Source organism: Nesoenas mayeri (genome assembly GCF_963082525.1).
Source record: "Nesoenas mayeri genome assembly, chromosome: 7".
NCBI classification, from domain to species: Eukaryota; Metazoa; Chordata; class Aves; order Columbiformes; family Columbidae; genus Nesoenas; species Nesoenas mayeri.
Window position 1 is genome coordinate 27,326,950 of NC_137551.1, and position 135,380 is coordinate 27,462,329.

General features: G+C 40.6%; 4 protein-coding genes across 4 annotated transcripts in view; 2 read left to right on the forward strand and 2 right to left on the reverse strand.

Annotated features, from left to right (window-relative positions):
- The first annotated feature begins 308 nt into the window (after window positions 1-308).
- Window positions 309-46,518, forward strand: SLK (STE20 like kinase). The gene is made up of 19 exons (XM_080347431.1): window positions 309-1,035; window positions 21,411-21,575; window positions 23,913-23,961; window positions 24,670-24,819; window positions 27,130-27,202; window positions 27,416-27,610; window positions 28,298-28,379; window positions 29,316-29,444; window positions 31,382-32,803; window positions 33,946-34,076; window positions 34,353-34,476; window positions 34,754-34,933; window positions 36,957-37,049; window positions 40,326-40,455; window positions 40,698-40,822; window positions 41,787-41,975; window positions 43,120-43,245; window positions 44,774-44,887; window positions 45,492-46,518. Exons 1-19 carry the CDS (start codon window positions 886-888, stop codon window positions 45,636-45,638), a joined length of 3,774 nt encoding a protein of 1,257 aa, XP_080203557.1. The 5' UTR covers window positions 309-885; the 3' UTR covers window positions 45,639-46,518.
- Window positions 46,519-51,877: 5,359 nt separating this feature from the next.
- Window positions 51,878-89,005, reverse strand: COL17A1 (collagen type XVII alpha 1 chain; the record flags this gene model as incomplete). Its single annotated transcript, XM_080348165.1, has 56 exons — window positions 51,878-51,924; window positions 52,108-52,179; window positions 52,385-52,447; window positions 53,023-53,163; window positions 53,357-53,764; window positions 54,559-54,711; window positions 54,963-55,076; window positions 55,624-55,713; window positions 56,831-56,959; window positions 57,979-58,062; window positions 58,609-58,746; window positions 59,021-59,134; window positions 60,350-60,397; window positions 60,769-60,834; window positions 60,996-61,037; window positions 61,125-61,151; window positions 61,679-61,738; window positions 61,898-61,954; window positions 62,784-62,825; window positions 62,909-62,962; window positions 64,173-64,253; window positions 64,944-64,979; window positions 66,047-66,127; window positions 66,354-66,389; window positions 66,923-66,958; window positions 67,657-67,683; window positions 68,038-68,109; window positions 68,490-68,525; window positions 68,875-68,937; window positions 69,333-69,368; window positions 69,568-69,603; window positions 69,973-70,026; window positions 70,162-70,197; window positions 70,839-70,901; window positions 71,402-71,506; window positions 71,670-71,732; window positions 72,213-72,239; window positions 72,738-72,764; window positions 73,463-73,501; window positions 74,088-74,303; window positions 74,993-75,142; window positions 75,754-75,798; window positions 75,938-76,027; window positions 76,392-76,556; window positions 77,900-77,965; window positions 78,328-78,399; window positions 79,377-79,448; window positions 80,177-80,320; window positions 81,297-81,440; window positions 81,814-81,861; window positions 83,436-83,471; window positions 84,390-84,437; window positions 84,793-84,930; window positions 87,308-87,406; window positions 88,172-88,216; window positions 88,951-89,005. The coding sequence occupies 56 exons, from the start codon at window positions 89,003-89,005 to the stop codon at window positions 51,878-51,880; spliced, it is 4,536 nt and encodes a 1,511-aa protein (XP_080204291.1).
- A 27,897-nt stretch (window positions 89,006-116,902) lies between these two features.
- On the forward strand, window positions 116,903-118,993 carry SFR1 (SWI5 dependent homologous recombination repair protein 1; the record flags this gene model as incomplete). Its single annotated transcript, XM_080348247.1, has 3 exons — window positions 116,903-116,998; window positions 118,138-118,524; window positions 118,754-118,993. The coding sequence occupies 3 exons, from the start codon at window positions 116,903-116,905 to the stop codon at window positions 118,991-118,993; spliced, it is 723 nt and encodes a 240-aa protein (XP_080204373.1).
- Window positions 118,994-121,236: 2,243 nt separating this feature from the next.
- CFAP43 (cilia and flagella associated protein 43) overlaps window positions 121,237-135,380 on the reverse strand; it is a gene marked incomplete at both ends in the record, with an annotated part of 44,074 nt that continues 29,930 nt past the window's right edge. The window contains 19 exon segments of the mRNA XM_080348248.1: window positions 121,237-121,394; window positions 122,033-122,186; window positions 123,253-123,333; window positions 125,307-125,471; window positions 126,314-126,470; window positions 127,274-127,386; window positions 128,181-128,388; window positions 128,783-128,871; window positions 129,915-130,001; window positions 130,697-130,804; window positions 130,884-131,003; window positions 131,519-131,644; window positions 132,289-132,366; window positions 133,179-133,268; window positions 134,059-134,073; window positions 134,075-134,119; window positions 134,121-134,267; window positions 134,410-134,565; window positions 135,004-135,141. Coding sequence (XP_080204374.1) covers window positions 121,237-121,394; window positions 122,033-122,186; window positions 123,253-123,333; window positions 125,307-125,471; window positions 126,314-126,470; window positions 127,274-127,386; window positions 128,181-128,388; window positions 128,783-128,871; window positions 129,915-130,001; window positions 130,697-130,804; window positions 130,884-131,003; window positions 131,519-131,644; window positions 132,289-132,366; window positions 133,179-133,268; window positions 134,059-134,073; window positions 134,075-134,119; window positions 134,121-134,267; window positions 134,410-134,565; window positions 135,004-135,141 — 2,235 coding nt within the window.

Below are 135,380 nucleotides of genomic sequence, written 5' to 3' on the forward strand. Positions count from 1 at the left end.
CCCCCACGTTTGCCGGCGGCCAACCGTTGGGTCGGGTGAAGCGGTCGGTGTGGCGCTCGCGCGCATGCGCCGAGGCCAGCGGTGGCGCGCGTGCGCCAGTGGCTGCCGGGGCGCGAGGCGGTTCCGGGAGCGCGGGAAGAGGGGCGGAGGCACGGGGCGCGCGCACGCGCCGGCGGCGGGCGGTGGTGGAGGAGGGGGAGGAGGTGCCGCCCCGCCCCGCAGGAAACGGTGCCGCCCGGGCCCCGCTCTGCGAGAGGGTGGGGAAGCGAGACCGGGAGGGAAACGTCGTCTTCCTCCGCTGTAGCGCCCCGGGACGCCGCGGGGTCCCGCTCCGTGAGGGCATCGGCCAGGAGTCAGGAGCAGGGCAGCCTCCTCCCCTCCCTACATCCGACCCCGTTCTCCGAGGCGGGAGCGCCCTCGGCGGGCAGCGGGTGACCGCTCCCTCCGCTGCCTCCTTCCATCGGGAGGGGTCCCTTCGCACCCCGCTTCTCCTCAGGCTCCGTCCGCCGCCCCGCCCGCCGCCGCCGAGCCGCCCGTCCCGAGGAGGGAGTCCGGCACTTGTTGCTGACGCGATGGTCACCGGCCCGGCCGAGTAGGCAGGGACCGCCGAGCCCGTCGCGGGAGAGGACCGCTGCGGCTGGCGGCGAGGCCCCGGCCCCTTTCGGGGGCTGCGGGGGCATCTCGGGCCGTTGTTTTCTCTCAGCGTCCGGCGGTTACGGCTTCGCAGGCGGCGTGAGGACTTTCCTCGGACCTCGTGGGGATCGCACCCGGCAGGACCGCCCGCCCCGGATGGTCACGGCGCGCTGAGGGGGCACCGCCGGAGCCCGCCCGCCACCTCCCTCCGCCTGGCCGCCCGGAGGCTGGCCTCCCTCCGCAGGAGGAAAAATGTCCTTCTTCAACTTTCGTAAGATCTTCAAGCTGGGCGGTGAGAAGAAGAAGAAACAGTACGAACACGTCAAGAGGGATTTGAACCCTGAGGAGTTCTGGGAAATTATAGGAGAGCTGGGAGATGGTGCTTTCGGTAAAGTGTTTAAGGTAAGGGCGAGCGGGCAACTCCGATCACTGTTAGCATCGCTCGTAGCTAAAAAAACGACAGGTCGCGTTGCTTCCAAGTTCAACGCCCTGCAGAGCTGGTCTGTCTGTGAGCTCTGTCACCTTGGGGTGCCAGATGCGAGCACCAGGTTTCCGGAGAGCTCGGGTCGGTGCGGCAGGTGAGCGCTGCCCCGCCAGCGGGGCCGAGTCCCGCCGGTGTCGGCACAGCCCGGGAGCCGCCGCCTCCTGTCCATGGAGTCCCATTAAACTAAAATAGAAAAGACCTATTAGGTCATTGTCCCGCCCTCTGCGCCACCCTGCCGGTTGCCGAGTTGCTCACTTCTCCCATATTCTGTGTGGGGTTTGTTTGTGGGGTTTGTTGGTTTAATTTGGTTTTGTGGTTGGTTGGTTTGATTTTTTTTGACTTACGTTCACTATGGCTTCTAACGTTACAAAGACTGTATTTTCTTACGTGTAAAGTTCATACTATTTTTTTTTTTTCCCCTATGGAGGGAAGCCCACGAACAGTAAAACTGACTTGTGTGCATAGTTCATAGGGCCAAGCTCCCTTGGCTTTTAATGGTTATTTTCCTATCCTGTTCCAGGTTGAATAGTTATATTATCTTGGCTTTCTTCACGTGGCAGAATTCCTGTGTTGGATCTCCTAACTTCTCTCATTCGTTTGATCTTTAAATCTTTAAGTATACTGGTACAAGTAATGTTTTTAAGGATGCTTCTCTTGAATTTATCAAGCAGAGTACAATGATATAGATATAAGGCTGCTAGTTTCTGATAAGACTGTAGCTTTCAGGCAAATCTTTAGCTACTTTTCTGATTTCTCAAAGTGCACTTATGCCCCACCGTTGGTTTAGGGATACTGTGGAAAAACATTCATGGAGGATAAGCATGAGAGAATTAGGGAGCTGACATGCTTTGAGACTCTGGAGCAGGTTCTCAAAACTAGAAAAAAAATAGTGAGAATAGCATTTACAATGTTTCTGAAAGCTACTTCACTCAAGAAACATTGATAGAGTACTGCATTTAAGAGTTTATTAAATCTGGGTACTCGTGAAACTTTGCTATTTTTGGTAGAAATTATTTCAGATTTTATTGTACTGTGATGTAACCTGTTTGCAAATTTCACCAAAACTGCCACAGTTAGTTTCAAATGCTCTGTGGGTTTTTTCACCATAGGGTTTTGTGCCAATGTTGTATTTTAAGAGCATCTAGTTTATGTTGATGTTGGTGTAATATGTAGTCTAGATGGTGGTTCTGATGTCAGTGTGGAAGATGAGATATTGTTTTGATTAAAATGACTGAGAAATATATCTCAAGTTTCTGTATCATGAAGTTTGGTGACTATAAAAACATAATGGTGTTTCTAACGACATTTGCAGAGCATTAAAGTTTTTCTTTAAACTTCATAGTGGAGTTTTGTTTCCCTTTTCATGGATGTAATGCAGTGTCCCATAGAAATGGCTGGAGAAGCCTCAAAGGCATAATGCTAAATGTGTTCTCCTCCACATGCATTTCCTTTCCTATCCTAAAACTTCTTCTCACTTCATATTTATTTGTAGGCATGTCTGCATTAGCAATAGTCTGTAGAGGAAGGTGTCTGAGCAAGACAACTGGTAAATTTTACATTTCAGGGTACTTTGTGTACAACAAAAGAGTTTTTCCAGTTGGGTGTGCTTTTTTTCACTTTGAGATTTATTCTGAATGTGAAATAACAAAGTGTAAACTGTCAAAACGGGATTTTTCAAAATTAAACCCTATTTCTAAAATTGTAGTAGTCAGAATTACACATGCAGCTGCCCTGGTAAACTGGGTCAATGTGGCACATGTGAAGATTAATAGGTACTAGTATTCCTGGAAAAAATAATCCTATTTGAAAAACCCTCTCCTAGTGCATGTATTGAGCAGCATTCATTTTGTTTTCTTCTAGTTTGAGAACAAGGATTACACACAGACTGCAACTGTGCGTGTGTTCCTGCAGCTGAGCATGCTTGGCAAGAAACTGTTTTGAAAGCAAGAGTGTGTGGGGTTGTTTTTTCTTGGATATACACCTCAAATAAGAAACTGCAAAAATAGCCAATCAATACTTTCTCAAATTTTTGAATCGGAACTAAAGTAGAACCAAACTGTCAATGTTTGAAGACTTTGTCTTTGAATAATGTAAGTGTGGGAGGTTTTGCAGTTTTTATTTTATGTGATGTTGTTGTTTGGTTTTACAAAAAACCCCAACACTCTAGTGTCAGTTACATTTGCCAAAAACACATTTGCCTTTGTTTAAGATCTTAGGAATCTGTGTGTGACAGGGTTTTGGCAGATATATGATAAAATGGAATTGCCAGGTAAATAAGACTTTGTACATTTTGGACTTCTAATTAAAAATAGGTTAGTTTGCTTACATGCTATGACTTCTCATAGAGAAGTATTTTGTTTAGTTGTATAACAGTCTTCTGGACAAAGTATCAAATATTTAAATACAAACTCAAACGCAACTCTGAAATTATTCTGATAGTATTATGAAGCCTGGCTGATTAAATTATTTACATTAAAAATGCTATATCTAGTGATAACTAGTTTTGTATACGGAAGTCTTGAGAGTATTGAAAACTTGTGATTGATTCTCCTTCTTTCCAATCAAATGTAAGAGTCTTGCTTATTGTTTTAACGACTTAGCTGAATTACTAGAAGAGTTTATTTCCTTTGAAACTATTTGTTCTAGTTTTCTGAAGCTTTTTTAGCTCTGACAAGTCATACATTTGTATTCACTGACTTCTAAGTAACGTTTAGAAATATTCTAAGTGTTTCCCTTGCTGTTGCAAGTCTCTCTTGTGATCAGAGGCGTAATGTAACTGCAGACTACTGATGGCAAAGGTTTCTGGTTGTATAGAACTTTCATTACAGCCCTTTTCAGCCTCTTCAAAGAGGCCACTTTTAGGCTGTTTTCTTTTCTTTTTGCTCTTGGCTAATGAATAAAGGTGTCGTTTTCCATCCTTTTTCAGTTTATAGGCCCTTGCGGTACTTCAGTATCAGGTGATGGCCCTTGAAAAGAGAATTTTGAGGTTGCTGGTGATAGATGTTTTTCCAATTTTTTTTTAGTTGCCTTTCATGGATTATTTAGAACTAGTGAATGGACTGCCAGGGTTCTGACAGCCACTGGAGAAACATAATATTAGCACTGGAGGCTGATCTAAACTTTGAAATTTGGCAATTAGGTTGCAAACTACTCTTTAAAAACAAAAACCACCACCATGAAAGAGAGACAGTTTGAAACTGCTCTTGATTTGATCTGCTTAAGTCCCCTGAAAAATCTTAGGCTCTTAGTGTTAATTGTAATCAGTTTGCTTTAGAACTTAGCTACATTATATCATGTTACTTTATTATGTGTTACTTTGCCTTATTGTATCAAATATCAGTTCAGTGCACACATTGCTTTAAGGTAAATCAGTATAAGGAAGTGTTAAAGATTTTCATCAACTTTAAGCTGCTTTCTAAATTCCCAGAAGTTAATGTTCAGATGGTGTGAAAACAGACCTTTAAAATGTCTAATGTGTTCTGTGGTTCTTACTTGCTAAAGTTCCTGACTGAGAATCTTCATCATACAGATGCACATAACTAATTAAAATGCCGACATCTTCATAAGTTAACCTTTTGAATGAAGTGCTGAGCCTGTATTTCAGTAAAATTTGCCAGCCTTTTTTGGTAATAAGGACATTGTACACTAATATAAGAGCACTTACATTGGAGAAGGGCATTTTCCTGGTGTTTACTTGGTGTCATCTCTGAGCCCTTCACTTAAAGGATACTCCTCCAAGAAATTAATGGCCTTTTGGCCATCATTATGATAATGATAGGTATCATCTGTACAATTATACTAATTCTAAGTTTTCTGTGGGAACACATTCTATAGTGGTAGAATATATGTTGCAGTATACTATGTAAGATATAGGGTATCTATATATGGTATGTGTATATAGAGATAATCTATAGTGTATATATATTTTAATAGAAATTGAAAAATTAGAGAATCCTTTATACTTGTGTAGTTTTGAATTGCATTCATGCTTCTCAGTTTGAATTGCAATATTCTGCCCATTTATAGTATTCCATTTATTACCCTGAATTATAAGATGTTGGAAGCATTGTGTATACAAGATTCTCAAAGGAATTCGGAAAATCAAATATTTGTATTTAATCGACGGTTACGAAGACAAGTTTTCCAACTCTGGGCAATTAACTGGTGCTTGGTTAAAAATCCTATTCTGCTTTCTGTTCAGATTCAGAGAAGAAATGTCGTGCAAGCTGATAACCGTAATCATGGTGAACAGGACTACTAAAATGCATTATCTCCTAAAAACTACAACTACTTTAAGTATTCGTATATACTTATACTTGCAATAGGGGCCAATACAAACTCATCTCTAGATAATGATAGTGGATTTTTGATACTAGTTTTTCTTCAAGTCCAATAAATTAATGATGTTGCTTCATTTAAGTTTGTGTTTCTATATTTAAAATAATCTTGCCTGTAATGTACCTGTATGACTTACAAGAGAGCTTGGTTTTGCCTTATTATCTTCTACAGCAGGTAGAAATAAATACAGTTTTAAAACAGTCATTTAGTAAGACTGGGCCAATTATATCATTTAATGATCGTGCAGCCTTAACTCCTTTTAATACTAAAAAATAAAGTGACAATTGGTGGCTTTTAACAAGTACTTTTTATGTACCACTAACTTGGTAATTTCTTTTCTGATCCTAGAAAATACTTTAATTAGTCCAACCTGAAAACAAAATCAAGGAGAATTTCTATTTCCTGGTTTCTATGGCATTACAGCACATTGTTCTAAATAATTCCTGGTTTTGGATATTGCAACTTGAAGTTATCTGGATACTAATGTATCATGCTGCTTGCTAGGGTGGATATCTTTTGCATCTTAACAGCACTCATAGGAACGGATTTTGGCCACTTAATATCTAAGCTGAAGCACTGAATTTTGTCTGCTCTTTATCTTGTGACTTACCTGGAGTCTTTAGCTCTGCTAATTCTTTAGAGGATGTTGTTAGAGCTGTTGGAACTTGCAGATGTTCCTATATAAAACATACAGTTCCCTGTGAAAGGATATTGCTTGAGTTCTTCTGAAGTCCTGTATGTTTGGTACTATTTGGAAGACAAATTCACATTTGAAAATTTCCAGTCAAATACTGTGTTTTGTGAACTTGACGTCTCATGTGTGATTCTGCCATAAGCCTAGACCTGGAAAGAAAAAGCAGGTGAAAATGTCCTAAATTGAATTTTAATATCTAAGAATGAATCAGTGCAGAACTTTTGGCAATTTTGATTAAAATTGTTTGCTATACTTAATATATTTTGTTCCAATCTATTTTCATTCATAATTGACTATATAAGTTGACCTCTGATTAAACTGGAACAGTAAAATAGTACAGTTGTCCTCAGGAGATATGAATTAATAATATTCATTTAAATGCCATGTTGCTTTGTTTAGCCATAGAGACATTAGTAGATAGAGGACAGAAGAGAGTTGATTGACTCTCAAGAGGCTAATGTATAAGATAGCAATGTTCAATTTTAAATGTTTAGTCTAATTAAAATAAAACTAAAACTTTACCTAATGCTTGCTAAGAACAGTCATTTCTGTAAAAGTAGCCTGAGTATTTTAGGGCTGCTGTGTATGCTCTAGCTGAAAACGAGATGAGTGACAGTTCGTAGAAGACAAACGATTTTAGTCTTGCTGATCAGCTTGGTGAGTTGCTCTGTAATGTTATCTTTATTTTCACACTATTGCAGTTTTAGTGTGTTGAAGATACCGGATAAGGAAAGGGCAGTATCACTGTGTCAAACCCTGGGAAAGCTTTACAGAGGTCTTTACACCTCATGTCACTCTTAAATTTTCTAAGAAACTGGTAGTTCAGGAAAGTCATCTTTAGATTGTAAACTCAGATAATTTTCTTGTTTTAAATGGCTATTTGCAGAAAGTAACATCTCTTTTCCATGTTGTTTGTAGCAAGGAAATATTCTAAAGAAGAAGGAATAGCACACATTTTGTGTCTCACTTTTTGGACACCTTTAAGTCACTTGGCTTAAAATCAGTATCACAATACTTAACTTATGAGTCATATATTGTCTGTTGCATTCAGGATTAAAACTGCAGACAAGTTTGTGGAGGATAAATATAGAAGACTCATGATCACCTCTTGGTAAGGCAGTCATCTTTTCCAAGGTGTGAGCACAGTTATATAAACCATTTAAAACTCTAAGTAAATAGGAAATAATTATTTAATTTTATTTATCTGTGTTTATGTAACTTCATTTTTTTCATATCATCTGATATTTCATATTTCTTAGCTATCTATTATATTTGTTTAAGAGCTTGGACTGATGGTTTCTTGTTTGGAGTTAAATGTTGTCTAATAGAATACAGAACGAAGCTTATTTAAGCTATTCTAACTTAATGAAATAATTCTTCGTATCTAAGTCAGATGCAGTCTATTTAATTAAATAATTCTGATGAAGGAGCTAAAAAAATTTTTGTGGTACTGTCTTGGTGTTTTTTTTAACAGGTTTTTTAGACAAATTGGTTAAACCTTTTGAGCTTTATCTTTGACAGGGAAATGGTCCTCCAGTAAGACAATCCTCCAAGCACTAATACATGCCATAGTTGCAGAGCAGTAGTTCACATGTTTTGAGAATCTTTTCAGATCATAAATATCATTCTCCTTCAATGACAGTTGTGTCTGTAAAAGAGGCAAGATGTAATTAAACTCTGTTTTGAGATATTAAATGCATTCCTTGAGATCCTGCTGCCTGAAGTGTCATTTATGAATACTTTTTTTGGTTTTTGTTTCTTTGTGCTTCCCCAATAACATTTAATTATAATCAGATTACACACAGAATTGACAAATTCGTATTGTCTTGCCTCTTTTGCCTATTGTCTTACTTCACAGTAGCTGCCAAATTACTCAAATACAACGCCTATACGATCTTTTCATTTGATACTGTTTGGATTGTTCCAGTTTTCAATGTTTAGTGGTGGAAAAGCCATGAAATATTCAGTTAGAAAACAAAGCAGGCTGAATTAATAACACAGAGTAAAAAATTAATGATGTTTTATATTTTTTCTCCAAACCCAGGTAAAATACATATTTTAACTCCCTCTGTGTCATTTTTAATGGCTTTATAACATGATTACCGTATGGAATGCTTGAAAGAAATTTTAACTGTCAAATATGTCTCTCATGTGTCATGTGGAAACACATTTTTTTTCCACTCAGAAATAGAAAAGAATCTTTTTAGAGAGAAGGAAGACCTTGTACTTGCAGAATATGTTTGAAGGATGTCAGGCAATAAAAATTGCCTAAGTAATATTCTATAAAAGCTAGTAGGCTACCTCAAACCCCTCTGCAATGATATTCATACTTCAACAAGAAATTAAAAATTTACTTTAAATGTTAGGTTTCGATTTACATTTCAAATTCTCTGTTGAATATGTTCTACATTCATGATACAAACCAACTAAAGTACATGCAGCAGCAGATTTATCTAAAGCAAAAAATTAACGATAAAATAGTAATAGAAGATTCTTCATGTATGTAATGCACCCGCTGAAGCTATCATATTTGATTTTAGGAGGGCATAAAAGCAGTTCTAAATGTATGTAAAAGCAAGTTACGATATTAAGTTTATAGATTTTTCTTCTTTATTTCTGGTCTCCTGGATTGACTGCCTTGCATTATTCTGTGGAATTGCATGTGTTTATATAGGGAGTAACATAAACCAGCTAAGCATGAACGGTGATTTGGAAGCTAAGACAAAGACACAAACTTTTCCCCCTTTACATAGCCATGTTTATATTTTTGAGCCATTTTCTATTTATTAATTACATATAACCCAGAGTAAGAAATTGCTGAAGCATAGATTCATGCTTGAATCAAGTTCCACCCAAAATCTGGCTTTAAGAAGGTTCTGATTACCTGAAGCATGCTATTCTATGATAAGATTTTTTAAATTTTTACTGACTTTCCTATGGAAAAGAATATGAAGAACTGAAAAAGTAGGATTGTACTACAACAGCCAAATCAATTTCTTGATTAGCATTTAGAATTTGCTAAGTCTCTTCTTACTGGAGAGGACTGACTGTTACCGTAAAGTGTCATTCCTAAAAATCGATCTCTGTTGTTTCAGAAAATCTGAAACTGCAGGAGGCCATGACAAATGAGGGGACTTCATTAGTCTCAGAAATAATTTTTCTAAAGTTGTATTACTGCAGCTGTTCAAAATCAGTGGGTAAGCAGAGAGTAGAATGACAACTGTACAATCTGCTGAAGTTTTGTGGGGAACCATTACCCTAGAACTTGAATTGTGCCTACATCAAACTGTTGTACTCAGTATGAAAGCAATGGTGAATCACCGTGCGAAGGCAGAATCGTTTTTGAATCCATCTAGCTTGTTCTTGAATTGGAGAAGACTGTCCCTTTACTTTCTTCGTATCTCATTGGACAGCATTTCAGATCTGTCTGAGATTTCTTGTTTAAGGAGGACTTTAAGGAACTGGGTTTTTTGTCTAGAAATGTTTAGTCATAACCATGATTCAGAAAACAGTGTTCAAGGGAAGTTACTGTAACTTTCTTAATGATACAGTAATAACTTGGCAAGACTTTTTGTATTGGAATTTATTTTCTTTATCTTGTAGGCAATGGTTCTCCTGATACAGATTAATGCTGTAAAACCAAAGCTTTTCTCTAGCACATGTCTAGATTTCACATTATAGAGGATGACTTATCACTTGTATTTCTAAGCAGTACTTTACTAGGAAAAGAGTTAAAACTTTGTAATCAGAAGGCAGGAAAACCATAATGGAGAAATGTCAGTTGAGTGCTTCAGGAAGAATTCACATGTTGCAGTAAACCCTCATCTCCTTCACAGCCTTTGTCTCAATCAAGCTTTATTCAATTCATATACTGCCTTTTAATTTTGTAAAGTTCAGTCATGTTCCTGCCGCACCTTCAGCTTTTCCTGTTTGAATTGAAGAGGCCCAACCTTTTTAGTCTGTTTTTAAGACAACGGCTTGACCCTTTAATAATGGTGATTGTCCTTCTCTCATCCTCTTACTGAACTTCTGCAGATACAACAAATATTTCAGCTCACTATTCAGACAAACCGTTCTGTTTTTCAGTGCTGAATAGTCATGGGTCAGAACCAGCTGTGCAACTACATTACACCATGAAAACTGTGAACTGTGGTCATCACTGGGAAATATAGTCAGAAGAATCTGAACAGGAATGCACTCAAATCACTCCAGTGATGCAGAGAAATGGGTACTTGTAGGGTTAAGCCAGGCTTGTTTTCACTCTTTCACCCTTTCCAACTAGTTTTTGCTACTCTTGAAGACACACTAACTGAGTTTATAAGTAACTTGAAAGAAAGAAGCACTGTTTGCTATTTTTCATCTCTCTAGGGTGGTAAGTCTGAAAGCTTAAGGATCACCATATAGACAAGAATACTGTTAAGGGTTTCCTGTTGATTTACAGGGATAGCTGGGGTGCCTGAAAATGCCTCCTTTGATTTTGACTGTAGCAAGAACTTTAAACTGTCGCTTAGCAGCAAACCTATATGTTCTGGTCAGCATATTACCCTAGCGTGTAAAAGTGAAATACAAAAGAGCTAGTGTACAGACTTGTTAACTCTCATATTTGTGAGGTCCATTTCAATGTTTATTGATACTGTTGTAACTTCTTAGTCTTTAGTGACCCATTATGGAAACTCACCTTTGAGCCAGTGCAATACAAAGAAGATACTTTTGAATCTCTGAAAAGTGCTAAAATAGTATGGAACTGTGATGCTAAGTGAAACAGTCAATAACGTGTCACAAGTGGTTCATTTCAATAGCTTTAGTAAGTACAGAAGCAACATCTGAATGATGAGTGGCTGGGTCTTTACCTTCATTGTTTTCTGCAGCAGTTTCTGACAATGCCAGTCAATGAAGCCAGAACTCTGGCAGTATGTTCCTTTTCCCACCTCTTTCCTGGTGACAGCTCTGGTGCTTGCCAACCCGATGATGATGTGGTTCAAGAAACTAAACCCCCCAAAAGCTGATTGTACATGTAATCTTCTTGGCTTCCCAGACCAGCTCACGGGAGGGCCAGACAAGTGACGGTGCTGATATACAGGAAAAATTACAGGACAGTGTCAGCACTGGCTTGAACGACTATAAAAGGGAAGCATCAAGGTGGCATATTGATATTCTGAAGTTCTTAAGGTATGTCAGATGAATGCATTTTGTCAGGACAAAAGAAAAAATAGGCATACTTCTGTTGTATAAATAATCTTCTGTTAGCAACAGTACAAATAAAAAGGCAGTTTTGCTAAATGATATTGTTGGCGTTATCAGCCTGTATTTCTGTCCTTTTGCATCACTGACATCCACACTAGAATAATTTTGTTAGGTAGACATATCTTTAATTGGAAATTTACTAAAAGCTTGTGTTTGAAGTTTTTTCAGGTGGTGATTCTTTACTTTAGGTATGCTACATAACTGCTAGAAAAGAATGAAAATTTTGTAAGACTTCTTATTTGGCACTAAATTTATCCATATGAAGAAAGTACAGAAACGGAATTGAATTTCAGAGGAAGCAGACTGTTTTGATGCAAGAAATGGCTTAGATAATTTTCCAAAAGGAATGGGATTCAGCATTCCAACTCCCTGTACAAATACACAACAAAAAAGTCTTCAAAAACCCTTCAGACCATTAAAAGAATAAAAAAATAAACATGAGAGAAAATGAGGAGTAGGAGAAAGGGGGAAGTCTTGTCAAAGAGAAAACTACTTCATCTCTAACAGCTATGCTGGTGCATTCTCATTGCTGTTAGTTCTTGGAGATATGGGCAGAATTAAGCTTTCATAATTCCATTAAAAGTAACATTGCCACACTTTTAAGAGACAAGATCAGTACTTCCTCTTGAACATCTTGTGTGTTTAAGTCTTTGCAGTGTTTAACTTTGTCATGATATTAGTCAGTTCTGTTAGAGGAAGAACGTTGTTCCTGCATTGCATGAAAATCTTTTACTGATAGAAGCTTATGAGTTAATTAGTTGCAAAAGTCTGAGCAAAGCAACTGTTTTCCCTTAGCTTATTTTGTGCAATAAGCTCTGCAAAGAGAGTTAGTGTTTTATCTTGATTTGTTTATCTAGATTTGGTTTTAATAATTTTATCAAGTAATGCAATTACTCCTACAGCCATTTGTATTTATCACTAGCATATTAGGTAAATTCTGAATGAATTACACTAATCAGTAAAATGGGAAATGGCAAGTGCAAAAACATATCAGAATTTTTAAAATACTGTCATCAGCAACATACTTCTAAACTAAAATTTTGCTTGGAATTGGCTGGTGGATAATAAGGTTGGCATTCATATAGCTTCTCAAAGTAGTCAGCTTTCTGAATTGTTTAGTTGTTTAAATTCATCAATTAAAAAAACCCAAAAAACACAAAAAAACCAAAAACCAACCAACCAAAACCAACAAACCAAACAGCTAATCTGAACGGCAACACAGGAAGCAACGTGTTCCACCACTCTGCTGAGTATTAATACTCACAGAACCCAAGAGGCTATTTTTGTGGCACTTGAATAGCCAGTTTTCTTGAGATGTCACACTTGCAGCACGAAGATAGCAAGGTCAGTTATAACCTGTATGTGAGGCAACCCTTCTAACGCTTGTCGGAAGATTCCACTTGGCTTTCCATGAGATGATATGTAGCTTTAGGGTCATTACTTAGGACTCCCAAGAAATCTACTGGCAAGTCACAGACTGTAACAGCATTAAATAACATAAATTATCATAGTGAATTTTGTAATTAATAAAGTGCATTGTAGAACAGACTTGTAAGTAACTTTACAGAGAATTTAAAGACACTGGCTTAATTATACTGATTTACTGTTGTTGCTGTCTTTGCAGTTGGTTTCTGTTAGATTGTCTTAAAGAAATGTACATGAGGAAGCAGTAACTTCCCTCTAGAATTCTAAATTGCCCATTCTTTTACAAATATAATATACTAATACTATAAAGAGAGTATTAATTGGTTTCTATAACAATTTTACTTAAAAAACAGATGATGTTGTACAGCTTTTTTATGAAAGCTGTTAAAAGTGAGTCTACTTCCTTTTTTGTGACTTCAAGACCAGAGGAAGTTTCATCTTGGATTAGGGTATGTGTGGAGCAACAGAATATATGGTTTGATAGTTTTGCAAGAGCTGTTGCCAGTTTTAATGTGGTATTGATGTAGTCAGCGTTTACGGTTACACCTGCGTCTTTTTCTAAAATACTGAATCTTAAGTGGCTTATATAGTTTCCCTTAAAATATGTGAAGTATACTTTATTTTCCATTTTTAGCAAGACAAAGAATTAAATGTGGTGATAATGCTTCATCTTGTTTCATTTAATCTTTCCTCTCTGGCTGTTTAGTTGTGCTCATTGCTAGTCTTGAATATGGTTCACATTGCAGTATCAAATAATACCTTTTTCCAAACTGCCCATATTTTTGAGCTAGTAACATGTATACACTTTAAATGACAGTTGAGTTACATCTCTTACATCCTATAATCTACAGTAAATACATAGTATAAATTGTCTTAGTACAGGTCCTTAAATGCCTTCCTTCTGCTCTATGAAATGTAGAGCTTTTAATGATATTCTTTACTTTTTAGACACCAAGTTTTTTTTAAACTTAATGACTGTGGAACATTTCATTTCTATGACTATGTAGTTTCCCTAGTAACATGTCAGAAGGCCTTTGTTGAAGGGTTCTTGAAGTCCAAAGAAATTGTAATTTTTCTTTATTTTTGTTGACTTGTTCATTTACAATTTGGAAAGACAGAATTTTCTACGCCTAAGTCAGATGGCACTTTTTTTGTTTTTGTTTTGTTATACATGAATAGCTGTGCTGGGTCAGCAAACAGCTGTAGCCATCAGCTGTAGCCATCTTACATCTGATCTGGCCAAAGGCTCTGGGCACAGGAAATCCCAGTTTTGTTCTGTAACCTAGCTCCAAGGAACAGAATAAGGAAGAACACTTTATTTAAAAAATAATAAAAAAATCTACATGGATATGTGCACATCTGTGAATGTGCGCTATGTAGTCTCTAAAGTGCTAGTAAACAAAATTACTTAATGCTACATGAAGCCAAAGTGCTCTGTGACACATCTGTTTGCAAAAATCGACGGAGTTCGGTTTTACAACTCCCGATGTCTCCCTGGGAAAAGATGTTCGCAGGAGGAACACTGGCTCTCTGAGTGAGCTTCAGTGTTACTGAAAGAAATCTCATCTCAAGTGAACTGAAGCACTGTTACAGATGTTAAATGACTAGAAGCAAGATATAATATTGAATCTTCCCAGGTAGAGGAATCAAAGGTTTCTTAAGTCTTGTATTCGAACAATTAATAAAATTATCAAGAGCAAATAATGAAATTCTCAACTCTCAACCCGGCAGCACATTCCCTTTCTGAAAAGACAAGAGTCTGGAGACAGCTTCAGCTCTGGCTTGTTAGTTGTCTTAAAAGTAATTCTAATGAGCAGCTAGAATTCAAAATTGTTTAATTAAAAAAAATGTTTCTTGATATCATTGTTTCTTGGAAGCATTATTAATTTTTGTCATCTGGAATAAATGTATGTTTATTTCTGGAATAAAGACTTAATTTTAAGCTGTAGTCACTAAAAAACTTGTAAATGAATAAGCAGTAAACATTTTTTTTTTTTTTTTTTCTAATGGCAAAAGAGTCAACCTATAACTGTAGGGTATCTGTAATTCAGGAAGAAGATACACCGGGCTGTCTTTCCTGGGAACTCATAGGTCAGTTTGGGGCTGACATTGTCTGATGCTGGATAAAATGGAGCAAATCTCTGCTGGCAACTTTTGTGTCCTCTGCAGATGAAAGATACTGGCAAAGCAGCTTAGCACTGCAGGGATAAATCTTAATTTGTCACACCTCCTCCTTCTCAATTATAGGAGTTGATTGTAATGCAGAATTGTGTATTTTAATGCTGCTTTTGCAAGTAGTATGTACAGTTGTTGTAACTGAATTTGAGGAAAAAAAATACCAGTCCTTTGCATTTACATCTCCAATGCCACCTAATGCTTTATTTGCATGTTTTCCCTATATTGTCACCTGGTTTTCCATGTTGCTTTTGTGTCAGCTATCATATAACAATAGAGGGGAAAATAAAAATGTGTTGTTATAAATCTGGTAGAATCTCCTCTGTTAAGTTCCTTCTCAAGGACTGTTTCAGTTATTTTGCACATATTTGCCAGTTCAGCCCTGGTACTCTTCAAATATGTGTATAAATATTCCTTTGGATTTCAGTGACACAGTGTGTGACTCGGGATGGGAACTCTGCCTAGCTAGTATGCAAAACACCACAGAATTAATGAAAATACATAAAGGGAATAATGAAGTTAAACATGGCAATTATATTCCATACCAGTCCCCAAAATAACTTGTGGAATCCTCAGAAACCAACTGTGGAGGCAGTGGAAGAACCACAATAAGTACGAAGTATAAGGATAATGTTAAAAGGGTGAAGTTGTCATGGAAACTGCTCCAAAACTGGTAGAGCCACAAAGGCGGCCCCGACCACAGAACCATAAAGATGTGCTTCTGTAGTCCAAGTTGAACTCTGCACTTCACTTTCTTAGTATTTGCTCATAGGAAATAGAGGCACTGTTATCTGCATTTTTATTTCAGTATTTTTTCCTCTGGCATTAAACATTTATTATGTACAAGAAACTGTATTGTAGGTTGTTATGATATGTTGTGCATGCACGGAAAAATTTTGGCTGATCAGCTGTAGTTTAAGGGTGTATCAACCTCTATGGTAGATACTATCTTTTCCTTATCTTCTGCATAGTTCTTTTGTAACCATCATTTCAACAAGTTTTAGCAGGTTAACTGAAGTTAGCTGGCTTCTAGTTCCTTGGACCAACCATGTGTGTAATTTAAAAAAATTGAAATTCTATATAGTGGTTTTTTTATTACTAATAAATTTTCAAACATTGTACAGTGAAGACTGGTACAGAGTAACATAACTTATTGGAAATGTTTGGTTCATCTTAAAGTCCAGAAACACGTGGAGGTTACAATCTCCTTCATTGGCCCAACTTGTGATTTATTGTAAAAATTGTGGTTTAATATTGCAGAGGTAGTTATTTGTTCTTGAATTCAAACTGGTACTTTTAATTACATTTCTCAGCATTTGAGGTTAGAATTAATGCTTCATTTTAGCAGATTAAAATAGTTTTGTTTTGTTTTGGTTTTTTTCTCTGATATTTGTTAATAAAGAACAGTTTTCCATGTTTTGCAAAGAAGTTTGAACAGTTGATACTGGTCAGTCATGTAGGTTTTTTTGAGTTTCAAAATGCACAGTACAGTGTTAAATATGGCATAGTAAATTTATACAAAAAGGAAGTCCAGTCGGCCACACCACTTCTTACAGATTTATTTGACCAGGCTGTTAAAATCTGAAATTACAGCGTCTTTTTTTCCTTGATTCATATGTTTAAGAAAACCTGAGATCTGATGCTTTCAGATAGCTCTGAGAAACAGCTCTTGCCTTTGTGTTGTACAAGGACAGTTTTTCTGTACGGATTACTCAGACACTATCAGAAGGCATATATGGAGCTAGATTTGACAGTTCCAGGTTTACACAAATGTGTCGCTTTTTACATGCAAAAACATCTCTTGCTGAATAGGGACACACATATTTTTCACTTTCTGGCAAGCTTGATGATCCATCATAATGGCTATAGTTTTGTTGAGAAGAATGAGTCAGAAAGGAAAAGCTGCTTAATTGATTTGTTTTGCTGCCTGCAAAGCACACAGGGGGGTTATATAACATCTCAGAAGAGATCAGGCATCAGGAAGAAAGGTGATGAACCATTTTCTGTCTTGTAGATCAGCTTTGTTTCCGGTTGGCTGAACAAGAGATGAAGGACATACTTAACTTTGGTCAGTGGTAAAACAGAGTTTAGTTTTCAGATGTCTCCATGCTGCATTGCAGGAGGAGAGCTGCATGGCTAGGAATGAAACATTTGTTGGTGATGGGAAAAAGTTCCTCACAACCAAGGCTGAAACTTCATATTGGTCATCTAAAGATGAAAGGCTATGAGTTATCTCTGAGCTGTAATCCTGTTACGCTGGAACAGAGGCTCAGCTCTCCCTGCTGTCCATGGCTGGGAATATGCAGCTTCTTGGCTGAGTGCCCAGACAGTAAACCTGCCTTTTAATATTCTGCTATCAGGCTCTTCGCAAAGCTTCTGGCTCTGGAACTTATATTTGAATATATGATACTGTATAAAACTCTAGGACTGATAGGGAGGAGTCACTAATTTCACATAGTCTAGTTCTTAGTTTTGTGTAGAATGGGTTATTCTTCTTTCTCATACGGATATGTTTTCAAATGTTTACAATATTTTTGTGCATTAGATGTCATTGCCATTTTAGTGTGAGGGATTTGGGTTCAGAGAGAAAGCAATTTGCAAGTTCTAATTTACAAGATCATATTTATTCTATGTAAACCTGCAATCCATCTTTCTAAAAGTACTTTATCTTAGAATTCGAAGAATAAGAGTATTTTTCTGTGCATTTTCTGCTAATGAGATTGTGCTATCCATTGCAAGAACCATGCTGTAACATATAGTTTGGCATCCCCTTGTGCATATTATCTCTCTGTAAGTTAATGTTTGCTGCAGTAACCTTAATTTTATAATCCAAACAGAAGTGTTGGTGGAAGGATTGCAATATTTATGTATTGTTGCATGTAATAGTTAATAATGTCATATTGCATTAGTCAGATCTTGGGGGAATTAGTTATTCAAATTCAGTTTTCACTGATTGTGTAAGAATCTTTTGAGAAGATCCAATTTTGTTAATGCAAAGAAAGAAAATCTTTCTCCCCTGTTCCTCGTCTCTGCATGAGGTAGGATTGAACCATAACCACTGAAGATGCCAGTTTGGATTTCTTAGCATAGGACTGAAGCATAAATCATCTGGTAGAAGGAGATCAAATGTATTTAAGCAGAGTGTTTGGAATAACTTGAACTGGTGGTTGGGAGGTAAAATAGAGGAATAAATGGCTGGGCTACTGATACAGGACATATTTGGAAAGGGCAGAACCTTTGAGTAACATGGATGGTTATTTGACTTTAAATGTTCATGTACCCGATTGCAGAATGAGTATATGCAAATCAAGACTGCATCCACACTAACATTTTGGTCCTTTGGAGACTGTTATGTGGCAGAAGAAACACTTCAGTCAAAGTCTAGAAAAAACAAACATGCCCACACAAAGCTATAAATGTTTTTTGTTCCTCTTCATCCAGAGGTTGTGTTGGTTTTGTTTTTTCTGCATACAATACAGCGCTATGTAAATCTTAGGCACAAACAGTAAAATCCTTTCCTACGCAGTTCAAAAGAGCGTACTTCTTTCATACTTCTTAAAGTAAGTCTCACAGATGGGTATTTATTATGGAGTGCATTGTAGGGTGGAGATGAATAATGTCTTATTCAAAAAGATCTTTTAAAATCATGTTTAAAAAAAAATATATATATATATTTTATTTTTTTAAATTTTCTGGTGTAACTTCATATATACCGAAAATGTTTTATCAGTCCTCAGAAATACCCAGAGGAAACATGCTTATTCTACAGCTTTATTCTTTTAAGATCTGGAAGAAAAGTCTGGATCTAGACCTACAAAATTTTACTATCTCAAGTCAGAACAAAGGCTAACATTTGCTTTGTTTATAATTATTAAGATGCTCATAAAGATAATCATACTGTCTCTGTAATGACTTTTGAGTTTTAATGAGGTGTTTTAATAGAGCTACCACAAGGAAGAAATAAAGTAAACTTATTCAAAGCAGATTTCTAGTTACTTCAAGAAAAGGATCTGGGAAAAATCAAAATACAAAATAGTCTGTCAATAGAAAAAAAAGCAATATATGCTGTAAATGCAGCAAACTCCTTAGCATGTAATGATGCATGCTGATTCACCAATGCCTCTCTCTCTCAAAGGTGAAACTGAATCTGAAAACAGTAACATTTGTTACTCTTACCTTATGAAGAAGATTTTTAAAGTTTTATTTAAACAAAAGATTATTACCATTATATGATTTACATGCAAATTTGTGTAAAGATGAATTTCAGATTTTGTTTTAAGTATTCATCTTGTAAGGTACAGTGGTGAGTGTGTGGCCGTGCATGTTTCAAAAAAGTAAATTTACAGATCATATTTGAATTCTTTAGAATGGTGCTTTAATAACCAGCACATATAAAACTACCAAGTCTGGTTCGGTTGTGGAGTCAGACATCTGTTTCACCTTTCGTGTTTAATTTACAGTGCAGCTCTACAATAGGAAGTTTGGTCTTTCATTCCTGCTATAAAACATGAAACCAAAACAAATATGTTTGTGTTATTAAACAGACCTTTTTCTTATTGTTATTACAATGTGTATTGGAAAACTACCTAGTAGTTTGTTTTCAAATAATGTTATACAGATCCCTTATCTTTGTTGTTGGAAATGGGAGGGCAAATATTACAGTTGGGAAGGTTGGTTGTTTCTTTGTTTAGCAAAAAATATTGAGATTAAAATAAATGTTACATGTGTATCACAAAATTTATGCCCTCGGCATAAGTATAGTCCTGGCTGATTGAGCTTTTTAAGTGTGTTTTGCTATTACTGCTTGGTCTCTTCTCCCAAGTAGCAAGTGACAGGATGAGAGGAAATGGCTGCAGGTTGTGCCAGGGCAGGTTCAGATTGGATATTACGAAAAATATTCTTCAAACAAAGGGTTGTGAAGCAATGGAACAGGCTGCCCAGGGAAGTGGTGGAGTCACCTGGAGGTGTTTAAGAGACATGTAGGTAAGGTTCTCAGGGACATGGTTTAGTGCTAGAGTTAGGTTATGGTTGGACTTGATCATCCTGAGGGTCTTTTCCAACCAAAATGATTCTATGAACATCTGTCTCAAATCATTCATTCTCTTTTGCCACATTGAGAGAATTATTTATGGCTGTGAAAGTAATAATATTTAGACCTTGGAAATAATTCTTCAGAATTCTTACTTGCTGTTTTTACAGCTTTTGTCTGATAATAGTATAACAAGAGTAGATGACCAAAGTCAGGTTTTGGGATTCTTGCTGTGTCCTGTCCTGGGTTCATCTCAACTGGGTTTGGGGCCAAGATGCCCCTGCAACAGCTGCACCAGCAGAGACAGGACCCAGTGAGCTTGTGATGCTTCACCTCAGGAGTCAGAATTGCCCCTACAGGTTCTTTTCTGTTGCTGCTTTGGAGAGAGCCTGTGTGTCCCTGCTTCTCATTTAACTTCATTTGAATGTCTAAAGCTAGGTGGAGGAAATCTAGGCTTTTTCTTCATTATCTTCATTTGTAATTGGTGAAGTAGACTTCAGTCCTCAGCTTCATTTATTCAGAGGCAAAAGGTAACCAGTGGAAATGCCTTGACAAACTCGAGTTTTTATGATGGCTTGAGAAAATATACCTTCTTGTTTAGAGCTTACTGAATTCCAAGTCATGGTATTCCTTCAAACGTAACCTTCTTGGTGACAACCAATGATAGGACAAGGGGTAATGGGTTCAAACTGGAACATAGGAAGTAATAAAGTACAGGCTGTGGCAGCATTTTCAGCATGGGCAACTTCAATGAGTAGCCGTCTCTAGAGGTGCTCCTAGACTTCTGAAGCAAGGAGAGTAAAATGCCCAGACAAGTTAATGATGGCTTGGCAGCTTTTTAACGTTGGACTTAGAATACAGACCCTGGCTGAAGAACCATGTAACCTCCTGATTACTGGTAGGGGATCTGGTTTTCTGCGTGGCTTTGTGAACAGCTGCGCTGCCACAACGTGGGGAGCATCAGAAGGGCAAGAATGGGCAGTGAGAAATGAGAGGGTGGAAGCTGCTTAATACTCCTTGCCAAGTGTTAATAGATTGTTTATAGAGGAGCAACACAGAAGTTCATCTTAGGAGTACAAAATAGTAGTGACACTAAGCCATTGACTGCATGATGGTTTAAAGAATGTGACCAGAATTACCTACTTTTATATTCCTGTCTTCTATTGTTTTGTGACCTTGAGAAAAGTTATTCAATCCCTTTTCTGCTATAATTTATCTAGTCTTTAATATGCAGGTATCTTCATTTTCTAGAGAAGCAAACTAGAAGCAGGAAAATAGTACAGAAATGTCGAGAGGGTGTTTTGGTGGTTTTTTTTGTTTTTTTTTTTTCTGGTGACAATTATCTGGTGAAATTCACATACATCTTTGCTTTGACTTTTCTTTTGTAGGCTCAGAACAAAGAAACAAAAGTACTGGCTGCTGCAAAGGTGATTGATACTAAATCAGAAGAAGAACTTGAAGATTACATGGTTGAGATTGATATTTTAGCATCCTGTGACCATCCTAATATTGTTAAGCTACTAGACGCTTTCTACTATGAAAACAATCTGTGGGTAGGTATTTTTTCTTGTCTAAATGCTTTTACTTACTTCAAAAGGTTATTAAAATGACTTTTTTTTTCCTTGGCTTTATTAAAAGATCATTTATGGATCACCTTTCTTCTTGGCCATCACTATTGTGATAACTATTCAGTTTCAAAATTAATTTGTAAATTGTGAGTATGACTTTTAGGAAATTTTCACTGTAAAATTGAGCTACACTGAGTCGTTTGGTCAGGAGATTGAATCTATAATTTGGAAATTAGTAGTTCATTTTTGTGAGTAGAGAGAGGTCTTAGTGCTTATTTGTAACAGCACGACTCTGAATTTAATTTTATCAGCACAATTTAGAGTGAAACTCAGTATCCATAGCTGAAAAGGTCAGCCTGTGAAGTGTGCATTTTAGATACAAGTGAACTCATTGGTACTTTCAGGAAGGACAGTTTACCAGGACTTGAACCATAAATAAGTTACTTAAAATCTACATGTTTGGACATAGAAGTGTAGTGGACATACATGCTATATGTCACTCTTCTGCTATATTCTGTGCACAGAATAGCTTTAGCTATGACAATACATTTCATTCTTTGAGATGATACAATGCAATATTTATATGTAATTTTGGAATTTTAAAAAGAATACTTTCTTTTTAAAAAAGAACATAATTAAGAGATATCAAAACCAAGTAAAATAAAATTTCCTTGGAGTCCTGTAAATATGTTTTATTCTTTAAGCATGAAAAGAATGGAAATGTAATTACATGTTTCCTGATATAAATTTATTTTTATAAGCTTTGTGAAAACTTGGTGTGATCTGAATGCAGAGTAAAATGATATTGTATAAAACAGTGGAATAGTGCAAAAATTTCCATGCATAAAGGTCAGCAGGGAAGCAAGTATGCACAAAGGCAGAATGTGAAACTGAGGGGATAGGCTTCACTGGCAGAATAAAGATAGGAGTAAGTAGTTTTAAAATAAAATAGTAGATATATAGTTACAGTGAAATGCAGAGGCATGAAAGCAGCAAAGGGAAGGCTATAATGATGTGGTAAGTAAACAAATTTAGTGGAGGAAAAAAGAAAAGAATGATGTTTGCACTTAAAATATGGTTTTACTTTCCAGTTTTAGAAACAGTTTCTCTACCTAAGAGACCTTTGTCAGATTATCAGATCAAACACCAAATTTTAGAGAAAGAAATTCTTTATTTACGATTTCCCACACTTAACTGACTTGGCATTAGATATGCAGAAGCATGTAAATGGAATAATGGTTTAAAGGATTTACAAAGAGTTGCATTATATAATACGTTTGTTAGTACCATTGTTGTGAGGAGTACTTATAATAGTAATTTGAAGTAATATGTAACATAAGTGGTGTATATATGTTACGCTATAAGGTATAATTTGAGGTTTCCTCTTTTATGGGTAGTTAGGCCCTGATTTTAAAAGTACTCTAAAGGAAAAAATTAATATATTATTTTCCAGAATAGTGACTGTTAGGATTCTGACAGGAAAAACCTATTAGCTGTCAGACTGAATATTATGATTTAATGTTTAAAGTTCAAATTAAAGAAGAAAAACACAGAAGAAGAGTGAGGTGTCAGTCTTGGATGGCCTTTCTTCATTCTTGCTCTCTGCCTTTCCTTTGTTTACTCTCTTTCTCCTTTGTGTATGTTCTTTCTGTCCTACATGCCAGCATAGTTTGTGTCTCCAAATAGTTGCAGTTTATTTTTGTTTCAAATGGAAACTGAGAACTGGAGATGGAATTGTTCTGTTATTATTAGATTCTGGGATAAAGGTCTTAATGTTTTGTAAGTTTCAATGAAAATGGAGGAAAATGAATGTAAACATCAGAATTTACTTGTTTTCTGTAACTTTCAAGGGTATTTTTCCATATTTTCATATATTTCCATCCAATCTGAAACAATAGAGGAGATAACGTTTGCTACTGGGAAATCACGTAGCTCTTACCTTGGACTTTTCAGTCAGAGATAATACTATAGAAGTAGAGTTTAATAATTGAGAAATGAGTTTGCAGGGATTATGTAAATCACATTACAATGAGCCAGATTCAAGATGCTTTATCATGTTTTATAAGTTTTATTATGCAATTTTCTCTTTGGATTAAGACTTTTGTGTGAGGATCTCCAAGCATTTTTCAAATAATTTGCTTGAGCAGCACAGACCTACTTTTAGTGGGTAACAGTACCAATATTTTGCGGAGGCTAGTGAAATAATTGGTCAAGGCTAAATAGTCTGAAACTCAAGTCTCCCAATAAAGCTTCCTTCATAAATGCTTCAGTTCAGCAGAACTATTTAATTTGTAATTTGTGTATTCTTTTGTTTATATACAGATCCTGATCGAATTTTGTGCAGGTGGAGCAGTAGATGCAGTAATGTTGGGTAAATAAGTTGTTTCAAATAATAATAATATCTTAAAACTATAATTTATATTTTAAGACTTGTTTCACATGTATACTGTTTTGAAATGCAAATATGTGAATGTGCCATGTGTGTTGAATGTTGGCATTTTTTAATTAACTTCTTAAATTAGATTATCTCATTTTTCAAGGGCTTATTTACTTTTCAAAACACATTTTTGTCTTGATCCTTTAAGTGAATGTGATGAGTTGGTTTTATATGCTTATGGAGCTCTCTGTTGTTATACCATAATCTATATGAGCCCCTTTCAGGATCTCATTCTTCCTCTTCCCCTGCCATTTTCCCAGTTATGTTGTGATAATTTTTTTATATTGCATCAAGCTTAAAGTTAGTTTTTTTCTGTGTTTATTCCACAAATTAGGTGAAAGCTAGTACTAGTATGTAAAGGATCTAGTCTTTACCATCTTGGTCTACTGTACAAAAGAACCAGTCTCCTAACTGTATAGTTTATTTGCAGTTCAGATATACATAGTTTGTGACGAGGAGGGTTTTGGGTACAAGGCATGAAATTTTTACTGAAAGGAACGAATGTTTTAAGATAGAAGTTTTTCTGACATATGATTTTCAGAATCTGTCAGATTATTTTTCACATATACTTCTATACTGATTACCGTGAACATATAACATCATAAAATGGAAAAAAGTTTTCTTTATTTCTGTCTCTTGTAGAGCTTGAAAGGCCACTAACGGAGCCACAGATCAAAGTGGTGTGCAGACAGACACTAGAAGCATTGAACTACTTGCATGAAAATAAGATCATCCACAGAGATCTAAAAGCTGGCAATATTCTTTTCACATTAGATGGAGACATTAAACTAGGTAAGCGGGTTGCATGTAAACGTCCTTCTCTGAACCTTGCGAGGTCTTGTAATTGTGTTTTCCTTGGGCTGTAGTTTGGCAGAGTTCAGTGTTTATCTACTTATATATCAGTACTGTTGTCTCTTCCATTATTGAAAGGAAGAGAAGTAATAATCTTTACTACTCTACTTAGTTTTTTCATGCCTTTTTAAATTGTTCGTTGCACTGAAATTAAGATAGAACAGTCTGGAAGAAAGTTAATACAAGCTTCCTATTGATTCCTGTTATTTTACCTGAATTTAAGTAGTCATCCACATTTTCCCCTGATGTGGCATGGAATCCATGAGGATTCCTCCATGAAGAACTGACAAAAGGACAGCTGGTGGTGAACAGCATCCCTTCATTCAGCTAGGAAAAGACAGAAATTGGATCTACTTTGTTCACAGCTTCATCAGGGGCAAATGTGTACAGGCTGTCAGCTTTTACAATGGCTCTACTAATGTCGTAGTTCTATGACATATCAGCTTCAGTTCAGGTTTCAAACACTTCTCTCTGCAGGACAGACGTGATTAGTTGTAATTCTTCAGATGTAAAGTGCGCAGAGGGTAAAGGTGAGGAGAATCAAAAGATCACCACAGTGAACTGGGACTATAAAATCCCAGCCTTGCTACAGATAGATGTTCCTTTTAAATGCAAGCAAGACTTGTCCAAATTCAATACTATATCTGCTATCTAGCTTGTATCGATCGTGGTGTCTCTACAAGGTATAGTACATTGTGTCTGTTAAGAAGTTGAGAATATTTATGAACCTGCTTTTGTAGATTGGTCAGTTAAGCTTATCTGTGCTTTTTGCGTGGATTCCCTTGCACAGATTTATTACTTGTAGATATACTTGCATGTGTCTTTCTCTTCATCCACAAAGTATGGGTAACTTTACTATTTTGGCTTTTCTTGAAAGCCTGAAGATTTAGTGATGAACTGAGTCTTAGAGGCCTTATTTATGAATGTAATAGAATCACTATCTTAGTTTTTTGATACTACTGTAAAACAAATCACAGATCATAGCAAGAGTCTCACGGTCAGTGAGAAATCATATGTTTCTGTTCTTTTTATTTACCTCACATGACCTGGGTCCTCATCATGTGGACTGGGACTATTTTAAGCTTTTATCAAGCTTAACTGATGCACAGCACTGTGCAGGCGCTCAAGATACTACTTTACAGTTCACACTACAGAGAGATTTCTTCCACACATACATTTAGTGTTGTATTCAGGTTTGCTAATTAAGATTTCTAAAAAAAAATTTCCTTTAGTTTTGAAAAGTGTACAGCATCCCTCAAAAGATCATTTTGCTCCTTTTAAACAATTTGTATTTTGCTTCTGGTACACAAAGAAATGGGTAATTCCTTGTGTTACAAATATGTGAATGGCAAATAAATTTCCTTAATTGCATTTTATTTTTAGAACAATTTGAATTTTATTATTTCAGTTTCTGTAGCCCCTCAAGATTTCAGATTTTGCATTTGAACCAATGGCTCTTTTTTTTTCCCCACAGAGTGAAATCAGTCTTCTCAAGTGTTGAGCCCATCAAGTAATTTTGTACAGATTAGAGATGGCAACATATGGCTATTTTGTCCTTTTGCTCTAATCTCTAGATCTTCGTTAAGAAAGTCATATCTATAATAAGGATAAAACACTTATTTAATTATCGTCTTTTTTTTTTTCCTAAGTGAGAATTGTAGTGCTATAGAGCTCAAGCAGTATTAATTGCAAAGATAAAGTTCATTTTTGGTTGGATGTTATATTAAAGGTGCATATATGAGCTTTCAGATATTTAATATAAAGTGAAAAGTCATGTGGAAAGAAACACGTAAGATAAAGGGAAAACCTAGGCTTATTAGAATTTGAATCCTGAAATTAAAAATTGGATGAGCTGTTGAATTAATGAGAGCTAATATGGCATGTCTGATGAAGACAGCTTTCATAGGTAAAAGAAATCATTTTTCTAATTAAAATAATTTAACACACTTAGTCCTACAGTAAACAGGTGTATCAGCGTTGCCCCACACAACTCAACAGTAGCATTATTTTTTTTACCAGTGTTTGAATGTTGTTTATTGAATAATGTTTATTCAATATCTGTTCTTCAAAATGCTATAGGACCTTGGCATTCAGTTATCAAAACACAAATATTTTAATCTCACCTTAAAGTTTTAATACGTCAGAATGTTTTATCTGGAACATACAACATTTTAAAAGACAATTGTAAATTATAAAAATGTAATATGTTTTCTACCACCCAGTTAATAGCATTTTACTGTTTACTTTAAGCGGATTTTGGAGTATCAGCTAAAAACACAAGAACAATACAAAGAAGAGATTCTTTTATTGGTACACCATATTGGTAAGTTCTCTATTCTGGTAACATTTTAGTATGAACTAGTATCTTAATATTACCATTGTTGTTAATATTACAAGCTTGACATAATGTAGTGTAAATATATTGAAAGTAGAATGTGCTTCCTAAAGTGCTTCAGTGAATTCATCTATTTAGAACCTTTTTCAGAACAGATAAGAATGCATTTTATAATCAGGTACTTCATTATTTTCTTTGCAGGATGGCTCCAGAAGTAGTAATGTGCGAGACCTCTAAAGACAGACCTTATGATTACAAGGCTGATATTTGGTCTCTGGGCATTACTTTAATAGAAATGGCTCAAATAGAGCCACCTCATCACGAATTAAATCCAATGCGAGTGCTTCTGAAGATAGCGAAATCTGATCCACCTACATTAGCACAGCCTTCAAAATGGTTAGTATTTTATTTATGACTTTCATACCCCAGTTTGTAGATTTGGAGTATGAGGGATGCCAAGTCATATATTTGCTAAACTTATGTTCACGGGCATAGACCTATTGAACTTTATAGGACTAGCTTTATTCATAAAATCAGGTACATATGCTATATATATGTGCTTGTACATGCATGCATACATATATATCTCCCTATATAATTGGGACAATGGTCTTTTTGTCATAGTTTTATATAGAAGCTTTTATACTGAAATATTGTGTAGATTGCAAAATAGATTTTTGCACATATAGTAAAATATCTAAAGATCATCTGAAAAAGAAAAAGAAAATTGGGAGAAGGAGACAGGTATTTTTATACTAAGAAAACATTTTTAAAAGCCATTATCTATTTGGTCATTTTAATGTCTTAACGTGATTCAGTAAGTGAATGTGTATTCAGTTAGTGTGGTGTATTATAAATCCAGAGCCAAAAGTAAACCCTTCTGTAAATAGACAAACATTTTAAAGATGGTATTTGTGCCACGTTAGTCTTTGCATTCCTGTACTATCTTTGTGTGTTTTGTAAATCAATAAAAGGACCTGAAGCTGCAAGGTACATGCATGTAGAAGCAAAAGAATATTTCACTATGTGCTAGTTTGATGTCAAGACAAAAGAAAAATCCCTCCCTGTTCTCTTTTTGTGTAGGTCAGCAGATTTTAAAGATTTTCTGAAGAAATGTTTGGAAAAGAATGTAGATGCAAGGTGGAGCGCAACTCAACTTCTGCAGGTAGGAAGAGTTAATTGTTCAGAACTATTGTTTAAAGGCAAACGTATTTTGTATTTTTTAAAAGCAGATAAGTGTTATAGTAACTATTTAAATAATTTCAAATTAAGTGTTCATACACGTGTTTTAGCATTCTAGTATTGATCCTTATTTGGTAAAAGCTGATTAAATGATACCAAGTGCAAATCAAAATTTATTGTTTACGTATTGTAATGTAATATAATTACTTTGCGTGAGTATTTAAATTATACTGTGATACTCATAATGGGTGAAGTTGATATTTACATAAGTAGTCAATTGCTGACAGGTGTTTTAAAAGCTTTAGGGCTCAGCCTTCCTCTATAATGCTGTCACTGCAGAATAGCTAAACAGGAGGAGATGTGACTGGGTACATTTGATTCTGTTTAACGTCAGCACGCATTTACTTTATCCAGAATACATCCGGCATATGTTGAATAGACTTAAGCAGCAGGGCCAAGCAGAGAAAGAAGATTGAGACAGTAGGAGAACAACAGGTAGCTGCTTCCTGTTACAGAAAAATGTAGAATTCTATGTTCTTGTTGGGCAAAGTTGTTCTAAAGACAAAGCAGACTTTTTCTAGAAAGAATATTTCTACATAAAGTTTATCAGAAAATAAGTTAACTGTGGAACAGAAAAGAAATGAAACCCGATTCCAGGAAAAATAACCGTTTAAAAAATCTGTCTACTTTTATTCTTTGGATTGTGAAACAGGTCAGTATAAATTAATTATTTGTATTTTAGCAGGTTCATATTCAAATATACTGTGTAAGTAGTCTAACAAATATTTTGATGTTAAAACTTCTGTAGAAAATATACATTAAGACAGTTATGATTAATATTATCTGTGAATCTTTGATTTTGAGAGAATAAAAGTAACGTTCCACTTAATACAGTGATTTTTTGTTTAATTTTTGCAAGCATCCATTTGTTACTGTAACGTCCAACAAACCAATAAGAGAACTGATTGCAGAAGCTAAGGCTGAAGTTACAGAAGAAGTGGAAGATGGTAAAGATGAGGATGAAGAAGAAGAAACAGAAAATTCTCTGGTCAGTTTAATATTTACTTTTTTTAATATGCAGTTAGTTTCAATCATCAGTTTCCTATGGAGAACTCAGTGTCTGATGTACTACCCAACTTTTGCATCAAGTCTTCTAAGAATAACAACATAAACAAACTGTAACCCTATTACAGAATAAGTAGTCAGCAATTTCAAAATTAACACGTTCTTAAACTCCTTAAGAACCAATAATAAATAATATTACGTGATAACTAATATTATCTTTGTTTATTTTTACATGTATATGTAATGTAGAATTTTAAAAATTGGGTACTGTTTTTTTATATAAATGTTTAAGTCAGGATGACTAGATGAATCAGTAAATGTGTATTTGTATTCCCTAAGATGTTTAAAACATTAAAGAAGGTATGTGATGATTCTGCTATAAATGAAGTTTGTGATTTTAAAGAAACACAAAAGCAAAATATTTTACTAAGTCAAGATTGCATTTTTGAGTGTATTTGTGAATTTGCTTAAGAATCTTGCAACGCAAATTCAGTTCCTCAAAGGGCAAAGCCATGAATTCAATGACATGGTCGTAGGTTGCAGAGTATGTGGGTACTGTGCTTTCCGACTTAACGGGCTCAAGCGCTGTGAACATGGACAGTGACCACCAGTAGCTGCCATTACCAGCACTGTACTGAAGCCACACGCCCAAGCAGCACATCTCCATTCCCCTCTTGCCCTTCACCAAGCTGGTTACACCCCCTGGTCTTCATGCCACTGTGCCGTCCACCCCAGCAGATCTCCAACCGTGCATTCCCACCAAGTTCCTCCAGGACGTACTGTCCATCTCCCAAGGCATCAGCCACCACCTCCTTCTGCTGATCAGCCACTGAGCCATTGGTTCCCAGGAGGGCTGGAGTGAAGCCCACCCTGTGACTCAGTTCAGTGTCTCGACACAAGCAGCAGGTTAGAAAACTGTGAGGTAGATGCGTTTGCATTATTGTGGTAGTTTTTAAAACTGCTTGGAGATCTACACTAAGCTGTGAGGAAATACTTTAAATGCACTTTTGACTTAAAAGGAATTGTTTTCTGCATGCTTACAAAAACATCAATGTAGGAAATGTGTGACCAAACCCTCATGTGTTCCCAATGGCAAATCAGAGGCCTGATCTGCAAATTACAGTGTTCTAGCAGTAAATATAGACACAGAAATATCGCAGTCACTTTGAAGAGTGGAAGGGCAATTATGGTTAAAATGATACTTTATTGGTGTATTCTTTTTGTCTGTATGTAATCCAATAGCCTTCATTCATATTCCAGCAGAAGCAATTGCTACAGTTAAGTAACTGTTTCTATTCTAAATCTGTATTTGCTGCTCATTCAGATCTGCTGAATGTTTTCATCCTTTTAATGGAGTTTCACTGTGATTAAAAAACAGACCAATTTTTTTTCAGGTGTTTTTAACAAAGAACACAAGGAAAGATATTATTTTTTATGAAACAGCAGAAGGTCTTAATACTGCATTTTTATCAATGCTGCACTAATTAAAGCTTCACAGCTTCTTCCTGGCCAGACTGGCACAAAGATGTGTGTCTTTCAAATCCAGCTGTAGATGGGACTATTGGAGAACTGAACTAAGGGTGGGGGAAAAAAGGCAACGTAGTTGGAAAAATACTTGAAGATTCTGTTAAGCATGAGGCAAAGGGCTGACCATGATACTTTTCTCTCAGTCACAGTATATTTTATTCAATTATCAGAAATGGAAGAAGGTTCTTGTGAAACTGTTCTGTTCACAGCTTGTCTGCAGTTTGTGCATTGTTTCTGTGGTAATACCAAGTGAAATACTCTGAGATTATCAAATTTATGTAACTCTGCCTGTAAATACAGTATTCCTTTCTATTCAGGTATTCTTCAGTAGAACCGTGCTTTAATTGAGTTAGAAAATGATTAACTAGTTTTCTTTCTTCAATTTTTTAGCAGTTACCTTCAGACAAGCGTGCATCCTCTGACCTTAGTATTGCCAGCTCTGAAGAGGATAAACTTTCACAAAATGCCTCTTTTCTGGAATCTCTTTCTGAGAAAACAGAAAGTAATGCAATTGAGGACAAAGCCAGCACTGTATTTCTTGATGACAAAACAACGGGAGATGAATCTGAGGACATTAAATTTAGGAAAACAGCTGATAACATATGTGATACCACTGTTGGTGATATGAAAGTGCAGAATGGTTCTGTGCCAAGTGGTGAAGATAAGCAAGGCAAAATATTGCCAGCTGAAAAGAACATGGAAAGCCTGGAAAAACCACATGAAGATATGGAACCCCAGAAAGGAGGGAAAGAAATTGACTTGGTAACAAAATCAGAAATAAAGGATGAACCTGACCTAAAAACAGAGAAAGAAAATGACATAGGAAATGAACAGACAGAAGTTAATAAACTGAAAATAGTACCTACAACTGAAAATAGTGTTGAAACTGAAGAATGCATTTCTAAGGAAACTGGTGAAAAAGAGGAGAAGGAGAACAGAACAGATCTCTTGGAAAGTAAGGAAGAAAAGGTCCCTGCAGAAGATACTGCAGAGCAAAAGGAAGAGAAGGATGAAGCTCAGAAAGAGGCGATAACAGACGCCACTACAGAAACTCTACCTAATGCTGTGGATAAAGTGGCTGATGAAGAAAAGGAACTAATAAAGCATGGAATTGACAACATTAAGGAGATAGGTGGGATTGCTGAAACACAGATCAGTGTTGCGGATAAAACACCTGAGGCGGAGGATAAGCCAGTGGAAAGTCAGGCTAAGCAGGTCCACGAGATAATCAGCTCTGCAGAAACTCCATCGGAAAGCCAAGATACAGTGATCAAAGCAGACAAGAAAGCGGCAGAAAGTGAAAATGAAGATATTTGTAGTAGAAATAACATGGAGGAAACAGAGATGAAAGACTCTGGAAAAGACAGCGTAGATCACAAGTCAATACAGAGCAAGCCTGAGGATATTTCTAATAAAGTGGTGGATAAACTGACTGATATGGACCAAAATTCAGAAGAGCACAAACCTGACAAGATCCAGGAAAACACCGTTCAGGTAGACAAAGAACGTTTGGAAGTTACTTCTGATGAAATAATGAAGAATAAGCATCAAGATATTGCTAGTGAGCAAGCTGATGACTCTGAAGTCACTCCAGTTCCCAGTATTAGTATTAGCACTGAAGAAAATGAGGAGAAAGTCAAAAGAGATAATCAAGACAATACTGAAGCTTTACAGCAGCTAGAATCTGAGAATTTGAAGGAAAATGACGCAGATTCGGGCACAGGTTCTACAGCTGATAACAGCAGCATTGATTTGAACTTGTCGATTTCTAGTTTCCTTAGTAAAAACAAAGAGACCGGATCAATATCTTTACAAGTAAGTATAAGCAATCATATATTTTTATATGAAATCCTATGTGAGTGTTGCCCTAAAAATTATCTCCAAGTTTGAATTCTGCAACAAAGAAAATTGAGAAACTAGTATGACAGTGTGGACTGTAATACTTTGTAGAAACCGAAGTATTCTAAATTGCATGCTCTAACAATGTCTGGATTTTGTGCAGTTACGCAGAAAAACTAGAAGCTAAAGAAGTGCTAATTATTTTCTTATTTTATTGCATAATTGTATTTTAAAGGTGTAGACAAGCATATAAGGGGAAGTCTGCCAATAAAGGTGAATGTTTGAATGGTGTAGTTCAAGAGCTGATATTCAAGAAGTCTAGTTCAGTACCTTACACTGCACAGACAAATCTCTTACAACATCTAATGTTCTGCTGTATTTCTGTCACTTCCATCCTTCTGTCTCTCTGTTTAGATTTAAAAGATTTCAGGCAGACAGCCTCTCAGGTTTGTTTATGCCAAACACTGTACTCCTGTGGTTGTTCTATATCAATGCAGTCATGCAGTATGAGTGAGCTTATTCCGAGGAAGCACATTTCAGATTATGAACTTCATATCTTTATACTAATATGATTATAGCCAAACCAGGATAGTAACTGTGTAACCATGGGTTCAAGGGAAACAAAATAAACCCTCCTGTTCTATTTTTGTCTTGTGACAAATATATAAGAATAAAAAAATATGTACTTGCTCATTTAATTTATTTCTAAAGCAGAAATAGATAGGTGAGTAAGTTGCTATTCTGTTTCAGAACTGTTTTTCAGAATAAAATATTTTTTTTGGTGACTGGGAAAATGATGGTCAAAAGCAAACAGTTAATTGCAACTGTCTTCAGCTCTTTAAAATGAAAATGCATCAGTTCTGTTTAGGGGTTACCTAGATCTTTTTCTTCTTCCAGCAATTACAGTTTTCCTTTGCTGATTCAAGAAAGTTTCAGTACGTTAGAATTTTTCAAGTTCTCACTTCTGATTAGTGAGGTACCTGAAAAACAAGAAGAACACCTGATTACTATATGGCAGGGCTCCACAGAAATATTTGAAGTAATTTAATATTAAGAAAAAGAAGAAAAAAAGATGTAACTTGACTAAAAACAGAATAACTTACCAATGTTTTATTCAGGAAACTAGAAGACAGAAGAAGACATTAAAGAAAACTCGGAAGTTTGTTGTTGATGGAGTAGAAGTGAGTGTAACAACATCAAAAATAGTTACCGAAAATGACTCAAAAAGCGAAGAAATGCGATTCCTACGGTAAGTGTGTTTAAAAGTAAAATTTACAAGAGGTTAGCAGCTAATTTTTTTTTCTCCTTGAATAAAAGAAAGGGGCTAATTATCTTATTCCTGTAATATTTGGGGATTAATTTCCTTTATTTTGTTAGTAGAAAAGACTGCAAAGTGTTTCTTAATAAGAGAGTCAGTTGAAAATGAGTTTTACTGGATGTGAGGTGTAGATGCTTTTTTCATGTTCTGTAATTTTCCACTTCTTTTGTTTTCCCATCAACATTAAGTGTTCTTTTTCCTTATTAGCCGTCAAGAGCTAAGAGAGCTGCGACTTCTTCAGAAGGAGGAGCAGAGGGCCCAGCAGCAACTCAGTAATAAGCTTCTGCAGCAGCGAGAACAGATGTACAGACGTTGCGAGCAGGAAATGACAGTGAGTTTCTGGGTTTTGCTGCTCTTAATATATGACATCTTGATGGAGTAGGCAGAATGCTACCAGCAGCAATCAAGTGTTTCCTTTTGTGATGGCTATAGCTGAGTTTTCATTCTTGTTAATAAACGGCAGTGTTTTCCATTCTGGGGTGCCCAGCATCTGTGCTAGAACTCTCCTGCCAGAACAGTTCATTATGGCCATCACTGCTGTGGGACAGCGCTCCATTGTACAGAATTTAGTTTTCTGAAAAAAACAAAATGCCAAATTATTTTTACAGAGTAAAAAGCGACAATATGATCAAGAAATAGAGAATCTAGAAAAGCAGCAGAAACAGACAATAGAGCGCTTGGAGCAGGAACACACGAATCGTTTGCGAGACGAAGCAAAACGCATCAAAGCAGAACAGGAGAAGGAATTGTCTAAATTCCAGAACATACTGAAGAACAAAAAAAAGGAGGTAAGAAACAATGATGATAACATAGGAAGTAAGGAGTACGGACATAGCAAACAGTTGAGACTAGGTCTTCCAGAAGCCTCGTCAACCTCATGTGCTGTACCCAGTTGTGGAATGGTTACTAGTAGTCAGTGTTATTTCTTTTGTTTTACTGCCTAAAGTGAAATACAAACAGCTAACAGGAAGACTTAGCTGTTGTCTTAATCTAGAAAACATCACCAAAGTAGAAGACTTAATTTTTCACAGAATCTCTTCTAATTTTTTTTTCTTAAATATTAAATTGTGAAAAAGTATTTTCTTAAACATTGTGAAAAATATTAGAGATATCTACTTTAAAGAAACCCAGCTATAGCTACTTAATAAATACTTCTCACATTTCAAAGAAAATATGGTCTTGATGACTACTGAGAACCACTTAAACTCCAGAGATGTGGGAGTTTTCTTTGTTAGAATAATTTGTTAGATTTTTTGTTGAATGTGTGCTGCTGTTTAGAATTTCTTTATAAGAAGCGACAGTAGTTATAGGGATTTAGTTTTTTATCTCAAAAAGGAAAGCCAGGAGAGAAAAGTCTGGATAACCTACAATCTTTTACAGTTAATTTTGTATGTGTCATACAGTTAAGGCAAAGTGAATGACATTTTACACTGACATCTTACGCTATTAATTTGCTTGATTAGAGTAAGAAACGGTGGTGTGTTTCCATATGGACTTTGCATCCTAAAAGCTGTTTTATTTAGCTTTCAGATCAATTGTGTAGTGCTCATTTGTACATAAATGGCTCTAGCGTTTGCTCTGATAGTTATTATACTAGACTCACAGAGGTTTCTGTGAAATCTGTACTGTCCATGCTTTTGCGTAGTATGATCCTGTAGAACAAAACTGCATTTATAAAAAAGTTGTATTCAGTTTGAACCATATGCTCGTATGTAAATAACGTTTTTTCTTCTTTTGCGGTACTTCTTGCATTTTTGAGTCTCTCGCTATTTACTGGTGATTGGGTCCTACATGGGAAAGCGGGAAGAAATTAATTTATTGCTCTGAGCCTAAAGCAGTTCTATCATGGAAACAGGAATAGCATGTGGTGATTTGGACTCTGTTTTCTGATGATTCTTCCACTATTAAACAGACATTTGGTTTTAGATGCATGGTTTTGTATTTAAAGCTTAAGAAGATGATTTACAGTTTGAAGGAAAATGCAGCTGGTACTCTAAAAGTACCCATCCTATACTGGATTGTGCAATGCTACATTTTAAAAATTCTTAAAAAGAAAGAAAAACACATCAGCAAATTAACAGATGAATACTCAGTTGAATCAGCCAGGTTATATTTAGAATCTTTCTACTAATCTAGTCTAATTCACCTTGGACTGAAACACGTTCCATTCCACACGTGTCATGAAAAGTTTCTTGAAAACATACTTAGTTATTGGTGGATTTTGCCTTTAAATTATTCAGAACCAACCACTTAATATTTTATCTGCTTGCCTGATTATTCTAAAGACACATCCCGTGTAGATGTCATTTGTGGTTGGAGGCACTAATAATGGCATCTTACAAACTAATGTTTGAGACAGCGTTAGAAATAGCTGGTTTTCGGTGGAAGTTATTTTAAACTTCCGACTATTTTTCACAGCTTTACCATGAGGTAAAGGTGCTCTGCAGCCCTGTTGCCATAGTGCTTCAAGAAAGCACCGCTTGGGCAGGTGGTGGTTTCCTCACTCTTGACTGTTGTAGCTGCCGCATGGAAACGCAAGCAAGGGGCCGGCATTCCTGGGAGCATGGGGCAGCATTTGCATGCAAACAGAGGCTGGCACGCACCTCCTGCGCTGCGCTGGCCGACACGAAGCACGTGTTGTTCCTTCTCTCTTCGTTAAGCTCTTTTCACTAAACTAACATCCCTGCCACTGAAGTAATGCACGCTTCCCGTACCTCTAGTGCTTGACCTGCATGTCCTATGTTCACGATAATGCTTGCTGTGGAGAAAGTGTTCTTTTCGCCACCTTCTGCATGCTTATATACACTGTAGGTTTTATGTGAAGTGGACAAAGCACCAAAAGAGCTGAGAAAAGAGCTCATGAAACGCAAGAAAGAGGAGCTTGCACAAAGCCAGCATGCTCAGGTAACAATGGCAGCTTCAAGCTACTAAAATACAAAAGGCAGCAGTATTCACACAGCTTGATGATTTCACTTCTTGTTGTTGTTGAGTGAATATGGAACTTAACTCAAACTAACCCCCTACACACTGCTCTGTGTCTTCAAGTACTTCTGTATCACATCCCATAGAGTGTTCTCTCTAGAAATGTAGGAACCACCATTTCCAGGTTTGTGCTCTTAAGTGTAATATTTTGTATTCTGTACCAAAAAGAAATCACAGTGTTTTTCTACAGCAAGTTGCATTACAGTGCTTTTATAAGGGGTAAGTATCCCATAGGTCCATCAAATTATAAAGGTTACAGTCAGTTTTGAGCAATATAAGTGCAGGGCAGGAAAATGTATATCATATTCAAGCATGAGGCGTCTTGTTAATAGAACAGATAAGGTAAAATGAAGTTCTTCAGATGTCAAAGTGTAGGTGTATGGAAACATTACAAGACGTCATCTGTGATTTCATGCCTTCAGACTTGCTACTTTGATACGACCCAGCTAGAAAGGGGGTGAGTATTTTAGAAAAATATTGGCTTTGTGATGGCCACAAAGTACAGAGCTTGTACAGAGTGAGCTTGCACCACGACAGAGCAGGTTTGGATTGAGTAACTTAAAGATTAAATGCTTATGTGAATGACCTAGTAGAAAATAATAGCAACTTTATTTGATTATGTGTTTAATTCAAGAGGGGATTTCCCAGGATAGAATGTGGTTGAGTTGGATATGTGAAGAGGATGTGTGTCTCAACTTTTAAAGGAAACAATTAAAACCCTACAGTTTCATAGTGTTCGTACTGACTTAGTTTCTTTCCTTTGCTGATTCCAATTTGTTTAAGAGAGGTGAAAGAGGCAGTTTTAAAGGCAAAATGTCCTTACCTGGAGTGATAAAGCAACACTAGACAAGTTGCAGGTGTTTAGTTTTAGAATATCTAGAACTTCTGTCAGTGACTAGTTTTGTGTGATTAGCCTTGACGTTTTAAATGTATATTACTAACAAAGTAGATCTAATTTCTTCTTTTTTTAAGAACAGAGCTATATTTCATTATATTGTGACATAGGAAGTACATTGTGTCCCACAGGGCGTTGCTCAGGTTATGATTCAGTCTTTTCAGTTGTCTTCATGTACGCTTTTCAACGCACAAATGCAGGATGTAAGTCTTAAAATGTGAAACAAGAGAAGTTTTATTTCCCTAATCTTCCAGTTGTGTGTGTTCTCTTCTTCTGCTCATATGTGCTGATCAATGTCACTGCTGTCTCCAAACTAGTTAGCACTAATGTATGTAATTATGCCCTATTTGTAGTCAAAATATCAAAATTACAGTAGTTATTAACTCTGAGCAAGACACTGAAGTTTCACACAAATGCAACATGACGCTGTTCTCTGGTGTTCCTTATTTGTTCAGCACATGTGAGAAATGTGTGACTTCTATGCTGTGTGTGCAGTGAAACCATGTGTTTTAAAGATATCTGAGTTTATTTTAAGATCGTTATTGGACAAAACCAAGTGGTAGTTTTAAAAAGATGGACTGTATTGCACTATCTGCCTTTTTCACCATCCAGCATGTTCGTTAGTACCAAAGTCCACAATCTTTATTATATGTGATACTTGAGTAGATGTGGGAAGTGGAAAGGCCAGAGGGTTTTTTGAGGTTGCCTGATTTATCTTATAGTGCCAGCAATTACAAAACTTCTTAAGATTTACTATGTAGAGAGAGCAACAATGATATTTAAATGACTGAGTAAAGCTCAAGCATAATTGCTTTTTGATCATGACTACTCTAGAAGAGATTTCCCCCCGCTCCCTCCAAATCAAAAAATTCCTGGCAAATGAAACACAATGTTAATGATGTGTCTGCACCCCCAGAATAAAAAACTTGTAGTTTTCTTATCCTTTTCATCTAGAAAGGGAAACAACAGTATTTTTCATCAGTCCATATATTTGATTAGGTATATCTGACTTAATTTTTGTGCCCTCAGGTGTGTCACTGACTTTACACCAACTTACTCCACCTCTGGTTTATTGTTACTTGTTTAAGTGTAACTCTGCTGTCCATTGGGAGAGATTAAAGCCTCATCTATTAATTAACTTCCTGTGAAAAATGAAAACCAGGATTTTCCTGGTCATAATAAAGAGTGCTTTTAATGAACATTTAATTCCATCTGTTGCTGACAAATATTTTAGCAAGTAGCATAGGTTCAGTAATAAGATAAAAATACATAGCTCAGAAGACCCTTCCACTGATCATCTGTAGCCTGGTGCTGTTTTCCTGCCTCATCCCATCTTCCTTCCAACAGACCATCTTTAACACTGCTCATTATGTATAACAGCAAATGCTTCAGCTGCCACCTTGGCTCGGATAGGACGTTGCTGTTATCCTTTCTTTTGGTCTTTATGTCATGGTAGAAACATCTGCTTTAATTTCTTGTTCTTAAAGAGTGTGTGTATGCACGCTTGCATGCTTGCAGGTGCGTTTGTTGTGGTTTGCTTGGGGTTTTTTGGATAGTTGCAAAGAAGAACGGCAAGGCTGTGGTCTTGGGGCATGGGAGGGGGATTCTTACTATTGCCTGCTCTCCATGCTCTGATCCCACGCAGTGATAACACCCCGGGTAACGGGGAGATGCAGGTGGTACGGGACTGCATCAGGCAGATAGCAAATTGCTTTGTGAGGAGCCAGCTCAGCTCTGGGGTGACAAGCCTGAAGTCCTGCAGGATGTACTCCCTGCAAAAGCCATCAGGTGTCTTTGTAGCAGTCTTGCAGAACTCCCAACCTAAATATCTTTGCATTCATGACAGAATAAACCACTTAAGATTGAAACACGAATGTGAAATCCAACTGTGTAAATAAACAGGCTTGAACTAGTCATCCAAAGCAAAATAACTATAAATACTTTTATTTTCTTACATCCATGCATAATTAACTTTATATTGGGTGCTTGTCTCTTGCTAGCTTTGAACCTGCAGCTTGTATTGAGAAGAGGCAAGAGGTCAAACGAATTGCAGATTGCTGGCTAGTTTGTTGCCTCTGGTCTTATTGCTGAAGGTGTTATTTGAGCATCAAATATATTTGTATGTACTCTCTACATAGAAAATACAAGAGACGCCTAATTATATAGCAGTGACACGTTAGCTCAAGTTTTCATAGGTGTATTTGTTTTTGTATATAGCTAATGCTGAGAGAACTGGGAGTTTCATTAAAATGTAATGTGGTTAGAAGAACATAATTTAATTTACTTTTATTGGTCTTTACCAGGAGCAGGAATTCGTGCAGAAGCAGCAACAAGAACTGGATGCATCTCTGAAGAAAATTATTCAGCAGCAGAAGACAGAACTGGCCACTATTGAACGAGATTGTCTCAACAACAAACAGCAGCTCATGAGAGGTATCCAGCCTCAGGCTCCCTCTTTAAAAGCTGATATATGTGTTGTATTTTAATAAAGCAATAGTCTGTGTTAAATTTCTGAAAGATCTTCATGACTAATCTAGAACTGTAGAAAACCCACTTGCTATGGAATAGCATTTTTCTCAAAATGTGTTTGTAGGCCACTTCTACACATACACTAGCAGGTCCATTAGAAAGTATTGCATTGTACTTTCTGAACCAGCCTTCCTCTTTTTTTCCAGCTCGCGAAGCTGCAATCTGGGAGCTGGAAGAGCGACATCTGCAAGAGAAACACCAGCTCCTCAAACAGCAACTCAAAGACCAGTACTTCATGCAGAGACACCAGCTGCTTAAGAGGCATGAGAAAGTTAGTGTTGACTTTGACACTTTCTTTTGTGTATTATAATATCTGGGGTTGTTGTCAGGTAGTCCCATGATCTCTACTGGAGCTGTTTGCTTGCACAAGAAAGATGACGCAGGTATTTTGAACCTGTGTATGTTCTGTTGAAATTTAAAAACTCTTAATTGTTTTGCTTTAATAACTTCGTAGTATGTTGAAGTAAAAGCGGTCAAGTTTTTTCCCTTTTGATCTTAAAAAAACCCCGCCAACTACAACATCAACCTTTTTCTATTAAAAATACCAAATTATGCTTATAACTAGATTTGGCTTGTGTTTAAGTAGATCTGCTCATTAGTAAATCATCCTGGAATTAAATGATCAGAATGAACTGGATTAGCTTTTGGACAAGTAGCTGACAACTGTCTCTTTATAGCTAAATCCTATAAAATCCTGGAAGACAACACTTGTTTTCCACAAGGCATTTTGGTTTTTATAGAGTATGGTAAACAGAGTAGTTCAGTTTTTGAAAATGTAAACCCAATAGAGGGATATTAGAGGATCTCCTTGGTGGCTGGAGCATGAGCAGCTTCCACCAAGGCTTGTTCCTGTAGGTTTGGTTTATCCCCGTAATGGCAGGTGCTTTCTCCAGCTTTTGCAACAAAGCAGCGTTTCACAGCTGCGGTAGTGGAAGTTCAGTTCCACGAAAGTTTCTCCCTTTAAATAACATAGACTTTTTAACATGCAATTCAGGAGTCGAACAACCACTGGTAAAATATATGTGTATTCATAGTTATTAGACAATTTCATCTGGTCGTGCATGATCCAGAGTGCTCTGGAATAAGTGGAGAAGCCCCCACTTCCCATTGATATCACCAGGACTGGTTTCTGTTGGAAGAAGCTGAGTCAAACAGCTTGCTTACTGGTGAAATGAGATGCTAATATTCTAACGTAACAGTTGCTCTATAACATTTCCGTATGGTTAACATTTTAGGAAACAGAACAAATGCAGAGATATAATCAGCGCCTTATCGAAGAGCTGAAGAACAAGCAAACTCAGGAAAGAGCGAGACTGCCTAAAATCCAGCGAAGTGAAGCAAAGACTCGAATGGCGATGTTTAAGAAAAGTTTAAGAATCAATTCATTAGCCTCTCCAGACCAAGACCGTGAAAAAATTAAGCAGGTATTGAATAAGAACAGTTTCATTAGTGGAAATGCTTAAAGTAATGTGAGAGTGAGGATGGGATAGAGTGAGGATGGGATAGAGTGCGCTCTCAGCAAGGTCATGGATGGTACAGACCTGGGTTGGTGCCCTGGGTCAGGGGAACGCATCCTTCCCCTCTGCGCTGGTGGGACTCATCTTCAGCGCTGGGTCCAGTCCTGGGCTTCCCCGTACAAGACAGACAGGGATTTACTGGAGTGAATCTCGCAAAGGGCCTTGAAGATGACTCAAGGGACTGGTGGGTCTTGTGTAGGAGGGAATGCCTGGAATTCCTGGGATGCTTCCGCCAGGAGGAGAGGAGGCTCAGGAGGATCTTATCGTTGACTACCCAACAGGAGGGAGTAAAGAAGGTGGAGCCAGACTCTTCTCAGTGGTGCCCAGTGACAGGATGAGAGGCAGTAGTTGCAACTGAAATACAAAAAATCCAACTTAAGCATAAGAAAACACTTTTTTTTAGTGTTAGGTTGGTCAGACGCAGGACGAGGTTGCCCAGAGGAGCTGTAGAGATACTCAGAACCCAACTGGACACAGTCCTGCACAACCTCCTTTGAGCAGGGGGGTCCATCTTCACTGGTCCCTTCCAGCCTCAGCCATTCAGTGATTCTGTGAAATATTTTAAAGAATACTTGATTTTTGTGAGCCTTTGAACTAAAACTGTAGGTGTTCACTCGTTCTTTAAAAGGGAACGTTGTGAAGATGTTCAGAGGTTTGCTTTCTACTGCTGCACGAAAGTCCCAAATCATGGTTTCATATGATGAGCAGTGGAAGGATGAGAGATCTAGAAAATAGAGTCTCCTGTAGGTGTAAAATACCAACGTCGACTGACACTTGTGGCAACACTGCTGTGTCACTTTGTGTCGGGGAAAGGTAACTTCGGGAATCTGGAAGTGAAATGTGCTGCATTTTAAGGAAACAGTGCAGGCAGAGAAATGGAATAATAGACAAAAAGAAAGAACAAAGAAAATACAGTTTTTGTTTAAATATTTAAAACCATTCTTTTCAGCTATGCTGTGTACATACATTCTGTTACATACAGTTTTTTGACTCATGTAAACTGTTGTATCTAGAGGCACAATATAAACCATCTTCTTATTTTTAATTTTAGTTTGCTATTCAAGAGGAAAAGAGACAGAAGAATGAGAGACTGGCTCAGCATCAGAAACATGAAAACCAAATGCGAGACCTTCAGTTGCAGTGTGAAGCGAACATCAGAGAACTGCATCAGTTACAGGTTAAAAATAGATTATATTAAGTGAACACTCAGTGGGCAGACTCAGGGTAATAAGTGGTGCAGGCAAAACAGAAACATCTTTTGCTTCCTTTTTACTGGCTGGTGTAGGGTTTTTTTCAGCTTTGCTTTCAAAGGCCTGCGGCATAACTGCTTAACCAGATTCATATACTTACATCAGTTAATGACAGATCATTTTAAATGCAAGAAGAGCATGAACCACTTCTAGAACACCTATCAAGTTCCCAGTGCTTTTTTCTGTAGGAAACGTTTCCTTTTAACCTGATTTTGCTGAAAGGTCATTAATCAGAGTAGAGGTGGGCAGCACCAGGTGGTACCTGCAAGGCGTTTGTAGCAGTACATGGGGTGAGGTGGTTTTTACAAAGTGCAGGCTGCCCTTTGTACTTGAGCTTCTGGAAGGTACTTGGAAGGAATTCTCTTCTTGCGATAAGGAACTCTATTCTGTCTCTCTTGCTATGCAGTTTGTACCAGAGGCCAGATCTCCTTTTCTGTTAAATCAGCTTTTCCCTGTTTTGGGACACAAAGCAGTTTTAAAGCATTAAATGATCACCTGCTGATGACCTTTGCGTTGAGAGATCGTCCAATGACCGGTGAAGCCAATTCTACTCTAGTCACTTCCTTACGTCCTGCGAAAACAGTCCCCAACTATGCCACTAATGCGCCTCAGTAATCCCCAAGTACCGTGGGAGTCTTGTGAGAGTTTCAGCTCAAGCAAAATTGAGCAGATTAGGGCTACTCTGAGCTTCACTGAGGAAAACTGGCCCCTGGCCGCACTCAGGTCCAGCCAAATGCTTGTCATTTTTGTACTCTGCGTCAGACCCGGTCGGGACTGGAGCCCTAGAAACAAGAACGTGGGGTTTAGAGGCTGCCATTGCCAACTGCTCTTAAAAATCAAAGATTTGATGTAGCCAAATACTTTTTTTGTTCGTTTTTGCAGTGCTGCAGAGGTCCTCTGAAAGGCAGTAGTACCTTACTGAGAGGAATGAGAAGCCGATGAGTAGTTGGATTATGCTTTTCCTTTCTATAGAGTGATTCTGAGCCTGCTTCTGCAAGGCCATTTCTCTCCTCTCTAAGCCCCATTTGTTAGTCTCAGCTCCTTGGCACCACGAGTTGAAATATTTCCAAAAAACTACCTCCTCTTTAATGCAATTGATTTTAATAAATTACACAAACGGTCTTTAGAAAGCAAAACAGAAATGCTGTGTGACCTTGGAAAGCGTTATTAGGCAGTGAAACTCAATTTGGAGTCATGCTGGCAGCTGCTGCCTTAACGATACTCAACTGTATATTTGGATTTACAAATATTTCTTATCTCAATTAGTTCTGATGGTAAGATCAGCTTTTGGTAATGCAGCCTCGTAGCATACTTTTATCTTGTAACTATTCACGTCACTATTTACACGGAATAAGCTAATTAAAAAGAATTAGGACAACATATGTCACTGTACAAATGTTGAGTTGCCTAATCTGAATTAGTTTTACATAAGGATTATCTTCATCTTGTTTTAAGAATGAAAAATGCCATCTACTGGTTGAGCATGAGACTCAGAAGCTAAAAGAGCTGGATGAAGAGCACAGTCAAGAATTGAAGGAATGGAGGGAGAAATTGAGACCAAGAAAAAAGGTAAATTGGAGCCATTTCTGAATCAGCAAATAATTGAGTTGGATCTACCAAATACAGACAATGCAAGAAGTATCGCGGAGGCGAAGAAACAAACTGTACGAAGCTACTACAGTTCATTGAATAATAAAAGATGTTAAATGTGCAAAAGCTGAGCAAAGGGCATGTGCAACAAAAAAGGCTTGTGTGTTACCAGCCTCTTGCTGCACTCCCTTTGCAGGGCACGTCTGTGTGTTTGCATACACAACTGCTTAGCTGGAGCTAAGTCTGGTTTTAGGAATGTATTTCACAAGCCACTACATTACTACAAAAATCGAGTGGTAAATAGCAGATAAAGGAAGGTGGAGGTTGGTTTAGGTTTTTATATTTTGTTTTAAAATGGAAAGTACTAGATGTTCACACAGTTCCGAGAGTGTCCTGCGGGCAGATTATATTCTTGGCTTTCTGCATCTCGGTTGTCTTGCAGTTTAATAATTGGTAGGTGATTTTGTTTTTCTGTGATGGCATGTGGTGTTATGATGTTACATCAGACAACATGTCACCAGCGTACAATAGGTTTCTTGTACTTTGCCTTGCTAATCCTATGACAATCTGATTTGGGTTTTAGACGCTGGAAGAAGAATTTGCCAGAAAACTGCAGGAACAGGAAGTTTTCTTTAAAATGACTGGAGAATCTGAATGCCTTAACCCTTCAACACAAAGCCGGATTTCCAAATTCTATCCAATCCCCAGCCTTCACTCCACTGGGTCGTAACTCTGGGAACTGCTGTAGGTTTTTTTTTCCTATTGGGAATTCTCCATCCTCACTGTCTAACCGGACTCCATCTGCGGTGCACGCCGAAGGGCCTCGCGCCTTTGGTCAGTGGAGACAATCAGTGTCACGATCAGTTTCTTCTCCGAATGGAAGAAAAAGGTGTCAGTGTCTAATGGTAATGTTACGTCCTTCAGATGTTTCAAGAATAAGTGGGGTTTTTATCTTGGCCTCACGAAGTTATGTTATCTATGGTTTTGACTTTAAGCCTAAAATATTAATTATATTCTTTCTGATCACAACAAAACGGTTTCTCATGCGAACATTTAAACGGTGTAATATTAATTCTGCTACTGTGTTCTGAAGTGTCTGATTTCTCCACGAGAGAATTCCACAACTGAAACTGCTGTGAGAGGCTTCAAATATTATAATGTTGAGCAGGGTCTTCATAGCCAGGACTGAAACTAATTACTCAGAACATGCCAATAATCAGGAAAATAAACCCTTGTGTTTAAACACCATTGGTAAGAGCAAAAGCCTTTGCAACTTATTTAAAAAGAAACCTCTGGCATAAATTAAACTGAGCTGATCTCCATTACATATTTTGTCCATTAGTTCCATAATTTAATGGGGTGCTAGTTTAATTAATACAGTGCCTGAAACACTTAGATATGCTAATCCTGGCGACAGGGTAGTGTTTTGTCATTTAAAGAAACAAAACTCCTTAGCATTGTCGTTACTGTACAGACCAGAAGATTTCTTGCTGCTACTGCCATTTTTGTTGTAAATCCTCACCCTAAAATATTTTGCACTAAAATATGTAAAGGTGAAAGAAATGCTAACTTTAAAATGCACAGTTTATTCTTTTCCTTAGCTATTACAGGTGGTGAGTTCTACGAATGAAGAGCTGTAGAATGTATTTCTTAGGAAGCGGTGTGCAAAGTGCACGTGGTTTCTCCAGCTGTACGTGGGGTGGGTAGAGCCGTTGTTCTGTTCCTACCAAAGCCGGTTCAGTTAAACTCCCTCAGAAAAGTGGAGGTGGGCGGTTGTATTTATAACTAACCATGGCTAAAGTCTCGTTTGATTAGAAGTGTTAGATGTGGTTTTTCTTTTTTTTTTAGTCATTTTATTTTATAGAAAGATTTAAGTTAAATATATAGACAAACTACTTTATGAAGCTGTTGTTTTGCTTTTGTGTTGCCATGTACTAACATAGGCAGTTTTTATTTTTCAAGTTCATAGATGTACAATAAGTTATTTACCTGACTGATCTGCAGTGGAAAAAATCTGCAATGTTTCTCATACAGCTGGTAGGGAAATACAACTGTATTGGGTCCCTTTTACTGCACTCTTGGTGGTGGGTAGAGTTTGAGTCGTACAGAGATGGGATTATCAGCTGTACTTTGGTTTGCTGGAGTTCCATTTGTAGGACAGGATTTGCTGTTGTCAGTTGAAGCCTGACTTTCTGGTCTCTCTATCAGCTGTACATGTTTTGTTTTGCTGACTGGTGACCCTCCCGTGATGTTCGCTTCATGGGAACAGTATTGATGCACGTGAGTCAACTCAAAAATTAACACAGGACTTTAATCGGATGTGGTTTAAATCTTGGATGCAGAAACCCTTGGACGTTGAACTGATACCTTCTCAAGGAAGACACTTAAAATTTACAGCACAGTAAAAACCAGTTGGAACATGCATGTTTTAATTTAAATTTTGTAACTTTTTGATAGCATAATTACTTTAATAGCTAGCCTTAATTTCTGGCATTTTATTATATAAATGTGTATTGTGTACTGTTGTAAATTCACATACCATATCTCTAGCATGTTACCTGTTGCTAAATGCAAAGTTCTTTAAATGGTTTATTTAGTAGAGTAAAAAATGCCTTTGAAGGCCTTTTGCTTTTTAAGCTTCACCATCATAAATTGACTGTTACTAAAATAAGATGAAATAATCTTCATCTCTGTATTTATTGGAATTTGTTTGCCGTTCTGTATGAAGTAGGCTCAGGGCTTTACTCGGGGAGCAGCCAGGGCAGGCGGATTTCCCTTCTGGATTATCGCTCCCTTCATCCACAGTAAATCCTCAGTGGGAAATGTTAATGTCGCATTTTTGGCAGTTTCAGTGATAAATTGCTAATATATCCAGGCCTACTGTTTACCTCTGTCTAAATCTTTGCAATCTTTTCTTTGAAGATCCTTTTCTCACAAACCTCCTCAGTCTGATCTCATTGTGTTCCGTGATGCAGGGAGGGATCGAAGCTTCAGCAGGTGCCTGGTCAGGTCTCTGGTAAGCGCTGGTAAGCAGCTGCAGCTTTGTGAACTGTGCTGAGAATTGGTATCAAGCGTGAAAATATGTTTTTCTGGGGGATAACAGGATCTAGCATGGGTACTTAGACATTTAGGCTAATAAAATTGGTTGTAAGTATTGGAGAACGTGAAAGAAGTATACAACATTATATCAATGTCAGAAAATGCAGTTCAAATTAACTTAGTCTCACACAGGTCTGCAGGAGACCTCCTGAGATACTAAATCCAATCTCTCTACTGTCACATCCTTTAATAAACGTTAGGAGCTCCCTCTCCAAGGCAGTTAGGTATATTTTCCTTGGCCAAAACAATGTACTTTGTACTGAGAGTTTGGCAGATCTCATTTTTCCCCACAAGACGACCACAAATCAGTATTTGCTCACCTTTGTGTTCTACTACACCATAAATACTGTCCATGGGAAAATGAGCAAAGGCAATGAAATGCATGAGTCACAGTGTAATATATCGGTTGTTCGACTGTATTTACAACTGATTCTCGCAAAAGCCCAGCCTGCAGGCCCACGGCCTCTGACAGGTTCAGTCCTCACAGCCTGGTATTGCTGAGCCCTGAGAGCAGATTTCAGCACATGCCGAGTCACCTTTCTTGGGACGGGGCCTTGTTCGGTGCAGGAGCCGGGGGCTCTACCCACATCCTCACAGGGCCTGGCTGTTTGCAGGACCTTGTACCCTCTGCCTGCGCCAGGCTGCCAGCAGCCCAGGGACATCTTTGGCCGATTGACCTCGGATGGTCCTGCTGCCCCTGTTTTCTAAAGAGAGTCTATAGGATTCTACAGGAGGGGGCAAAGGGGCTGTTTCGCCTCCTGAAGTCCCAGGGGAACTTTGCTGTTTTCTTTGGTCAAGGGGAAATGCTCCTGCATTTGTTCCACTCTGATTCCCATAGAACAAATTTCTTTTCCCAAGCACTCCGCTCTCTCTGCTGAATACATGAGAAGCATGTACAGCATGAAAAGATACAATATGGAGGTTGTTATTCTTATGATTGATTAGATAGGTCCTGATTTATTAACGCTTTCTAAAGGAAAACCTTCAATTAAATTGACATCCGAATTCAAGCTCAGAGGCGGCAGCACCGCGCTGTCCTGACCAGTGCTGTTCACTCAATGTCATTTTTCCCATCACTTTCAAAATACTGATATTCATTCCAAGCTGCATCCTTTTTTTTTCCAGATGTTTCAAGCTAATATCCTTTTAAAATTACATTCATGGGTATTCAATATGTAATCAATCATATAGTTTAAAAAAACTATTGTTGTGTCTCAGAGGACTTTATTTTTAATTCCATGCTACTGATTTTTTTTCTTAATAAATAGGAAACTTAGCATCTTAACTAAGACAGAGCCAAGCAAAGCAGTAAGGTGATTACTTTCATCAACATACCACAATGTCTCTTACGATGGTAATATCACATAGGAAGTTTAAGTTGATTCTCTACCTGAAACAGTTTCTGTCTTGCAAGTATTTCAAGGATACTTTAGTATATGAAGGATTTGAAAAAGGCTTTTTTGAATTCAGGTACTTGAATCCACTTCTAGGTAGCCTGATTTTCACACCTGGGAAACAGCCATCTTTGCAGAAAGCCGGGGAACAGCTCAGTGCTAGTTGCTTCTGCTGAAATGCTGCTTTTTGGTTAATCTCTGTGGGGAAGTGAGGTGAGTTTTTGAGGACAGTGACTATATGGTCACTGGAGCAAAGGGCAGGGAGGAGTATTGAGGATGGTTACTGTGTAGATAACTTTCTGCTGCTTTGTTAGCATTTACAATCCGGTTGCTTTACTCCAAAATCTGTACTTAGAAGCTTCCTTGCGTTGATGTGTCCACGCACATCTCCCACTCCCTGACTTCTGCCATCTTCACAGCAGGTACGAAACCAGATCAGAGAGAATGAACCAAGGCCAGGGTGCCCCATCATTTCTCAGTCTTACAAAAAGATGAGGACAGATAAAGGGAAGGAGAAGACAAAAGACTTTATGGTGTTTCTCTGCATTGCTTGCAGAGCTTTTAGTTCTCCGTCCCCTTTCTCTTGCCCCAATCCTCATTCTTTGTTTCTGTAGCTACTTCTGTGCTTCTGGCATGGAAGCAGTCATTGGTGCCAGAGAAGACATCTCTTAAGAACATGCTCAAAACCAGCTCATGAATTAGGAAGGACTCATGTGCTTCCACTGTATTAAAAGCAGAAGGGAGTCACTGAGCCCAAAGATGCTCTAATCTTCCCAAATCTCTTCCACGCTTACCATTTCTTACTGATTATCAATCCTAAAGTGGTGGAGAGAACAGAAAGTAGAAAGGGACACCGAATGAAATGTGTAATGTTGAACTGTCATACCCCTGTTTTCTGTAGGAAAGCCAAGCAGGGAGGTGTGTGGTGAGCACACTCCTCTGAGGCACCTCCAACCTTGCGTTGTCCCAGCAGTTTGCTGAATGTTTTGTGTTAACTGCAAACCAAGTCATTTTTGCCTTACAGAATGCAACCAAAATCATGAGATGGATGAATAATTGGCTAAGGGTCTCTGTATGTACAGCTCATGGAAGTGAACTTGCAGTAGCAGCCATACAACAGGGTTTGGGTGTTTTTTTGTCTTGTTTTTAAAAGTAATATGATTTCATGGCTTTCTGTAGAATATTGTAATAATTCTGCTGTAAATAAAATAAAATCACAGTTTGCTGAGATGGCCTCTGCTTGCTTCATCAAAAAGTCTCATGAAATATAAGTGATCCATGAGTGAATGTGACAATTTAGAACTGTTAAAATAATTGAGTGTAAAAAGTATTTTAACATTGTGCAATGTGGGGTACCCTGATGGGAACAGCCTGGGGTGGGAGCGTGGATCTAGCACAAAACAACTGGCTACCTTGTCAGTGGGAATTCAACTTGAGGGTGTAGGAGCTTGTTTCTGCCCCCCCCCGCCCAGTCTGTGGTCCCTCGTGGTGCCACCCTTCCCTATCTGGTAGAGGTGAAGGAGTGAGGCGCTGCTGTTTGGCTGATGGTGACTGTGGCGCCCCGGGACAATGTGACTGGAAGGCAGGGACGCCTGAGGAGCAGCTCGGTGTCTGCTTGGGTCACATACCAGTGATGCAAAACACACCAACCACCAAAACCACCAGCTGTGTCTGCCCATGGTCACAGTGAAGCTGGTGCTGACAGCCTGATGTAACACTGAGCAGCCACCTTGGGGTGAAAAACACACTTTAATGGGGCTGTTTACATTAAACATTTTTTTTCCCAAAAGTTTAAAAATCAGAAAAAAATACAAAAATATTTTTAAAAGATCAACAAACTACACTTAAAAGTGCTTCAGTTCAGTCCCTGCGCAGGACGTGTCTCACTGTGCTGCTATCAACAGGCGACCCAGGTTTCCTGCGAAGCACCTGCGTGTGCTGCACTTGCACAGGGGAACCCCCCCAAGCCACAGCCCCACTCAGAAGCACCAGCACGTGCTTCAGTGGGGCCGCCTGCTTGCAGCCGGCACAGCGAGTGCACAGAAAGGGAATCCCAGCGCAGTGAGCGAGCGCAGTCCCAGGGCTGCTGACAAGGCCATTTGTCTTTTGGGTGGGAAAGGACTGGTCTCCTTTTTTTCCTTTTCTGGCTAGTTGGCCAGTTGTTAAATGTTTTTTACAGAGCTGGGAGTAATACAAACCTGGACTGGGTGAGACAGGAAGCCCTTGTCAATCCAAAGACATATGAACCTGGGAATTCAGGGGAGCTAAGCCAAATATCAGCAATAGGAGCAAATACCCATGCAAGGGCCACATCGGACACAGAGCCATTCCAATCTCAGCAGTGACAATGCACTATTAAGTCTAAGTGGTAGCTGATGGGCAGGGACACTTCAGCACTAAGGCAGTGAAGATTTCAGCTAATTCTCCATGGGCTGCTGGCAATGCTGCCCAGTACAGAACCGAGCTGGCTCTTTCCTTAAACCCCAGCACTTCTTTTTCTTCTGCCAACATACACTTTTTCACCTGGGGACAAAAAAGTTAAAAGGAGGATTATTTGAAAAGCTCATGTGAGGAAACAAACAAACAAATAAACAAAAATGGGATCGTATGGATTTTCCAGCAGTTCCCAGAGATGGGCTGGTGCCTGGGGAATCCTTCACTCCCCAACAGGCAAACGCTGCTCCTGGGGTCAGCCAGTGTTCTCACCTTTCTCTCCTTTCTCTCCTTGTGGTCCCCTGTGGCCCTGGCGTCCTGGAGGGCCCATTGGTCCAGGGTCACCTGAAGGAATGAGAACACCAAGTTTGCCCTTGAGAATGACTGGCCCACAACCACTGACAGGCCAGGTTAAGACCAAGTTCGTGCTTGGGCCAAGATCCTGAAGGTGCCACCTTCCGTGCAAGCAGCCCTGTGCCAGCTATCTGTGAACACAGTGCTGCATCCTGGGCGTTACAGGGCTGGAGAGGGAAAAGATGACAAGCCTTACCTTTGGGTCCAGGATAACCCCTCTCCCCCTTTTCACCAGGTGGCCCCTGGATGGTACCATATTCTGGAGAGAGACATGAAGGAGATGATGAATGAGTGGAACAAACAACTTGCAAAAGCCTCTGTGCTCACTGAGAGCAGCAGCGCATCACACTGGAAGGACATTACGTTAGATGGGATTAGACTGACTGAGGGCCGGTTTTTAAAAAAAAATAGGTTTGGTCTCAACAAAGTGCCGGGGAGGCTGTGATCCCATTTCACCAGCACTGCTCTGTCACCCTCTCTGGGTGTCCTGCCTGTCACCAGGCCTGAAGCCTTCCATGCTCAGGGAGGGGAATTTGAGAACAGCTGTGTCATGTGCAAGCCCTGCCACATTAAAATGGGCCACAAGGGTTGCAAGCACAGTGGCCTTCGGGGTTTGGGATGAGTTTCCTATAAGTAGTGGGAAAACCTGATGTCCTTCCTAATGGTGAGACTCCCCAGCAAGGGACGAAGGGGATGGAAAGACTCTCTGCCTCCAGTTTTGTGTCTTGACTGTAGTTTTGCAGCATGCAAAGGTGCAAAGACTACCAGGTGTACGTGAGGTTGGAGAAGTCTCATATGCATGAGCCACAAACACTAAGTCAATATGTCACTTACTTCTGAAGAAGTCCATGAGGTCCTCGGTGACATTGCCGTAGGCTGCAAAAACCCTGCTGATGCCGGGGGGACCAGGAGGGCCTGGGGGACCCACGGGTCCCTGTGCAGTGTAAGACATCAGGTCCTGGAGAATACCTTGGCCTGGGAAATTAAAGACATCATTTGAAAGGAGCTCTGGGAAAACTGGCTGGCTGCAGAGGCAGGAAGGTGCACGGCAGAGCCGCAGGCACCAGGAAGGGTGAGGGAAGTGAACAGTGTGACACCAGGCACCCTGGGGGGTTAGGAGCTGTGGGCTGGGACAAAGAGGATCAGGACAAGCAGGTGTCCCACTCACTCTGCAGGCTCTCTGACACCCGGAGTGCCAGCTCAGTGTAATCCAGGGATCCATGGAAGGAGTCACTGTAGGATCTGCTTGAACCTGCTGATCTCCTGTGTGATTCCTCCTCTGTCAACAACCCATCACCACCCATGGAGGCATCATAAGAGCCACCGCTGCTTCGTGAGGCACTGTAAGATGACATGCTGCTCATGGAGCTGCCGTATGAGCTGCCAGTGCCCAGTGATCCCTCATGGGATCCCTCAGCACCAAGGGATCCTCCATGCAACCGCTCGGAAGTCCGTAACCCATGGTATGATGAAGACATAGACCCAGCCACTAAGCCACTGTCTCCTTTGGGTCCTGGTGGTCCCCGTGGCCCAGGGGGCCCAGGTGGCCCTGAGATGTAACTTCGAACTTCATCACCTGCAAAATACAAGAGGGGGGACTTCAGGGACACTGGGGTACCTGGACCCCCCTGGCTTGGCAGAGGTCCTGCGCTACCAGCCGCATGAAGACTGGAGTGTGATATTCTGTCCTGCTCATCATTGCAGCCACCCTCATTCAGTGCCATTTCTAAGGCATCCTGCACCTACATTAGGCTTGATCTCTACAGAGGGTACAACACCCTTCGCCTTCCCATCCCTCCTACAGTTTTGGGTGCCTGATCTTGGAAACATGCCCAACGATTTTACAGAGGGGTGCACTCCCACCAGGCCTATTTCAGCACAGCTGCTCCAATGGCTGTTCAGTGACCAGTTTTCCGCAAGTGAGGGCATCTCCATTTTTTGTACAGGGTGTCGTGTACAACTTGCCAGCATGAGAATTCAGACTAATGTTGCTTCATAGCTGGCTCAATGCTGCCCTCAACCCCTACGTCATCCATTGCTCTGTAGGGAAAGAAAATGCTTTTCTCACAGCAAAATTCTGCAGGTGACCTTACTAAGGCCTCGCTATTCAGCACAGGCCAACTGTCACTGCCCAGCACCTGTCCCTTTGGCTCACAACACGGACTTCAGCCTCGCGGTCAGACTGAGAGGGGCCCAGCCTGTGGGCGCAGTGCAGTCCTGCACAGCCCTGGCTGCAGAGCCAAGGTGCTGCTGCGCCCCAGTTCAGGGAGGGTTCCCACAGGACTGGCCCAGCTGGGGCAGAGCCGGCAGCCTGCGCACGGCAGAGCACAGCGCGGGGTGTGTGCAGGGAGGACGGGGGGCACCCCTTACTTTTCAGGTACTGGATCAGCTCGCTCCTGAACTCGTCGCTGTGGGTGATGTCAGCATAGGACAGGAGGCCGGTTCCAGAGAAGCCTGGTGGTCCTGGAGGGCCAGGAGGGCCAGGTGGACCCTGGACTCCAGAGAGGGATGAGTATCCCACACCTTGAGAGAGAAGAAGAATTATTTTCTGACAGTGAGAGAACAAGGAAATCACACATGTCTGGAGATAAGTTTAAAGGCTCCAACCCCAGCTTCCTTCCCTTTCCAGCTGATGTTGATGTGATTTTTTTATTTAAGTGACCTTGTTCTCAGCAGGCAGTCACAGCCTCTAGCAAGCTAAACCTCAGTCTCAGTCCCCCCAGCATCTACAAACAGAATCTCCCCCCAAGCTGTGAGAAACATAAGCGCTTTACTTTGTAGGTAAGCAGAGATGTCCTCCAGAGAGGTGCCAGGTGATCCGGGGATCCCTGGAGGTCCTGGGGGCCCTGCAGGTCCAGGGGGCCCGACAAGACCACCGAATTCAGAGTCTGTAAGACAAAAGTGAAGAAAACAAGTCACCCAAACCATCACAGCCTTGATGAACCTTCCCTGATGATAGAGCTAATGCTAGCTACAGGCAAGTATAAAGTGCTTTTTTCTCCCCAGCACATTCTGGTGCAGCCTTCCTGGTTCACCTCCCTTCCCTGAGTGTAGACATCACATGGGGAAGTCAGGAGATCCCAAAGAGGGTGGAAGTCCCTATTTTTTTAAAATATACCTTTAAAAAGAGACATAAGAAATTCCTTTATTGTGCAGAATTTGGAGAAGACAAAGGGCTCTTCCATCCCCAACCCCAAGACAGCACCTGGCTGCTGCTGCTCTGCACAGGGGCACGGTGACCTGTCTGCAGCCCCTCACAGTCTGTGCAGGTGCTGGCAGAGCCCAGGAGGCCTGCAGCACCACTCACTAAGGCAGAGGGACCATCAGCATCTCATGGGGTGATGGGCAAAAGGGGATATTCTGTGCACAGGCCTGTAAAAAGGACCCTGGGGGTGTGTAAGGACCTATGGCAGGGGAGTAAAAAAGTCGGCTTACTTCGCAGGTATGCTGTCAGGTCAGTGTAAGACAGACCAGGTGTCCCTGGAGGCCCAGGTGGTCCAGGGAGCCCAATGCTCATCCCAGAACCTGCGAAATCAAACAGATTCAAGAGCAGCAGATGATCAAAACAGGCTCTTACATTGGGAGCAGACAGGCTGCAGAGCTTGTTCAAAGGCAATGCAGGATGAACTCCTGCAGGGTGGAATGATCCCTTCAGCAGACTGTGCTGGGAACCAGGACTCAGGCTTTGTTCTGGACTTGGAGTTAAAGCTTGCTTTGTTAATCCCAAAACAAGGGCACCTGCAGACAGACATCAGGCCCCTACTCTTGGCAAAAGCCCTGCACATGTCAGGAACCTCTGACACAGTGTGGGGCAGCCCAGGATATTCAGCTCAGCTGTGACCCACTGATGCATGTGCTGCTCTCCCTGTGTTCACTTATCTGCAAGCAGCTCTGGTGCAAAACTTAGCATCTTTGTGATTTGCTCTAATGAAATGTCCTTGCTAATAAAATGCAGCTGTCCTGCTTGAAGTGTTGGGGTGCTGCTGTTAAACAGCAGTTTCCTGCTTTCAGAACCAAAGAGGAAATTCCCACCAACTTTGGAGAAGCCCTTTAGTGAGCTATAGTCTCTAAGGACAGTTTAGTGAGAGTGAGCATGTACTAGGCTGTGCTTTTAAGCAAATAGTTGCAGCTACCAGGATTAGGCACTATAGCAGTGCTGTTGGGGACGCTCCAGAGTTGCCTCTGTCCGACGGTTCTTACATGCCATATCACCCCTTTACAGATGGGAAAATGAAACAGAGAGGTGGAATTTGTTTCAAATAACTTTAAACTTCAAAGAGTTCCTTGCCTGGGCTGCCCTGACATGAAGATCAACTCTTTCACAGATAGATCCTGGCCACACAGCCAGTATGAAAAGGGTTATAAAGGCACTTGAAGGTGTTGCTGGGACTTTAAAGATGGCTAAGATGAAATGATGTTCCTAAGCTCAGTCATTAGCAAAGCAGGAACTCCTTACTAGAGTCTGTGCACAGTATCTTAGCTGCAGGGTATTCTCTTCTGAGTCTCTCACAATCCCTGTGAAGAGGTCTCTGTACATAGGGATTCACACAGTTGACACTGATAGAGTTTTCACCGACAGCATGAGCTTTCTGCTCAGCTCCCAAAGGAACAGAGGGAAATGCACACTAAAAAAGACCATTACTTGTCAAATAGCTGATAAACCGTCTGGTCAGCTCATCATAATCCAGTGACAGAGACATGCCATCTCCCCCCGGTCCAGGAGGTCCTGGTGGGCCCCGAGGTCCAATTAGATACTGACGAATTTCTTCTCCTGGAAATGAAAAATAGATCTTTTTACGACTGTTCAGCTGCTGCAAAGATACCAGGTGTGAGGAATTCCCAGCCTGTGAGCTGAGGCCCCACCACTAGGAGACCATTACAACCTATGGATACAAAGCTCCTTTTCCCCCCCACTGTTTTTCTGAGTGTGAGCTGAGTGTGTGTGGTGTCAGAAACATTTGTGACAGGGCTGGGAACCTCCTACAACCTCAGGCATGAGGAGGATGATAATTTGAATTGCTAAAGGCACCTACTTATACTCTGTTTCTTGAGGACACCCAGGACAACAGGATGGGCAAAGGGAATAAAAAGTGTCTCAGTAGGGAAAGACCATGCTGAGCTCTGTGGCATTTCAACAGCCATTTCCCTGTTTGGGACATGGAATCTGATTGACTCCCCACTGGACCACACAAGATGAAGACAATGTTGGCCAGTATCATCCATACCTTCAGGTGCAGCAAAATGACATCCTGGTGACTTACATATCAGCCCACAGTAACAGTGTGTAGAAAAGAACAAAGAGCTGGGTATCCTCCTCACCTTAATAACAAAGACACAGCAAGGCTTTGGGGTGGGCAAGAAGGAATGGGGAGGACCCTAAAAGAGTGGGGGAGCTGGAAAGCAGAAAGCCAAGGTTTAGTGGGAGATTGAGGGAAATTGTGGGGAACTCCTGAAAAGGAGGGACATAGGCAGATGCCACTTAGAGAGCCAGGAGGGAAAGGGAGGGGAAGGGCAGGAAACTGCAAAGTTACAACAGTGGGTATGAAAAGCGAAAGGTAAAAAAGTACAGCTCCTGGAGAGCATGCAGAATGTCCAGAACAAGACACACAAATCTGTCTCCAGAGGATTTGGATGAAACATTGCAGGTCATTCAGCAGCAACTATGGCAGGCCTTTGCCCTCCAAAGCAGCTGATGGTCACCCCAGTTGGAGACTGGAAGGGAAGGGCAGTTCTCCAGGCTGCTGGGATGCTTTATCCCCAGCCCTCATGTTTCCCTTGGGGGTCACTTACTCTGCAGCATGTCCAGAAGTTCTTGGTACAAAACAGATGTAGTTGATACCGAACTGGCAAATGACTGATAGCGATCTGAAGAGCCTGTGGGAATGAAGGCAGGATGAGACAGAAGGTGAAGAGGGGTCAGGCAGGGACAAAGGAAAGCTAAATTAATCCAGTTTAACTAGTGGAATGGGCTTCTCACACCCCCAAACACGTCTCACACAGTCTGGTCATCTCCACAGTTGTATGGTCTGTGCTCTTCTGACTGGGATTCCAGGCTGCTTCCAAAAAGCACTGGGAATTTCATTTACTTTAGGAGGGCCTCAAGCATACAAGGCAGCCTCAGAATACGTGAGACAACATATACCAAACTGATCCACCTCTGTTTGAGTCTTCAAGGTGTCACAGGGTCTAACAGCTAATTAGACTTTTTTAAATAGCAGCAATTGTTAATGAATTTAACCATTCAAACAAAGCTCAGAGGCCACCTCAGCTGTGTGGAGTCCTGAGCCAAGACTGCAGAAAAAGAGTTGGGGCGCTGCTATTTCAAAACCGGTGTTTCTCCTCTAGTTCTTACCTCCTAGGTGTCACACAAGCTCAGCCAAGAGTGTGGCTCAGTACCGAGCTTACCAACATGGTGCTTACTTGTCATATAGCTCATGACACGGGTAGCCAGCTCCGCATAATCCAAGCTTGTCCCATCTGCAGTGGTGATGACTCCAGGTAGGCCTGGAGGGCCTGGTGGGCCTTGGGGACCAGTCAAATAATGCCTTACACTGTCACCTACGTAGGAAGCCAAAGATATACATGCATCACTAGAAGGAAGACAATGGCCATATGCACAACTACTGGACCCTCTTCGCCTGGCAAAAGCAGACCAACAGAAGGACAGTTCTGCAGAGGCCACAGCAGGCAACAGCATTTCACAGGGTTCAGCAAAAATAAGGCCAGAGCAGTAGGGGTGCTGCTTCTAAAAGGAGAGTGACAAGGGGCTCAGGGAGCAAAAGAGAGATAGGCATGCATCTGCTGACCCATAGCAAACTCTCATTATACTCACTCTTCAGGTAGTCAGCAACATACTGCTGAATCTCTTGAGATGAACTTCCACCTGGGCCAGGAGGACCGGGAGGCCCAGGAGGTCCTGGTGGTCCCTGAATTTGTCTGGATCCACCTATATAAAACATTGTAAGGAGAAGGAATGTTTTTGGCATAATTGCATTAGACCAAGTGGTCACAGAATCACAGAATGGTCGGGGTTGGAAGGGACCTCTGGAGATCATCTAGTCCAACCCACCTGCTTAAGCAGGTTCACCTAGAGCAGATCGCACAGGAATGCATCCAGGCACGTTTTGAATGTCTCCAGTGAAGGAGACTCCACAACCTCTCTGGGCAGCCTGTTCCATGATACTAAAGTGTGTTTGCATTGAATCCTTCCCACAGGTCTAGAAAAAGCTTTAGAAATGGATTATGGAGGAGGTCCCCACCTCCATCTATAAACATGGTCTGAGCATGGGCTATTAGGCAGTATAATGTCTTCAATTAATTTGACATCTTATAATTCAGCCTATGCAGCTCTGCAGGGCTGAGTCCAGAAACCTTCCTGGCTTCATACAGACAGATGTGGTCAGTTTGTGTACCAGAGTGCAACACTGTGCAGAAGTACAGCTGGCGCTCCATAAAGCACTCAGGCTCATGGGGCTCACCTCACTGCCCTGCCGCTCCCAGTCCCAGCCAGCCGGGGCAGAGCCAGCTCAGGAACCTCCTCACTGACCTCCACTGCAAGACAGAGGTGGGCCCTGTGTGATTCCTGTCACCAAGGTGTCAACTGACAAGGTGTCTGTCTTTCCAGCACCCTGAGGTCGTATTGCTAGAACACAGTGTGGAGCAGCAGAGGCCTTGTTCATATGGAGGGACACTGAATTTAATCCATACGCACTTTTCATGAAACTGCGTTAATATCCTGCACACAGAGATGCTCTTACTCAGAATAAAAGCAGCTTAATTGACAAGAATCCACCTGAGTGTAAGTAAAACTGAACAAAGGGCGCTTTTGTTCTGATCAGAAGAGTTTCCACTAGAGGGTTCAATGCAGCTTCCTTAATCCCTTGTGGAACACTGTTAGCCAGCCTGGAATTCTTTTCTTTCATGTCCCATAAGGACAAACTCTGGCTCAAAGGATTCACAGTAAACTGGAAACAAAAACCTTGCCATTATTAAATTGTCTGATCTAAGGCAGGCCGTGGAAAAGAAAAAGTTTTGAACACAAATCTCATCAGCATTAGGTTGGCACCCATACTTGTAAAACCCAAAGGAGATTTTTCAAAGTCTCCACCAGGATGTCAGCATTTCTTGATAATATCACAGCAATGATGGTGTGGCCTCTTACCTCGAGATGCCCCGGGGATACCAGGAGCGCCTGGGACACCTGCATCACCTGGAAAACAGAGCGAGGGAGACAGACAATTGTAATGGCTGCCATTGCATGTTCCATAATTGGTCGTATAAAACAGTTGAGCTACAGGTTGTCAGAGAAGCAACTACCCAGCCCTTGTAATGACTATCTTGAGTAGCAGCTTGTTGGGCAAAAGCAGAAAGCAGAGGCCACAGCAGCTTTCCTGAGCCCTCTGTGACCTGTCCAGGTGCCTTGTGCTCAGAGCAGTTTTATTGCCATGGTCCTGCTCTGCCTGAAAAGGTAGGGGTGGGCACAGCCACAGTTCCCAAAGGACCACATCACTCCATCCTTTAGTCTCAACCACTCCTGGCTGTGTGAGGCCACCAGCAAAGAAAGAAGATTTTTAACTTCACCTTTGGGTCCAGGTGGGCCTGGCGGGCCTGGAACTCCTGGTGGTCCCTGAATAGTGACTCTGTCACCTGTAAATTGCAGAAGGAGAGTCAGAGATTCACAGGAACAAAGGGTGTGGACAAAATCCTGGCTCCACTAAAACTAAGCTAGAACCAATAGAGCAGGATTTTGCCCCCTTGTTTCAGCATAAGGACAATGAATTAAAAGGGGAAAGGGGGCACAGACTGACCCTGGGATGAGAACGCTGGAAGGCCAGGTTCACCCGGTTCTCCTGCAAGGGACACAGAAATGGAGGAGCAGTCATATAAATGGGCAAGGTACATTGTGCCCCACTGCTCTCTCCTGGAAGCCTCCTTACCTGTGAATCCTCGTGGACCTCGTTCACCTGTGAACAGGGGAGCAGAGGAACAGCGTGAGCATTTGCTTTGTTCTGATTAACAACATCCCAACCCACACTGCAGAATATCATCATGGCCTTCATTTTGCAGGGCAGAAATGAGTAAAGGGAGTAGGTCTCATCTTTTCCTGTGAGCTGAGAGCTGAGCTACACTTCACAGGGCCACCTCCTTGCACTGACTTAACGAAGTCCACATTGCATTTTGCAAAAAGATTGTTCCCCTGACCATGGCAAATCTGAAGCTCTGAATGTTTCTGAATCCAATGGGCTTGCAAAGTCAGGGCCCGAATACAGCAACTGGCACAATACCAGTAATGGAGTCTAACACATTCCTCCAACAGACTGACTTGTTCTATGGCAGCAGACAGGAATCCTATTTAGTGACCACTGTGGTAGCTTTCTTACAGCCGCAGAAAGGCAGGACACTGTCTGCTTCCAAGTCCTTCCTTCTTTCTTTTCAGTCTGAGCTGCTGAGATCCAACTAGTATCTTTGTGAGGCAGCAGGATATACCCACCTTGGTCTCCCTTCGGGCCTGGTGGGCCTGGTGGACCTGGTGGGCCTGTGAAGAATGCTTCTGTAATTAAAACAAAAAGGTTTCTTATTGACATCCAACAGAACACGTCACAATTTTCCTATGGCTACACCTGGTCCTAGCCAAGGATGTGCTCTCTGGAATCCCAACAGTCAGGACATTCCCAGAGCACAGGCGATGGAATGAGTGGGAAGAACCTACCTGAGCTGGACATGGCAGATCCTGGTCTCCCTGGTGGGCCTGGAGGTCCTGGCAATCCTTCTCCTAGACAAAAGGGAAACAAACAGCCTTCAGGAGGATGAGCCTCAGCAATGTAAGTAAATGCATGTCAGAGATGATACATCTCCAGCCATGGTCATAGCTCAAATATTTCCAAGTGTAGGCTAGTATAATTTTTTTCTCCACACACATCTATCCCCGTTAGTTATTTTTCATTATCATTTGCCACCACAGCAGACGTAGGACAGAGAAACTCCTTGCTTTGTGGTACAGAGTGCCTACCCCAGCTGACCTTCACTGCATTGAGAGGGAAGCTTCACTTCATCACACACCTGATCTGCTCCTCTTTGCTACAGAGCAGAGAGCAAGGAATGGGGTCATGCTCCTGTCTCATGTCCTCCTGTACCTCCCCTTTTCTGTCTGTGAAAGGAAAATCTGTGCTACAGGAAGTGAAGTGGAGATATGTTCCTCATTATAAGAACTACTGTTCCTCATGATAAGAACCACTCCCTCTGTCCCCAGCTGGAAATTAAGGCTGGGTAAGTAAGAAGTTAAGATGGAATTGATTGCAGTTACTTCCTCTGGGACTTGAGAATATTGAGTGTCTTCCCAAAAGGTATGGCTTTTATGAATTGCTACTCTGGCTAGCAAACCTCTGCCAAAGCAAATCTCTCTTGGACAGTATCTTGCTGCTGTGAAACTACATTGCAGTGAAATTGTGTTAGAAGGAACCCACTGTGTGAAATTCTGCTTCCAGTACAGTCAGCCCTACCAGCTTCCACCAGGTCCAAGATTGCACCTGAGATACTGCAAGGCACTGGAAAAAATGCCTACTTTCCAGGTTTGTTTCAGAGAAACAAGCTCTTACCTGGGGGGCCAGGAGGTCCAGGGGGTCCCTGCACAGATTCACCTGATGAAGAAAGAATATGTGGTATTAAAGAGTATTTACTCAGCAAACTGCACAGCCCAGAAATGATCTGCTATGCTACTTACCTGGTGGTCCAGGGGGACCTGGTGGTCCTGCTCGCCCTGGTAGATCTGCCAGCACTGTGCAAATGAAACACACACAAAAAGGGGAAAATTGTTGCCGTCAAGTTACTGCTGCTATGGAAACACTGTTGTTATGTTGCTGTTAAAAGCTCTTACAGTTAAAGGTGGAATAAGGCAGGACCTGGGTGACCTAAGACAAAGCTGAAGCGGAGTGGGGAGAAGACAGATGTGCTTGTTTGCCAGTACACACGTTTGGGCATGAAGCAAAATACAGTACTGAGCAGGCTGGCAGCAGATTGGAAACAGGGAGGAGAGATCTCTGGAGAGTAATGGTTGCTGACGGAAAGAGCAAAGGATTTAAAGGCTGAAGAATGGGGGAAATAACTTTCAAGGAGAAGAAATATTCTTTCAACACGGGGCAAGTTTCGAGGGGAGAACATTACTCAGCCATTATTTAACAAGTAGCTGCTCTGTGTTATCTAGATTGAAGATGGATCCTCACCTCCAAGCTGAGGCAAAAACTCAAAAGTTCAGTGATGGTGAGATCCAAGACACCTGAATGGGTGATGGGACAGTACTACAGCATGGTCTGACCCCATTCAGATGGGGATCAGGCAAGGACCATTTATAATTTTATGCCCTCCTCTGCCTTGGCTCTCTCACATACTTGCACAGGTCCCAGATTCTAGGGGACCTGAATACTACCTGTGCACCACACAGCTAGTATCGCACGGAGCAAGCAGACACTCTTCTTGGGATGTTGCTGAACCACTCTGATCTGCTTCACTTATTTTTGTCTAAAATAGCATTTTCTCCCCTGTGAATTTGTCCTCTAATTTAGAGAGATTTTCATTTCTGTTGCTTAGATTAACATGCCTTTTCAAACTGGTTGTCCTCTGTGTTCACACTACAAAGGGAAATGCCCTGTGCAAACACAGTGGCTAAAAGGCCACGCTGACACCTCACAGCCCTGTGACCATCTCTGCTGTTAAACACTGTTCACTAACCACAACTCCTTAGCTTTCCTCTCTGTGACATGGGCCAGGTGCAACCTACCTCCTTTTGAAAGGACTTTGGGATGCACAGATGAAAAGGAGGGCAGAAGAAGCAGCTGATATTGCTGTCCCACCACCAGAAAGGCACACACACACTTGCCCTATATCGCGTTGAGTGGAAAGACGTAGAGGCAACTCCTGCTAGCTGTGAGCTGGCCTTGAAGCCTCTGGCACCTCTCCAAGCAAAGGAGTGAGAAAGCAGGCCCACTTACTTTGAGATGCTAATGATGAGACTTCTGTTTTGATAGTTTCTATCACGGCTTCACCTGGAGATCCCTTCTCACCCCGTGGACCTTTTTCAGGGAAAAAGAAAAAAAAGCGAATTAATTAACTGAGAGAAGGTGACATTTTGTACCCACTCTTCACCTCCCTGACAACAGGTTCAGCCTTTGTTTATGTGAACTGGGAGCATGAACTCAGTCCCTGGCTCTGAGGGACACTGTATTCAAACGTGGTAGTTACTGTACAATTTGCTCTAACAGGATCATAGAAAACAGTCTAAGGAAGGTTCTTAGGAGTCAGCTCTGTTCAGGCCCTTCCAAACGGATGTCTGTCCAACTGGCAGTGGTTTCACAGTGAAATTATTCCCAATTTGGCTGTAGTTTGTTCTCCCACCTTTTAAAATGGCAGACGGTATCTAGCTGGGCTATATCCCCTACCAGAGAAAGGCAACTGCACTGGTGAAGTGCCTTAGAAATATCACCCTTCAGAAAAAATAATATACGAATAAAAGACATTTGCAGCATCCACATCACACTGGTTCTTACCACCCCCTTTCTTCTCCTGAGGAAGGAAAAAAGAATAGAAATTCTTTACAAGATTAATTAAGCCAAATAATGCAGCAAAATGAACTGAAAGGCAGAAATCTGCAAACAAAAGGGAGAGAGATTGTGCCAAAGGCTGAGAGAATTAGAAACAAAGAAAACTAATTAATTCAGTTCTCTTAAGAAGCAGAATCAAAGCTGATGGAGAATGAATGGTACCTTGCTGTCCAGGGAGACCAGTTGGTCCAACAGGACCTAGTTTAAAAGGAAAAAAACACAGTTTTCATTATACAGGGTGTTTCAAAAAGATTGACCTGATTTGAAATCAGGTTACTAAATAATTTGGTCCACCTTTCTGAAACAACCTGTATTTTCCTGGTTGTATTTTACAGTAGCAGGAAAGAATCAATAGGTCTTTTATAAGAACTGAGACTATCAAATAATGCATTGGTTTGCACAAGTAAATCAAATTGCTGTGGGATATGAATTCATCAATGTCCCACGTATTACTTGAAGCTGTGGAGAAGAGACTTATTTTCCATCATGTGGCAATTAAAGCCCTTGGTGCCACTTAGACTGGGGAAATAACCAGAACGTCACTGACCACAACAGAAATGCAATAGGCCTAATCCTCCTTCTGCATTCCCTGCTGCAAATTGAGCCTGGCTCTACCAAACCAGTTTCAGGATTAGCTCCAGCTGTAAGGCTGGAAGAGGCACAGAAGCATAATGAGAACCAGGGCTCAGGAGCTCTGCTGCCTGACAATAGCATGCTGGAGGGCAGAGTCTGACCTGGGACAGACGAGTCTGAGGACCAAGCTCATGCACAGCCAGAGTCTGTGTGTTTGTGTGAAAGATTTGCAGATACTCATGTGGGATTTCTCCTGTCTCGAGTTCAAAGCTAAGACTGGAAAACAAGCCCTTGCCGATTTCAGTAACAGGGCCTGAAAGGGGTGAGACACAAGTCTGCTTTCCTGAGAGGTAAAAGAGCTTGATTCCACTCACTGGACCTATCACTACTTTGTACTCATCAGATCAAAGGACAAAAACAGTGTTCCCAGTTTGTTCATCTTCTCAGCCTTCTCTTCTGTCCTTCCCTACTGTGATCATATTCTATTTCTCCCTTGAGGCTGCTGCCTCCCCAGCTCAGCCCTCAGTCTTTCTGCAGGGAAGGGTGAGGACCATGAGTCCTGCCTGAGCAATCTTCCCTCACAGACAGGGCAGCCTGGCAAACACAATAAACATCACACGTTAAATGAAGAACTGGATGCAGGGCAATGCAAGCTGCCTGCAAAAATGACAGCAGAGGAGCAGCTTTCTCACCTGGAACACCTGGGGGCCCAGGGGGGCCAGCTGGGCCTGCGGGACCTGGTGGGCCTGGCAGAGCAATAGTTGACAAACCCTCTGAAACACAAACACATACACTTGCATACATACACATATATAGACACATCCAATGTGTAACAAATCCATCCTTAAGGAGTCATACATCTATAGCATATGCATTCCCCAAACACAGCAAGCCCCAGTACAGGTCTGACACACAGTCAAGATGAATTTAGGAGGTGTAACAAGAGCCAAGAAACTCCTCCAAAAGCAGAAGTTTTTGAACTCTCACAGAACTACATACCAGAACTTATGACTTTTCCTGGAGCTCCAGGTTCTCCTAAGAAAACAAAGAGGGCAAAAGATGAACTTCTTTTTTGGAGAAGATCTGTCACTAGCTCAATGACTTTGTCTTATTAGACACGCAGTTCCTGTTCTCTTTGCCCTTGATCTCTTGTCTGAGAAGTCATAGCATTAGAAGGTCATGGGGAAGCAACAGAGCTCAGCTAATCCAGAGATATTCTCTGACGAGCTTTCCAAGCACTACACCTGCCAGAATAGGCAATAGGTCTGGATTTATCTGAGGCAGGCACACAGGTCCCTTTGCAGTCACCAGGCATCACAGTCATATACACAGGGCAGAATCGGGCTTACCAAGGTTTTCTCAGTGGAGAACTGTCATGCTGAATGCCTCAGCAGATGCCCTCCCTTTTGTGTATGCTCAGGGAGGCTTTGGCTACCAGCTGTTTCTCAAACCTTCCTAAAGCCACTAGATGCCACTGTTGAATCAGGGACTGGTCAGCAGAGCATATATTCCCCTCTAAAATGAAGTGCTTAGAGAGAAAATGAGTATCAGGGAAATACAAAACTCACCTTTAGCCCCTGGTCGGCCTGGGTTGCCTGGAAGTCCTGATATCAGGTAGGTGAAGAATAATAATAAAATGGTTAGTGCATACATTGTTTGCTCTATTTTTTCCAAGTACCCTAGTTGATTTTCACTTGTGGGTTTAGAGAAGCTCCCTACTTAAGACCCTGGCTTTCAGCATTTCTAAGCAGGTCCCTGACAGCAAGCAGGGGGATTCACAGTGGGCTGTAGACTGCGCTGGTAGCATCCCTGAGCATAGTTAAGGGCTTCCCTTCTCCCACTGCTCCCTAGATGATGGCACTGCTCTTTAGATTTACCTGTAACTTCTTCCAGGTACTGCTCCCTGTCCTGAGGCTCCTGAATAAATTCCCTGGTGACTTGTCCCCCAAACTACCTCCGCTTGCAGAGCCCAAATCCTCTGTTTCCACCTCTATTTCTACATTCTCTCCCCTCTGTTTCTGCTGCTGTTTCGAAGGACGTTTCAGTGATGCACAGGGAACTGAAACATGTTACTTGTTGCAAACGGTTTTGGGGAGAGGCAAATTTTCGACACTCCAAGGCCCTGCATTTCTCAAAAATTACACACCAACCACTAAACATGTCTCAAAAGCCAAGGGAGATGCAGAAGCCTTGGGATACTACTTCGGAAGCCCTGAGCAGCACAGAGGAAAAATAACAAGGGATTTTTGAACCTGTATCAAAGTGTGTCATTGATAAATTGGAGCACAGTGGAAAAGCCTACCTGGTGGTCCTTGGGGTCCTGTGAGACCTGGAAGAAAAAGGCAAAAATTCTCAGATGTCTTAACAAATTTCAAGTGGGTAAAGGATAGACATAGAGAAAAAGATTACATGTACTTAAAATTCTAGCACACAGTTCACAAGGCCAAGCATCTGGTAAGTAAACTAAAAGTTGGCTCATAGCAGCTGACGTTCTTGTTTGCAGTGTGTGTAATCCTGAGATCACAGAGAGCCTAGATTCCCTGTGTGTTTCCCTTTCATCACCATCTTACAGTACATAGATCCTCTGCCAGCCTTAACTTCAAATTAAGACTGGAAATTCTTGACAGAGACATCTGTGCTCCTGACTGAGCAAAAAGTATTTCTGTTCTCTGTATGCTCTCACCTGGTTCTCCTGCATCTCCAGAGGGTCCTGGAGGTCCTCGGGCTCCTGGCATTCCCATAAGACCTGGTTCACCTGGGCATATAATCACCATTAACAAGCCAGAAATCACTGACTTACAACCCAGAGATCCATTCAAGCTCGGCCACTGGATGTTCTGCAGCACTTTCTATCTATTGCATCCTCATAGACAACTGGCCGTTTTCAGCACCAGTGTCTGGGAGGTGAACATCAATGACAGAAGAGTTCTGTAGCGACAAGAACTCTGTCACAAGTTTACAGCCAGCTCCTTTGTATGTCTCAGTTCCATGCTCACATGGTTGACTATACAGTTCTTCTGAGACAGCAAGGTGCCAGAACATGAATCTGCTGCCATCTTCTCCCACCCCTTTTATAAATCAACCTCCTGCCAAATCAGAAAGTACCTGCACTTCTGCCTCAAAGGAATCCCTTACCTTTTTCACCTGGCTGTCCATCACGACCAGCTGGTCCTGTCCAAAGGAAAGAGATTATTAGGGACTGCTGCAATAGTACTACAGTTGCCCTGTCCTACTAAGGTGAGCACAGCCCTAAACACAAGAGAGTGGCTTTTCATCACATTGCAACTGAAAGAAACCTTGGCTGCAGTTACTAAAGATTCAGAAACATTCACTTGAAACTTAACTATGGGACGTCTTTTCTGAGTATACAGACTAATCTCAGCTATCTAGAGAAAAGACCCAGGATCACAACCAGTATGAATCCACTCCCATGTTGTTTCACCTGTCTGTGCTCATGGAAACACTCTGGTTGGAAATTACATTGCCCCACATATAAACACAGCTGTTTTCTGTTACCTACCTACGGGTCCTTTAGCCCCCGGCTCTCCTGGAGGACCAGGTATTCCTCTTGAGCCTTGTTCACCTGTAGTAAAATGGTATGAAAATGAAATCTTGACGAAGATACAGTTTATGACTGTCAGCAATATTTGGTGCTTTGCAACTGAAAACCAGCACTGACAGGATGTTCCGGCCTCATGATTTGTGACTGTCTTTGGGCATTAGAAAAGCTCAAGTAACGTGAACACAGGGCATGTGAAGGAGCCAAATACAAAGACTGCTACCAGGATTACTGGAATCAAGAATAGGATCTACTTGTTTAAAATGTGGGTGCAAAAATAGAACTCCTAAAACCAACAGCATCATTATACTTTTTCAGAAAGCTAACTGGGATCGGTTAAGCTATACTGTTATTTGAAAACTCACATAACGTATTTATATATTAGACAGGGTGTTACTCCAAGAAAACAATCCACTGACCTGTCATTCCACGAGAACCCTTCTCACCTTGATCACCTGTTGTACAAAAAAGGGAAGCATTCTGTGAGATTATTTCATTGTAAAATGCTTCCACCAGAAAAAATTAAGTCTGCTGCCTGACAAGAGCACAGAAGAAAAAGTCAAAGAAGGATAGGGTTAATATCCATGGACAGTATCCATATCTAAAGGAATCTAAAGAAAATATCCACAAAAGATACCTAATTGCTCAACATACCTTTGGGTCCAGGGGCTCCAATGGCTCCTTTCTCACCTGAAAGATTCATGGATGATTGAAGAATAGTATTGACAAGTCAGAAGGGAAAAGTATTTCATGCATCAAGAAAAATCATAGAGGAAATACAGATATTCTGATATCAGACAAAATCAAACTGGAAATTCACTTCCTTCAATACGGCTCCATCAATCCAATCGTGTTTCCTCTAGATTGTCCTATTACCCCTATGTTTTCTATTTCTCAGTATTTGTTTGCGATCACTAAGTTTAGTTCCTTCTCCCCTTTCCTGAGTCTTATGCTTTTCTTTGCCCCTATCACCAAAATGTTACATGCTCAGACCAAGTCTGTTACTCTAAGAAGTGCTAGAAAAATCCATCAGCTAGTGCTGCTGTAATTGCATCTTACCTTTAGCACCAGGCAGACCTGCTTCTCCTCTAAATCCCTGTAGGCCAGGAGGACCTGCAGAAAAAATGGGGAGCTCAATTCATCTCACTCACCATTATGCATCACTGAAAAAGAAAAACTATGAGAAGCTATCACAGTTTTTGTTTTCTCTAGTCTCTAGATGCTATAGCAAAGGAATGCAGCACTCACCTGGAGGACCTTGTGGGCCTGGAGAACCCATTGGACCTACAAATAAAGAACACAGATTTTCTTTCTGTAACACCACAATTAGAAAATGAACAATTCTCTTTCAGTTTGCCCAACAGCATTCACAACCCGAGGTGTTTAGCAGATGGGAATTCCTCCAGCCACTGAAAGAATTTGCATCAATGCTTTCCTCAAAACCAGGATAACAAATCTACACCACTTAGTTCTTGTGGTTTTCCCTCAAGTAAGGTAAAGAGACTCAAGTCTTCCATCTTGGCTGAGACACTGGGATCTGTGCTTCAGGTGGGACACATTTTATAGTGCAATTTTTATTGCAGTTACATGGACTGTAGAGCTGCAACTCTGTTAGAAGCCTGTTAGGGGTGTGGATTTTACCTTATTATTTCTGAAAGCAGAGAAAAACATCTGGAAACATCACACATCTTCAAGATTGATGTTTTGAGAAACCTCCCTGCCAATCCCAATTCTTACTATAAATCTCCAAGAATTTATTGCTCTGAAGGTTATGTGTACCTACCAAAGTGAATTTTATCTAAAATGAGGGCCATTAGTTCACTTTTCCAATTACTGCAGGGTAACACCAGTGAAACCGGAAGGCTGGTGTGCTCATTTGCTCCTAACCAGCCTGCTAGGCTCTCACTGTCCATCTTCATAGTTACCTTTTAGGCCGGCAGAACCTGGGGGACCAGGTGGCCCTGGAGGACCTGGCTCACCAACACCACCTGCAGAATAAGAGCATGGACAGATACTGTAGAATACAATTGTGATCTCATTATTCCATTATCCTGTCTCCTGTTATCCTTCCTCTGGCAAGTGTCATGTATAATCTGCTAGTCAGTTCAAAACACACTAATAAGCATGCATTGTCCAAGTAAAAAATTCCATCTCACTGGGCTCTAGGATGAGCAAGCCAAATCCCCATCTTTGGTGACGTGGATAACATGGAAGAAGATGACCTTGACACTAAGTGCTTTTGGTTTTGCCAAACTCAAACCTGAATGTGAGACCTGGTAAACCAAAACCAACCCTGGTTTACCCATTTTAAGTTTGGCAAAAAAAATTCCCTTTGGACAGATTTGTCTTTGGTGGGAAATGTCTGAAATCAAATCTGGATTTGAATAATCAAATCAAGTTCTATCACTGAAGTGTTTTATAAATCAGGACCAAACTCTAGCTTTTGTCCATCTCTGTTTCATCCAAGAATGGGACACCTAGTTCCTACCTCTGTCTCCTTTTTCTCCAAATCCAGGTGGCCCAGGCTCCCCTCGAGGCCCTGGCAGCCCTTCTCGACCTCTTTGTCCCATTGGACCTTCCACACCAGGATCACCTAGAGGAAACAAATGGCTTGTAATAAAAGGCGTCTTTACGGGAGGCCTTGGGCAAGAGGATCCGTGGCCACCTCCATGGTGGTAGGCAATGATGGTGTCTGCATTTTCATGCCATGTGTCCATCAGTTGTGAGAAAATCACAGCATTGATAGAGATGCTTACCCATGCTGCCTTTCTGTCCTTTTGGTCCTTCTGGCCCTTGGTGCCCAATTGGACCAGGAATGCCTGGAAAATAAAAAACACAACAAATGTTCAGAATCCGTGTCTGTGTACCATAAAATAACCCCATGCAAATTAGGGGAACTTGAAGCCTGGAGGGATTCATCAGCCAGGCTAAACAATACATTACTTGGAAGGTAGGTACTTGAACTCTTTAGAAGACCACAATAAATATAAGGCCACAAGGAAGTTTGGCCTAGTACTCATACAGTTGTGGGACTCTCTCCAAGGTAGGCTGGAATCTTCACACCCCTAAATTAGACATGTTCAACTAAGTGGAAGTCAGGTTCAGGCCTTGCTTGTAACGAAGTCTCTGAGCTGTGTTTGTAGCTCAGCACCAAGGTATTAATCAGCTGACTTAGTCTATGGTAAATACTGACTCTTCAGAGAACCACCTTGAGCTAGGTTAGTAGCGTAAAATTTATTCTTGCTTACAGCAATGTAACTAAATGTCCTCCCTCAAAGGCGAAATGTACTACTGCTCACCTGGGAGACCAGGAAGTCCTCGCTCCCCTGTAGACAGAAAGAAACAGACCATCAGTGGGGAACAGATCTTCCCTGTTTGGCACTTTGGCCAATCATCACCCCCCCTCCCTCCTCCGTAAAAAGGAGTTTATGTTCCTGGCACGTTAACAAGTTCTGCTGTCTCCAGCAAACCTCATCGTCCCAGTGTATTTACATAATGGATTGAATCATTCACACCACTCAAAATCCTCTGAAGCACTCTGTGATTAAATCAGGTAGAGTTGGCTTCAGGAATGACTTTCATGAAGGCGAAAGAAGTTTCTAGATTCAAAGTGAGATCTGTTATCTCTTCCTCTGTGGACTTCAAAATGTGCTTTGCCCAGAAGAAGAGCAAAAAAGCCCAACCATCACAACAATAGCTGAACTAGAACTACAGGATGCATCAGCTTCTCTAACTAACTTCTGGAGTAACAAAAATCCATTTGCTACCCAGCCCCTATGGTAGTCTGCCAATCTACCCATTAAAGAAAGTAACTCCAGACTCACCTCTTGGACCTTGTATTCCCATGTCACCTGAGAAAAGAGGAAAAAAAGTAATATCGAGAGAGATCCTGGAGGTATTTCCAATGATTACTCATTCATTTTGCTTTTTCTATTTCCTTTCCCACATTCAATGAAATAGGAAGGAGTTTTGGGTGAACAGGGAGACTTCAGACTTGAATAGTGAAGGATCAGACGCATCCCACCAGTGGCAAATCTTGCCTTTCACACTGGCACAATGCAACACTGGGCCTCTTGTTCTGCATGGGATCAGGCCCTCAATAGTTTATGTGGCAAACCAGCTTTACACTCTAGCAGGATTAGAGAAGTGATCATCCCTCGTACTCGGCACTGGTGAAGCCGCACCTTGAATACTGTGTTTAGTTTTGGGGCCCTCACTACAAGACTTTGAGGTGGTGGAGCATGTCCAAAGAAAGGCAATGAGGCTGGAGAAAGGTCTGGAGCACAAGTCTTATGAAGAGCAGCTGAGGGAACTGGGGCTGCTTAGCCTAGAGAAAAAGAGGCTGAGGGCAGAGGCAGACCTCATCGCTCCCTACAACTACCTGAAAGGAGGTTGTAGCAAGGTGAGTGTTAGTCTTTTTTGTTTAAGTATAAACCAGCTTCACCTTTCTCACTGCCAATTGCCCCCTGTGGCAACATCCACCCCAAACTTGTGCATTGCCAGAGCCAAGAAATAGGATAGGGTAAGAGAAGGGATATATGATTGTTACCTTTCTCACCAGGTTCTCCTCTCTCCCCTCGGAAGTAACCTGTAACAGGAAGTGAAGAGGCTGTTAGAGTGCGTTATACAACGCACTTCACATACAAGGATCCTTATATTTGGATTTTGAGGCTGCAGGCAGCACAGGCTATCAAGCACAGCATGGCTTTTAAGCAGAGCTTCCTCAGCAAATTTGCTTTCATGAAACTTCTGAAGCTGGGACAATGTAGGCTTCTCTGTTCTTAACATATGTCCATCATCTGCTAAACAGAAGCAAATCATCTTTCCCTTGCTAACAAAAATAGCATGAGAAATAAGGTGTGGGTTCATTTTTCTATGTAGTTCTTTCAAAATGGAAAACCCACTTGCTACAGCAAACATGATACATCCTGCCACAGGATGGTATGTCCACAACCTCCCTTCTTCTCCCTTTTCTGCTGGCTTTAAAGGGATGCACTGCCAGTGGCAGTGGCAGCACTCTGAGCTCCAGCACACCCTGTCTGCGAGGACAGGTGAGGGCACTATTTTTGACAGACTTCATTGTACTCTAAAAGTCTCAGTCTTTAGGCCCTTGGGCAATCAAATCCTCCCACTCCCTGGTCTCATGCAGCATCACAGACATTGACTCTGCTCACCTCGTTCTATTTCTTTGTTCAGTCTGTTCTTCACCATCAACCAGACTGAATCTTCATTTTCAGAAAGATAGGCCGAGGATGGTGAAATACCATGAAGAAAGTCAACTCTTGAAATAGCCTTTTCTACTTTTCCATTCTCTTGGTTAATTGTCAGGAGGCCGCCATTAATTTTTTCCAAGTTTTCCACACGAGATTTCAGCTTTCTCACTTCTTCCGCTGGAAGGTTAAAGCAGAATCACAGAATCATAGGATAGTTTGGGTTGTAAGGGACCTTCAAAGGTCATCTAGTCCAACCCCCTGCAAGGCGCAGGGACATCTTCACCTAGATCAGGTTGCTCAGAGCCCCATCCAGCCTGACCTTGAATGTCTCCAGGAATGGGACATTTATCACCTCTCTGGGCAACCTGTGACAGTATTTTACCACTCTCATCACAAAAAATTTCTTCCTCATCCCCATCCTGAATCTCCTCTCTAGAATGCTAGGGAACACACTGCCACAGATGTGTGTCTGAAATACCTACTTCTAATAGCAGGGACAAGGCAACACTGTCAGATAGCTATGGCCACTAAGTTTTTCAGGATCGTTCTTTGTATCTTTTTTTCTAGCAGGGATATCTGGAGTTCAAAGAACAAACTTGGAATCTGTTACTCTCTGAGAAGTAAGACCTCAGACCTCAGGAGTTTTCCTGTCTAATTAATCCCAAGACCACATAACCCCTAATCAAAGGTTTATATTCCTTATCCATTCTTTCTGCCCATCTGTATCTTAGCGACAGCCACCACCAAGCTGAATGTGCTCCTCCTCAGTTTTCTGGCTTGATATCTCTAGTACTTTGCCTCTTTGCCAGCTTATACCCTCTGTTTGTCTATCACATTCAACATCTTGCTCCTCAGTTACTTCTTACCCAGAGCAATGAGTCCAAAAAGCAATCCAAGGAGAAACAACCAGGTCAGAAGTAAACCCAGGAGCCATTTCCACCAGCTACAGCAGGAATGACAGGGACACCAGGATGGTGCTGATCCGACTACACCCCCTGCATCGCCATTTCGTATTTCTGGAGGAGGAAAGGGGCAGTCTCCTGGTTAATGAGGAGTTCCTTGACTTCAGAGTCAAGAATCTCTTATAACAAGGACACCAAAGTCTGATCCATTATACAAATGGCTATGGAGAAAAATCTTTACAGCAACTCTGCACATGGTAGATATTATTCTAGTCCCTGTAGAAACAGGGAACAGCATTCTCAATGGGAATTCCAACAGGGGACAACACTCAGTGCATTTTAACAGAGCAGCTGAAAAACATGATCCCCATGGGGTCAGTTTTTTGCAGTTATGAGCCATAAATTACAGCAATAGCCAGCATGGTCTGCCTGAGCCCTCTCCTCCCCATAAATCTGTCCTGGCAGCAGCATGCAGCTGTACTGTCAGCTATCCAATTTTTTCAAACAATAAAAAAATACCCCAACTGCCCACTTAACCACAGTCAAATCACTCTACCAAGTTCTCTGATGTGTACTCTGCTCATTACAGACAGAGCAGCCTCCTGGACATTCCCTTCCTCTGATATCATGGCACAGAGAACACTCATGTCACTCTAGAACAATTGCCTTTTTGTATATTGTACTTTTTTGCTTCTTCCAATGGAAGTCTGAATTCCATCACTTACCTGCATAAGTTGCTTTGTCCCTTGTTGGCACAGATTTCAGTCCTCCTGTTTTGACAACAGTGCAAGAGGTTTTAACAGTCTCTCTATGCATGATTAAACTTAGAGCATGGGCTTGAAGGGGGAAGGTAGTAATGGAGGCGGGAGGAGAAAGCTCTGTTGTGTTTCCACAGGGACAAACTCTTACCATTTGCATCTGATTTTAGGCCAGTATCTGTAGCATAAGAGGAGGAAAATCCCTGCTTCTCTTTCTTCAAGGTGTCTTCTGCAAAGGATCCTGAAAAGGAAGCAAATATAATTAAAAATATGACAGCAGAACTTCAACCAGGCCTATTTCTTTTCATTGGCAAAAGGCATGTTTTTTATTGGGGAGACAAAATATCTCTGCCTGTTTAAATCAGATCTAGTTTTTCGCTTTCAAAGCTCTTGAGCTTTGTGAAATATTACAAGGCACACTCTAGAGCTTCTAATGCAAAAGCCAGACCTAGATTGCAGCTGGCATGGTTCAAGACTGCCCGCCTTCCTGCTTCTTGCCTGGCTTGCAGGGGTTTCAGTCAGGTGTAGTGTCCTCAACTCCCCCTGTAATCAGTCTCCATTTCTCTGCCCTCAGCATATTCACATGTCCTGAGAAGAGAAGTTACCTCCATTAAGCCCAGTGGTAGAGGCACTAAAGACTTTGCCACTGTCCTTTGTCATGATCAAGAGCTCCATCTCCTTCTTTGCTGGGGCATTCTCCTTCTCCAGCAGCAGGAACTTACAGTCTTTGCGCAGAATGTCATCTCCCTGGGAGCTCAGAACAGTTCCACCTGGAATATTCATAAAGGATGCAAAAGAGGAAGACATAAGTGTGGGCCACGGAGTCATAATTACAAGCCACAACACTTTTGTTCATGGCTATAAACAACCAGTAATAGATACACTGGTCACTGAAGCAAAAAGGAGAGCTGTGCATGTCACTAGATTTCTTCAGAGTATTTCACTAGCAGGGGAGCAACTGCTACCGGAAATGGGATGGCATCTGGAATTTTAACATTTGCTCAGTGTAGGATTTATACAGTCCTAAAATTACATTTGGCCCTTTGAAGGCAACTGCGAGGCTGATGTGGCCCCTAGTAAAAATGAGTTTGACACCCGTGCTATAGAATCATATAAACTCAGCCTGAGAGAGACATTCAAAGGTCATCAGAGCCAGCACAGCTCAGCTGTGCTGAGGAGCTAAAGCTGAGGAGCACCTTTAGCAGAACTACCCTGTCAAGCACAAAGCATTCCATATCCTTAGGGGTCAGACATGGTTATGAGGCATTGAACTGTAGCTTACGGAGGGTGGGCACAGGCCAAACAAGGCTCAAAAACATCGGTGTGGTCACCCTTCTGCCATTAGGCAGTATCAAGTATGCCTGGAACGGTGTAGAAACCTAAATTTGCACACAAACTGACATAGCATTGAAAATCAAGATAACAAGAATGGTATTATTCCATTGCTCTAGCACAAACCTGGAGTAAATCTGCATTAGAAATGTTATCACAACTTCCGTGTTATTTACAACTGCTTTTAAGCCTCATCTTTGGGAATCCTCGCATTACTAAAGAAACTTGGCTTCCCTCACACAAAATACAAAGGACTAATTTCTAGTTCTCAGAGTTGCAGAAAAAAGCTGGAAAATATGAATCCCAGCCATTCAAAGATGACAGGCCAGTAGAAAGACCTCAGTTTCTCTCATTAAAAAAAAATAGCTGATCTTGTATAAGTCAATTCCTTGATTTTTTGAGTGGTTAAGGCTGGTACTACTGCAAAATGATGTTTGAGAGTAACCTTGCAAATGTCTTGGCTTCAAATGAAGCACAATTTCACGTGTGTGATCTTCTATCCAGTTACCTGCTTGTTGACCAGAAATAGTTGCAATTGAATCTTTCAAGTTACCACAAAGTGGGGAAGATCTGAATCAAACCAGCTCATTTCTTCATTCTTAGCTTCTGGCTCATTTGCTTTCTTTCCAAAAAGGTACTGGTGGGAGACTTGGCTAGTGACAAGTCATGCTCCTGAGGAGTCAGGTATTAGTGTCACTCAGCTGGCTTAATCTCTAGGTCATTTTTATCATTATATGATTGTACAAGGTCATGCCTAAATAACTGCCAATGACACACTCACCTGCTGAAGCAGAAACACTCGTACTTGTCGTGGTGTTGCTCTGAGAAGTGTTCTTCAGCCCACATGCTGCAATGAAGAAAACTGAGAATGAAGGAGATGAAGGATACCAAGACATCTACACACACCAACCCTGGGCTGCACAGCATTTTAAAAATCTTGTCATTCAGGGTACCTGGGACAACTCAAACAAGCAAGGGCTTCCCCCGCAAGCAAATCTCTGGTGCTTACATAGGCACTGGGAGTTCCTGCACATGTAAAGCAGAGGAAACATTCCTCGATATCCCCTCATACCACACTGCTCCACACAAGAAGATGGTAATGAGCGACTCTCTGTCCATATGTACTTTATAGTCACTATAGAAAAGGTGGGAGAAGGCAGCACACGCTTGTGACCTTCACACTTTCTCTAGGTTCAAATTGTTGCTGACCTGCGGAGGCTGCAGTAGCATTCTGGGTCACAGTTGAAGAGCTTGGAGACAGGTTGTTTTGAACTCCAAACACTGCAAAGAAAAACATTGCAATGGGGGTTATAGGAGTCCTGCAGTGCAGGTGGTATTCTGGATAAAACAAAACAAAACCAATGACAATAATGACAATTTCTCCCAAGAAATTTCACCAGCTACCTGGAGTCATCACAGGCCCAAGCAAGATCTTCCTTACAAAATGTTTTTTCCTTAGATTATTTTGCTGTATTAGTTATCATTGGCCCAGAACAATAATGGTGACCAGTTTAAAATATCTCAATTTAGATTGCGAGGCTGCTCTCATGGCTACATGGACATTTCTGCAGGTGGGACAACTTGGGAAAAACGCAAATTCAGAGAACTGGCTTGGTCTAACTAAATGAAATTTAAGGCGCTAACCACACACGGTATATATCAAAGCACTGTCCAGAGAGAAGCAAACATCTTGGAAAGTGGTACCTTTGGTGCCAGAATCAGTGTGGTAATATTAGTGCAGTGTACAGACTGCTCTCATGCACCCTGCTCTCTTTGCAGGCTCTGTCAGAGACCCTGCATGGCAGCACTGTGCTGTGTGGACATCATGTGTGTGATTGTGAAAAGAAGAGAAGAGGTTTAGTGACACTGAAGAGTCTGCCAGAAGCCATAAGCCAGGTGAAGCAAAGGAAAATTACAGGGAAAACTGATGGAGGAGCAGTGGGGCTTTACGGATTAGGACACATACGTTTAATTTTAAGGCATTACCCGGAGTTGTTCTAGGGAAAAAACAGGCTGGCCTAACAGCTGTCTTTCAAAAGATAAATTACTCTCTTTGGAAAATCTCTAGTTTTCCCTGCCGTCCAGACAAAAATAGTCAGGATCTAATACCAGCTATACAGAGCTAACTCAGAATTAGCTGCTGACACCGTGCTGAGGAACAGGAGAGAAACAGAGTGATACAGGTATTATTTCATTGTGCATGTCTGCCAGGACTGTGGTGCTGTTGAAGCGTGAAGGCAAGAAGAGAAAAATCTGACCTGTAGAGGAGGTGCTCAGGCCTGCGTTCAGAGTATGATTGCTGGGAGCCAGGTTATTTGGAACACCAAAAACTGCAAAAAGAGGAAATAAAATGTTATTACTTCTCTGGAATCAGAAATTCAGCACCCGAAGGTCAGTGGCACAGTCACAGAAATTAAGTCAGAGTCACTTGGAAATGGATGTAGTGAGAATGCTCAATAATTGCACAGAGGAAAAATCTTGAAAAGCGTGGCACCAAACCACTCTTACTGAACAGACAAAGGGGTGAAAATCCTACATCAGACAAGTTGCAGTCATGAGATAGTGTGAGAAAGTAAAGCTTTTTAATAGTATGCTATCATAAAGGTACCTGTGGTTTTCCTCTGCAGCTGGGAAATGCGGCATTCCTGGCATTTAGAAGTGGGCCTTACAAGGTATAAGCACACTCGGCACTTATTGATTACATCTTTAGAGTATAAGTACTGAAGGGTGAGATCCAGTTGTTCTTACATGGGATAATCCAATGACAACTAGAATCTAAAATTAGTTTTGATAGTCAATGTGAGCCTGACCTTATTGGTTAAGCTATCATCATAGTTTAGTGACAGATCAGGCAGTAAGGACAATAGATTCTCACAAAGAAGGATTTTCAAATACAGTCAGTGTAGAAGTTACAGAAAACTAAAGAAAATTCAAGCATATCCCCTGCCACCTCAATTCTTCCATCTTTTTAGTTCTTGCTATGGTAAAAAATCACTGCTCTTGACCTAGTTTCTGTATAAAGTTACATCCTCAGGCCTGGGTGCTCCAGGGAGCATACCTGATCCTGTAGAGTGAGACATGGCATTGACCAAGGAAGAGCTGTTGTGGTATCCACCAAGGGAAGATCCAGCAGGCAGAGTGGAGGACCACATGTAGGAAGGGAGGGCAGTATTCAGTATGGTTGTGTCATATGTTCCTGACACTGTAAAAAAACCCAAACAAACAGAAGTGGTTTTCAGTGAGATCAGGTTTGTGGCTTAGCACGCATTGCAAGTTTACATGGCAAACAACTTTATCTGCTTCAAATTTCAATTACCCCCATGGAGTCAACACAATGACTGCAGGTTAACAAGGTATAACTGATCTCAAATGCCAGCTCATTACAGCCCCACTTGAATTTTAACCAATGGAATAAAGATTGACCTGAGAGCATGATCATTCACCAAACAACCTGAAGAGATTTCACCGCTTGTAGATGCTATGATACAAGAATAAAACACTTTTGTCTGCCATTCTGTTAATAAATCATCCTGGGCCACGGAATGGGTTTTGCTTCCCACATGTGGCTCTGGTGTATTGGTCAAAAATTCCCAGTTTTAGATAGGATTCGAGCCTTGCTAAAGAAAAAAGGTATTGTTTGTTCCTAGGTACTGGTAGAGGACAATGGAGTTAATGTGAATACCACTGCCTCAAACACTCTGGTGAGGCTAATAAATGATAAAAGCTGCTTATAGTATTTTAAGTACCATTTCCATTATTATCAGGTTCTACTGATCTCTGAACCATGTGGTGCATCCAATAAATCAAGCACTACCCCAAATGTTGTCCTCAGTGCTATCTCCATCTTACTTGGAGATAAGAGATCAAACAGCTCTAACACATGTTTGCTTAGAGCTCACGTCCCTGCCAGAAGCACCTCCGAGTTAAAGCTGGTGGTAGCAGGAACTGGCTTATTTTTATGGAAATTAAACAAGTCACTAGAAAGCTACCCAAGATGGCTCTTGTTAGGGCAATGCCTGGAACAGTCTTCCAGCGTTCTGACCCTTTTTCTGTATTACCACCACTGTTTGGGAGAGAGATCATGTATTCTTACTCAGACATTCTTAGCAACTGGGTATTTTTATAGCAAATAATCTTTGGAATGGCTCCAGCACTACCAACCATCCTCTGATAAGTACCTGATTGAGAGCTCTCAGTAACCAGCTTTGTCTCCACCACAGCCTTTTTCGGTATCGGGAGGGTACTTGACGGTGATCGAGTAGGGCTGCAGCTGGCTGATCGACTTCCTTTCAGCAAACGTTTCACATCATCCAACTCTGTCCCTGGCAGGAAAAGCAAAGTCCAGATTCACCCAAAAGCCATTGTTTCATTGATCTGTAATCTTGCCCTGGCTAAACCATGCAGTGGAATTTACCTGTGGCTGTCTCTGAAGTTGTACTTTCTAGGAGAGACACCTACTTAATAACAAAGCTTCAGAGTCACATTTCTGGGACTAAGTACAACTCCATCCTTGCAAGACCAGAGCATGCTTCCTTGTTCAGAAACAGGAGATATATGAATGTTCTTAAAAAAGAATGAGGTGCTGCTATCTGTCATCGTGAAGATAGGGTCCCAGAGCCACTGCAGACCTACCCAGAGCAGCAACACCCTCTATCTTATACCTGATCCCCCTGGAATAAAGGCCACGGCACTTACATCTGCCAGAGGGAGATGCACTCTGCAGTCGGACTCGTATTTCACTCTCTGGGAAGAGAAAAAGCAGATCATAGAGTGAGATGCATTTGTGCTCTGGGCTTGGAATGAATCTTTATGCTGAAGTGAATTCCTTCTTTCTCGCTGTCTGTGTTCCGTCTTGCTGCCTTACTGCTTCATTTGAGTAGCACTCAAGGCCCATGTGAACTGGTTGTAAATGGGTTTGGGTGACTTTTTGTTTGGGGGTCACATTTGGCTACTTTTAATTCCAGAGAGCTATATTTTACTAATTGGGGGCCTCTATTGAAGTAAATAGCATTGTTACTACCAGACATACAGAAGGCCTAATTATGCAGTCATCAATCATACTGATATTCCCACTCATCACTATTATTATTATTATTATAATCATCATCATCCTTCTGGACAAAAACCTAGAGAGCCAAAAGAAGTTTACAAAATACACAAATTCCCTACTACTTCTTGGGTAAAATTCACACTGTCATCTCTACTGTGGGCTGTACGATTTAGTCTCTCACAAGCTGCTGGCTTCTCTTTTGGCTCACTGAATGTAACCACGCCAGTTTTAAGCCAACATTCTCACCAGGCACTCAGTTTTATTACTGACTTTTACTCTCCAGCACAGGAGACTATAGATATAATGTGATTTGGTTGGGACAAGCCTTTAAGGTTGCTACTCACAAGCAAACTGGACAGCCAGGATGTGTGATACATGCTTCTCAAGATGAAACCTGACAGTGCAGGCACTATACAAGAAACATGAGCTCTGGCATTCATGTGGAGAAGCTGATGGATTTGAATTATTTTCTGAAGTAATATGAGAGGCTGGAGTTGATTCTCTGGTGTCTGTTTTGTTATGTATGGCCTGGTTCTGCCGGGAGCTCAGGTATGTAGTGTGCTAGAGGTAGAGGCAGAATAATTGGTAACTGACACTCGCCAGGAGGAGTGTGCAAGAGGACACTTTGATTTATATCTACTGCTAAAATTAACTTGGATAAAGTGACATTATAGTTTCCTCTTCAAGCAACTGGGAACATTTATTACACTCTTACAGAGCAATTTAATCATGCTTTCTGCAATGCTGTTAATAAATTATTAGAGGAGCTGAATGATTTAAACAATGCAGAGTGTTATAGTGAGCTGGCTAAACAGATCACAGCAAGATCATAAATTTCTCACCATCTCCTCACTAACAGCATGAGATCATTTCAGGATATGGCCCTATGGCTTGTAAGACAGATTGTAGTAGGAGGAACATGAATACAATCAGTGTAAATATGTCAGAGAAAGGTCACAGAACATGGATGGACTGAGTTTACAGCAGTGAACAGGCAAAATGGAAGCCTATGTCCTATGCCCCCTGATGTCCATATCCCCAAGTAGATCCTCCTTTCTGACACAGTCCAAATCACCATGAACTTCAAATTTTACACCAAGCTTGTTTAAGCAACTGCTTACACATATATTGTTCACATCTGCATTTATGTAAATCCATGTAGCTCATCTGACTACTCTACACTTAAACTGGTTGATTCCAGCTGAGGAAACACACTCTGAATCATACTGAAGAAAACAAAGGTTTGTAAAAGAACAGTATCACTCACCTCGACTTTGGCTTCTCCCTCTCGTAGCAGCAGATGCTGTGAACAGCAATGAGAGAAAAGCAATATTAGGCTTTACTGCCTGTGACATATCTGAGAATGATCACATGGATCTTGCTCAGAGTGCTCAGATTCAGACAGTAACCTCCTTTACCTAATGGCGCAGCTAGAGGAACTGAACCCTTAGAGTTTTTACCAGGCGTCCCTTAGACCATGAGGCATCTTAAAGAATAAGTAGCATCTTTAGCATTTCTGGACCAACTGCTGTTCGCTGTTTCTTTTTGTACACAGATGTTGCTCATAGATGGTGATCTCCCATTTCAACAGGTCAGAAGGAAGTTAACAGGACTGTTTATCCCACCCACCAAGGTGGGACACTGTGAAACCCTGCCTCCTCTCTGGGCCAAAAAGATGGCCTGATCATATTGTTTCACTGCCTGCACTGAGTAAAACCAGTAACTCAGAGTTTGGACACAGCAAGCTCATACCTGCTAACAATCTTCAGTGCAAATATATCACTTAACAGTCAGTTCATCTTTCCATATAAACATACTGACACCTAGAAAGGAGCTACTGGGTAAGTAGCAGTGGTTCAGAATCCTAAGACTCTAGGCTTTCTTGCTTGGGGCTCTTCCTCCAGTTACGGGGTTGGGGTGAAATGTTATGAAGCATCCCATGTCTATGTTCTCCTGTCCCTGTCTTGTGCCACAATGGGAGAGGCACAAAAGCAGTTGAGTGTAGCAGATATACTGTATGTACCTTCCATTTGAATATGTATCAGCTACAAACCCTGCTGTCAGCTGTTAATGTAAATCCCAAATAACTCCTCTGAAATCATGGAGATGCACTGGCTGCCCAACACAGAGCAAGACACGGTAACGTGCAAAACACCATCGTAGACATAGCTCACATGACACTGCCATAAAGTACAAAGGAACAGCTCTAAAAAGAACATACCAAACTCTTTTCTGGGGAACTCAGGAGAAGAGTTGGCACTGGAGCTCCCTGCAAGGAACAGAAAGGTGTTCATTAATACTTTGCACAAGATATTTAAAAGCTTTCAAAATATATCTTCCTGATAATTGTCTCATCCCAGTGGATAACAAACACTTCCATTAAAAAAGAGCTATTCAGGATTACAGAAAAGAGCTTCTAATGTCTTTCAATAAAAATATGCCACAACTCCTTTTAGGAATGAGCATTACTATAAATAAGACACAACTATTAAAATATGTCCCTGGTGGCTTATTTCCTAACAAAACCACAATGGAATTCTTGTGCTGTTTGGGACAATCCTGCATTACTGTGACCTCAGAGTGCACTACACACTGCCTCTTTTCAATAGCATGTCCTGTGATACCTTCATATGTTGCATGGCGGCTGATGTAGGTTTTTCTTTCAAATGTTGAGCCAGGTGATTTGGTAAGAGTAGAGCTGGGAGACTGGGTTTGTCTGTAGCCAGAAGATGATGATGACGAATTCAACCTACCACTTCCACCTATATGTAAAACAAAACATGCTCAGCAAACTGAGGATATACCATGGATGTACACTCTGGATAGCCTAGGTGCTTCATCTTCTGAGCTGGACAAATTTGCACTGGTACCTTACAATTAGAGAAGGGAAATAGTTTTATTTGGGTCTAACTCTGACTGTCCTCAGCATTCACTGCAGAGAAGAGTACTGGTTATCTTCGTGGTTTCAAAACAAATGTTGTCAATGATACATATGACAGCAGGTTTTGGCCTAGGGGGATGAATGAGCCATCTCCTCTGAGCAGCAATAAATCCAGCTTTGGATGGTGCTGCATTTAGGTCTGGATACAGATCCACCTATAAACTCAAGTGTTATATGACACAGGCCACAAAAACTGGGAGACTATTAAGCCAAACTCAAAGTGCTGAAGGATTCAGTTCATGAGACAAGGGAAAGCAGAGGTGAGTCCACTTCCCTACCAAAGCAGCCATCCACACTCCCACTTAGTCATGCCTCAGTCAGTCCATTTCCCGGAGAAGTGATAGATGTGCCTGTCAGGCCTGAGACAGCCTGAAGGTTATTAAGGGCTGCTGTATTTAGATAGAGGAAAGATTTTCCCTTCTAATTCACATCTGTGTTGTGGAAAAAGAAGTGAACAGCCACAACTAGCATGTTCATACTCTTGTATGAAATCTAATGCTGGAGTATGGTCAGAGTGCAGCAAAAAGGGAGCCCTGTGATAAAGTGCAATGTATCCACACTGATCAGTAGGATCAGACTGGATATTGTTTACCCATCCCTGCAAAAAGAATGTGCCCTTGTGATATCAATGTTTTCTTGACAACTTTCTCCTCTACAAGGACCTGTTTTGTGCTGAAACTTTTCCACTTAATTCAGTAGAAAGAATCACTATGACAAGTAGGCCTCTGTTGGAGGCATTCTGTAAGCCAAGTGGGAAAACAGAGATTAGAAAATGCTCTGTGAAACTTCAAGAACTCATTATCTCTAAAGTTCAGATTATTTTCTCTACCTCCACGCACTGAAAAGAAATAAGAAGGAAGATGGCAATCCTGCGGAGCTGTCTGAGTTTTCAGGGCTGGGTTCAGTTCTCAGACTGGTGCCAGTTCAGACACTCAGACTGACATTTCACTGCAGTTACTTCACATCTGCCCTGAGGCAAAGTGATTCGACACTCTGGCCTTTAATTGATATGGAAGTGTCTGTTAGACCTACTGTGTAAGGCCAATTCTCCTGTTGAGCTTCCAAATGGCACTTTATTCCCTTTCGTTTGTCAGTTCTTTTGGAGCACGGAGAGTATTTTCTACAGGGATAAAGTCTGTCCTGCTGGGGACAGAGAGGGGCATGCCACAAACCTGGCTAGGAAGCTTATTCTTCAGAAACCTTTGCTATGACATCTAACAACTGGACAAAGAATGCACTGAGAGAAGAGCCCTTTGTTGTGGAGTAGACAGCACACACTGATTTAGCACATCCAGAAAATCCGGCAGGTTCTTCAAAGTGCTAAAGCTATGGACACCCACACACAAGAAAATATTTTCTAGGAAATTCTTTAATAATATTCTATCCTCATCAAGATTAATCAAAATTGACTTTTGAAGTAAAACAATCAGAAAGATTGTGATTTGGAAATCAACAAAGGGCAACAAAGATGATTAAGGGAGTGGAGCATCTCCCTTAGGAGGAAAGGCTGAGGGAGCTGGGTCTCTTTAGCTTGGAGAAGAGGAGACTGAGGGGTGACCTCATTAATGTTTACAAATATATAAAGGGTGAGTGTCACAAGGATGGAGCCAGGCTCTTCTTGGTGACAGCCAATGATAGGACAAGGGGTAATGGGTTCAAACTGGAACACAAGAGGTTCCACTTAAATTTGAGAAAAAACTTCTTCTCAGTAAGGGTAACAGAGCACCGGAACAGGCTGCCCAAGGGGGTTGTGAAGTCTCCTACTCTGGAGACATTCAAAACCCGCCTGGACACCTTCCTGTATAGAAACATCTAAGTGTTCCTGCTCCGGCAGGGGGATTGGACTAGATGATCTTTTGAGGTCCCTTCCAATTCCTAGTATTCTGTGATTCTATGAAAGATGGGAAATCTGTCTTCTGAATGAATTAACAACAGTGGGAATGGCATTTTTTGTTGTTGTTCTCCTGAAATCAAATTTTGCCTGTGGAGAATGGGAATTCTGCCATTTACTCACCCATCCTCACATCCAACTTTAGGGAAGGAATACCTTTGCTTTGATTATTTGCCCTTTCTACTTTCATAAACCCTGTTTTCCTCACCTCTGCCTCATCCTACTTCCCCGCCCTGAATCTCTCCCCAGACCATTTATTCTGCCTTTACTCTCTGTTTTGTCACTGTGCAATGTCTTCATTCCTTACTTGAGGTCGCATAGCTGCTCCCATGGGTGTAAGATCTTTTTTCCACTCCACTCCCTCCAGTGTGGGATGAAGTTTTAAGCCCACTGCTGCTCCCTCCTTCTGGAAGAGATGAGCACAAAATGAGACATCTGGGGTAAAAGACAAGAAGGGTTAAAGACGAGAAGGGTAAAATATGAGAAGAGTAAGGACACTGCAAGTCCAGGCAGGAGGTAACCAAAGCTGTCCTCACACTCAGCTACAAGTAAACCTTCATGTCTGGTGAGATATCAGAACTGCAGACAAGTGTCTTGGCAGAGCAAATAAGCATCCACACTGCAGACCCAGCAGGTCTGTAGTCAAGTTCTGATCCATAAATGGACTGAAGGATTCTCCTGTTAACACTCATCATAAATGAGATGGTGTGATTCCTTTCCACCCCAGCTGCAGCAAACTAATCATGACCATGGTGGCGTAAAGAGCATGGAAGATTCTTTCCTACCTGTTGTACAGAGGTAGAAATCACCCATGACATCTGCTATTACCAAAAAAGATTTACTTCCTGTTGTCAACTGGGTAAGATGACAGAGGAATATGCTGCAGCCCCACCAGTGGTTACAGACTCATCCCTTTTGACCCTTGTCCCAAAGACACAGTCAGCACTGGAGACCATATATCTGGACATTAGCCCTTGGACAGTCTGGTCTATCAGTCTTAGTTGATTGTGCAGCTTTGTTTCTCACAACACCCAGACGGTTCCCCACATACCGCTCCTTACCTCCACTAACAAGTATTTTGGGAGAGGCATTTCTGAAAATAATGCAGTCAAATAGCATGGAGGGGCACAGAACACTGGCAGAAGTAATGTAAAGACCAACAATTACTTACTGGGTGGTAAGGATGTCAGTCTTGTAGTCACAGTCTCTGTAATAACTGAGGAAAGAAAAGGGTGCAGAAGTAATGACATGTTAATATAGCCAAATAAGATCAATGTTCTACTTAATTTCCATGGAAAAACATGACTCATTCAAAGATCATTGACTCATTTAAAGAAAAGTCCCTTAAGACTATACTGCCTGGGGGCTGCAGTCACATTAGCACACAATGCTGTGTATTAGTTTGCAGGCCTTTCTAACTCTACAGCAATGAAGAACATCACTGTAATGAAAGACTTTTTTTCTGTACAAAAGCTCTGTAAAACATGGAAGTATTATTACTTTCAGGCACTTCTAAACCACAGCCATCGTTGTAACAGCAAAGCCCATGGCCAGATCCCTTACTAGCTTCCTAATAGTTAACTCCTGTAATGCTAGCAGGAAACTTACCCTCTGTTTTACACATGGCCAAGAAAGACACATAAAAAACATTTTCTAAGCCATACAGGACATTGATATCAGATGAAGGAGAAGAATACAAATGTGTGCACTACTGGCTACAAGTGTTACCACACGGCAATCATCTGTCGTTAAACAATCAGGTCATGCTACATGTCTCTAAAATGTCTGATCTTGGTTCATTCATTTTGTTTTTCTGACTTCAACAGAGACAAGGGACAGGTGCAGGATTTAGTTCAGGACCTCTAATCAGCATTCAATCCCTTACAAAACTGGGCATCCGCTTCTGGGATGTTTGGTGTGTGACATAAAAACAAAAAATGTTCTCCTTACGTCTTTCAGTAACTTCTGATCCTTCTTGCCTCGTTTTCTTTGTTAGAGAATCCATACCATTGCCACCTGCAGAGAAAGCAGAGAGATTGCACTCAGAACTCTGTGAATAGTAAGCAGGAGATAACAACAGCTCCCCACTTTTCTCCCTTCAGCTTGAGATTAGACTGCCTGGAAAACACCTGTGCCAGGGAGTTTACAATGCCTTTCCAGAGCCATGTGAGCATTACTAATAGACCAACACCACTTGCCTACAAAACTGAATGCTGCACAATGCAGCAGAGATAGAGGTAACTGAAGAAAATCTGCTCAGTGCTAGAGAAGTTCAGACCTGGATTTATATCCAGACCTTGTGGCACTACGCTATGGTCTCCAGCTGCACCCCTATAAAGGCTTCACCACATCCACAGGATCCAAACACCACTCCCACACATCTGTTCTGGGCAGAACTCAACAGCAGAAGATTAGAAATGCAGGCAGTTGCAGGATTAAGCTCCCTGCACCATGGCAGTAGTGTCAGAAAAAAATAAGCAGAGATACTGTTGCACTTTGGACAGTGCAATGCACTGTTGCACTTTGGACAGAATGCTGTGCATTCTCAGAGTATACTGACGCTAAAGCCTTAACACTGAGTTTAGCGAAGCAGAAAAGCACTGGAGGTACCTTTAAACTACCTATTTTCAGCAGCAAGGAACTTAAGGTTGCAAGTGCTTCATCTTTACAGACAGAGCAGAGAAGGCTTGGAGGTGCTGTCTGCGGCTGTGGAATCTGATCTAATACCAGCTCAGGTCAGTCTACACAGTATTGGAATCACTGCTGTGAATACTGTGTAACTCTTCTTCATGAGTTGGATCCCTCTCTAGTTAAAATTACAATCTCTGACTGTCTGCCAAGGCAGGAATACCACAAAGAAATGTTGTGATTGTGGAACAGAAACATCAGCTAGAAGGGAAACCACTTATTTCAGAAGGAAATAGTTGCTCACTGCTAGTTTCTCTAAGAACATTTCATCTTGTGCAGGTGCAAACAATGACAAAGAAGAGATTTTAATTTGTGCACAAGATGATAATAGGCAAAAACTCCCCACTGCATTTGAAAACTCCTTAAAACTGAAGGCCCGGCTGTACCAAAAGCTACACACTTAACAGGCTGAGTCTAAAAAAAACGTTTTGGGCAAAACTCCTTCTGAGTTTTAGAGCTTGAGGCAGAACCCAAGGCTATGCTCTCCAATTCAGATACCATTTGAGTACGATCCTCATAAATCCATTTACCCTTCTCCAAAGTGTCTATCAAGTAGCCTCATCAATGTTACATCTGTACTGCCCAAGCATAAACAAAGACACAAGGCAGGATGAAGCACAGAATCTGCAGACATATCTAAAGTTCAGATTCAGCTCTGTCTTTGAGCAGCTCCTGCTATTCCCCGAGCTGGAGAGGAACAATTTGAGTGTAAAAGACATACTATCAGTCAAGCCACTTTAGCCTCTTATCACACACTCAGCTGAACATTGCAGAGAACACCCACAGTGTCCACAGCCCTCACTGTCAGCACCTCAGACACTGAGCTTGGCTAAACAGCCCTGAAAATGGGGTTCCTCAAGCCACATCCAAGTCTTTACACAACCTTGGTGGCAGGGTATTACCCACTCCTTACAGTGCTTGCTCATGCTGGGGATTTCCAAGGGATTATCCAGGGCACTGATTCCAAGGCATATACAAGACCAGAGCTATATGCATTAGGAGAGCTCCTCCTCCAGCAGGATGACAGTCCCCTGCAAGGGAAGGGTCCCTGGTCATTCACTCCAAGGAAAGGCAGTATCTCTGCTACTCTTCTTTATTGCATCAACAGTGGAAGCATCTTTGAAGCTCCTATCCTAAAAACAGATGCTGGAAGCTGTTGTCTAGATGTCAGCACTGTTGGCTCTGACAGTGTTTTTGGCAGGGTACACAGGTTTATATTTGGAAACTGCTTTCCTACTGCTTTGTAGCCCCAGAACTCAACTTCCTTTCTGCTGTTGGGAAACAGTGCTGGTAATGGATGCTGGAAGTGGCTACACAGCAGCACGGAGTGAAAGCATCTTCTGCATCTTTGCCTTTCACTGAGAAAGGGAAATATCTTGCTTTCATACCAATCCAAAAAAGAATAAGAAGAGTTTAAACCACATCTTTGGAGCCACACATGCCACAGCCAAGCCCTAAGCCCTTGGTGCATTTTGATCTACGTTGCATGTGTGTTTGCCACCTGAGTACAAAAGCCAGCCCAGGCTCCAGCAGGCTGAGTGAGCTGGATTTCCATCATCTGCCAGGACTCACTCATCTCACCAGCTCCTATCTGGATTCACAAAGGCATAGCTGTGGGCTATGTCTGTGGCAAAGCAATAGCGCTGTTGAATCAGAGAAGCCACCTGCAATCATCTCTGAGCAACAAGCAGGAACTTGTGTAGTGGAATCACTCTCAAACAGCACAGGCAGCACAGGATGGGGCAACCCCATGGCCCCTTTAATATAAGCTCAGGGGTTGTAGTGCACTCGTGGCACCCACAAAAACAGGGAACTTGCAGACCTTAATGGCAACAGGAACCAGGAGAGGTCTAGCATCACCATGCATTACTTCTTTATGCACAGCACTGAAAAGCAGGATAGTAATAGCCGCCCAGCTTTGCAAGGCTTGCTTAGAGCTGTGGTTCCCAAATTAGCCCAACACTGCTGAGTACCTCCTATACCCCTGTTCAGTTGATTGCAGTGCAGCACACTGGCAAGGATGTAAAGCCGGTCTGAGATGGGACATTCAAACCTCTCATTATTTTAGGAGTTAGGTCTTGTGTGCAATGGTAATAAAGTTTATTACAGAGATTTTTCAAAGGCGAAGGGAATAGCCGCAAAGCCATACTTTAATGGGAAAAAGAAAGCAGGCACATTTCAGATTCTTTTATCCCTCCACAATGTCCTTCCAATTTTCATGTCAGAATGCTGTTACACTCTCACAGCACATCCTTTCGGTTCTCTCTTCCCTCCATTAATATGGCCCCTGCTGTGAGACACTCCATTAGGAGAAAGAAGCACTAGCAGGTGCTGAGATTAATAATATTTAATCCAAGTGGAACCTTTTGATCATAAATACTCTGAGACTCAGTAGAGGCTGCCAAATCATGTCAGTGACTATGTTAAAAGCAAATGCCATGGCTCCCATCATATCAAATGTCTCTTAAGGTGTCCCTTCCTTTTAATCAAGACTTTCAGGTGCTACTGTACTGGTACTTACAGAACTGGTTAAAAAATGGCCCCTTATCTATCTTTTACCCCACAGTCTAGGAATCTGACCTTCTCATTCTGCTTTAAAATCTGTTCCTTTTCAGTTATTCTACCAAAATCAACACAGACAGAAATTAATCAAACAAATCATGCTTCCAAATCTGCTCATTTTTAGGCTCACTGAAATGATGCTAATGCCAGGAAAGCAGGTTAGATTCCCAACCAAAGCTGTAGGAACCAAATCCTGCTCTGGCCACAACCTGTCATGGCTTCTTTGACACCAATATGTGCTCATTTCCCAGAGCACAAGCAGGAGCATTGCCCAGACTTCACTCTGCATTGCCAGGACACATTTCAAAAACATGTCCTCACCATGCCACAATTAAGTTAATTGTGCTGCCCAAAGAGAAACAGGCCAAAGCAAGGCCATTCTGACCTGCACAAGCTTCTCGCCTCTGGCACAGAAAGGGAAACAAACAATCTGGGTTTACACAAGGAACATTTGCAGAACAGGAAAGTGCTGCTGTCACCATTTCACAGATGAACTAGTCACAGAAGGACAAGTAACTTCCCTCAAGTCCCTCTACAAGTCAGTCCAAAGGCAGGAAAAGAAGACCGGTCTTTTACCTTATGCCACTATGTTCAAATTGCTAGACCTGCTGGCAGGAAGGATTCAAACTGATTCTGAAATCAGATTTTTCTGACTTTTTGTGACAAAGCTTCAAAACCACCTCACAGTGCCTCCTAATCTTCTAGGACACAAATGTGGCCCCAACTCCATAATCAATGAGTCACTGCTGATAAATAAACCCACTTGTCCAAGACAAAGCAAAGCTGTCCATGGCAACACAAACTTCTACTCAGAAGCAGTTCAGGCATTGTAAGGACTAGAGATCAATTCCTTAATATTGCACCCTGCACCTATCTGAAGCTTCAAGTTACAATCATTATTCCTTCAGCACATTTCAGATCTGCTCAGTTTTAAAAAACAGCCAACAGCTATTCTGCATTTCACCATGCTGGTATCCTTACAGAACAGGGAACAGTCAGCTAAACTATCTATTTGCACAGCAGTTTCACAAAATCCATTAAAAATGTACCCAGACCTTGGCTTCACATTTCTTATCTCTCAGCAGGTATTCTCCTTTCACTTCATACTCATTTTAAAAGATCTATATTCACTGACAAACACAAAACCAACATGACCCAGCTCTTACACTATCTCATTTTTACATGGAATTCACCACAGAAGAATTTAAAACTTCCTCTATTATGCCTGAGAACACAGCCTTGTTCTGCGAGGAATCTGGAAGAGAGAAAATACAGGCTACTTTTTTTTCTTTAGTAATGTCACTTACCTGAAGTACTTTGGTTACTGAACTGTAAATTTGTTTTTTCTCCTCAACCGTTTCCTTTCTACCAAAATGTGCCAACTACACTTTATACCATGTCCTTCCAAAGGTGTGTGGAATCTGAGTGATCATCCAATAATGTTCACCTCTTCTTTATTTAACCTGTTTCATTCTCGCCCTTCTTCTGCTTTTCTATTCCCGTGCTCTTAAACAAGTTCCAACAAAGGCGTGTCGTGGTTTCCTGCCTCACCCTACCCTTCCAATTATCTGACACTCACTGGAAAAAAAGATCTGCCTCCAGGAATCAAACTTTATTGAAAGCAAAAACGCTCCTACCTATTTGCTCAGGTAGATTAACTATTTAGATCCCAGACGGACAAAGGTGAACTGTTATCGCAGTGCTTTCTGATACATGATCTGAGATCTGTTACGTACAGCACCTGCAAACCTTTAGCCAGACAGGTATTTATGAAGCATAACTTCATCCCTGCATGGAGGAAGCATCCATGACTCTGCCCTCTGAACACTAATCAAAGGACATTTAGTTGTCTAAAAAAGCTACATGTGGTAATTAAGTAATTAAGAGGTGTAGAGCTCAGCCTGGGACCTGGCCAAACTACACTTGTCTTAAGACTTGACCAAAAGGATAAATGTGGTTTTAGGTTTTTGCACTTCATGCACTTTGAGCATGACACATTACTGTCCCTCTTATTATCAACTGCACTTTAAAACTGCACCTTTGTCATCGCATTTTACATTCGCTTCCAGCACAATGGGCAGCTGTGTGCTTCAGACATACCCTGCCTGCTTGCAAATGGTATTTGTTCATGAAAAGACAGCACTGGGCTTTTCTAGCTCTCTAAGACTCACCAGTATGAGAGAGACTCACGGGAATGGCACACAGACTTCACTGGAGCAACAGATGGGACTTCACATTTTAAGAAAATGTCCTCAGGACTGGAGGAATTTTGTCCCTTCTTTACTTTTGTCTATTAGTTTTCTTCATATGTATAAACAAAAGGTAGAGATCACAAATTTGATAAAATAAGAAAATTACAGTATTTTAATCCCTGCAATGTTGTCAGTGAGGAAGATACTGGTTTAACGTTTCTTGAGAACAAAGTGTTCATGGAGCATCTCTACATCAGTTATTTTGCCAATTTCTTACTGTAAAGAAAGAAAAGGGGGGGTATGACATGGAGATGGCTTAAAAGGAAATTGGAAATAAATTTCATTTTGCAAGAAACTGACTCTGTGTTTAAGAAACTTAGGTGAAGATGAAGTTGAGGATGCTGCCTGATGAAGCACACTGATTAGTTCACTCAAGTTCCTCATGGGCAAGTGTCAACATCAAAGACATGGAGAGGTTCTGATCTGCTTCACCTTCTACTGATTGCCTCAGGTGCTTAGAGCCACTGAAAGTCAAGTGTCCAGCTGGCAGAGTGCAATGAACTGCAGCACAGCCAGCTTCAGGTCACCAGCTGCCACTTCTGCAGTAACAGTGGTGGCGTGTGGACTGGTGGTTAGAACAGGGGAGGCAGCTGGAGCTCCTCTTGGACATAACAATCACCATTCTCCCATTTCCCCAGCTGTCCTGCTGAATTTCACTTGTAGAAGGTGAAGTCTGTAGATATGGAGTCACGCTGCTGCTGGGTGTGCCTCTGAATGTTTTACTATTATGCACAGTTTGCTGCTTTCTCTGTTCCCTGCACAAGAAGAAGCTGCACAGGCTTCGAGCTTTCAATTGATGACTCAGTCCAGCAGCTACAGAGATCTATGATTTTAGCTGAAGACAGCACCATTGTCTCTGGTGAAAGATGCTCCAAAAATTTACAGCAGCTGATGCTGGCACTGAAAAAGTTGAGAAGATGAGGCAGAACTCTATGCTGCACATTCACCGCACCTGGAGAGAGGCTGTTTTACAGCACATCTGAATCACATCTCACTCTGCAAGGGGAGCCCAAAGAGTCCCAAAGCTGAACCAGCTGGTTTTGTCATGGCCATCCTCTAGCTGCTTAAGGTGTGTTTGTGATTTAGGAACAGCCAAGCAATGAAAACTTGTTATCTTCAACTTCAAAGGGAGCTGTGGAGCACAGGATAAGGTGTACATTGGCCTGATAACTCTGTCTCAATTGACACATAAATTACACTGCTAGTGAATCAGCCAAGAAGCTGATGGGAAGAGTGCAGGCCCACACAAGGATGGTTTGCACAGAAAAGAAAACACACCTGTATCTGGCTAGTAACTGCAGTTCCTTCTGTGTCTTAGTTTTACAGAATAGAGCTGGGCAGCTATTGAACCAACCAGAGCCTCCTGAGTCACTCCCTTGACTCAATGCCCTGAGTCCACCATTTGCATATCACTTGAGAAACTCACCATGAGTAACCTCGGGTATGAATAAAAGCCTTGTGGCGAACTGATCATTGCTTTTGGGGTGCCGGGAGGTGAGTAATGTCAGGATGCAAAAAAATATTGCTAACTCAGTCTCCCAGGTCCCAGGAGACTTCAGGGATCAAGAGGAGATGTCTTGGCTCTTCGTTCTCATTAGTATAAAAGCTGTGCAGATAAGGTCTGCCATTCCTCTCTTCTAGCTTTATGTAGCATTTCACACAATGGGAGGCTTGCTGCAGCTTCTAGGGTTTATCACAAATAATAAATAGCAATAATTATAATGAAGCTACATATGGAGCATAATAAAACACTGTTCCTTAACAGTGCAGGAGAAACTGAATTGTACTGGTCCAGAGAGGAGGGCCTGGGCTGTTCTGGTGGTGGACAGAGACCGGGAGGAGGTGGCTGAAGACTTGAGCTTGCTGCTCCTACTATTACCCCATAGACAGGAGGAGTGGGACTTCTCAGCAGCTGCAGACAGCTGTCTGTCTCTGCTCAGAGACAAGCCTGCACAGACACTAGGGCCCTGATGACATCTGGTGCTCTGCAATACAGTTACTAGCAAGCAGCCCAGTTCATGTGCATTGTCCTGTGTGTCTGGGACTGCTCCTGATAATGTAAGTTTTGGTGACAGCTAGATTAAAGCAAAACACACCTGTGACCTCTTAAAGCCCCCCCATCCTTCATGCAGCTTTTTGGTTGCATTTATGCTTGAGCACATTTTGCATCTTGGTACAGGTCAGGCTGGACAGCATGAGTTGGCTGGCAGATCCAGCAGCGATCACCCATGTCAGACTCACCTCTAATGGTATCAAGGCTGGGATGTTAACAGACATGTTTGCAAAGGTGACATGCTGTCACCTTGCCCTCTCTTCTTCTCCCTCTCCTCCTCCGCCCTCACTCCTCCCTCACCCACAGCAATGAGGGAGCAAGCCCAGCTGTCCAGCAAACCACAGCGTCTGCCAGGGAATACAGCTGTGAAGCAGACGGTGTTGATCACTGCCACTCTGAGAGGTATCAGTGTGAGTTTAAGTAACTCTCATCCATAAAAATCTCCTTCCCAGTGTTGGAATGATGAATAATCCCTTTCACTTTGTCCTCCAGGTAAGAGTTGCCTGCAGCACATGCTGCACACAGCAGCAGAGCTCTGAGCTGGACCGAGTCTCCTGTTTGATGCCGCTAATTACTCACCATCAGCCCACAGCCCAGTCTGCCTGGTCAGAAACAAAGCAAACCAGCCCTTGAGTACTGTATTTAGGAGAATGCAACTTTTGATTCACAGGATCGTATAATTTCCTATCCCCTGGTTTTTAGAAAACCATTGACTGTCTGCAAGCCCACCTGGGAACTCTTAAAACAGTTTTAGCACTAGTGTCTTTTAGATAAAAAATATGCACCAGAAAATGCATTATTTGCTAACCCTGCATGTCAAATGCTTCAGTCAGCCAGGCAGCAAAGGGACGTAACCAGTGCCAGATGACCTGGCTGTGGTGCTGCCAATATAAATAATGGAGAAAAGTCAAAGCAAACCATTTACAAAGAAGTGGCAGCCCGAAAGAAAACATGATTTAATTTGTGAATTGCTCACCAGCATACCCATGGTCAAAATTCCAAGCAATTAGTATTTTAAACAAACAATTCAACCAGTTCTACCTGCTGCCAGCCCAAAGCCTGCAGGTTTAAGCACCACTACAGAAAGCAACATGGGGAATTGCAGTGCAACAGTGCATATAGGACAAAAACTGGAGACAACACTTATCTTGGAGACCTTCCTCAATTACAAGTGTTGCCAAATAAGCCTGATTTCTGTCTGCCATCTTGACAGAAAATACAAAACACACATTGGCAAAAAAGTCCTGACAGAAAATCTCTGCCAGGCTCAACTACAGCTTGCAGCAACTCACCTCCTGTACAGAGAGAGGGTTTCTCACTGGCAGGATGGGAAATGCACAGGAGGTAACTGAAGGGTCTCTGAGAACAGTTTTCTTTTGCTCTCCCCTTCTCTAGGTCTGTACAATTCTACCCTGCAAGTCCTCTTCCCTGCTAAGTTTCAAACGGTCATTTTTGGATCAAGGATTATTTCACAGCCCAGAGAGGATTTTGAGAAGACTTCAGGAACAGAAGTACCTCTGATGCTCTCACTCAGGTGAGTTTTTACATAGTGGAAGAACATCTCCTGAAAATACCTGGGCACAGAGAATGAAATTAAACACAAGATTGTGCATAAAGCCCACAGCCCATAACAGAACAAGGAAGCTGGCCAAGCACTGGGGATCGCTGCAGGGGCAGAAAGCGAAGAAAGCAGCAGAGTTGTTGCTGCATGGACAGCTGAACTGCAACTGAGTCTACACTGTTTGTGGTACATCTTCTGTATCCCACCCCAAGCTTTCTCTCCATATTTATATTGTCAAGATCCAACTTTGCTATCATAACAGATTTCCCCATTATCCACATTGTTTACACGCAAACTTGTGTTAAGATTTTCTGAGGAAACTGTAGTAGGTAAAACAAGCATATTGCCAAATTGTTTTAGTCTAAAATGGAGGGATTTTCTCCTGCCTTTAAAAATCTTTAGAAGTCTGCAAGTTGAAAAAGGCTGCAAAACTATTGTATCAGATCACAGAAAACATGTCAAAAGCATAGAACACGCAGCACAACAAGAATACTGTGTATGGTTTGATCCCTTCTTGGGGATCTTTCCTGGCCCATGGAAAGTACCCAGTGATTTTGGATTCAAGGTAGAAAATAAATGATGATCCAAACTCAGCCTATTTTATTAATGCAGATCTTTACTATGCCCCGTCTATATGGCATGCCAGTCTGCCACTTTAGGAAACATAAAAGCATTAAAAAAATAGCCAAATCAAGTTTTTGAGCTTTTCAGTTTTTATGTTTACACGATAGGCTTTTCACAGTCCCTGGATGGCGGGTCCGTGCACATGTGTGTGTTGATAACAAAACTGCCTTTGTTGTAGATTTCAATTAGAAAACAAAAGGACATTGAATACATCCCTGCAGATTTAGCTTAGCTTGAAGAAGGATTGTTTTTTCCTCAAGAGTATATGGCATTTATGAGAAGAGGAAAAGACAAATGAGAACTAGGATAATCTCTCTATTGTATACAACAGAGGAAATAAATGATGAAGCTAAATAATTAGCTGGCTGAATATTCTCCATCATATTTCTTTTTCACATCACTTCCATAGAAAAGTTTACAAAAAATAAAATACTTTTTGTTTCCAACAGAGATTGAAAATGACAGGAAGTGGAAAATTTCTTTTTCTTCCTCTCCTCATTTTTTTCCAAGGCAGTAAGAGGAATACAGGTCTTCCCCAAGTAAATGGTTTAAAAAATAATTAATAGCTTTTTAGAACATTTTTCACCATTGCTTTTTTTATTTTTATAATTAAAAATGAAAATCCCCACCACTAAGAATTACATAAAGAAAACCACGCATTTCTTCCAAAACTGTTTGCTTAAATAGATCCCATTTGTGAATCCTCCTTGCTAACTTTTTCAAGCTGTAGTTTGCTTTGAGTCAGAACTTGAAGAAAGTCACTGCTAAATCAGGCTGGTGCAGTCTAAATCCAGAAATTATAAGACAGCTGACTTTTCAGACCTGTAAGGACATTATAACCATGTAACATTTTTCAGGGATCACTACTATACAGTGGGGTAAAAGCACAAGACTTTTATATCCTTATTTCCATTCCTTTAACAGGTAAATAAAAACATTCTTTAAAAACACATTTCATGTACAATCATGAGGCTTGATTTTTCACTCAGCTCTGTCAGGTTTACACAGCTAAGATTCAAGAGTAGTAATTCGTATCTCTGAGTTCCTGTCTTCATATCTGAACTGTCCCGAGAACACAAGATGCAGCAGATACTGTCTAGCACTACATTAATACTGATGGGGTCAGAGTCTCTCGTTAGTTTGAAATCCATGCCAAACTGAAAACTGAGCATCCTCACCTTTTTTTTTGGAGAAGCAAGAAAAGGCCAGGCCACAGGTGAATACATTCACTCAGAATATGTAAATACCTGTATAGTGATTTAAACCTGTGGTTTTCATGCCGTTATCTCTAATCCTGTGATCAGTTTGTTCTGGGTTGAAGGGGCTTTGAGAAAATGTTTCCCTTAAAATAATAAGACTTCTGGGGGAATGTCAAGCTTAGGTAGCAATGTTTCTGAGGGGAAAAAAACACGTTTTTGTACAGACATGTTAGAACAGCTGTGCTCTGTATATCCTGGGAAGTTCTGACTATCTCCCAAGCCCATGCATGATGAAGACTAAGGCCATTCAGCAAATTTCCTGAGTCACTTCGAATGGAAGACTACAAAGCTCTACAAGATTTCTGTTCCAGAGATGGGCCCTGTCAACAAGATCCTTCTTTTTCTTCGCTAGGAAGGTACTTCCTGTGATTTGGCTCTCAAGCATTTCAGGGCGGTGCTAATGTGTCAGTGCCAAAGTAAACAACCGAGAAGTCTCTGCTGGGCTACTAAGGCGTTGCCTCTAGGGCAACATGCTCTGTTGTGAGCTCTGTTTATTGCCACTGATCATCAGGGATTTATCATGGATTGGCATTTATCATAGTAAGGATCGGTGTTATTTTCAGGGATGGGCATTTCAGCTCACATCAGCTTTTCATTCTCCTGGGTGCTTCACAACCATAAATCAATTTCCAAACATTTGCTTATCTGAGTATTGCAAAAGAGATGTAAATCACGAGACTTATTTCCATTAGTGCAACACTAGACTGTGCAATCTGGATCTTATTTTGGTTCTGAAGACAACATCATACCACTTGCTATAACTGCTGTGGCATGAAGGTGTGTGAAATTCTTTTTAATTCTATTTCTACTTCTATTTATTTGCTGAACTGGTCCTCAGAAAGAAAGGCTTGGGTCCTTCCTGGCTGATGTCATGCTGCACCTGCTTTTCCTGGGGCGCACAGCCTTCCCTGCCATGTGCAGGCTTGCAAAGCCCCAATTTAAATGGCACTCCTTTATTAGAGGATACATTCCAGAGGCATAAAATATTATTATCCGATATACGTGGCTAAAAGACTGCCGATCTCCTGCAGAACTGCAAGCACAAGATGGGACATGAGACTCTTGGTAAAATCGCTCTCCAGAATTCACCTCACGTGGCAGCTGGAAGCTTCATACATGTTCTCAGCACTGAGTTCGGAGGCTGCCTTGGGGACCCTTCTCTTTCACACTGCAAAAATTACTGAAGAATAAGTTAATCTCATTGAGAGCTAGTAACAATTCTTTGAGAGCTAGTTGTCCCTTCTTTGGAACATTCTCCTACATTACCAAAATTATGCCTCCATCACTTTTTTCCCTTTTCCCCTCTTCAAAAACTGCTAAGTATCGTCTTCATGAGAGGGATATTAACTGTCCTCTTCCTACTCCTTTCACAAATTTTCCTCGTATTCTCTTTACAGGGAGGAGCTATGAAAATTGTTGCTGTTTTCAACTTTAAAAATTTTGTACCTTTCCCTGTTCTATTCACTTGAACTGGGTCTTGAACTACTCTTTATTTACAAAATGAAACTTCTCATTTAACTTGCAGTGAATTGTTCCTACTCCTTGATTTAATACCTGAAGCTTTAATTCACAAGTGCTAAGATTCTTAGCTTTCCTAACTACTTTTTCCAAAAGAAGATCATCTTTACTGAGTTCTGCTGGAAGGACATTCACCCGAAGCAAGCAAATGCACCGTCAGATCTATACTGAGAAGGTACGCTGTACATAACACCTGTTTTGATAAGCATTTGTTCATGCTAGAAGAAATATTCATTTATCCAGAAATGACAACTATTACACTGGTTACAGTATCAATTTGAATATGTGTTTTGCAGGCTACTGTGACACCTTTTCCAACTCATCCCCCCACCTCAAAATCTCTTCAGCTCAGTAAATACTGATAAAATGAAGCATTGGATTATTTGGAAATAAGAAGTATGTAGTTTACAGCACCACTAAAAATCATAGTCCAGAGTAGAAGACTGATACAACAGTCTTTTTTTTTTTTTTTTTTAATGCTGTTTTCAGTAAGCAAAGAGGCTATAAAGTCCAAAGCTGCTAGATTCTATACTGCACACAGGGCTGACAGCAAGGATGCAGGGAGAATATGTGAGAGGGTAAGAAAAATACTTCATTTTTATTGCACCTTGAATAAAAAGAGAACTCTGACCAAAGTTCTTTGAAGTGATACCATCCAGAAGCTCATATCCTCATTTCAATGCTGCATCCACAGAAGCTTTGATCTACAGATCTGAAAGCGAGGCAAATGCTTTTGTCCTCAACAGAGGGATGGGAGGCTCATGGTGGGAGACATCAAACTGGGCTGTGATGGATTTGGTCACAGGTTCTAAATGACTTCTGTACCAGCACAGTATCTTTCTCAGCCTAATTATGTGTCTTTAATCTGTATGATGACAATCTTAAGCCATTTCAAATTCATCAACCACTTTGCTAGGAAATAGAATAAGGTGGATAGATTAAATGATTACATGCCAGTCTTTCAATGCTTCAACAAAAATAATAATAGATGCACTCTATAGAACAACCAAAGTCAATGAGTTTTAACTTATTTGTCCCAAGGAACAAGAGCTACAAATGCGATAGCAGGGCATGATAAGCAACCCTTTACTCCACAAGAACATATCAAAAACAGGCACTAGAGGAGTCACACTGTCCAGCAGAGCTGACGATGAGTCAGAGTCTGCAAAGATCTTCCAACAGGGAAGTTATAGGTGTCTTTGTCTAGAACATACCTTTATCTTGACTTTCAAGGTGAGCAGGTTGTTTACAAAAAGATACCTTTATAAAAGGCTTGCTGAAAGCATAGTGGTCTTTCTTTGTTCAACCTGGTCATTTGAAAGGTTGGGAGAGAGTAAAGTGTCTACAGTGTGCTGCCTGCTCTGTGCTGATTATCCTGGAGGTAACACAGAGCTTGGCTCTGCTCATGAGGAACTTGGGACAGGCTGAAATTGGGATCCAACTTTGTTTCACACTGGGATTTCTTTTTCAAGATCTTGGCCAAAAGTTACAAGGTCTGTCTTTCTCAAATTCTGTTGTTATATGTGGATTTTTATAAATATTCTTTTTGTCTTTCATAGCGCCATTCATCTGTATCTTGTGCTGAAATTAATTATAGCATTCATGGACTTCCCTCTATTTTGATATGCCAGCACTTCAGTAATTCCGATCATGTTTCACATCTAAATCTGACACCTTGGCACAGTCTTCCTAACTATACAAATGTTCCCAGAGAGATAGAACAATGGACCAGACCCATAGGATACAGTCACAACATCAACTCAACACTTCTCTTCAGAAACCATTGGGAAAAAAAAATCATGTACAAAGATTAAAATAAGCCATTCCCCACATATTCCCCATATTCTTTTTTGTCTTGACGCAAAGTTAATTGTGAACAGACACGGTAAAAGCTGCAAACTGTAGCTGGAGTTATAGAGTAGTTAGAGACACACCATTTACCAACAGTTAGAATGAGAGTAAATATTTGAGCAGCATTATAGAAGTCAAAAGTCAGAGCTGGCAGCTCATTAACAAGTGTTTTTTAATCTGTTTTATGATCCCTCACTGTTCTTTAGCATAGAACATCTTTTAGTTTGCATCTTTCTTTTGTGGGTTAAAAGCACCAGCCATCACCATTCATGGTTATTTTTATGCTCCTATTCCCTCATATGTCTCCAAGCTTCTTGCTTTTCATTAGAGATTGTGCTTCTGCAAGCAAATTTCTAGCCAGACACACCTTTGCCATACAAAACCACAAGTGATATGCTAATTCAAATCAAAAACTGTTTGTTGAAGGATAAACAAGAGGAAGATTTGTGACCCATAGAGAACAGACCAGTGCAGGTCTATGGCCCTTTGATTGATTTCTGCTCCATAAGAACAGAGAAGTACAACGCAGTCTGCAAAATATCTACCCATGTATACTGGTGCAGTAGTAGTAAAGGCAGTAATAATAATAATTTCCATAGAAATCATGCAGATCTTTCATGCATGATGGTCTTACAGTTAATTCAGGCACAGTCTGAACCCTGACCCAAGCTGCTGCATCCACCACAATTCATATAATTGCTCTGCAACTCATTGTTACGATCAAAATGCCAATGTTAAGGTGACAACTGTAGGGCCAGCTCTCCAGTATGCCAGAGCCGACTGGGAAGGTTGTTATTTTCAGCAGGACTCATATTTCTATGGAGCTAGACAGGAATGCGTCTTCATTTTAACTGCAGATTTTTTTCACACATTTCTCCTGGTGGTCCCAAGGAAAAGATGACCCTAAGCTGGCTGGGGTCATACTGCCTTGCACAATGGGGTTTTCTCCTGGAATAGTTCACCATTTTTGCAAAAGGTGAGTATTACAATTTCAGTTGCAATGCAACAGAGATATAAACATGGAATTTTTAGAGAAAGACAATGAGGAGTAGCTGGCTTTACTGGGAAAGCCCCTACATCGTCTAGCCCCTAGGCTCAGGGTTACTCTTTTACTCCTTGCTATCCCAGAAATGGCCATCAGTGATTCTATCACTCCTTCACATAATGTTGCTTGCAAGAGGATCTCATTTTACAAGTCAGCTTTTCTCCAGTGCCAAAAGGTATTTAAAATCAAAAGTAAAAGGATAAAAGGTGGCATGACAGCACTGTGCTCCAGCTGCTTAGCTGGTAGGGCAGAACCCTGGGGAAAAAGGAAGCTTTTATTTTCAGTGTGTTGCTTGTACCAGGGTTTGAACACTGACTTCAGACTAGCAGATTATTTTTTAAATAGCTCCGAGTAAGAGATTTGCAAGTGAACCCTCAAAACTTGAACCCAAGCTCTTTAAGTAGACTCTGCTTCCTGTTTCTGCCAGTTTTTCAGACTTGGCTCTGAAGCTTCTGACTCTGCCCATTTCTATTTTCATGTCTCTGCTTGAAAAACCTCATTTCTTTTCCAAAGCACAGAACTATTACCTTTCCCAAAAGCCAGGTCTGTTGTTTGTGATTTCTCAGCAAGATGACTGGCTGAAAACTTGGTTGTTATTCAAACTTTTCATTTCAGAGCACATCAGATTCTCATTAATTTGCTTCCATGAGAAGTTCATCTTGTGAGACCTGTGATAACACACAGCCTTCTCTTATTGGAATCAGGGCACCCTGGGCTCATCCTCACTCTGTACGTTATGTGTATCAGGTGTTCATGCTGGAATGGATGTTTCTGACTATATTTATTGTTATCACATAGTTGCCAGATACCTGTTATGGTGGCTGCCTTCCTTACCTAGTGCCTACAAAGGAACTGCCCTTTGGATTCTACTTTAATTAAACATCCATGACTCAAGTTGTCAGCTGAAGTCTTTGTAAACACAATACCTAAAGAGGTTTTTAGTTTCTAGCATATATTGAAGAGTTAAGAACAAAATATTTACCCCCTCCCCCCAAATATTAAAAATCTGTACTAAGAAAATAATTCTGTTACGTATTATGGCAAGGTAAAAATAATGGATAGAACACAGCATAGGCAGTGATCTGAAGTGAAGAACTCTCACTAGCAAGTGTGAGTATTTTTGGAGTTTGATACATTGAGTTCACTGAACCCAGTTTCTTTTGTAAAGGTGAGGTACTGACAGGGAGTTCAGCAAGAACACTGACTCACTGTTCCTTCTTCTGTCAGAAAAAATTTGCCTAAGCCTATAAGGATGAACCATGTGAGAGTCTTTATGCATTTATTTTGATGTACAAGTGTAATTTTAAGTACATAAAATTACACGATTGTAAAAAATAAAGTTGAAAAGGCCTTCAAGTAGGCATTTTGTCCAGTTCTCTGTCTCAAAAGGCAGCTCTACCTTAACTATTCTTGATAGATTTATTTTTAAAATATTTTTAAACATTTCCATGAGGTTTCAGAGCCTCCTGAGATGACCTGGTCCCTATCTCACTATGCTTACTGTTAGAAAATGTCTTGAAGTTCCAAAACAAGTATCTCCTACTTCAGCTGAGGATCAGTTCCTCTCTTCCATTGTCAGTGTAACTTCTCTCCTTTCTTGCCACCACCTTTTATGTATTTGAATGCTGTTATCATATGTGCCATTTTAACAGCAGACTAAGCTTTTCCCGTCCCTGCAGCTTTCCTCAGACACTGAGTTTCCTGGACCTCTGGTCACTGAGAACTACCATGACACTTCATGGGGACTACCCACATGCTTAAAGCTTCATGCACATTTAAGTACTGTGCTGAATGGGGGACTTCATTCCTAGTATTGCCCAAGGCTGTCAGATACATGCTGATGTAGTTTAATTGCACGACACTTCAATTAATCATTGTTTTGATAATAACAATCTGTCAGTTTTGCAAATGACTTTGAATTTGTAACTGCAGGCAAAAACTACCATATTTTGCTGGTGAAGGACAACGAGTGCCAAATTGTCGTGAACCTCACTGACCTGAGCAGTAGGCAGTGTTCAACTTCCAGTTTCCTAAGTTATTCCCTCAACTGTGCAGGCATGAACAGTGTCTATTGGAAACTGGTGTTCTTAATATTTCTAGAAGCAAATTATTTTGCCAATAAACAGCCATGTCCAAACCCTAATGCTTACTGATACACACATATATCCTCATCGATAAAAAGGTCCAGTCCCCTCCATTTGAGTACACAAAATGTGGCAGACACAGTAGCATCTGTGGTACATAATGCACACAAAGAATATGCAGTCAACTAAAACATAAAGAAATCAACAAGCCAATACATGCACATAAAATATTATAATTAAAACTAAGGAAGACAGAGGCCAAGTGGGAGGAAGACGGAATAGAAACAGAGACTAAGCAATTGCCAGAGTCAAGAGCAATCACCTCAGAGGAGGGAGGGCAGTGAACTATAGTTGGGTGGGTGTTAAAGGGGCTGGTAGTATTACATGCTCCTACTTCTGTTCTGTTTACTGTAGCTATTTGCAGTGCCAGTAGAATTGTTCAGCTTTTCCTAAAACAAATGCGCAGTGTCTGCACAACTGAACAACAACAAACTAGTGAAAAAAGACCAGTATCTAGAAGCCATACAAGTAAGTGTACAATAAAATCAGATGTGCAGCACCTAAAATATAAACAGCTTAGCAATAAACAAGCATATGATCAAATACAAGAGAATCGTTCATTACATACTTGTGTGCATCTAAAATATTCACAAAATATTTGTGTGTCAAGTATTCAGGAACTGTTAGGGACAACCGCGAAGAGTATTTAAAATACTCAGAAAGAATATGCTGAGACTATCTCTTCAATTCATTTTTAATACTTTACCTAGAATCTGCATTTTTAAAGCATCAGTGGGAAAACACAGTCAATTCATTTGTGGAATATATTCAAAAGCTGCTCTGATTTGAACACGTACCTACCTCTTCATGAGCGAGCCTCCGTATTTGGTGATCACCTCTTGGGATTCCTCCACCAGAGATGATGAACATTAAGTCACAGTTTAATCACTTACAGCATCAGTTCGAACATAGCTGCATCTGTGGTGGATAAATCAAAAGGGAAGCTTAGACTGCAGTTGCATTAATTCCAGTAATGGCTTTAATAGGTCAAAGCATTGAAGAAGGCTGCATCTCCCACTTAGCTGCTTCCCAGAAAGAAAACACCCGAAGGGCATTTAATCTTATCCCAGTCTTCCCACCTTTCTTCTATCCAAATTATAGAGATGAAAAAAAATTCTTACAAATCAATTAAATGAAATCAGTTGTTCATATAAAATCATCAATTCCTATTAAATCAGCTAAGCTAAAGATGAAACTGGCCCATGTGGTTTTGCTGTTTCAGAAATAAGTGCAGCAATAATTAATAGCAGCAATAGAGTTTACCATGGTGACTTCAGGGTGTGGAGTTTGATCCTCCACATTTTGGATGTTAAGTCACTGCAACTTTTCCATCATATCTGTGAGGACAATTCTTGCACATAAGTTTACTTAGAAAAGGAAAAGTAACTATTTCTGTGCAAGACATATACATGAGCCACATCCTTCCTATTTTGTTTTTAGTCAATGGTATTTCTCCTGTGCCTCTGGTGACAAACCCAAGTCTTAAGAGTGCATCACAGAATGACTTCATCACCATGCCCTGCTACTGAAATCTGTCAATATGCAGGACAACGTATCTTTGGTGGACTCAGGTTCATGATAAAAGGAAAATGTATGAATCCTTCTTGAGTTCTCCTCAACTTCTCCACTGCCTGGTGACTCTCCAGAGAGCTGTATCTCTATTTATTGTCCAGTGTCAAAATCACACTGCAGGCTTAACAGTTAAAAATCCATACTACATCTGGCATAATGAGACTGGCAGAACTGAGGAACATTGCCCGTAGAACCAGGCAGAAAGGGCAGCATCTTCATGGGCAGTTTTCTCAGCAGTGCTATGCAGTGACTCTGGTATTGCAGGACAGCATCAGCTTCAAGCATCACTCCAGTATTGGCTTTTGAGGTATCTTTGTACTTTTCACCTGCAAGATGTACCCATGGTGTACCTGAAAAGCTGGAGATCAGTGAGAAGAGCTATTTATTTGTTCTAAGTGGAACCTGAAAGTCCTTGAGAAGGCAACAGCAAAATATCAAGATCTTCCAGTAACAATCTCTGCCTATCATCCTATCATCCTTTTTCTTTTTTTTTTTTTAAACAAACAAACAAACAAAACCAAAAACCACAAAACAAAACAAAACAAACACAAAACCCACAATGTTAGCAAATCAGCAGTTACAGTGAGGCACACTAACTGGTACTGCAAAGTAGCAGTAGCTCCTGCATTATAGCAATATTTGTGCGAAAGCATGGCTCCTTAGGTTTGAGAGAAAAGTCTAGGACAAGGAAGTGTTAGACCAGAGGTAGTTCAACAGCTAGGCTTGATTTTAGAAAGTGAGAATCCTGCTTTAAAGAAAAAAAATCTGACAGAATTCCTCACTGAAATGAAAAAGAAAGATGTCACCAAAATAAACTGTATGGAGTAGATGATGATATTCTTGACTGCTCTTTGTACCTGTGCATCACACATGATTAAGTAGGGTGCACCCATATGTGCACTGCTGATCCCAGAAAAAATGAATCCTGCATAGGACTTGTTATCCAGACAGTGGACAATGTGGACAGTTTTAAGGTTAGTCATGCCCGGTTCCACAGACTCAAGAAGAGGCAGAGCATATGCTAGCTAAAATTCCAGGGTGATCTATCTGCTGATCTAAATCCTGTGGAGTCTTTCAAGAGAAAACTTGTCAGTGCATACCCATGTGTTGAGTTACTACCAAGCATTTAACAATGATGAAATAGCTTATTCTGGCATATGTTATCCATAAATGCTTGTAATTAACTCAAAAATGTACTAAACTTTAAAACATCAAAACCAGAATAATTCTTTCAGCTGCGAATGATTTCCAGTTATAGGAGCGTTACTTGAAATGACATGGCATGGCTGTCATCATAGAGGCTGATGACCAAGAGTGCTTGTTCAGTGACTGTCAATATGTGTGATGCAGGTCATTGGTGCCAGGACACAACCTCAAAGCTACGTGGGCTACTGATGGGAAAACATCCCTAATTAAAGTCGGTAGCACATGCTAACCTGGTTTACCAAAGAATTTTCTTTCTTCTATTAGCATCGGTTCAGCATTCCTGGACTCCATTTAAGAAAAATGTTCATCAGCCAAAACAGAGTTTCTTTAATGTGTTGAGAAGGAGTCTGATTGCCTTCTCACACATTAAAGACAGTGAGAAACACTTATGCTAATGCAGTCAGCTGCAGTTCCAGTATCACAGCACCACATGAAATCATAACCTTAGCTCATTCCATCTGCCACACTTCTCCTAAGTTCCATCAGCACAGCATAGTTCAGCTTCCCTTCAGTTCAGCAGGAACTTTCTCAACAACCTCAAATGTCACAAGCACTAAACTGCCCTTCTGCAGTAAGTCAGCACGACAATGGTAAAAATAATGTAAGAATAATCACTTCAACCCATTTAGGTTGTAAGAAAATATTACACGCGCATTAGTAAAGCTCTTTCTGTATGCCTATGTAGAGAAACAGACTCAAAATAGAGTTATTTCAGATACGGACATGAAGAGAAAAATTATACTGCAATTACTTTGGAAATAATTGGAACAAAAGCATTATGGCTCACAAACACTGAAATACCCATTTTGAAATGAGCCATAACTGGCATAAACAGTGTGTTTTACTCAAGAAAAAAGAAGTCCAAAAACATCACTGCACATTTTACTTGCTAAAGGAAATGGCACAAAAGACATTCTTGTTGCCTTCCCTATAGCTGAGTATTTTGAAAGAAGGGATGATATACAAGTATTTATTGAGTTCTCATTGTCTGTGAGTACCTTGTCTTTTGACTTTTAAAGAATTTGCTTCAGCTTTTATATTAAAAAGTGAGAGTTTTACACCTGTTCACAATTCTTGGAGAACTGCCTGCCTCACAACCCTGAGGCAGCTGTCCTTGGACACTGATAATACATAGACATATCCCCCATATCACAACAATTATGCAAACTTAAAACTTTATGTAAGTTACTAACTCTATGACAGGAAAACAGGAGAGAGCTTTAAGTCAGCTCCCACATACGCTTATTAACCTGTGACCCTGGTTTGCGACATCAGCATGGTCAGTGCCAGACAACGTTGACACACAGCTATCTCAGCCCTCTAGATGTGACTTTATTGTCAGCAGCATCAAGAGATGGAAAACTCCCATGAACACCACATTCATATTTCATCTCAGGAAAGGTGCTCTAAATTTTTACTTTATAAGGCTTTCTCTAGCCTCAGGTAAATGACATAATTTGTTTCTTAATAACAGGCAGGAAGTGTATTTTTAAATCCTGCTTGCGAATGCTGCAGGTCAGTAGGGAAGGAGGTGCGCTCAGTAGAATGGTTATGTGTTCTACAACAAAACAATAACCAGTGATGCTGCTGAAGTGCTGATGGACACTATTTACTCATGTCTACATTCAGAGCAAATGTGAAACCCCCAGGAGTCCAGGGAGAAGGTAAGATATGCATCTCCATCTGTGATTACCTGCCCACTGGATGACTTGTTTGGTACCTCAGTTTAATCCACCATGTCCACCCAAGGCCTACAGACTATGAGTAAATGCCCCCAGACTATCTCGTCTGCACTAGCAAATAAACTGTGCCTGCTTCTCCAGCTTCACTAGTTTCAGCAGTACAGATAAAAGTGAGCAACCCAAGAGTCACATGTGCACAGCATAAAATGAACTTTTGGATTCAGTATGTGAGAAAATGAAAAAACTCTTTGAGTTCCACTACAATCCAAACACCTTTAACAAAAAAATATGCTCAGACCATCACAGATGTCAAGCTGTACCACAGACTAGTTTGGGCAAGGGCTTAGATTTAAAAGGCTTGAATTTTCTTAAAATAATGTTCAATCAATTCTCCAGCAAAGACAAGAACACTGAAGGTCTGTTTATTGTTTCCTTTGTCTGGTACAGTCTCGTAAAGACTTAAACTGTAATTTTTGGCATGACTATGTCAGAGAAAATCCCACAAGCTGACACAAAAATAAGAGACAGCCTTATGCCATTCCCTTTTATTAGCACTGTGCCTCACCCTCTTGGTTAATCACACATGCAGCAGCAAGAACTAGAAGCCCATCTCAGCTGGCTCTTACATTATCTTTTGCAATGGTAAATCGCAGTGCCTCTCAGCTACAATAAATTATGTCAGTATTTTGTTTTCAAGACAGGTACCTTGAAAATTGAAGTAAAAAATAATGGATAGTCTAAGCAAGCCCCAGATGTAAAGCAGAAAAGGCAAAAAAACTTTACTTCTGCTTTAGTTCCATGATGGTGTCATTCTAGTGACTTCACTGTAAAATGGACACTTGCACCATTATGAGCACAGAATCTATCTCCCAAGGACAGGTTTTGTTGTAACAAACTCATTTTACTCCAGGAATCTTGTCTATAAAGCCCTTCCCATGATATGTTTACATGGCTATAAGCAAGTCAGAACATATTTCTGAGGAGTGAATTGCAGCCAGCAAAAACACAGCCCTAGGCCCATGCTGAAGTGGGTAGGATTTAAAAATTTCTGCAGCAGTTAGCGGTTAGGCACATAAAAACACTCCACCCTCCTGCCTCAGGCAAAAGAGAATATGTAGACAGTGCAGAGTGTACTTCATGCGTCAAGATGCATCATTTGGCTCTAAACAAGATCAACAGATTTCGGAAAAATGAGAGAAGGGGGTGATGCATATGTGCCTTAAGACTTGTATGTTGACTAACATCTCAGTCACTCATTAGCAATGGTTAGGGACAAAAGGCCTGGCTGTTGTGCCCAGCAAGCTGTTAAATAGAAGTTTTGTGGTGCTCCTGGCATTCTGGAAATGAATAACCCATAAAGGTCAAATGGAGTCTCTAAACCCAAAGTCAGTAACCTTTACTATTACTCTCCATTTTGGCTTTGCTACTACAGATGATTCCTATGGGGGAATAGAACATGTTCTTGTCCTGTCAGTGCTGATGTGTGAGCCCCAGTGCTATAAGATTAATGAAAGAGACAATATACAGATAATATCTTCCAATTGTGCAGACACACTGGTGTAAACTAAAAAAAAAAATAAAATCCAATCACTGAAATGTCATCACAGAAACACACATACACAAAAAAAACCAACCAGGAAGCACATTTTCCTTTTGGTTGTTTGGGGAAATATGTTTCTCTGAAGGGAAGCAATATGCTCAGCAAATAGAGCTCAGTAATTTTATTACCCAGTGCACAGTTTCTTACGCATTTTTAAATTTTATTTTGCTTGCTCCAAGCTATTCTGATCATAAAAAGGAATTTAAAAAAATCAAACAATAGCATTATAGTGCTTAATAAAGCTTGTATTGCAATGAACTTGCTAGCTGTCTGCACATACCAGTGAGCTTAACTGAACTTTGTATGAGATACGCTCTACAGCGTGCCATAAACATGCTAGTATCAATAATACATGGATAATCTCTTTTCCTCAAGCGAAACAGATGTGCACCTTTTCAGAGGAAGGTTTTAGTCTCACTGCTGTTTGCCATCATTATGTTGCAGGTAAAATAATATCCAGCACTATTGGGCTTCTGCAGTAAAGGTACTGGATAGTCACTGGATGGTGACTGATGACATTCTAGTTCCCAGCTCTGTCAGGGGCCTCGTGCCAGATCTTGGACAAGTCATTTTTTTGCAATGCTACATGTAAGCACCAAGTAAACCAACAGTTAAGCATGGTAAACATACCTAAACACTTCATACCTAAAACAGGATCTCTTCCTAGAGTGATCACCCATCGGTGATATTTCCTTTTCTCTATGTGTAGCACATTAAACTCATAAACACAATGCGCAGAACCATCTTCCTATGTCCACAGTCTCAAGTAGACTGTAATCCTCACTTAGGGTGGGGCACGTGGGCGTTGCTCTAATAAAGTAGCAACAATAATGCACAGGATGACTTTTTCATGTGTTATGCTCCTGTAAAATCTTCCTGGAATCTCAGCTGGCAAATGATCTAAAATCTCAAACTTTCTGTTGTTCTTGTGCAACTCAACCGTTAACATGTCTGTACAACAGAGCGTGAGTAATTTAAAGCAGGGACCATCCTTGAGACAGAAGGAAATACTTGTGAATCTGGAGACATGCCATCTCAAAGCTCCGGTGTATGTAAGATCCAACCCACTTGATAAATCTGCAGCAGCAGTTCTATTAGCACTTTTACTGTTGCACTCAGGAGTCCATTTTTAGTATATTAAAACAGTAAAATATTTATGACATTAACTGCAAGTATTAAAACAAACAAGCAAGCCAGCCTCAACAACAGTTGAGGTATTGTGCGAGTTTTTTCACTAGATGGGTATAATTGATCATACAATTTAGTCACATAATCTAACATTTGCTACTGAGAATATTATTTCTAAAGCAATTTCACCCATACATAGTCAACTCCTATGTAAGGAGTAATCTAAAGACCCCAAATTCTCAGATTTCCTAAAGTGACTTTAGATGGGCTTTAAATGCTTAGATACTTTTTACTGTAGGAGAGAAAAAGGTTGCTATAATCCTTGCAAAATTATATTTGAAGTGAGTTAATCTATGTAGACTTATGGTCAAAAGCACAGCAGCTGCTAACATGTTATCACACCTACACTCAGTGCTTACTCACCTCTTAGCCCAAGAGTGTATCTTGTCTGAATACAGACTGGAGTCACACAAGGCGAAGAGAAAATTGCGCATTCTCATCTGTCGTTGCAAGGAGGAACCAGACAAGAAAACTAGCGTTTCTGCTGCACAAATCGAAGGTGTGATCGAGCAGGAGCATGCAGGTGCATGTATTCCATGTGCAGCACTGAGCGCAGCTGCGAGGCCTCGGAGCGCAGGACGGAGCGGTTCACTGCGGACAGCACTGGAGCAACCACCGGCACATCACCCACATGCGGTGGGCTGGGAGTTGCCACCAGTACAGCTTCCACAGCTCATTTTCTCAGTCCTGACAGTTATATTGGAAAAGCATTTTGTACACATCAACTCTGAGAAACATAAATCCATGTGGGGAAATCAAGTCTGCAACACAGAAGGGAAGTTTGCCAACAAAGACCTGAAAATCGTGCTTGATACCACAGCGCCTCTGAGTGCCAAGGCCCTCCCTAATCCTGCTCTAGCCTGTGCGACTGCAGCTATGGCTGAGGCTGCTCCTTGTCACCATCACAATCTATCCACCATTTCTTCCAGTCAAGTTTCTTGACTTTCACTTCTTTTGTCTTCCCTCACAACCAAGACAACACCGTTCAGCCTGCACTTTTCCCAGTGTGCACCTTGGGTACAGTTTTTCCCCTTTTGTGAGGAGACAGTACCTGAGGTAGAGACAACTGGTGGCTTGAGGTGGAGAGCTGTGGTTCCCTTGGCTGTGCCAAAAGGCTGAGCCTGCCCTGCCACTCATGGTGGGGAGAGCCCCATGTCGAGGCTGGATACCCCTCCTCAGCATAGGGACACTTGCACCAAGATAGCAAAGACCCCAGCCACAGGGTGACATGCTGGCCTAAGGGACAGCCAACTGCAAAAGAAGCACGTACGAGGTTCTCAGAGACGCCCCGCACTACGGACGCCACAAGCCGTGCTGTGTCCCACACCTTCGCGCCCAAGCCCGCACTGACCGCCCACAGGAACCAGCTTCGCGCGCCCAACCACACCACATCACATCACATCCCCAGTATTTGCTGCTGTGCGCAGGCGCAAACCAGCCTGCGCCGGCCGGGCACGCCGATGCGGATGCGCCCTACTGAGGCGCCACTCGCCCCGCCCCTTTCCCCGGAAGCGGGAGATTGAAGCGTCGGGCCCGGCGGTCCCCGGAGGGGTTTGTCTACCCGGCCCCCCTCCTGATCCCTGCGGGGAGCGGGCTCTGCTCCCCACGGCTCAGTGAGCTCCTCAGGGCTGCCGCATTCCTTGACTCCCACCCTGGGTCCTGGCCCGGCTGGCTCCTTTAGGGCCGGGGCCCCAGCTCCGTGAGAGGCCGGCCCTCGCTCCGCGGCTGCGGGCAGCCTTGGGCTGGGGCTGTGCTGCGGATCTCTCCTGTGCTCCGTTTCTGAGGTGCTGAGGGGCTGGGCAGGGTGCGGCACCTCAGAAAGCTCCAGTCTGTGGCTCTGCTTCTGAGCTGCCCGCCCTTCTTGCTGCTTCTCTGGAGCGTGGAAAAGTGGGTAGGGGAAAATGATTACGGAGTGTTAATGGAGCCTTTAGCTGGTGGGAGGAGAGTGTAAAAGGAGTGAGTGCTGTGACATAGTGTAGCTACAAGCAGGAAAACTGAGGCAGGGGACTGAGCATCAGGGACTTAACCCAAGTACAAAATCAAGTAAGTACTGAAGTGCAAAATGGTATTTTCCCCTTCTAGCCCAAGTTTTCCTTACTTGCTGGATAGAATTATTTTTCTATGTGATTGAAAATGTGAAGGATTGTTAGGCTGAGATCTTGGGGAAGGATTTTAAGAGTGCAGGAGATCTTTGTGAATGTGGTTCCAAAAAGAGACTTAAAAGTAACAGCATCATTGAACCACTGAAAAAAGTGTTAGTTGTAGTCATCCTCATCTGAAGACAATTGGCATTAGATTGTAGAGAGTCACAGGATTTGTTTGTTTTTGTTTGTTTTTTTTGTTAATTTGAGCGAGTCTGTCGAAGCTAGCTCTTAGGCTTCAAGTTATTTTGCTGCTTACTAAGATTTGTTACGTATTTGTGAGGTACTGCATACATGGGCATGATGTAGCTTTTTCTAGGCTCTTGTTTACATGAAGAAATAATAGTGGTAACTTGCATGATATTTAACAGGTGCTGTGAGTTTCCCATTTAAGTCATAGATTGCCAAAATACCCAAATAACTAGACATTCTTTACTAAAGTCTGCTTTTTTAATAGACTACTCTGTTGAATTTTGAACAACTGGAGGGAATATTGACTTGTAAAATAAATGAGGACCTGTGTCCTTTGGTCAAGAGCCAGGCAGACCAGGGTTCCTGGGTTAGTAAAGCTGTGGTGTAGCAAGGCTTTGGTATGTTTAAATCTCTGAAGAGGAAGCCTCTTATGCCAGTCTTGTGTTGCCTAAAGACTTGTTTGCAGGATTTTATTTTTAAGAGGCTTCTGTTTTGAAACTCCTAATTGCAATTTGCAGGTAAGCAGAGGTGTAGCTGACAATTTTCCAGCTACATTTTGGTCATTAGCAGGTGGTTCACAAGTGCTACACTAAGTTAAACATTGCCAAATCAATTTGAGGTTGGTACATGCTGAGAGGTGTGACTTATTTTAATTGAGGCACTTTTCTGAGCAAACTGGGGATGCCTACTTTTAATCTAAAATTCTGCTTGTATGAGTAATTACTTTTTTTAAGCAGCATCCCCAGAAGGATCAAATGAGAGAGATGGAAGAACCGTTGTTTGATAAATTGACGTCTTTATGCAATACTCCAAAGGATTCTGGGACAACAGCTCCACAGGTGACTGGTTCTGAGAAACAGGTATGAAAACTTATTTGTTTTTCCAGTAATGTGACTCTTCATAGTAACAAAAATGCTTGTGAAATCATCAGGTAGTTGGAAGTCACTAAGATACTATTTGCTGGAAAGCTAAAAATAGGTAGCTTGTTGTCCAGGTGCTTGGTATACTTTGCTCTGAATATGCAGATGTTTGTTGTAAATACAAAGTGATGGAGCAATATAAGCCAAATGCCATACTAAAAAATATAAATACTATGTAGTGTTTGTGGCAGGTTTTCTTGGTTTGTTTTTTCATCTGTCATCTTCAGTTTTCTCAAATCATAGTTCTCTGGGTTGCTGTGTATGCAGAAAAACCTTTTGTGACTTCTGCTTGCACTGGAACAAAGTACTGGAACAAAGTGCTTTTGGTTTGTATATTCTCCGTCATGCTCAGCTCTGCTTTGGTGTCCATCCCAGCATGCAGGAGTTATGGTGATGCTGTCACATTTGGCATCTGAATCTATGCTGGGTAGGGCTAGTTGGCAAGTGTTCATTAAGTAATCCCTCTCTCCCATATTTTAGCTTATTTTCACAGGTAAAGATGTTAGACACGGGTTGTAAAACAAATTGGTAACTTCTTTTGAAGAAAAAAGATAACTTTTTAGTTGCTTATCAGTGAAGGATCTCAAAGCATGAACAAGTCAAAATTATACAGATAATTTCTAATACTCTCAAGTAGAATACAGAAGTTTTATACTAGTGGTGCTAATGCAGGAAGTGTATGTGTGGTGGGATGGAACAGAAAAAGTCTCTTATTTCCATCAAACTAGAGGGGAAAATTGAACATGATGCAATAAAATCAACCAAGTTGAAGTATGCATTATATCTTCTGCACAAAGACTAGACAAGTATGTTTGCCTCAGTGGAATACAGGATTTCCTCCTAGAAAATGTGGAGGTATGTCTGTCTATATCTTGCAGCTGTGTGTGCAAACACAGGTGAAAGGAAGAAGTTAACTTCGTTAGGGTTGTGAAAGCTACAGTGAGAATTGTGAAGTCTGGCTTTACAATGATCTTTACATATATGACATGTAAATAATAACCAGGGTAAACAGTTTTTTTTAGAGTTTGATCATAAGATCAGATCTGATCTTTCTGGCATTTTTGTTTGGTTTTTTTCAGCCAATGAGTGCAGCTCTGAGGGAGCGATTAAGGAAAACAAGACGTTCATTTAATGCTAATTTTACAGTGGCAAAACGGCTCAAAATAGACACTGAAGAAAAAGACTGTGCTGATGCTGACAAAAGGTGCCTGCCAAAGACAAGTACAGACTGTTCCAGATTACAAGATATTTCTGAAAACCTGGAAAGAAATTGCACTGGGCATACATGTTTCAAAAGTCCCTTACAGGAAAATGATCTCTGTGGATCAGCAGAGAATTGTCCTGTGCTACAGGCTGATCATAGTCACCAGCAGTCCCTGGAAGAGAAAATTAGGCTGGAGAAACAAGTGCAAGAGAAGGAAGAACTACTTCGAAGGCTCAAAATGGTTAAGATGTACCGATCCAAGGTGAGGTGAATATCTGAAAAAAAAAACTTTAAGTCGTTCTTTGAAGTAGAATTAATGCTGTAATCCTAATCTGTTGATTTAAGCAACAATACTGACTTTTTCTTGTGTGGTGTTTGTGTGTTATCTCAGTTTAAGGTGTTCTATAAAAATAAATCTGCAGCGTATCAAAACCCCCTACATTTCAGCAAATGACTATTTTTTTTTTTACTTTGTTTTATCCCAATTTCAGAACAACCTGTCTGAACTACAGGCTTTGATAGTGAAATGGAGAAGTAGTACCCAGCTGATGCTGTATGAACTACAGTCAGCCTTTTCTGCAGACGGCAAGAAAGTGAGCCTCACTCAGCTAATAGATACTTTTGGGTTAGAAGACCAATTATTGCACTACAGCAGAGCAGAAGAAGATTTTGTAGATGCATATTCTGCAGGTGCAAAGCTTTCAGTTACACACATGCATAAGCAGAGCTGATCAGACAGTGAACTTCGTGCTTTGAGGTTAGGAGGTTTTCTCAGGAATTATTTGTAAAGCTATGTACTTAGATACAGCAGGCACTGTGAAAGGTGTTGCTTAATGGAAAAGATCGAACTCAGGCTGTTTGGAAAAATCTGGCTTGATAACTTGATCAGTGATTTGTTATTTAATAAAAATAAAATTAAATCAAGTCATACTCTAACAAGTCGAATGCAGTTTGTTCTTTGACTAGTCTTTGTGTGGTTACTTGTCTTGAAATAATTAACTCAGTTGCTATTTCTGTTGATGTTGAGAGGGGGAAGAATTTAGTTCTTTGTTCATCAATATATCCCCAATTTACACACGTCTTCCTGCTGTCAGTCAGCTAATGACAGCATTTTGCAAGTTAAATAAAGATAACCAATTTTCATGTAGTTAATATTCTGAAACTTGCAATGAGTTGTCCTCAGTAGCTTTAATTATTACTGAGGGAAATGTGCCATAACCCACTCATGTTCAGATACTTGGTCCAGAAAGTTGTCTTCAGGGAAGGCAAGAAAATTGCAATGAACATCTGTTTACTACTTATGTGTGAGTCGAGGTGTTTGCTGTCTTCAAATAAATAAGAAAAATAAAGCCTTTTTTAAGGGGAGTGCTTCAACTACAGCATCATAAAGCTGAATAGAACTTCAGCATTTCATTTATCCTGCAATAAATGTTGTATCTTTAAAATGTTTTTATCTTAACTTGCTTATTTTCTCATCATGGCGTATGCATATAATGTGGGGACTTCTGCTTTTATTCTCCTCAAAATCATTGCTCATTAAGTGTAACAATATACAAATCTTAACTACTCTACAACTCACACTGCTATGAATATTATTTTATATGCAATCACATTCCTCATTGGTTGTAACCTGTTTTGTTTACAGGTGCCATTTCCTTAATAAGGGAGTAATTTCTTACATATCTCAAGGGAAAAAAAATCTAAGATCATACAGACCCTTTTAACATCAACAGGGCTCATTAGACTTAAATCTGTACCCACAGCTTGCTCTTAAGAATACTGAATGTTTCTGTCCACAATGAATTAATGAAGAACAGCCTTCATTGCAAATCACTTTTTGACGTTTAAAATATTATTTCTTCTGCCTCTTTACATTAATAAAAAAAAGATAATGGTGAAAGGGGTGGTTCTCTTCACTGAGATCCCCAGCAAATTTGGAATGTTGCTAGTTCTAGGGAAGTTTAAGCAGGAAAATAAAAAATCCTGCAAGAAGAATGGGGATGTAATTAGAATCCTTACAGGCCCCAGTTAGAGACAATAAAACAAAAATTGAGGTAATCATAAGAGAAGTAGTTTTCCTTACAAGTGTAGAATTTTGTTAAACTAATGTATCAAAGCTATTAATGCTCTTACAAGGGGGCATGAGTTTAGATTTTATGTGAATTTATGAAAGGAGAAGAATTAACACACACCATTGAAAACAAATAAAAATCATTTAGAATGCATGAGGAAGTAGATCCTACTCCAGCGGCAGTTAATGTTATCAAGGCTTCTTTATCTGTCTTTCTAAGCTGACTTGGAGAGATCTGGCAGGAGACCAGACTTCCTATCAATGTGAAGGGCTGGGAGATAGCAGCAACTATTTCAGGAGAGCAGATGTTTCAAAGCTGGTTTTCCTGTAGTTCTGCCAGTGGCATCAGCCACAGCTACTGGTGGCTGTGGGTAATTATGCCCTCCTGAGCAGCAGCAGCTTTCAAGACAGGGCCAGGTACCACATATGGTCATGCCTGAGCACACCATCTTGTCAGCAGCCTACAGCTGTGCCTTCGCAGGTGTAAATATATTGTAAAAAGCAAAATGAAGTCAAAACCACAGACATTAATTTAGCAGTTGTAAATTCATGGATTTCTAGCAGCACTTCACCTTCAAAATGTTCTATAATTGCATATTGTAGACTAAGGATATACAAATACACCTGTTCTCTCAGTCTACAATTTCTTGTACCCTTTGTTTTCTGTAATGAGCTATATGGTTCATATAATCAAAACAGCAGAAACATATCTCATGAACTGAAATATAATGGGGATAAGACTACGTATAAAATATACAATATAGACAAACATGCATCTTTCAAACTGAAGTTATCTTTAAAGAAATTACAGAAGAAATCATTTGTGGAAAGAAAAGTTCAGGAAGAAAAGCTCTTTTTCTTTGAGAAGACCATGGTATTATAAATCTACCTGAAGTCTGATTTTTAAAGATCAGGGAATGTTCTTGATATCAGTCTTTGAGCTTCTGCCTGAAGAATTTTGAACTCTTCTTCCTGTTTCTTTATAATACCACGTAGGTGTTTCTCCTTCAAAATCTCTTGGTGACGCTGCTTTGCCATCTTTTCAGAAACATGCTTTGTGTCTGCATAAAACAAAATACAATGGTTAGCCTGTACCTGTAGGGGATGCATAGTCTATATCAGACCTGTCCTGGGGTTATTCCAAGTTCTTTACAGAATAGGCAGGTGTTTTTAAAAAGGCTCACAGCTGTGTTTAAGAGTCTTTATAGTATTGAATAAAGAAACAAAATATATATCAAAAAGGCACTGGGCATGCTTTCTTTCATTTCTAGCAAGTACCCACTGTTTTGAAAATCTGTAACTCTTTTACTAGTGGAAACATCTCTACAGTTTACCCAACAGTGAATACCCTTTTCCACTTCATGTTACTTTGTTCATTTGAATGTGTGGAAAGAAGTAAATTGAACAGTTCTGTGAATGAAAAAATGCTGCCTAATGAAGATATTAATGACTCTAATAGTAGTTTCAGCAATTTAGTCAATTAATTTTGGTTACGAGAGCAACAATTTCTAGGTATGCTCTTACATAAATGATGTTAAATTGCTGTGGTAGAATGGACAGCGCTAATTGTGCACATACAGTAATGAACAGGCACTCCTTGCCCCATAGCTGATGCTGATGGAGAACTGGAACTTCAGGCCTTGCAGATATTTTCTGAGTGTTTTTAACTTGTGACTTAAAGTGCATTACTGTGACTCACTGGCTGCATTAAAGATCCACCTCCTTTCTGAAACAGAGACAAGCATTTCTTTCAGCTCCAGGCTGAGCTTGTAGTTTTCTTGTTCTTTTAAACTGATGCATTTCTCCAGCTCTTTCATTCTTTTCTGACGTTTCTTCACCTTCTTCTTGTGCAGCTGTCCGTTTCCAAATGAATAAAGCAAACATGTGAGATTATACAAAAGCTGTTCAGACAAACTTTTGATGGAAACCTATAATCTTAAGCGCTGCATGGTAGCTCAATAAGCTTTTATGTATTTTGATGTGACTAGTAGCACATTCTAGCTTTACTTCATATAGTGTCTTTCACACACACTGTATTTCAGTTTGCTGTATGGAATTCTAATATAGGTAGCAGACAAGAAACAAAGGGAGAGAGATATATTAAAGATAAGATTTGAAAAGCAAAGGGAAGAAAGAAAGTCAATGAAATCAGTGAGCTGAGAATTCTCTCTTGTTCGCCATGAGCTGCTGAAGGAAGGATGGTTGTGCTGAAGCTGTTGGACTGTAAGAGGACAAGGTAAATGTTAAAGCTTGAAGAGGAAGAGGAGGCTGATGCCAGATAGAAAGACCTGGAGAAAACCCAGTGGAATCACTTAAAAGCAAGGATGATAATAACTTGAATGTTGAAACAGATGACAGAGCCAGCAAATCAGATTGTTGTGTCTGTGTTATTTTGAATATAGAGGAGGAGTGTTATTATGAACAGGCTGGTGCTCCTGGAGAGAAATATTAAGCAGTGAGGACTGGAAGAATCCTTCATTAGAAACGGAAGAGTGACTTCTATAGGCAATGCTGCGCAAGAAGTGATAACCAGATCTGCATTTAGGTGTCTAGGAAGGAAAGCATTTGATTCCAGTAACAGAGCAAATAGATTTCTCTCCATAGGGTTGACCTATGCAGCAATATATATGATATATGTATGATGACCACCTCCAAAGACTTCAGAGAACCACTGCTGTAGACAGTTCTGCACAAGTTGAAGAAACTGTTGAAAGTCAGATGAATAAATACATGGATATATAGATCCATCAACAAGTGCTGTTATGGCTACGCTCCAACAGGCCCTGGGGTAGCTGAAGAGTTAGCACGCCTACGTCAGGTGCGGTTATTCCTTACAAACACCTCTTGCTAATGAAAGAGAGGAGTTGCATTTAAACTAAGGATGTGTCTTTCAAATGTAGGGCTTCACTCAGGTTTTACCTGATCCATGATGTCAAGAGTCTGCTCCATCACTGAAATGTGGTGGGCGATGCGGCTATTGTAGTTCAACTCAGTTAGGAACTGAAGAATTGAAACCAGAAAGAAACCATCTTATTAATTCTGTTTGTTCTCAGCAATTCCACGCTTCTGTAAATACAATCATACTATGTAAAACTCAGAAAACTAGAATTCTGCACAGTGGAAAGGCTTACTACTGATCATAAATGGACATTGTAAAGATCTTCTTGGATGCTGTGTGAATACTAGACTCTACAGCTGTTAAAAATAATGTTATCTGTTATGTGTTAATGGAAAAAAAGACTAAGCAAATTTGTTGTGAGGTTGTAAAAAAACCCAAGCTATACTTTTCCTTCTAAGGTAGTCTAAGCTAACACAGCTGGAGGCCAAAGGGTTATACAGTCTGTCTTTAGGCCACAGAAGAAAGCAATTATTTTCTGTCAAGTGGCTTCTGGGTAATTCTTACTTCTTTTATTGTTCTTATATCTGCATACTAATTCAGGTTTCAGATAATTTATTAAAGATATTTTTCTTGGGCTCACTGCAACTAAAATATCTCTTTATCAAATAACAAATGGTAAAACAGGCTGTATTACCCATAACGGGTAGTAGACAGGTTTCTCTAGACTCATCTTTCCCGAGTATTGTCCCATCAAAGTGAAAGCTAAAATTTTGTGGACAGCTCTAGTTAGAAGAGGAGAAACAGGAAAGAGCCAGCAGGCTCCTTGCCTACAGCACCAAATAGCTTTCACTTACTACTTCACTAACAGCCCTCGTTCCAGGTGTTCTCAGGTCTTTGCCCACATGCATTTATCTAAGCCATCTTTCTTTCTGTTCCTATTGTTGGGGTCTCAGTTGCCTTGTCTCTCCTACTAACCCCACATTTCTACTCAAAAAATGAAGGCAAGCCCCTCAGAATATTCAAATTCTGATTAAACTGGTATATGACTTTGCTATTGGCAAGTCTAACTCTCTGAAGGGCAACCGTTCTGCTCATCAGTTTAAATGAAGTTTAAGAGCTAACATTTAACAGCAACACTGGTGATAAGTTTGCTAGAAGAACTTTTCAGTGTGTTGCACATCACCTCTTTGGAAAGCTGTTTTGTGAGTGCTAGTTACAGAAGTCCCTTGGCTGTGATGCAGCAATGAACAAATAGTTTGGAGAGCAGCAAACCAAATGAAGCCTAAGCAAAACATGTGGTTTGGATTTTCTTTTGATATTTTGATTGAATTGCAATATCTTTACTTGCTTTCCAACATTCTTCATTTCCTTGGTGCTTCCCCACACTGCAGTATCTCTAGCCTACCCATCCTGCAACATCCCTTACTCCAAACCTTTATGCCACTCATCCCATTACCACAAAACCATCAGCTTTTCTTGCAGTCCTCTACATGCTATACAGCAATACCCTCAGGCTTCCCCTACAACCTCTCTTCTTCCTCCTCTCTTGTCTCACTGGTACCCTGGGCTCTCTCCCACAACCTTTACTTGTCTTCTCTGCTTTGCCAGCTGTTCTTGTTCAAAGCTCCGTGGGTGCTGACTTGCAGGCCAGCTGCTGCCTCTTGCCTGCAAACAATTCCCTGTCCTTCTGCTGCTGGGCCAACAAATGGCAGTGAGCGGGGCTCAGTGAGGCTCCTGCAGGAATGCTCCATCTTTGTATACTGAGCAAAAGTTACAGTATTTCCGTGAGATACCAGATGGAGGCACCTCAGGCCTCTCACTTAAAAGGAAGTTATGGTGCTTTATTTACTAGATCTCTTCCTTGTGGCTGCAAAATCCTGATTCCTTACCCCCAGTGCCAATTTTGAAACACTAAGAGTTAAGGATAATTATGGTTTTGTTTACACCTTAACATTCCAAACAAATTCACTCATCAATCTCAACAGTAAAACTTCCCTTTGAAAGCTGAATTGTTGACCTATTAGGCATCAGGTTTCTTCATAGTAGTAAGAGCCTTAGGAGTTATAAACAGTCTTACAGGTATGGGCAGTAAAATTTTCTGTGATTGAAATATAAATTGGAGAAAGTCACTCACCAGCTGGCGGTCTTTTGTAATAGATAGTGTTACGATATCCTGAGCCTTCTGCTTCAGATCTTCTATCTGCATTCTCATTTTCTTGTGTTCCCATTCCAGTTTAAATATCCCTTTCGAGAAGTCTTTATATTCCACCATGCTAGCAATTTTTTTTTCTCCTTGATACTGAAAAAGTAGATTAATCTTCATTAACACACTTTACAGATTATGGAATAGTTATTTGCAACCAGATGAGCAAGCTTCCAAAGTTACATTTTTAGTAAGGAAAACATGCTATATATCTCTTTCCAGACTTTGCTCCAGATGTTTATCTTTAGTGGAATTTTGTTCCCTTTAATGCTCAGTGTCACAGCCTTGGGTCATAGAAGGAGATGAAGAAAATTACGAGTAACCTCTCTCTCCATCTTTCTGTCTTTATAAGAATGCAAAGGCATTTTAACTCTACAGAATTTAAACTTACTCTATATAAGTTATTCTGAGGCTGTTGCTGAAGGCTTTGTGCAGCAGCAGTAACAAGCAATCTTTGTACAGCTAGAATGCCTAAGAAAAGAACTTTTAATAAGAATATGAAGAACTGTTTTAAGTAGGATCACCAGTTTCACCTTACATAAAAAGTGTATTAGTTTTTTAAATCTTAATGTAAGTTACTGTTCAAGTGCTTCTTAACTATAAGTAAGTTTGCCTTCAGGGAATTTTTGGAATGGTGCCCAGGATATTAACATTTTCTATTTACTGTGTGTATGTAAGTGGTGGTGTGTCTAAAAACTGTTGCCATTTTATTGATCTGAATTGCATTGATCAAACATCAAGAGAGCACTCTGAATTGCAATCTTTGCATCACGATAAGAGACATTACAGAATTCTTAACAGTTTCTAGATTACAATTGAGCCTACTGATGTGTAGTAATGAATTGAAACTAGATGTCAAACTGGAGAAAAACCAGAGCCCCTGAAGGACAATACATGTGTGTAAAAAGCTTACATTTCCTTCAGATAATGTAAATTACCATGATAGCGCAATTCAGTTCTTCAACAACGCTCCTCTTAATGAGAATGGCATCACTGTACTCTGGGATCTCAGTACTTTCCAGTTCCACCTGTCCTTGTTTTAGCAAAAACTGGATAATCAAATTCAACTGAAATTTCATCTTCTCCTCCTGCAGCCTAAAATGGCAGAAAACAACAAAAAATATTTAGTGATTTCAACAGGATTATATGAATCCTTCCATGATTCTGAAAATGTTTTTATTTATCACTGGTAAGTAGTACATTCACGTTGGTGTTACTCTTTGTGGGCCTGTCTCCTATGTGCACACAAAGTGGCTACAGAATTTGCAACTTATTTCCATACATGAAGTTTTCAGCCACTGGGTTCAGTTTAACACACTGTAGCAGATGTTCTGAGAGAAAGTATCCTTGCTGAAGAGAAATCTTAGTAAATGAAAAGCAAATGGAGAAGACTGCCAGCCAACACCCCTTTTCTTGTTCAGTTTATTCTAGGGTTTGTTCCTGGATGACAATGAATGTGAAAATTATGTAATGTACATGAAAAAATGAAATATTGCAGGTCCAAGCAGCTCAGTGAAATCAGGTGTCAGGTGACCATGCAGCACATTGCAATTAGGACTGATCACTCTATCTTAGGCCTATAAAAGCCAAATTTAACTGAGCAAGCTAGTGCAAGTATGGCCTCAAAGGCTTTGGGGTATTCACTGTATGATGTAGCTTATGGGGCAGTCAGTTTGAATTGAACTGATATTGTTACTTAAGATGGTAGATTAAGAGCTGCTTTTGCCTGCAGACATGCTGCAATAACACCTCATTTCAACAATCCCATAGGTCTCTTCGATGAATCCTAGATAAAAGAGTGTTGGAGAACATAGCTGTGTAATTCTGTATGTAACTTCGGGTTCTGGGTTGGTGAAGTATTAAAATGTAGCTGAACATAGGAAAAGAAACAAAATTACCAAGTGAGTTCTTTGAAAATGTCTTCTATTTCTGACTCAATCCTCTCATTGTCATCCATTCTTCTCCGGAGAAAGCCCTGCATCTCTGTCAGTGTTAGAGCCTTCCATTTCACCTAAGCAAGCAACATCGCGACATTCTGAACTTTTTCAACTTCACCAGTATGTCAGGACAAGCATCTTCAAGAACTGAGAAGACAAGTTCTTAAGAAGACATATGTCTGCAAAAATATGCAGCTTGGTATTTTGAAAATCCCAGTAGAGCACATTAGATGTAAAGGTTACAATCCTTACGCTCTGCTCAGAAATTTATTCATTTATGCATAGTTTATTCACATGAAGGGAAATAATATTTCCTTCTCTCTAGGTTAAAGGTCACATATCTCTGTCTCTGGATGATTCAAATTTACACCTTCATAATTTAAAATGAACAAATCTCTTGCTAGAACTTTCCAGCAACAGCCTTTGTCAAGAACTGCTCTTGATGGTCTAGAAAATTATGAGAATGCTTTGGTGCAAAGGTAGAATTCTAATGGGTAAGAATTACTCCAACAGATCATGGAAATCGAATACCTTAATAGTTTTTTGGTATGGAGAGAGAAAAGGAAAATAATCTTTCTTTTTTTTTTTTTTTAATTAAACTGTGTCAAGGTCACAATCATTCTGATCAAATCCATCCACATTCATATGCTAATTTTTCCTCTGAAGGAAAACTAGAGCTGGTTTCTATTGATAACTTTTCTACTATTCTGAATTGAATGTGTTAAGAAGCAACCTTCAAACTTAAGTGCAGCTTATGTATGCTGCATTGTCAGCTCACCACTAGCTTGACCCTAAGCTTGAACTCCACAGAAGTTTAAGACCTGAAAATATCAAGAAGTATACTGGCAAAATAAAGAATTTTACATACCAGCTCCTCACTCTCCATTTTATTTCGTCTAGCTAGACAAAAATTTTCCCATATAGATGGGTCTAAGCCATTAGGCATGTGCTCAGGGCTATCCAGTTCATCCATGGCTTTCATTAAAGTGGTAAGTGCATCTTTGTAACCTTCAGCTGAGTTTGAACAATCCCTGTATGGGTTAGCACTGTCAAGGAGCATTCGTGTCCTTCGGATCCTAGTGCACATACATAATACAAACAGCATTTCTTTTTTATTTTTTCTTGCATAAGAGAAGCTCACAAACAACTAAGAACATTTCATACACTCAGCTTCTTACAAAGAGCAAATAGGTAAGACTGCATCTTACACAAAACAAGAAAATATGTTTTTGAGACCGGATGTTTAGTTAGATTGCATTTAAAATAGATAGTGTAGGATGAAAAAGGAAATGTAAGTAGTCAAAACAGCAGTTGTTAGTATGATAGGAAATCAACCATTGTTAACTAAAAAAAAGAAAAGCAGTATACTAATTATAAAAATAATTTAGAGTATTGAAATAAATAGCATTTTCATTCTTGACACACAAGCAATATTACTATTTAAAGAGATGGAGTCAGGAGGGATCTTACTTTGGTCGATGTCTATAAAGCTGGTAAAGTTCATCAAGGAGATTGGCAGGTACATCAGCAAACTCCTTAGCAAAACCATATTCCACATTCTAGGAGGGAAACAGAAGGTTTCCTTGTTACCACAATGTTATTTTTAAAAAAGCATCAACCTGCCCATGTCTTAGAAATACAGAATATGGTGTTTTTCCAGCAAGTTTGCTGATGACACTAAGCTGGGAGGAGTGGCTGACACACCAGAAGGCTGTGCTGCCATCCAGCGAGACCTGAACAGGCTGGAGAGTTGGGCGGGGAATAACCTAATGAAATCTAACAAGGAAAAGTGTAGAGTCCTGCGTCTGGGCAGGAACAACCCCAGGTTCCAGTATAGGTTGGGAAATTACATATTAGAGAGCAGTGTAGGGGAAAGGGACCTGGGGGTCTTGGTATACAACAGGATGACCATGAGCCAGCACTGTGCCCTTGTGGCCAGGAAGGCCAATGGCATCCTGGGGCGTATTAGAAGGAAGTGGTTAGTAGATCGAGAGAGGTTCTCCTTCCCCTCTACTCCGCCCTGGTGAGACCACATCTGGAATATTGTGTCCAGTTCTGGGCCCCTCAGTTCAAGAAGGACAGGGAACTGCTGGAGAGGGTCCAGTGCAGGGCAATGAAGATGATTAAGGGAGTGGAGCACCTCCCTTATGAAGAAAGGCTGAGGGAGCTGGGTCTCTTTAGTTTGGAGAAGAGGAGACTGAGGGGTGACCTTATTAATGTTTATAAATATATAAAGGGTGAGTGCCATGAGGATGGAGCTAGGCTCTTCTCGGTGGCAAACAATGATAGGACAAGGGGTAATGGGATCAAGCTGGAACACAAGAGGTTCCACTTAAATTTGAGAAAAAACTTCTTCTCAGTGAGGGTGACAGACACTGGAACAGGCTGCCCAGGGAGGTTGTGGACTCTCCTTCTCTGGAGACATTAAAAACCCACCTGGACATGTTCCTGTGCGACCTCACCTGGGCGTTCCTGCTCCAGCAGGGGGATTGGATTAGATGATCTTTTGAGGTCCCTTCCAATCCCAAACATACTGTGATACTGTGAAGACACAGCATTAACTTTTGAATTTCTGAACCTCCTTGTGTTTGCTGAGTCTCACCTTCTCTTCATCTATCGCATTTTCATAGGTGTCTATGTAAGCCTCCATTTTATCTTCTGTAGCCTGGATTGTTCCTGCAGTCTTGACCTATAGAAAAAACGAAAGATTTCAGGAGTGAAAGTCAGTCAGCAAAAGCACTGAATGGCCATTTATATACATTGATGAAGCTGACACTTTCTTATTTCTAGAGAAAACCTTGTGAGCTCTTTTTTTACTAACAATATAAAGCCTCCTTCAAGTGGTTACTTGTAGATACTGCTAAAAGGTGAGCAGATACAAAATTAAACTAGGCCGCTGCTTAAGAAAGTAAGAAATCTGTGTAAGAAATAGCTTATTCAAGTGATTATAACTCTTCCTTTTAATATTTGAATGCAAGAACCTATGTTGATACTTGTTTTCTGCTGCAGAGATTTCCTTTCATGTCAGCACAGGTAAGACCAGTCAAATGTTCTCAAATGCTGTTCAAGACCAGGCAAAAATTCTCAGATGCTGTTGAGTGGATGGTTCTTCACTTTGGAATGCAGTTTCCCTGTTGCCATGACATAGTTCTGCTACGTGTCAGGATAATAAGCTTATCTGTTTTATCAAGGCTGTTAAATGCTTATACTCTGCTAGGAAGTCCATTTTGTTGTGTTTGACAATAAAAAAAAAGTCAGTGACCATGTAAATTGTCAGAAAATCAATTATGACAAAATTTTGATTTGGAAAGAGCAACTTCCACAAGAAAATATACTGTGAATATTACACTTTTCCTAAGAAAAGCATTCTAACGAATAACTTGCTTTCTCTTTCTGCTTTTTCGTCAGGAAATTATGAAGTCCAGCTTCTCTAGTGTCCAACTCTTCATCCAACAGTAAAGCATAAACAAGATTGAGTATTTTGAGTTCTTCCTGTGAAAAGATTGTAATAGAAAATCTTACCATTCCTGCTGCACAGAGGCAGAAACAAAATTAATGTTCTTTGCAATACCTGATAGATGACCATCTCTAATTTCACTTTCCTTTCAGAGAGTTTGCACACAGTCTTATCAAATTGTTGTGTTGTTTCCTGGATGGAATCTTCAAGTTTCTTCAATTCATTTTTCAGTGCCTGGGGAAGGGAAGGGCAAAAGCAACAATATTACATCTGGAGGAACAAAGAAGCTCTGATACAGTGTATCAGATACTGGAGAAAGCACAATATGGAACTGTATCATTCAGCCAAAAGGTCCCAGAAATTACTTGTTTGGAAGGAGAGTGCTGCCAGGCTACCAAGTTATGTTGTCCAATTACCATTTTGAAGGATAAATATAATGGTATTATTTGTATATGGCATCAGCCCATCTGGGAATAGAAGCTGAAAAAAAAATTAGGAATACCAGTATATTTGTGAAGGAAAGTTACCTTTGGTCATATATCACAATTTTTGACACATATCGATTGGTATAAGTAGAGATTGCCTTATTTTACTAAGTTAGGACTTATTTTATGTGCTACATGATCTTTGTTCTTCATTTGTTCTTCATTTATTCTATTTATTAGTATTCATTTTTAGAAGTATCTCCTGAGAAAGATCAGAAGCTTTGGTCATGAGCACTGTGAACAAAACCACTCATTTTAGTTTACCATCCTATACTTTTCTTTTTCTTCATTCAGCTCTTTGACTTTTTCCTCATGTTTTCCAAGTATTTTCTTTTCTTCATCAGTCAAAAGATGCTCAGGCTTGGATATAAAAGCAGGTGGAGGAATATCCTGGAAGTATTAAAGACAAATATGCTTCAAAAGCCATATTATGTCTCCATCAGCACACTAACAAACTACAGCACACATCAAACTCAGTGAAAGGTATTTCTTAGTGCCAAGTAAGATGATAAGTAATGTAAATGAGCCTGAAGTCTAAGTAAGATATATGTTCTGTTTCTCTAGTCTGTTGGTTGCACCAGTAGTTTTCATGTATGTATATCATGCTTTTCTCTTTCACTTGCTTACTGGAGTTCACTGCTCTATCTTGCAAAATATGAGTATTTTGTACTCAAACATACTACTATTGGTACAAGATGTATTACATTTTCTCTTTCAGAACCCCAAATCTTACTCCATGCTAATGTACACTTCTCAGTGGGGTCCTAATTTTCCAAAATGGATCAGTTCCAGGGACAGTGCTTGGGTCTGCCCTATCCTTTTTCTGTGACACTCCTTGACATTCTTTCCTTCCTCTACTACTGTACTATCTATCTTTGCTGAGTTAAATGGAACACAGTGTTTTTCTGTAAGATCGCAGCTATGGATAATAGACCCTTCCCCCAGCAATACAGTTCTACAATTCTCTAGTTGAATTTCACATTTCCTTGAAAGCCCACAAACTACTTCAATGATATGGCAGAAACACAGCTCACCAGTTTCAAGATGTCCTCCTTTTTGACTTCTAGTACTCCACCCATCATGTCATCAAGAGCACGCAGTCTGTCATTGTCCTGGGAACGACCACAAAAATATGTTAGGGTGCAAAAGGAATTGTAGTAAATGGAAGTTTTGGGAATTATAATAGGGTAGTTCACCTCTACATCACCCATTTGATTACAAAGCGTGTCACTAGGAGATTAAGGCTCTTCAGTGATGTATGTGAAATATGCTAAAAGCCTCAGAGATTTTTTTTTTCTGGTGGACCATGTTCATATGCCAAATAACTTACTAAAACTGCCATTTCGGATGCTGCCATTCTGGCAGGTTTGGAAAGAATACACAGGCATAGACTACTTCTGGTCAGTTGGCAGGCTAGGATGAAGGAAGTGGTAGCATTACTGTCTTATTGCGCATCTCTTTTGAGGCCAGAACCATCTTAGGCTTTTCACAGATGCATTTTAAAGCCAGAGGAAAGCACTATGATCTTTTAGTTTGATCCCTGAAGAACAGAGGTTATTCAGTCAACAAATACATATCAAGCACAAGGCTCTTAGTTAAGCAGTAGAATGTATTTAGAAATGTATCTAGTCCCCAGTCACCTGATATGGTCTTTTTAATTGTCACTAAGCACATTTTTTAAAATTGTGAGCCTAACACTAAATCTTTTCTTCCCCCTGCTGGTCTGTGCAGTTCTGATTGTAAACAGTAACAAGAGGGAAAAGGCACACATCATAATTACCTACCATCTTAAATCTATTCTCCCACACTACGTTACCGGAATATTCCAGTGCAGCGTTTCAATAAGCCTAACAGGCAATAAATAAAATAAATAAATTTGCCTAATAGGCAAAGGCCTATGCAGTAAAAAGAGTTCTATAAGTACCTTTTCAGCAAAGCGTCTTTCCATTTCAAGCTTAGCCATCATTTCTGCTTTCTCTCTCTCTTTTTGAGTCAAGTATTTTTCAGCTTTAATCTGAGGGAAGAAAATGACATTCATATCAGGATTCATTTCTCCAAATGTGATCACACATGGACTATGAACATTTGGAAAGATGGTGTAATACTAATTCTTAATGCTTTTTGTATCTCTGCCCTATGATAATATTTCTCAAGTAAAAATTTTTCTTTTTAAAAGCTCCAAAAGCTATATTTTAAAATACTAAAATACAAACTACCATCATTTTTGTTGATGATGGCTGTGTTTTGTGCATACCTTTTCTGACAGTGGAATAACTCAGGACTGGTGGTAGAGAAGAGAGAAATGGGGAAAGACTGTCCAAAAAAGCAGATAAGATCAGTGGAATATATTATGTAATAAATACGGTGTTTCTTTATAAATTAGCAATTGAATTTATAAGTACAGTACTAAGTATGCTTTGGTACCTAGATACTTTGAAACTACTTAGTTTCAAAATGGTGCTCATAGAAAACAGAGAAATGCTCATCTATGGAAATAATCCCTGTAAGTCTGGTTTGAATCTTACAGTCAGGAACAAGGGGAATTTCTACCTAATTTATGGACAATTAAAAACTTTTAACAATAAATGAAGATTGTATACATTTTTATTAATTTGAGATTGACTTATTTAGAGCTTCTACCTATTATAAAAAGGAAAGAGAAGCAAAAGAGTCAAAAAGATGATTTTAAGTACACAGACACATCAGTTTTAAGGCTTTTCAGTACTGACACAGTGTCTGGAAATGAGAAGAATTTGAGAACTGTATCTGAGTGGGTGAAAGAGAAGGATTTATTTTTCAGACACCTCTGAATCCTGAACTGGTGAGTGCTCGCTCTGGCATCTCGTCATCTGTAAGAGCTGGCTCCCCACAATTCCACTTGGAGCTCAAGTTGGGCCAAGATTTCTTGGATCCTCAGGTTTCTTTCTTTCACTCGTGCGATCTCCTGCACCTTCTGTCGTACAACTCTGTCAAATTCCTTGTTAAAAGCAGTTTTCAATTTGTAAATTATGTCCTGAAATACCAAAGAAGGAAACAGCAATATTGTGCAACTCTCCATTGTACAGTGTGAGCATGCCCAAAATCTAACAGTAGCTGTGGCTGCTGTGACAACCAACAGTGTCACCGCAGGTAATACAAATTTAAGAACATATCACCTGCAATAATATTATCTGATTGACTTTCTGCTCTCTGGTCTGCAAGTCCCATTGCTGGTACAGGACAGATGTGTCTCCACCATACTGAGAGCTCAGACTTCCAACCAGGCAGTAAGACGCATTATCATCAGCCATCTCATGGTTTTTCTCCTGAACCTGAATATCACAAACATGATAACTGTGTTAATTTTGTACACAATCCAGTGGCACATGGATGAAAAAATTCTAGGTGTTATAGTCTGCAAGTTCAGTGATCAAAATAATACAATAAAATAATACCCACAGAGGTTATGGAATCTTGCATCCTTGGAGATATTACAAACCTGATTGGACACAGCCCTGAATAAAGTGCTCTAGGAGTGTTGGACTAGATGACATCCAAAGGGTTCTTCTAACCTCAGGTATTCTATGATTCCTTAATACTAATACATTTGTTCTGAGTAAAACCACCACATTTCATATTTATTTATCTTAAAAAATATTTGGACAATTTCTACAGCAAGAAAATGCATCTTAGAAGTATACCTATGTAAACAATGGTTAAGATGCCAACTCAGAACATCCTGTTTTGAAGTGCCTTTGTGCTGTAATTCAGAGAGACTGTACCTTAGGATCATCTGTGTTCATCTTCCTTAACCGGAGAACTTTCTCCAAAGTTTCCAGCTCTTCTTCACTACGTTCCTTCAGTGGATAATTCTTCACTTCACAAGCTGTATGGAAGCACTGTTCAATTTTTTTTTTTTAAAAAAAAGAATAAAACAACAAAGCTCTTCAGAAATGCATCTATCAATTCATTTGTCCAATACCTGAATGCTAAATAGTTATAAAAGCTTCTTAAAATCAAGAATAAAATTGAGGATCAGTTAATAGAGACAATATAGTAAAAATACAAGGGTAAGACAAAAAACATTTGTCTTTATGGTAGTAAATTTTTTTTTCTAACATTCAATGGATATGGCCTCTTTATCCAC

Bases quoted from the DNA above. Each gene is read 5' to 3' on its own strand.
- SLK (XM_080347431.1), top strand. From the start codon at position 886: ATGTCCTTCTTCAACTTTCGTAAGATCTTCAAGCTGGGCGGTGAGAAG. The intron at 27,611-28,297 runs GTTAGTATTTTA...CTTTTTGTGTAG, and splicing joins TTAGCACAGCCTTCAAAATG to GTCAGCAGATTTTAAAGATT. The intron at 28,380-29,315 runs GTAGGAAGAGTT...AATTTTTGCAAG, and splicing joins GCGCAACTCAACTTCTGCAG to CATCCATTTGTTACTGTAAC.